The 144179-nt window shown below is 43.8% G+C and overlaps 2 protein-coding genes across 4 annotated transcripts; one reads left to right on the forward strand and one right to left on the reverse strand.

Annotated features, from left to right (window-relative positions):
- Positions 1–15093: 15093 nt before the first annotated feature.
- LOC138766014 (UAP56-interacting factor-like) lies at positions 15094–33771 on the reverse strand. 3 transcript variants are annotated; one of them, XM_069943278.1, is made up of 9 exons: positions 33493–33771; positions 21694–21828; positions 21459–21604; positions 18991–19070; positions 18721–18802; positions 18408–18460; positions 18261–18335; positions 18048–18168; positions 15094–15444 (listed from the first exon to the last, which is right to left on the reverse strand). In XM_069943278.1, the coding sequence occupies exons 1-9, from the start codon at positions 33560–33562 to the stop codon at positions 15349–15351; spliced, it is 858 nt and encodes a 285-aa protein (XP_069799379.1). In that variant the 5' UTR covers positions 33563–33771; the 3' UTR covers positions 15094–15348. The 3 variants fall into 3 exon arrangements, with proteins under 3 accessions (XP_069799379.1, XP_069799382.1, XP_069799381.1); XM_069943281.1 differs by lacking the exon at positions 33493–33771 and adding an exon at positions 31421–31497; XM_069943280.1 differs by lacking the exon at positions 33493–33771 and adding an exon at positions 30848–30933.
- Positions 33772–45738: 11967 nt separating this feature from the next.
- LRCH2 (leucine rich repeats and calponin homology domain containing 2) lies at positions 45739–121630 on the forward strand. Its single transcript, XM_069943272.1, has 20 exons — positions 45739–46133; positions 77444–77588; positions 79403–79529; positions 79611–79716; positions 80542–80678; positions 81447–81580; positions 83670–83757; positions 85055–85163; positions 86737–86840; positions 86929–86996; positions 88060–88167; positions 93401–93446; positions 95211–95321; positions 98652–98696; positions 99502–99552; positions 111820–111877; positions 113031–113143; positions 114892–115029; positions 119140–119217; positions 121106–121630. The coding sequence occupies exons 1-20, from the start codon at positions 45794–45796 to the stop codon at positions 121223–121225; spliced, it is 2226 nt and encodes a 741-aa protein (XP_069799373.1). The 5' UTR covers positions 45739–45793; the 3' UTR covers positions 121226–121630.
- Positions 121631–144179: the final 22549 nt, after the last annotated feature.

Consider the following 144179-nt stretch of genomic DNA (forward strand, 5'->3'; position numbering starts at 1 on the left):
GCATTAAGTGGCTGGGATAAACCCATCATCATTATAATCATCACCAGGATTGTAATCTGAAATAATTTTTTTAAAGTGACTCTGTACCCACAATCTGCCCCCCCCCCCCAAACTGCTTGTACCTTCAGATAGCTGCTTTTAATCCAAGATCTGTCCCAGGGGCCGTTTGGCAGGTGATGCAGTTATTGTCCTAAAAAACAACTTTTAAACTTGCAGCCCTGTGCCAAACAGGAATATCTGTGCCCTAACTTTGCACACCTGACCCTCCCCCCCCCCCCTTCATCATTAGGAATGCCCCTAGAAAATTTTCTCCATGCTGAACATTGCACAGGTGCTTAATAATCCAGCCCATGTGCCATGCTGACACAGGTGGGGAATAGGAGGCAATCTGCCTGCAGCACTCCTAATGATAAGGAGGGTGGGGAGGAGGGACGGAGGGGTGGTGCAAAGTTGGGGCACAGATACTCCCATTTAGCACGGGCTGCAAGTTTAAAAGTTGTTTTTTAGGACAATAACTGCATCACCTGCCGAACGGACCACAGGACAGATCTTGGATTAAAAGCAGCTATCCGAAGGTACAAGTGGTTTGGGGGTGTCAGATTGTGGGTACAGAGTCGCTTTAACTGTTCCATCCTGACATTGCTCTGCTGCTCTCCATCGGGACTATTCAAGCATCTGTCATCAACAGCACCAGCCCTGCAAACCTTGCCGAAGTCAATATTTCTTTGAATGGTTAAAGCTGGAGAATAGGACGGTATTGCTCTGCTTTCTTGCTATTTACCTTTAGGAACGCGCTCTTTTAAGGCCAGATTCACACGTAACGGATCCGCAGCGGATTTCCCGTCCTTTCACTGTCCTTTCACGGTTTTTACTATTAAATTAGTTGGGCTTTTTAATTAAAGACTATGTTCACACAACGTTATATTTTAGTAAAGAACGGATGCTGATTGCAATGGAATCGGCGTCCGTTCTTTATTGCAGGGGTGGCATTGCATTAAACTCAATGCAATGCCGCCCGCTGTGTTCACACATCGTCTAAAGAATGGGCGTTAAAATAATGTACATGTCTATTATTTCAGGACGTTGTTCAATGAACTGCACCTGGAAATAACAGCTGACATCCCGCTCAGCCAGTGCGCTGCCCCGCCGAGTGGGACGTCCAGACGCCGGGAGCCCCCAAAGAAAGCCAGAGCATGGAGCAGGTTAAGTATGCTCTGGCCAGCAGGGGGTTAAGGGGACTGTCACTTACATACTCGCAGCTGGATGTTAATCCCGCTGCAAGTATGTAATCTCATTCAAAATGACAGGCAAGGGATCCGCAGGGGATTTCGCTGTGAATTTGAAGCGTGAAATCCGCTGCAGATCCGTTACGTGTAAATCTGGCTTTACAATTGACTTGCAGGCACAGTCGGGTGTGCCCACAAATCAATTAACCATTCAGTACAATGTAAAGTGCGGTCGCCAGCCGACTTTACATTGTGTGAACAGCTATTATTTACGGACACTTCATTAAACTGCGTCCTAAAATAATAGACATGTACATTATTTTAACGCCCGTTAAAATAACGATGTGTGTTCTTTACTGAAATATAACGTTGTGTGAACATAGCCTTTAACTGAAAAGTCCAGTGAATTTATTAGTAAAAATGGTGAAAGGACGTTGAAAAAAGTTAAACTTTTTGTGAACAAGTAAAAAATAATGTCCACTGTTTACAATAGACGTCCGAAAATAACTGACACGATCATTATTTTGATGTCCGCGCAGACAACATCTGTCATTTTATACACTGTGTGCATTGGACGTCCGTCATTCCATTGGCTTGCATTGCATTGAAGTCAATTAAACTGTGGCAATACGGATATCTTTTTAAATAGAAAAAGCTGGTGCCTTTTTTTTTTTTTTTTACGTTGTGTGTACATATATATATATATATATATATATATATATATAGCACTTATATTGCTTTGCCTATTGCACTGACCTACAGAGCCAACGAGTCCCATGGCTGAACCTCATTAAAGGTAATAGAGCACTGCATACATGTTTCTTCCTAATGGCCCTATTCCACGAAACATTTATCGGCCGACACAGCCGATAATCATCCCGTGAAGTAGGAGGCAACGATCAGCCGACATCGTTCATGTCGGCTCATCGTTGAAGTCGTTTGTCTTTCAACATGTTGAAAGACAAAAATGACCTATATAGCAACGATCTGCTGCCTTCGCTCTGTGGAATAGGAGCGGTGGCAGCAGACCGCCGCTATATGCTATGGGCTGCCCAGACGATCAGCGATCACCCGGGTAGCCCCTCCACACCTCCCTGCAGCCCCTCCCCCACTCGCTGCTGCCACATGTAATAGCGGCAGCAGCGAGCGGGGAAAGAGGAGCAAACGAGCGCTGACAGTGCTTTTTGGCTCCACACTGTCGGCCCGTGTAATAGGGCCTTAAAGGGGTTGTCCAGTGTGGGGGCACTTTTTGGGGGGGATCGGGGAGGAGGTGGCTGAAATAAAAGACGTTCACTCACCTCCCCGGTTCAAGCTCGGATCCCGCCTCCTTCACTGAGTGGCTGAGCGGCCCTGAGACGTAGCGTCTCAGGCGGCGTCAGACACCCGGAAGCGGCCGGGAACCGGGGACCGGAGCGCCGCGATGAGTGAGCCGCCGCTGGAACCGGGGAGGTGAGTGAACGTCTTTTATTTCAGCCACCTCCTCCCCAGTACCCCCAAAAAAGTGCCCCCACACTGGACAACCCCTTTAACTCGAGCATTCATGTGTTCGATCAACTTTATTGTTCTACTCAAACTGACCTCTAGTATACATTTAACATGTAATTATTGTCACTCGGTGAACTCAAACTAACATTCCTCAAAGTAACCCAAAATAAGGGGTGCTCTCAAAAACTACAACTTGTTCTGAAGAAAATAAGCCGCTAAACATTAGATTATAAACATTATCTAAGAATTTAAGAAAAAATAAGCAAAATAAAATCGCTACACAACAAGGGGTTAATGTTAGGGCGGATTGGTGTATTCAGGTCAATCTTTTGCATGTATAACATATGCTTCTACTCTTGCTGATTCTTGCTGTTTTTAAGGCCCTAATTTACAACAGGGTTCCTGGCACAGGACATATGAATGTATATGTCTGGTTGTTCAACTGAAATGTAATGCAAAACAAACATAAAGAACCTTCACTAATATGATGGAATATGATGCACCCTTAACAGTCTATGGAGAATAATCTTTTCCAGTGGAATACAGTGAGGGGAAGGGGGGGGGGTATAGTTGTTCAGTGGCTCAGTTGCCCCAGCAACCAATCAGATTCCACCTTTCATTTTCTAAAGAGTCTTTGAGGAATGAAAGGTGGAATCTGATTGGTTGCTAGGGGCAACTGAGCCAGTTTCACTTTACACCATGTTTGATAAATCTTCCCTTTGGTGTCCAAACTAATTGACCAAACTAGGTTTAAATTAGAGGACAGAATGCAAGTGCTTAGGCTACGTTCCCACTACGTTTTTTCCTCTCCATTTTTTAAAGGAAAAAATGACATCCATCATTTTGAGTTCACATTCGCTGTCTGGCCGCCCGTCAGTGCAATAACAGCTGTTGGTACATTAGTCTAGTTTAGGTGGACTCATCAGCCTTTGGATGTGTCTTTAATTGAAAAGTCCATTGAATTTAATAGTAAACATGTTGAAAAAAAGAAAAACTGTGTGTGATCAACTAAAAAAATAAAGTCCGCTGTATGCAAAAGACGTCCGAAAATAATTGTCATGATCATTATTTATATGTCCATGCAGACACTGTCCGTCAGTCATTCCATTGACTTTAAATCGCGTCAAAAATGGGCATCTTTTTAAAACGATAAAGCAGGCGCCTTTTCTCTTTTTTTGACGTCGGGTGGACATAGCCTATTACTGTACATCAGGCAATACAGTATAACCATATTACTACAGCCTTGAGTGAAATATCATATTTACCCACCATTATTTACCCAGCTTTACTGTGTTTGCTGATTCTTCTCCTTCTCTTTATCTTCTTCTACCCTGTGGGCTTTTTCAGACTTCCCAATTTTCTGCCTCGCTACAAGCTTTACTTTGAAAATGACTTCAAACATAGGCAGTGACAGTGTACTAGATACTCTCTGAGCACAATATCTGAGAATATCTATACTTTGATACAAAGGGGGAACTTTTATAAATGCATAAATGTTGTATATATACTGTATATATATATATATATATATATATATATATATAAAAAAAATTTTCCCCTCTTAAGGGTCTGTTCACACATACAGACTCGCTGCGTATTTATCGCTGTGAGTTTCTTGCACATAAATCCACAGTGATACTGACTGCTATCAAGTTAATGTATTTATATTCTCGCTGCGTGTTTGGTGCGATTTTTACATGCGAGCTTTGATTTTCACAGGCAAGTTCAACACTACAAAAAACACAGCTACTTTCATGCGAGTTTGATGCGAGTTCTGTGCAAGTTTTACGCAGCGAGTCTGTACGTGTGAACAGACCCTAACTAACCCAAATCTAACCTGCTGAAAGGCTCCCTATTGAGCACAGGGCTCTGAGGATGCGTGGGCTGGATTGGTGCTTGGGGCCATATCCCTAGTGCTCTTAGTGACTTACTGGGCTGAAGATTTCAGACCTAACAGCATGGGAACAGTGCAGAGAAAGAAGATAAGAGCCATGCCTTCATCCTCAGCACCCTGTGTCCACTAAGGACAGCAGGTTAGATTTGTTCCCCTTTAAATACTCATCAGAGTAAGCAGGGGCGTTAACCAGACGTTCTCTCTAAGGGCCCTATTCCACCGGACGATTATCGTTCAGATTATCGTCAAAGCGTTTGAATCTAAACGATAATCGTTCGGTTGAAATGCAGTTAACGATTAATGACTGAACGAGAAATCGTTGATCGCTTTATAAGACCTGGACCTATTTTTATCGTTGCTCATTCGCAAAACGTTCGCAAATCATTTGCATTGAATAAGACATCAGTCAGTCGTTCGCAATAGATACGAACACAATAGCGAAGAAATAGCGAAGAAAAAGCTATCGCAATTACGTATATAAGTAACGATTATCATTCCATGGAAATGAGTGAAAGTTTTCAGGTCTTTCGCAATAGCGGTTGTTTGAGATGGTTAATCGTTAACGATTATGCAAACGATAATCGTCCGGTGGAATAGGGCCCTTACCCTACCCTACAGTTCTCAGGCCTCAGTACATTGGCATGTCCTGCATCTAAAGACACATACTGTATATATAATATAGACTGGTTTGGTCAATAATAAAATGGAGCAAACAGAAGATTCTGCAAGGCTCCATATAATGTAAACATTGAGAAAAAAAGAATCTTTTCATCTCAGCTATTTAGAGGTGATTATTTGGTGATTAACACCTTGGCTGTAAAGAAAAAAAGCAGCTGTGATTTAATTGCAAGTTCTATTAACCTCGCACGTCGGCTTTATCCCATGACTGTAAAGGCAGGTTTTAGAGCATTGTGCACCATAGCACATTACAATAAACTGCTAAAATAATAACTATAAGCTGTTATAAAGGCATCCATGGAAATTCATTTACAGGTTAATCATGGTGTGAATTTTTATTTTTTTTCCTGTTAGGGGATTTAGCACTACCTTAAGGCTGTTCACCTGGGCCTGAGCAATATTGTGGTTCCCTATGCTGCGTTTACACGTAACGATTATTGTGCGAATTTGCGCAATAACGATCGAATTCGAACGGTAAACGTATGTGTAAATGCAGCGAATTATCAAACGACGAGCGAGAAATCGTTCATTTTGATCTTTGAACATGTTCTCAAATTGTCGTTGATCGTTCGCAAAAAATTCACAGATCGTTCCGTGTGAACAGTTGTTCACCGATTTAACCAATGTGTGAGATAGGCTTAAGCGATCGCAAAACGATCGCAAAACGAATTTTCCGTACGATATATCATACCGTCAAAACGCTGATCATTATGAAAAAAAAATCGTTAATCGTACTATCGGGCCAATTATCGTTTCGTGTAAACGCAGCACTAGGGTCCATAATTAGGGTCCACCACCCACACCAGGAGCACTCTTGGGAAGCAACCTGGTGACCTCTAACAGCCAAAGTCCAGCTCCCTCATCCTGGAGTAGGTAAAGATGAAAACCTAGAGCATGGGTCCTCAACTGGAGGCCAGCTGTCCGGACCCCTGGTCAGACCTCCTAACTGCCCGGGATGGACCGGATCCGGGGCGGTTAGGAGGTCCCGCTCCCCACCGCACTGCCTCCCGCTCCATAGGCGTACTGTCCTTAGATGTCAGTACGCCTGTGGGGCTGGGGGCAGTGCCAGTCCGTCCCCCGGCTGATGCACGCTCTGTAGGGATGTCCCGGGGATTCCCCAGCAGAGCGCGCACCACAGACCTCAGTGTGTGCCGCTGGCCTGAACTTCCCGGAAGTACAGGCCGGCGGCATATACTGAGGTCACTGGTGCGCGCTCTGCTGGGGAATCCCCGGGACATCCCTACATAGCGCGTCCGGGGGCCGGACCGACAGGAGAAGAGAAGACAGCCGCAGCGGGGAACGAGGTGCTAGGTGAGTTGTGGGTTGTTTGTTTTTTTTGTCTGGGGGCCATCTATAAGGGGAGAGTGCACTGGGGGGCTATATACTATTGGGGGGAGAGTGCACAGTGGGGCTATATACTATTGGGGGGAGAGTGCACAGGGGGGCTATATACTACTGGGGGAGCTCACAGGGGGCTATATACTACAGGGGGAGAGCACAGGGGGCTATATACTACTTGGGGGGCTAAATACTACTGGGGGAGCTCACAGGGGGGCTATATACTACTGGGGGGCTATATACTATTGGGGGCAGCTCAGAGTGGGCTATATACTACAGAGGGAGAGCGCACAGGGGGGCTATATACTACTGGGGGGAGCTCACAGGGGGCTATATACTACAGGGGGAGAGCACAGGGGGAGAGCACAGGGGGGCTATATACTACTGGGGCTGGGGGGACCTCACAGGGGGGGCTACATACTACTTGGGGAGAGCACAGGGGGGCTATATACTACTGGGGGACCTCACAGGGGGGGGCTATATACTACTTGGGGATAGCACAGGGGGGGCTATATACTACTGGGGGAAGCTCACAGGGGGGCTATATACTACTGGGGGGAGCTCACAGGGGGGGCTATATACTACTGGGGGGAGCTCACAGGGGCCTATATACTACAGGAGGAGAGCACAGGGGACTATATACTGCTGGGGGTAGCTCACAGGGGGCTATATACTACTGGGGGGAGCTCACAGGGGGCTATATACTACTGGGGGGAGCTCACAGGGGGGTATATACTACAGGGGGAGAGCACAGGGGGGGCTATATACTACTGGGGGGAGCTCACAGGGGGGCTATATACTACAGGGGGGGAGCGCACAGGGGGGCTATATACTACTGGGGGAACAACAGGGGGCTATACACTACTGGGGGAGAGCACACAGGGGGGCTATACACTACTAGGGGAGCAACAGGGGGGTTATATACTACCAGGGCAGTCACCCCCTTTGTACCTTATATCAAAGGGCTGTTGAGAGAGAAAAAAATCAAATTAGCTTCCATATCTTGGTTTAACAAGTGCAGTGATGCAAAAAAAATCATTTACAAGTAGCAACTGTTTTGCATCATCACCAGGACTGATCCTACAGGGAAGCCTTGTTTCATCGCATGTGCATTTATTTATATCTAGACAGGGTCATATTTGCATCTAGAGCCGGAGTCACTCAGGGACACATCTACTGCAACCAGCAAGTGCATGCTGAGTAAGGGGGGACTACTGTCTATGACTGATGTAAAATCTGCAGCATCTGAGGTGAGGTGTGTTGTGCAGCAGCTGGGGCAGTTGTATAATGCATACTGCAGCTGCTAAAGAATCTGCTTAGGAAAGGAAAGGAGCTCTACATGTCTGCCCATCAGTGGGTGTTAAGGCCGTATTACATGATGACCTGTCAGCTCAGTGCTCGCTTCCCCCTTGTTCCCTGATTGATGCCTGTGCTATTACACGCACAGACAGGGAGCGAGGAGCAGCAGAAGGGGGCCGCCTAAGCGATAGTCAGATCGTTTGGGCGGTCCATTGAAGTAAGTGGCCGTCTGTTGCCGTCACTCCTATCACATGGAATGGTGGGCAGCACATTGCAGCTAAAAAATCATGATCTTTCAACATGTCGGCTTATCGTGGCCTTTCAGCGTTACACTAAAACATTATCGGCCAAGTAAGGTTGATAATCGGCCAAGTAAGGTCAACAATCGTTCAGTGTAATAAGGCCTTAAGAAAGGGAGGCAACTTTCTGCATATCTGCAAGGAGAAGTCCAGCGATTTATAAAATCTGGCATGGGCCGGGGGGAAATTGATCACAAATACGCACTTACCTCTCCCTGTGCCCACGGTAAACGGTAGGACCGGCCCCTCGACCCCTGCTGAAAGGCATTTCCCCCCGAGTTGTGATGACGTCACGACTTGGGGGAAGAGGCCTGTCCCAGCTGATGGGCTGGCCGCTCAGCCAATCAATGACTGGAGCGACGTCCCACCCCAGTCACTGACTGGCTGAGCAGCCAGTCCATCAACCGGATTGTGACGTTTCAGCTCTGGAAATCCCAGAGCCCAGCAGGGGTCCTGAGGCCGGTCCTGCTGCTCACCGTGGACACGAAAAGAGCTAAATTAGTACTTGTTATCAATTCCCCCCTGCCCCTGCTGGTTGCTGGACTTCTGCTTTAAGATATAATCTTCAGGTTCTGACATCAGAATTAGATGTTTATTCAAAGAATATCTATAGACATGTCAAGTGAAAATTTCTGTCATCATTTTTAATACTGATGTATATGTGATACATAATACTGTCTTCTTATGTGGCAGAACAGTCTGTAGACCCTCTCAGGGACTGGTGCAGCTGCTGCCCCCTCCCCCCCTATAACTTATAAGTCCATTCCCCCTTACACATAGAATTTACTGTAACTCATCCCCATGTGGAGTAGACAGGCCTTGTGGTGTGCCAGCTGAGAGCATCATGTAAGAGATATGACAGGTGCTGTGCGGAGGGTGCTCAGGTTCCTTGTCAGCTGTCATGGACCCATCTAGCTCTGTAGAATTACATGTCCCTCCCTCTTGTACCACAGAATAATGGACCTTTGTTTTAGCAGCGACATTCATATAAATGTATAAAAAAAAAACAGTAACCAGCAATGCCAGGCTCGAAGAATGATAACATTCCTGCCATATGGAGAGACATGTCACACAGACATCTGAAGGGTCCACTGATCTCTAGAACAAGTGTGCAGGAGCCTCGTAACCTAGGGCCACTACGAGGATTGTTGCAGGTTTTAAAGGGTCTTGCAAATAAACTGGATGTCCCCTTTAATTCAGAAGATATGGATTTTTTTTTCTTGGTTAATCATTACTTTGCAGAAAAGAAACCTTTGGGACTTCATGAGTCACTACATCAGCAAAGGAACCTGACTCATGCAGGCATTTACAGTAAGGTACGACACCAGAAAACGCTGACCACAAGCGTATCTCATGAATAAATGATCACACCAGTACAATGGAGACCTCTACTGATAGAGTTATCCTATTATTATAAAGTACACAGGGGTTTAGGTCCATGGGTTATCATGGCAGTTGGTGGTCCAATGAAGACCGCAAAATCGACCATCTTAGCGTGCTTATTAGGCGCTGGCAGAAAGGGACATCGTACACTGCAATATATAGAAGTATAGGAGTGCATAGTATTTTTGTTTATTCTTACTACCCAAAAATAAAAAGCCCACCCCGCAAAAAACAAGCCCTTGCAGTTGTATGCAGAAAAAAAAAAATCTGACCCTTTTCTGTGGCGTGCACCTGGGGTGCATTTTGACGATTGTCCCCTCAGAATGACCCCATTCAACAGCATAGGGAAAGAAGGGAAATGTCACTTCTCTTTATATAGTTCTCATCAGCCATTAAAGCCAAAGGGAGCGGCTTTTTCCAAAGAGACACCATCAAAAAACGTGCAGTTTTTTCACATGTGAATATGCTCAAATATACAAAAGGCAACTCAACCTAACAGGGGATGCTTACTGGATGGTTGGAGATAAAGCAGTCAGCCATCTTGGGTGCAACCTGATTTGTAGAATGGTGCACAGTCCTGTAGGCTCTAGTAAGGGACTTATTTTTTTTTACCTGCTAAAACAGGCCAGGAATGGTGACAGGCCAGGTACTCCAGCCCTTTAAAAAATGTTTTATATTTTTCTGCCCTTGAGGTGAACATAAAAAATATTCTATACTCAGCAGTCACAGCCAGCACAGCCAATCACTGACTGAAACGGGACAGGGTCGTGGCCACTCATTGGCTGAGCAGGCTGTCATTGCGAGTCTGCAAGTCTGTCTCGGAAGTGGTGCTAGCAATGTTTAGCCGGCGACCCAAAAATGCCAGAGGAGGACACTGGGGGGGAGCGTGGTGAGGTGAGAATAGGATGTTCATTAATTTTCTCTGCAAGGGCACAAACATATAAAAAATTGCCAGAATGTCCCTTTAAACTCCACATCTCACTTTACTTAGTGCTATACTGGTTGCAGCCTCAAGCCGCCACTTTCTAAGCCCCCCACCTAACCTTTGAGTAAAATCTTTAATGCAATAGAATCCATTCATCTCCCGAGTAATAAGCTGTCTTGTGCTTAACATGAAATTTGCCTACGGTGCATCTATACATGTGTCTAGACATGCAAATGGTCTCCCCCAAGACTCATTTACACCCATGTGTTTTTGATCCTTATTTCTGATTTATTTATTTATTTAAAAAAGGGTTGATGAATTTAAAAAAAAATTCTATTTATACATTTTTTATGTTATGCACATGCTATTTCTTTTTAATACAGAGCATGCCTTGACAGATCCGTATAGGCACTGCCTGAAGAAGGACACAAGTCATAGAAGGGCTGAATATAAAAGCTCATCTTTATTGTTCATACAGTGCACTTCTTTTTATTCTGTTTTTTTCATCCGAATTTCACCATAGTTAGTTAGCACCATTTATTAAAAAATAAAACATGATACAAAATGGATTCAATACTGAGCCCAAACCAAAAAGAAATCCAAAAAGAAATCCTTATTACGCATTTGTATTTTATCTGTATTTTCCTATGGATGTGTAAATGAGGGAAGGTGACATCAGAAAATGATTTTTTTATTTTATCATACTGGATATATTATAAAATAATCCTGAAATTAACATTTTTCATTCTGGCTGCTGAGCCTAATAATAGGCTTACACTTCCTGATCTATAGAGAAAACCTTTCACCAGTGTCCTTCTTATCATCACAGGCAGGTTTTCAGTGAAAGGTCATACTAGAGAATAGAGAAGACAGATTGGGCTATTCACAGTAGGTCATGGTCAAAACTCACCCTCCTCTGTCCATAATGACGTCTGCTGCACACGTCACAAAACATGCCTAGAAAACTCTCCCATAGAAGTAATAAGGATTCATGCAAATATATAAAGGAAGGACCTATAACTCTCCTGCTAGATCCACTTTTGTCTCATATACAGTAATTCTGCAGGCAGCCAGAGTTTTAAAATGCATAAAACATACACCTCCTCTTGTTTGTCATCTCAGGATCAGTCTAGATACTTCTCTCCCTTTTATATTATTACCCTCATTAACCTCTAGTAACGTGAGTAACCAAATATACATTAGTTCTGCCCATAGCCCACCTGTCATGTGTGTCCCTTTAATAATCTCTGGGAGATCAGCACCCTTAGTGTCTGGGATGGATTAATGTTAACCCTTCAGATCAAATCACCCACTTATCTGCTCCCAGATTGTATGTGAATTCTTCTGTATTTATGAGCTCTACAGAGGTGACTCTTGTGTCCTCAGATGAAGGATTGTAACTGAACCTGTCGGATAGATGAGCCAATAGCGTTCCGCTTCGGTGTTACTAGCCTGCCACCTGCTGTCAATAAAGTGTAACATAGTTTTACCATAATATACATTACTGGTTAGATTGGAGAAGTAGGTCCAATCCTGAATGGTGAAGTGTACAGATTGGACCTACTTCTCTTCACCTGGATACCCACAGTACAGTATTGCCAACATACATTGATTTTTCCAGCACTGTGAATCACACATTGTTAGGCTATGTTCACACTACCTTAGAGACCGGCTGGTCTCTGGCCCCTGGCCCGATCATCTCGGCTGGAGGTACCGGCCAGATGATCTTTCCGGCCGCAGAGCTCCGATGCATCAGAGCTTCCCATAGCCCACAGCCGGAGCCGCTCGCTTCACTGTGTGAACTGACAGGGCTTTCTGCGGCCGGAATTCACTGAATTCCGGCAGCAGAAAACTGACATCTCAGTTTTTTCCGACGCCGCATGGGATCCCAGCCGGAGCATGTACGATGTGTGTATGCTCCGGCCGGGATCCCATTCAAAGTAAGGTTATGTTCCACCCCTAAAAACTACGGCCGTAGTTCTGCGGCGAGAACTACGGCCGTAGTTTTACGTAGTGTGAACATAGCCTTAGGCTATGTTCACACTGCGTATATGTCCGGCCGCATATTTTCGCAGCCGGACATATACGCGGTAAACTTCGGCCGGGGATTTACGCTACTTGCGGCCGGCTACGTACGGAGCGCGAACTTACGCCCAAAGTCTACTTACGCTTCCTGAGCGCCCTACGTAGCGATCTGACAGCGGTCTTTTACTTGGAAATCTTCGCCTAGCCCCGGACACCCCACAGAACCTTTTGGATCGGCACAAAAAGCTGCAAAAATGAAGAAATCACCACTCCGTACGGGACCGCATGTAACGCTACGGGCGTAAGTTACGGCATTTTCGTCCGCAAACAATGGTCTGGTTCATTTTTTACGCCGGCGCGTACGAGTCCGGCGTAAGTTCGTACGTAGTGTGAACTGTGCAGCCGTACTTCGTATACTTTCCATTATACGCAAACTACGTAAGTCTCCGTCCGCTTATTCATGGAACGCGCTACGTCCGGAAACTTACGTAGTGTGAACATAGCCTAACAGTGTATGGTTACTGCCAGAGTCACAGTCATATTGAGTGAGTGGACTTTTCATATATTTGTCTTTGATACATATAGAATTTAGAATATAGGTTTTCTATGGGTTCTATGCTACTGCTCTGGACATGGACACTGACAGAGGTGGCAGCAGAGAGCACTGTGTCAGACTGGAAAGAATACATCACTTCCTGCAGGACATACAGCAGCTGATAACCTGTGGAAGACTGGTGATTTTTAAATAGAAGTAAATTACAAATCTATATAGCCTTCTGACCTCAGTTGATTTAAAACTTTTTTTTTTGCTGGAGTTTCCCTTCTTGCATAGCTGAATCTGTACACGGTCTAATAGAACATAGTGCATATTTTAGGGTTTATTGGAGTATACAAATCTGCTATGTTCCTGCTCTATAAAACGATACCACAATCTGTGATAATTTTGATTTTGCTGCAGATTTCATCCTCCGTATTGTCGACACTGAGAACGCTTGCTGTTACACTATCACAGTGGTATTATACTGTATAATATTGGCAGCATGTTAACCAGATGATGAAGACAGTATTTAGTCTTTGAAACACATTGAGGGTGCCTTCACACCTACCGGATCCACAGCGGATTTCACTTCTGCAGATTCGCAGCGAGATCAGCTGCGAATCGAGTATCAATTCACCCCTATGAGAGCACATACTCGCAGCGGGCTTGACATCCCGCTGTGAAATATGTGCTTTAACCCCTCGCTGTCCGCAGCCCCGCCGCCGCATTAGCCCATCCTCGGCCGCATCCCCATCTCCGGACGCATCCCCTCATGCCCGGCCGCATTAGCCCATCCCCTGCCGCATCCTGCAGCCTGCCGCCGAGAGCATACAATACCTGCTTGGTGCCGGGAGCCTCACTGCAGCCGCGCAGGTACTTTATGCTCTCGGCGGCGGGCTGCAGGATGCGGCCGAAGATGCGGGCTGCTGGATGCAGCAGGGGATGGGCTGATGCGGCCGGGGATGCGGACAGCGAGGGGTTAAAGCACATATTCACAGCGGGATGTTAATCCCGCTGCGAATATGTGTTATCATAGGGGTGAATGGTACTGGATCCCCAGCGGTTCTCGCTTCGAATCCGCAGAAGTGAGATCCGCTGTGGATCCAGTAGGTGTGAAGGCGCCCAGAGGGAGATTTATCAAACATGGTGTAAAGTAAAACTGGCTCAGTTGCCCCTAGCAACCAATCAGATTCCACCTTTCATTCCTCACAGACTCTTTAGAAAATGAAAGGTGGAATCTGAAGGTGGAATGCAATTGCAGGGTGCTGATCAGTTGTCACAGCAGTAGAGGGTTTTCAAAAGTTCTCTATGGTTAGAGTCAGTGGTGTAGCTGTAGGAGTACCACTGGGCCCAGAGCCTCCCTCACCACCTTAAAGGGGTTGTCCAGCGAAAATCTTTTTCTTTCAAATTAACCGCTGTCAGAAAGTTATACAGATTTGTAATTTACTTCTATTAAAATTTCTCAAGCCTTCCCATACTTATCAGCTTCTATATGTCCTGCAGGAAGTGTTGCTTTATTTTCAGTCTGACACAGTGCTATCTGCTGCCACCTCTGGCCGACATAGGAACTGTCCAGAGCAGGAGAGGTTTTTTTATGGGGATTCATAGAAAACCGAGACAGAGTTCCTGTCTCGGCCAGAGATGTCAGCAGAAAGCACTGTGTTTCCTGTAGGACATACAGCAGCTAATAAGTATGGGAAGACTTGAGAATTTTTAATAGAAGTAAATGACAAAGCTGTATAACTTTCTGACACCAGCTGATTTGAAAGAAAAAGATTTTCGCTGGGACACTGCTGGAGCTGCTGACTGTCCGGACGAGCCTGCAACATTGCAACTCTAGAACCTGGAAGAAGCCACACATCAGGGACAAAGTGGTGTGATACAGGAGGTGGTGCGGGGGCCCCTGGCCAGACAACCTCTTTAATCCCCCTTAAATGTCATAAACAAAAATACTCTCTGCTAACATAGCATTAAAGATTTTTTTTTTATTATTTTATCCAACAAACAATTCTTTTGTGTCACAATACATTATATGGTAGAATGAAAGGTGCCAAAAAAAAGTACAACTTGTACAACAAAAACAAAAAAGGCACTTAAAAGACAAGGGAAAAAAATATGCATTAAAAAAACTAAGCATGATGGGAGTTGTTCATTCTCCAGCACAATACATTAAATGCCTTGCTTCTTTCCGCACCCAAAGTCCTGGGGAAGAATAGTAGCTGCTTACATGTAAAACATTCTTCCAAATGAAGTTGATGTTAAGTGAGCATGACTGTCCGCCCCCCTCTCCTTGCTGGTGTATACTGTCCTTTTATCTTGAGTGTAGAAAAACGTTCATTCAGTGTGACATTAGTCTGAAAAATACACAATATCACGTCAGGTTTTTTTATTCTCAATGTGTTACAATGAAACACGAATGTTCCACTACAATAAATCTTCAAACTTGTCACAAAATATAAGACATCCGGCTATTACTCAGAAGATGTGGACAACCCATCAAGTGCTGTTATTGTTCCAGGAATACAGATTGTATCAGCGCCAAGAAAAATGGCGTCCATATAACCCCTCATTCATCATATATAAATACTCATCATATATAACCCTTCATCCATCACATACAACCCCTTATCACATACAACCCCTCATCCATCACATACTACCCCTCATCCGTCACATACAACCCCTCATCCACCACATTCAACCCCCTATCCATAACATACAACCCCTCATCCATCATATACAACCCCTCATCACATACAACCCCTCATCCGTCACATACAACCCCTCATCACATACAACCCCTCATCACATACAACCCCTCATCCACCACATTCAACCCCCTATCCATAACATACAACCCCTCATCCATCATATATAACCCCTCGTCCGTCAGATACAACCCCTCACCCATCACATACAACCCCTCACCCATCACATACAACCCCTCATCACATACAACCCCTCATCCACCACATTCAACCCCCTATCCATAACATACAACCCCTCATCCATCATATATAACCGCTCGTCCATCACATACAACCCCTCACCCATCACATACAACCCCTCACCCATCACATACAACCCCTCATCCCTCACATACAACCCCTCATCCCTCACATACAACCCCTCATCCCTCACATACAACCCTTTATCCATCACATACAACCACTCATCCACCACATACAACCCCTAATCCATCATATATAACCCCTCATCCATCATATATAAAACCTCATACATCACATACAACCCCTCATCCCTCACATACAACCCCTCATCCATCATATATAACCCCTCATCAATCGCATACAACCCCTCACCCATCACATACAACCCCTCATCCCTCACATACAACCCCTCACCCATCACATACAACCCCTCATCCCTCACATACAACCCCTCATCCCTCACATACAACCCCTCATCCCTCACATACAACCCCTCATCCCTCACATACAACCCTTTATCCATCACATACAACCACTCATCCACCACATACAACCCCTAATCCATCATATATAACCCCTCATCCATCATATATAAAACCTCATACATCACATACAACCCCTCATCCCTCACATACAACCCCTCATCCATCATATATGACCCCTCATCAATCGCATACAACCCCTCACCCATCACATACAACCCCTCATCCATGACATACAATCCCTCATCCATCACATACAACCCCTTATCCATCTTATATAACCCCTCATCCATCACATACAACCCCTTATCCATCTTATATAACCCCTCATCCACCACATACAACCCCTCATCCATCATATATTACCCCTTATCCTCCACATACAACCCCTCATCCATCACATACAACCCCTCATCCATCATATATTACCCCTTATCCTCCACATACAATCCCTCATCCATCACATACAACACCTTATCCATCACATACAACCCCTCATCCATTACATATAGCCCCTCATCCATTATATATAGCCCCTCATCATATATAATCCCTCATCCACCACATACAACCCCTCATCCGTCACAAACAACCCGTCATCCATCATATATAACCCCTCATCCCTCACATACAACCCCTCATCCATCACATACAACACCTCATCCATCACATACACCCTCTCATCCATTATATATAGCCCCTCATCCATCATATATTACCCCTTATCCTCCACATACAATCCCTCATCCATCACATACAACACCTTATCCATCACATACAACCCCTCATCCATTACATATAGCCCCTCATCCATTATATATAGCCCCTCATCATATATAATCCCTCATCCACCACATACAACCCCTCATCCGTCACAAACAACCCGTCATCCATCATATATAACCCCTCATCCCTCACATACAACCCCTCATCCATCACATACAACACCTCATCCATCACATACACCCTCTCATCCATTATATATAGCCCCTCATCCATCATATATTACCCCTTATCCTCCATATACAACCTCTCATCCATCACATACAACCCCTCATCCATCATATATTACCCCTTATCCTCCACATACAACCCTTCATCCATCACATACAATCCCTCATCCATCACATACAACACCTCATCCATCACATACAACCCCTCATCCATTACATATAGCCCCTCATCCATTATATATAGCCCCTCATCATATATAATCCCTCATCCACCACATACAACCCCTCATCCGTCACAAACAACCCGTCATCCATCATATATAACCCCTCATCCATCACATACAACCCCTCATCCATCACATACAACCCCTGCATCTGTCAGACATTTATGTATAGGTATATCCTGGATTAGATGAGACTACCCCTTTACCATTTGATGATAGGTGTCCAACTCAACAGTGAAAAGTTAGGCCCTGCATCCTATATTACCAAACCCATTGGTTTAGACCTAGCTCAAACCTAAAGTCAAACATACGGGATACAGAAAACGTAGTGATTTCTAATAACTCACACGATTGGCCATTGCCCTGAAATTGAACCTCAGGGGCACACCTTTCGGAGGAGGATCTGTGGGCTGCACTCCTGTTTTTCTGAATCTTCCTCCTGGTCGCTTCATTGCTGTTTTTTTGGATCTTTGATGTAAAGAAATTTAAAAAAAATTAAAATTCACAAGTATCAATCGAATCTTCTAAGAGTTATGAAAGGGGAAAAAAGGTCTACTCACTGAGGAACAAAACCTGCTTTAGGGTTGGGGACAGACACAGTCAAGGTGGATCCAAACCCGTCACTGTTCTGCCACCTGGTGAAGAAGAACATGTTTATTACAAGTTCCCAATGGTTTTAATGATAATAAATGAATTGTTTTACTGACCTTCTTGTATTTGTCTGCCCTTTTCCACGATTTATAGCGCCTTGTTGCATCAACTGGAAATGGCAAAGAAAGAGAGAATGTTAAACATGGAAGTTAGTGATCCAGCGATCATTCATCCAGCCATTCACTCCCAGTAACTGGTCTGCATGAAGAATCCTTTTGACCAGCACCGACTGTCTTGTACATAGTCGAGCAGCCATCAGCCCATGTAAAAGGACCCTAAGCATTGTTTCTTATTATACCAGCATCTGCCCACCTGGCTACAAATTATAGTTCGACATTGACAAAAAAACAATTTGATCTGCTCACTTACTCTACTGTTTCGGTTGACTGTATTTGTTCTCGGTTGCCTTTGCCCATCTCCTATCTGAGGTCTTCTAGTCTGTGTGTTAAATCTACAGAAACGGAAGATATGGTAATTAAAAGATTATTTTAAGAAGAAACAAATTGCACAGAATTACATTACTTCTTCTGGGTAAAACTGCTCGGTACTCAACCGGAACAGATTGTGGCTGAGTATGGAGGTAACACCGTACGTGCAAAGTTAAGGTTGCATAATGAATCTCTAATAGTCTTCTCTTACCTCCTGGTTAATGTATGTGCAGGAATATTTGCAGCTCTATACTTCCTTGTGTTTGGTGCTTTTACCACCTTCTGAGAATTCTGTAAAAAGACAAAATATCAAGTGATGAATAAATAGTAGTCTATATAAAATACAGAAGCATAGTCAACTCTAATATAAAGGGTGTGAAAGTCTGAAGCTACTGTCACATTGATTGTCTTATTACAATGGCTCCTGGTACAGGGTGGGATATATAAGGCAATTCGATCTTAAAGCTGAGATGTTGCAGGCAGGGAACATGATTAAGGATCATAAGCAATTCTAACAAAGGTGATGGCTAGATCATTGGTTTAGGGCATCTTCAAAATGGCAGGTCTTGTTGGAGTGTGCCCAGTGTACAGCAGTTAGTACCTAACAAAAGTCTACCAGGAAACTAGCGGCAGTAGAGTAGTTATACATCCTACCACACTGTCAAAAATGCTCAGGAATGGTTTAAGAAACATGACAGAGCTCACTATGGTGACTTGGCTTTCAAATTACCCAGATCTCTATCCAATTTAAGGACCCTTTTACACAGCCCGATATTAAGGAGCAAGAGAGCGCCGAATTATTAGGTTAATGCTCGCTTGCTCCTCATTCCCCACTCGCTGTCTTTGCATGCACCAACAGCAAGCGGGAGTAGTTGGGGCTGTGGGGAGATGCAGGAGGGGCTGCCCGGACGACTTTTAGATCATCTGGGTGGCCCATAGAAGATGGCGGCAGTCTGTTCTCTTCTGTCGCTCCTATTACACGGAGCGATGACCGACTAACCGTCGCTATCGTTGTCATACTTTTTGAACGTTCAAAGTCAACAATCATCCAACATTGTGCATGTCGGGTGATTGTTGTTGAGTTATCACACCAAACGAATATGGCCGATAGGGCCTTAAGCATTTAATGGGTGTACTGAAAAGACAACTACAGTCTAAGGAAGCCACAGTTTACAACTTACAGGATCTGAAGGGATCTGCTGACTATGTTCTGGTACTAGATATCACAGGACACCTTCAAGGCTCTTGTGAAATATATACCTCTATAAGCTGGGAGCCTACACATCCTGTTTGGTGTGTATATGTGGTGCTAAGATGCATACAATGATGATATGTTAGAACAGTGCTTCTCAAACTGTGAGGCGGCCCTCACCAGTGAGGCGCCCCCTAGTTACTGGTGAGGCACTGCCCCTTCCCTGACAGCAACAATTTCTGCTTATTGACACATTTTGTACTTATGTCATGTTATACAGAGATTAGGAGACAAATGGAAGGTAGACTAAGCAATCTGTCATAGATGGTGAGGCCCAGCATCCTCTTGGTCAGTTTGGTGAGGCCCAGGCATCATTTTGTCTTTTGGGTGAGGCTCCAGTAGAAAAAGTTTGAGAAGCACATGTGTTAGAACATAGGCTGACCCAATTCGGGATCAATTGTTTGATTCTTACTGCACCCACCAGAAGAGATATTATCCGTAAAAATTCATCAAGGAATGAAAGGAGGTGGCACTCACCATCTTACTGTAATCCAAACTTTTATTAGGACATTGCAGATGCAGACATCAACGGTGTGCAGACGCCAGGCTGGCGTCTGCACACCGTTGATGTCTGCATCTGCAATGTCCTAATAAAAGTTTGGATTACAGTAAGATGGTGAGTGCCACCTCCTTTCATTCCTTGATGAATTTTTAGATGCAAAGACTGTCTCTTTTCAAGTGGTTTGGCACCCCATCTTTATTTTCTCCACACGGGGCCCAACATTTGTGGACATAAAAGGGTTGGTGCTGACCGGCTTCTTGTTTTGTATGTGTTTAGAGATATTATCCGTGCTGTCAGTTTTTCTGTTGCTGTTGCATACACACCTTCAGCGCTGCTCTGCGAGCCTTCGCATTGCTAAAAAAACGTTCTTTATTTCAGGCTGACAGTGTCACAGAGGCGAGTCTGTGGCACTGTCAGCCGCCACCCTGCCCTCCGTCTGCTGTTTCTTCAGGCTGCCACCCGCCTCCTCCGGCTGTCAATCATTCTGGAGTAGGCGGGTTTTGGCCTAAAGATACTGCCACTGTCAGCCTGTAGTAAAGAACTTTTGTAGCAACATGAAGGATCACAGAGCAGCGTAAAAGCTAACAATGTGTGCTCGTATGTTCATCAACGGGAAGATTGCAGTACAGATATATGCAAATCTGTGCTGTCAGTGTCCCTTTAAGCATTATATGATGCCCACTGAAATCATTGATCTTTCTGTCTCATGCCCATACATGCTAGGTCTTTCAAAATAAGTGTTACACTTTGAAGCTGCCCTGTCACTGTGCTGAATAACAGGCCAGGGAGAGGAAGATGGTAGCCAGGATCCAGCCCTGCCTCATCAGTCTCTTGGCAAGGACTTTTTTTTCTCCAACACTGCACTTTTAGAGGGGACAGAGTGTCCAGCAGGTATTGTGTTAATTAACATGAATCTTGTAGTTACCGTTGTGGGTAGATCTGGCCTGTTGAGCGGGCTGACATTATTTAGTGAAGCGGCAGCTTGTCGCCTTGTAATCGGACCAAGGGCGTTGTTCCTGGTCACACCAGGAAACCTTTGCTGTCTAAAACCTGGTTTAGGCCGGCCAGGACCTAGAGAACAGAATAATCTGTCATAGTAAAATTGCACTAAAATGGCATATCACTGCTAACGCCAAGGTACGCCAATACTCCGGCCTTACCTTGCTGATTTCTTGGTGAGTTTCTGAAATATCTTTTATTTTGGAAATTGCCTCTTTTTATTCTAGCATTCTGGACGGTCTGATTCAAGGTGAACTGAACGTCTGACTCTTCTTTTTGAAGTTTTATGATGTCATCTGAAAAAGAAAGAGTTTGACATGAACATAAACATTTTTTTGAGATACAGAGATTACTTCAATCTGATGCTGCATTGCAGTATCATAGCTTTTCAGCCCATTATAGAATAGGTGAAGTGGGGGGAAGCACCATCCAAAATCAATAATCTTTCCATGTGTATTCAGGTAATGATCAAATGATTGGACCTAAAATCATCAGCCGGCGACGGCGCATCTCTATGTGTAATAGTGACGACGGCTGACAATTGAACAAACAGTTAATACATACCTTTTTCATGTTCCCGTTGTTCTCCTGGTGTCCTGGCACTGTGCGCTGCAGCTTCAGAGCAGCCTGTCAGAACTAGGAAGCATGGAGAGCACAGGAGAACACCGGGAGCATGCAAAGGTATTGTATTAACTTGTTGGGCAAGGGCTGCACGGACATTGCTAACAATGTCTGTGAAGCCCTAGCTAAACGATTATCGGCCCAGTGTAAACGAGCGCCGGTCTAGCAGATCAGTGCTCATTTACAATATTAATCAGGTTTTCATCGGCCCGTGTAATAGGACCCTTACTTTAGACATCTGTCTCCTGACACAAAGGCAGAGCAGGAAGAAAACCCCCTGCATTCTAGTCTCTTCTAACATCAAAAGGAACATGGCGATTGTAGGGCTGGATTATATTGGTGGCACATGGAGCATGTGCTTAAGGCCCTTATCATCATAGCCAAGGGGACGTCCACTACCAGGGCTACTTAAAGGGGTACTCCAGTGAAAAGCTTTTCCCCAGTAATTGAAACACGTTACAAAGTTATATAACTTTGTAACGTGCTTAAATCACCTAGCTGCCCCCCTTCCCTATCTTTTCCCCCCTTAATCCCCCACCAGGAAGTGAAGTACACTTATTCTTACCTAATTACTGTTGACCTCAGGAAGCCATTTTGTGACAATGACAACATCAAGAGGGAGGCGGGCCTAAGCCCTGTTAAGCCAGCCTCCCTTTGTCAGATTAAACAGGTTGCTCATCTCTGATTGGCTGAGCAAGCTGTAATCCACCTAACAGTTTTACAGAGTCAATTAGACATCACAGAAGACAAAGTATATCATGGGAAAGCCCAAACCAGGAAGTAAAGAAAAAATGAAGCCACCAACTGGAGGTTCAGGGACCAGCAAACAGTGGGAAATTCAAAGAGACAGACTCCAAAGGGATGGTAAATGTAAAAACTATGTTTGATTGATTGATTTTTTTTTTTAATCAGTGCCAGAGTACCCCTTTAACATAAAATTACCTGCTTGCTATCTCTGTAACTCCTATACTGTAGATGAAGACTTCACTCTCTTGTATTTGATTGTGATGGGTTAATAAGATAGGATGGTTACCACAACAATATGGTTTACTAAAGAGTTTACGTAAAACCTTAATGTAGTCCTGGTTATAGACTATCACAATACAGTGGTTTTGTATTGTTAAATTCTAATTTCCTATTATGTTCTATACACTGGTCTTACTACAATATTAAACGGTTGACCGCTGTAGGTTGAAAGATTGAGACCCTTGAGACCCTAACTCTTTGGGAAACATGTAGAATTGTAATGTAATGTAATGTTCTGTGACACTGACTGTTCTTTTGTGTTACAATGACCCAGAAAAGCGCAGTGTATGATGGAGATGGGATCCGCTCTACCCCATAACCATTAAAGATTATACAGTATATACCATTGCTAGGAGGCAGTATCCACACAAGCCTTGTAGATAGGTCTCCCGTCTGATATTCTCTGATCTGCGCTGTCATTCCTGATAATATTGTGGGAGGGGGAGTTCTCTGAAGCCACTGAATGCATAATAGATACACGTCCTTGTTACTTCCCCCATCAAGAAGACAGTCGTGCAATTAAACATTAGAGATGACAGGATTCTACTTAAAGTGTCCAGCAAGTGAAAGGCGATGCAGATTTTCCTTTCAGCAACTGTTCCTGTCAGACAATCCTGGAGACACAGAAAGCGAGGATGGGGCTCAGCTGCCGCTCCTTACAAGTTACTGTGCTGTGTCATCTGGATCCAGGCCCAATGATGCTCAACCCTCTGTACAACTAGGAAGGCCCACACCCTATATACTGCTGTACCTCCTGTATTACTATAACACCCTATATACTGCTGTACCTCCTGTATTACTATAACACCCTATATACTGCTGTACCTCCTGTATTACTATAACACCCTATATACTGCTGTACCTCCTGTATTACTATAACACCCTATATACTGCTGTACCCCCTTTATTACTATAACACCCTATATACTGCTGTACCTCCTGTATTACTATAACACCCTATATACTGCTGTACCTCCTGTATTACTATAACACCCTATATACTGCTGTACCCCCTGTATTACTATAACACCCTATATACTGCTGTACCCTCTGTATCACTATAACACCCTATATACTGCTGTACCCCCCATATTACTATAACACCCTATATACTGCTGTACCTCCTGTATTACTATAACACCCTATATACTGCTGTACCCCCTTTATTACTATAACACCCTATATACTGCTGTACCCTCTGTATTACTATAACACCCTATATACTGCTGTACCTCCTGTATTACTATAACACCCTATATACTGCTGTACCCTCTGTATTACTATAACACCCTATATACTGCTGTACCTCCTGTATTACTATAACACCATATATACTGCTGTACCCTCTGTATTACTATAACACCCTATATACTGCTGTACCTCCTGTATTACTATAACACCCTATATACTGCTGTACCTCCTGTATTACTATAACACCCTATATACTGCTGTACCCCCTGTATTACTATAACACCCTATATACTGCTGTACCTCCTGTATTACTATAACACCCTATATACTGCTGTACACCCTGTATTACTATAACACTCTATATACTGCTGTACCCTCTGTATAACTAGGAAGGCCCAAACCCTATATACTGCTGTACCTCCTGTATTACTATAACACCCTATATACTGCTGTACCTCCTGTATTACTATAACACCTTATATACTGCTGTACCCTCTGTATTACTATAACACCCTATATACTGCTGTACCCTCTGTATTACTATAACACCCTATATACTGCTGTACCCTCTGTATTACTATAACACCCTATATACTGCTGTACCCTCTGTATTACTATAACACCCTATATACTACTGTACTTCCTGTATTACTATAACACCATATATACTGCTGTACCCTCTGTATCACTATAAAGGCCCACACCCTATATACTGCTGTACCCTCTGTATTACTATAAAGGCCCACACCCTATATACTGCTGTAAACTGTGTACAACCAGGAAGGCTTACACTCTATATACTACTGTACCCTCTGTACAACCAGGAAGGCATACACTCTATATACTGCTGTACCCTCTGTATCACTATAAAGGCTTACACCCTATATACTGCTGTACACTCTGTATCACTATAAAGGCTCACACCCTATATACTTCTGTACCCCATGTACAACTAGAAATGCCCACACTCTATATTCTGCTGAACACTCAGTATCACTAGAAAGGCTCACACCCTTGCAGTACCTTTAGAAGGCACAAGTAATTGTGCAGCCAGGCTGCCCAAATGATCACTGTATCGTTTGTGCGGCCATTTGAACGTATTGTTTACACAGGAAGATGTGCAGCAATTATTGGCCACAGGAGCCTTCCCAGCAATGCTCATTGCAGATAATCAGCCTGTGTAAAAGGCATAAGCTACAGCAAGACTCCTTAAATGTAACATCCTGCTATCCGATCCTTCTATATAACCCTATCTGAATGTCTGCAGGCCTCATACACACTTGGCGGATCCTTCCAAAATTTAAAGGTTCATCTATCTATAGATAGACAGATTATTCCATTGTGATGTTATTCTATGTCTCCAGAAGACATGATTTTTTTACTACAGAGAATTAATAACATTGCAGGCCTTAAAACCTCCAGATGCTCCAAAGTGACTTTGCACAATAAGAAATAGACACTCATCATATTTATGTGCAATAGACTGGAAATATCCCTAAAGGTAAAAGCCTTTAGTTCGGAGCAGCGTTCTCCTCTGAATAATAATAATACCCCCAGTGCATTTTCTCTATCTACAAATGAATGGTTCTGTATACGGCCAATGAATGCCATTTACATGACTCTTCCAGTCGGTGTGTTTTTTCCATATTATTCAACAATCACTGCCCCCGATTCGCTTTGTAGACGTATCTTCTCGTCCCTCCACCTTACTCTGCATTCTTAGAAATTGAATTTGTGCCTCAAGGGTGTATATAGTCTGAGCTGTATTACGGAGCACAAAAGATTTGTTAAGTGGCTGGATGCTGTCAGAGCGCCTGGGCAATGATAATGCCGAGCGACAGCAGAAACAATACCACGTGCCCGCTGCTCACTCATAATGCGCTTGCATGGATTGGAGTAATTGTATATCCAGCAGCTTGTATTACAGGAACTTTGGTCACGGGATACTTAGCCAGTGTTTACATATTGTAGCAGAGAAGCCATGAGCATTAATATAACAACATAGACAGCGTGGAACAGAGAGTCAAATCCCATAATTACTAAAATTGTGCCACCTATAGAGGGCGCTTAGGAGCTCACTGCATACTGTTCACACATTGAAGGGGTTATCCGGGAAAATATTTTTTAAGATATTTTGCTGGGGGTGTGTGAAACATAAAATAGATGTACTTACCTTCCCCATTCCTCACAGCTCCTGACATCCCCTTGCCTTGTGAGCTAAGTTCTAAGTGTTTTCAAGAAATGATATCTTTATAAGAAGCCAGGAATATAATATACAGTCAAAGAGACATTTCCCTATCCTGCTGGGCTTAATTGATAATTCTTTCCCTATACATACATAGGGGACAGGAGGAAGAGAACCACCTCCTTGACTGTATTCCTTAGGCTGGGTTCACACTACGTTTTTGCAATTGTGTGCATCCGTTTTGATTCATTTTTCAATTGACTTCCATTATAAAAAAAAAAAAAGGATCCATTTTTTTTAACATACACATAAACGTAGTAAACCTAATTTTTGTGTCTGTTAAAAAAAAAAAAAACGGAGTCAATGGAAAATATAATGGAAGTCTATGGAAAAATGGATAAAAACGGATGCACACAAAAAAGGATAAAAAAAACAGATTGCAAAAACGTAGTGTAAACCCAGCCTTACAGAATTGCTCTAAAATGCAGCATTTCATTCTAAACCAGAATGTAATAAGGGCCTGGTCAATATTTCCCATGGTTCGGGCATCATGGAACATCTGACAGGTTCCCTGTAATCTTTATCGTCATCAAACACTTGTTGGATTAGTTCATTGCAGTGAGCTGTGGGAAGAGCATCTCTACTAGATAGGATTGTCAGATAAAGTTGTGTAGCAGCTGTCACTGATTCCATAATTAGCAGATATGGGATTTGCTACAGTAAGACCACAGTGATACCATTTGACTATGTAATATTTCCTGGGATCTATGAATATGAAAGCTGGACAATAAATAAAGTAGGGCATAAAAATTACTAATGGTAATGCCTTTGAGGCACAATGTAGGCCGTTGTTTGAAATGAAAATTGCATTGTAGTCTATAGACAACGGCTGGAAATAATTGACATGATCAATATTTATTGTCATTGTCATGATGTATTGACCCCCAAAAGTTATACAAATCCCCAATATACATTTATTATGGGAAATACTTATAAACTGCTTTTTTCCTTGCACTTACTGTATCAAGGCTTCATTTCCCCGATAACATGGTGATGTCACTTCCTGGATAACATGGTGATGTCAATTTCTGAATAACATGGTGATGTCACTTCCTGGATAAAATGGTGATTTCACGACCCAACTCCCAGAGCTGTGCGGGCTGTGGCTGCTGGAGAGGATGATGGCAGAGGGATGCTCAGTGTCCCTCCAGTGCCCTGTGTCCCTCAGTGTCCCCCTGCCATCATCCTCTCCAGCAGACACAGCCCGCACAGCTCTGGGAGTCGGGTCGTGACATCACCATTTTATCCAGGAAGTGACATCACCATGTTATCCAGGAAGTGACATCACCATGTTATCCTGGAAGTGAAGCCTTGATGCAGTAGTAAGTGCCGGGAAAAAAACACTTTATGTGCATTTCCCGTAAGTGGATATTGGTGATTTGTATAAATTTTGGGGGGCAATACAATACTTAAATTTTTGCCGGGCTTCTGCTTTAAAGTTGGTGTAGACTTTGGGAAAGAGGAAAAGTGGATTCCCAACAAAAGAATAGTAGTAGAGAAAAGTTCAGGAACAAAGGGAGGTGAGTATGATTGTAAGGGCCCGTTCACACTATGGAATTGGTGGCAAAATTCAGTGCGGAACCCATGTCAATTATCTGAGCGGAGAGGCATGAAGAACGGAGGCGTGCAAGCCCTCCCATTCAAACAGATAAAAGGCAGGGTTCTGTAGTGTGAACGGGCCCTAAGACGGGAGATTTGATGTCTCAGGTCCCGAAGATCTCTGCTTTCTCCAGGAGTCTCTGTTCTTTCTCAATTCTAGATTTATATGGCTTTGGCTCTCCTGGCATCATGGGAATTGTAGTTTTACAACAGCTGTTAAGCCGAAGGTTCCCCATCCCTGCTCTATATTAAGTTGAGTGATGAAAGTCCTTAGTGCCACAACCCCTTAAGGCCCAATTACACAGAACGATTGTTGGCCATATTTGGCCAATGGGCTGCCCGGACGATCTAACGATCACCCGGGCAGTGGACTCACCTGCTCGCTGCTGCCGAGTGCAATAGCAGCGGCAGCGAGCGGGGAACGAGGAGCTGACAGCGCTCGTTTGCTCCTCAAGTCGCCATGTGGAATAGGGCCTTAAGAAGAGTTTAGTTTGGAATTTGTAAGACTATTTAATCACAATCTTACAAACTTAAAGAGTAGCTGTCATTAGAAAAACATGTCACATCAGAGGAATAGGAATCCAATAGCATCCATATGGAGTAGAAAATCTTCAAGTGTATTCAAGAAGCCATCAGTACAAGGCATTGATGTACTGATTGCTTCTTGAATAAACCTGAAGATTTATCACTCTTTAAGGATGCTGTTGGATTGTTTGTTTTTTTTTGTGCTGTTTTTTTTCTAATGGCAGGTATACTTTAATGAAATAAACTGAGGCAGATAAAATACTTTTGTTCTTTCGATGGACTTGTGAGCTACAGGTTGATGTGGTTACTCAAGTTTCCCAGTATCTTGTAGTCAGTATGATGGGGGCCACTCATCATAACGCTAAAGCTTTGGCTGTCCAGGCATGACGGGAGTTGTAGTTTTGCAACAGCTGGAGAGCCAAGGTTCCCTACACCTGGCATAGGGCCTGCCCTCTACTTATATAGAACACATGCATGTCCGCAGCATTTTTGCCCCAAATATTTAGATGTTGTTGCAGATGTCCCACTGTGGATTTCAGTAAGGATTAGGTAAATTGAATTTAAAAAAAAAATTATGATTGGAGATTTTGCAGTGGATCCACCTTAACCCACTGGATAATCTAATGGGAGTCTGGAACAGGGTCCTATTACACGGCCCGATAATACACAGTAAACAAGTGCCAATCTACCTGATCTGGTTTACTGAGCTATTAAACGGGGCAATTATCGGGCATGAAGGGCTGCACAGACATCATCTGTGACGTCCGTGCAGCCCTTGCATTTAGTGTAAGATAATAAATATTAACTCACCTTACCGCTTTCCTGGGCGTCATCAGAGGCTTTCCGCGGCCGGTAATTGGCTGAGCGGGCAGTCTTGGCCAGTGATTGGCTGAGTTACTGCAAAGACCAGAGCAGAGGCAGAGCCGCAAACAGCGCGGACGGTCTCTGAGGACGCCCAGGAACGCGGTAAGGTGAGTTAATATTTATTATTTTACACTATAATTAATCAGCTGGCGTCCACGCATCGCTATTACACATAGTGATGTGCGGTCGGTGCCCAATGATACCTAAAGAAACGATCAGCTGATCGTTTCATCGGCTGATCGTTCTCTTTATTACACGGAGCGAAAATTGTCCTGATTCACCCGATTATCGCTCCGTGTAATAGGGCCCTAACCTTATTAGTAGCAGCATTGTTCTACACTAGGGAAGAAAAGATTAGTGGTTTTGATTTCTTTGTAGATCAGTGGTTTCATGGTTCTGCTCCCATGTAGACTGTAGTCACTCGTTCACATCTGACTTTCTGCTCCCTCCGTTTCCGTTCAGACAGTTGACGCATTGTACAGTAATATCATTTACAACCAAACACATGTACCTGTAAATAATATATCAAAGCACATCAGCTCTTTGAAGATGATATAAGTGTATGCGGGAGTCACAGGGAGGCATTCTACATATACTAAATTCTCCGCTCAGGCTTGAAGGTATTTTCATACCGTTTGCTTTGATCACAATGAAAATATTAATTGAACAAAATAAAGATATTGTCATTTTATACAAAACCAGATCTTTACAATACTACAGGTACTGAATGCATCTATATTATTTATATTAAAGAGGATAAATATTGGTTCTTAAAGGGGTAGCAATCTATTTTTTTGTAATTTACTTTTATTTTAAAAAATCTCAAGTCTTCCGGTACTGATCAGCTTCTGTATGTCCTGCAGGAAATGGTGTATTCTTTCCAGTCTGACACAGTGCTCTCTGGTGCCACCTCTATCCGAGACAGGAACTGTCCAAAACCATAGCAAATCCCCATAGAAAACCTCTCCTGCTCTGAACAATTCCTGACATGGACAGAGATGTCACCAGAGAGCACTGTATCATACTGGAAAGAAAACACCAATTCCTGCAGGACATATGGCAGCTGATAAGTACTGGAAGTCTTGAGATTTTTTTAAAAGATCTATATAACTTTCTAAATGCAGTTTTTTAGAGGAAAAAAAGTAAAATTTTTGGGCAGGTAAAGCTGGGTGACAAAACTTTATGGCCTAGCGTTGCTGCTATATAACTTGTCAACCATCTTGCTCTGTTGGAGTCACCATTACCATGTATTACATGCTTCACCATTCATCCATGATGGTCACCGCAGGATACACAAAGCATCATCAGGGTTAGAGACAATGGGGGAGATTTATCAAACATGGCGTAAAGTAAAACTGGCTCCGTTGCCCCTAGCAACCAATCAGATTCCACACAGATTCTTCGGGAAATAAAAGATGGAATCTGATTGGTTGCTAGGGGCAACGGAGCCAGTTTCACTTTACGCCATGTTTGATAAATCTCCCCCGATAACCCCACAGCGATCAGTTTATCAGCTACATCGCCACCACGACAAGGGAGAAAGCTGTGACCTAGGCATCAGGATAGCTGTGATTGGAAGTCATAGTATATAGACCTGGGAGTGTTACCACTATATAGGGTAAGAATAGTCATCGGTCCTGGATATATTGGTCAGTGTTGAGTCTTGTATTGCTAAAAATAGCCCTGTCTGTCCACAGGTCACTGCCAAGGAATGATCCTCGCAATCTGCCCGTACTATTTGTTTAGTCACTGTTCTACTAGATAAAGTAATAGCACAATAAATACAATGCAAAAAAAACACACAACTCCTTATTTACCTGCCCACCATGGCTGCATGTGACCACTATAGCCAATCAGTGGCCTTACGCTGATTTCACACTTAAAGGGATTGGTCACTTTATAGTAAAATTGCTCTGTGTACAGTATTAGTAAGTGTGCTCACTGTATATACTGACAGCAGCTCCCTGTGTACCTTATAGAGCTAAAATCACACTCCCCTCCTCCAGGCTCTGCTGCCCTGTGGTGAGTCTGTCTGTAAGATGGCCGACATGAAGGAGCATGTGACCATGCCCTGCCCCCATTGTCCTCCATAGGTATATACAGGCTCAGTGGTGGACACATGGGGCGACATCCTCCATGTCGGCCATCTTATGGACAGACTCACCACAGAGCAGGACAGCACAGCCTGGAGGAGGGGAGTCTGATTTTAGCTCTATGAGATACACAGGGAGCTGCTGTCAGTGCAGTGAGTACACTTACTAATACTGTACACTGAACTATTTAGTGGCCAAAATTGGCCAACTCCTTTACATTTACATTTATATTTATTTCACATGTATAAAGTAGATACATTAAGGGAGAAGTCTAGCAAAAAAATTTATTAAAGTATTGTATTGCCCCCCAAAAACTTATACAAATCCCCAATATACACTTATTATGGTAAATGCTTATAAAGTGCTTTTTTTCCCTTCCTGGATAACATGGTGATGTCACTTCCTGGATAACATGGTGATGTCACTTCCTGGATAACATGGTGATGTCACGACCCAACTCCCAGAGCTGTGCGGGCTGTGGCTGCTGGAGAGGATGATGGCAGAGGGATGCTCAGTGTCCCTCCAGTGCCCTGTGTCCCTCAGTGTCCCCCTGCCATCATCCTCTCCAGCAGCCACAGCCCACACAGCTCTTGGAGTCGGGTCGTGACATCACCATGTTATCCAGGAAGTGAAGCCTTGATGCAGAAGTAAGTGCAGGGATAAAGCACTTTATAAGCATTTCCCGTAATAGGTGTATATTGGTGATTTGTATAACTTTTGGGGGGGCAATACAATACTTTAATAAAAAATGACACCAGAATTCTCCTTTACACATAAAAAAACTGCAGTGTGAACCCAGCCTTAGTTGTCTCCAGGCGTCACCACTCAGCCCTCAAACATGATGTGAAAATACTGGGAGTGAACCTAGACAAAATGGAAGTATTGTAGGTGTAATAAGGACAGCTCAAGACACTGCTCAATTAAAGGAATCCTGTAATCACCTTCATGCTGCCTGAACAACCAACCATCAGTCCCTGGTGGCTTCTGCCTGTCCCACAGGTCTTCACTGATAGATTTCTCACTATACCCAAACTGAGAGAGAGATCTATCAATCGAGGCTACAGGGGTGAGGAGAAGTTGCCAAGGACCGCACCAATGACACTTAAATAGGCAGCATGAAAGCGATGACAGGTTCCCTTTAATGAAGTTGAAATGAACTGAAGTTGGTCAAAAATATATGTCTTCAATTCCTTTTTCGGAAATTCCTGGTAATAACAGATTTAATTCCAGCTGTGACAGCGGCCTCTACAGGGGAAATGTGGAATTACAAGTTGTCCATTTAAATCCAGTATCGGGAATGTCTGTCCATATAACACCAGGATGGACTGGCTGCACCAGAAACAGAGTCGCTTTTAGCTAATAAAACGCTATATGATGCAAAATATGCACAGATACTTACCCCATATACACAGAGTAAGATGGTAAAGATACTTGGCAGCTTATTCCATGGGGCACATTTTGATCGTCTCATCACTTTCATTCCCATATATAATGATTAGTATATAGGGTCATTATTTAAAATATCTCACTCTGAGGCCACTTCTAATAATATATATATATATATATATATATATATATATATATATATATATATATATATATATATATATGTTAGTAGAAATGGAATATAAAGAGCACAGCCTGCAGCACTGTCCATGTGTCAGGGTGGTGACTCTCCCTATACACCACTACAGTCTATGGCTCAGGGCACATGGACATTATAAATAACACTTGTAATGTCAGCTGAAGACTTTCCAGCACCATGAACTAGCGCAGCAGTATGAACAGTGACCTACCCAAGGACATGTCAATTTTCTTGGTCTCCTGGTGGAGCTCGGCTTCGGGCTGACTCTCGTCCACCTCCATGGCTGCCCCGGGAGCTCCCTGAGATCAGGCACTATGGCCACCACCGAGCAGCTGCCCCCTCCCGGCTGGAGCGCATGCCCTGGCTCCGTGCCATCTCCTCAGGATGCCAAATAGGGACATGCAGCTCCTGCAGCCGGGACCGTGGGCACTGCCAGGACGGACACCGGGAACCCTGTGTGTCAGGCAGCAATGGAACAAGAATCATACCTGGTTAGTATTCACACCACTGGGAACGCTGCGTTATCCCAGAGTGGAAACTGCAGGGAACTTCTCGTAGGTTACCAGCAGGTGGCGCAAGTCAGCACCAATGCTACAGAGAGTGACAGCCTGCTGCATGGACCTCTTCCTATACCACCTGCTGTTCTATTTGTATCAAAGGGAAGATAGGAAATCCTGAATGTGTAAAGAAGTTACAGTAAGCAATGACACTGATGTAATCCCATACAGCCAGTCTCTCTCTCTCTCTCTCTCTCTCTCTCTCTCTCTATATATATATATACCATATGTACTGTATAGATAGATAGATAGATTTATAAATATATATACATATACAGTACATGCAGTACATATGGCCAGGGACCTCCTATCATGGCCTCCACAGATGGGGGTCCTGAGCCACTGCTTATGACTAGGAGACTCTTGCCATAGAATGTAGCATTAATAGCCGTGCCCTGGTTCTTGAGGGGGACCAATGTCCCCTGCCACATATGAAGAAGCCAATATTACAAATGACACGTGGTGGTGGAGGGGGTGACCATGTTATTTAGATTAACATTGGGTCCTTGAAGCTTTAGGGTGTGTTCACATGTATAGGATTTGCAGCAGATTTGATAGCGCAGATTTGAAGTGTGCTTTGAATCTAATCTGGGCCATCGAATCTGCTGACGATCCTGTACGTGTGAATGCACCCTTAGGCTCGTGCATACGGAGCAAAAGTGGCAGAGAATTCTGCCACAGAATTCCACCAGCCTCCCTGTCATACTGACGCGGCTCCTCTCTCTGCGCTGAGAATGAACATGTTTTCCGCCACTTTTGCTCTGTGTGCACGGAGCTTTGAGTTGCACCGAGTTTCTGTCCAGCTGTGATAAAACTACCTTGTTCCTTCATGTCTGACACATAGGAGGCCATAATGCAAGTTCTTATGCACTGTGCCAGTAGCAGGTTTATTCTGTAGGCTGGAGCAATAGGAGCTATTATAGTGTACATGGCAGGAACAGTGCAGGCTAGCTAGGAGTAATGGCCCAATTACACATACAGATATCTGACAGATTTTTGAAGCCAAAGCTTCCTATTGTCAGATAAATTGTCCCCCGTGCAGAAATGAGACATCCAGACACTATGATTGATTGATTGATAAATCTGAGCCCCTTTAATATGGATAAATATTGGGTCACTGTCCCTTTAAGACAGATGCTTATAAGCTATTGGTATACATTTTCCTAGGTTGCTAGTGAAAACTCAGTTGTTACAGGATACAGATAGGAAGGATACACATAGGCCAGTTAGTCTGTACTCTGCTCCAAATATCTAGTTATTTACCTCACTAGTCTATGGGTGCCTTAGGGCCCTATTACACCAAGAGATTTTTGAAGCCAAAGCCAGGAATGGTTTTGAAAAGAGGAGAAATCTCAGTCTTTCCCTGTTTATAGCCCATTCCTGACTTTGGTTTTGTCAGATAATCTGTTGGTGTAATAGGGCCCCTACTCTTGTGGTGGAGCTGGAGCGATAGCATCATCCGCCCACTACGGTCAGTAGACTACAGTACAGATCTGTGTTTGTGTGTATAGGTTTCTATAGAGATGGCATATCTTGTTGATTTCCTATAGATTATACCAGGGATATAGGAGTAAATGATGTGACAGCGGACAATGGGCCCTATTCATTTACTGAGCACTTGAGATAGTTGACATTTTGCCACGCATTGTACAGTCTAATGTATCAGCACAATGTATAGCTGTATTTATTTCCTTTAAATTATATTTACATGCAGCTATATGGCCAAATTAGGCTTGATATTTATATAACCCGCTGGCGTGATAACTCATAGGTCATGCTCTGTTTAGAGACCATCTGACTCATTCTCTATCTATATGGAGTCTGTGTACTGCTGTATGATGTCTCTGTATGACACCGTATCATGGGGATGGCTTCTCTGCTAGACAGAAATACAAAATAGGGAAACCTTCTACTCTGGGCCGCTGCTGCTTGTCATTCTCCCGTCCCTTCTTAGGGTCCTATTCCACGGGCCGATGGGGGCCCGATCAACAATGTAAACGAGAGCCGATCTGCTAGATTGGCGCTTGTTTACTGGGCCTATTCCGCGGCCCAATGATCGTTTAGTGAGGGCTGCAGGGACATCGCTACCGATGTCCTTGCAGCCCTTGTTATAAACAACATACTTTACTTAAACATATTGCATTTGGTGCGGCCTGTCTTAGCTGACAGACCGCTCAGCCAATCACTGGCCAGGACCGCTGGGGCCAGTGATTGGCTGAGCGATCTGTCAGCTAAGACAGGCCGCATCAAAGCTGTTGCTGCGCGCGGGACCAGGAGGAAGAAGGAGCGCAGGAGAAGACCTGCAACATGGTTAGGTAATGTATGGTGCTTGTGACATTGTCGGTCGCCCACCGCGCATCGCTATTTCACGAAGCGATGCACGGTGGGCGCCCGATGATTTTAGGTTTGCACCTAAATAAACGATCAGCTGATGACATGATCATCGGCTGATCATTGTCTATATTACATGGAGCCATAATCGGCCGAATCAGGCCGATTCGGCCGATTATCGCTCCGTGGAATAGGCCCCTTAGGGTTTGTTCACAGCACGATTGTACCATCTCAGGCATATACATTGTAAACCAGCCAAATTAGGTGAATGTATATGAGCATGGGCAAGCATGGACCCCATTGAACTTCAGCATGCTCTAGAAAGTGCTATGTACAGATTTTCAGTGAATGGTGACACTAGTAGATAGAGATTTTGATAGATGAAGCTCACAGCTCAGCCTCCCTCTCACAGGAGAGTGCAGAGAGTAAGGTTTCCTATTCATGCCTATAGGGCAGGTCTTATCCATTATTACCTATGTCCATGGGGCTTGCAGTAAAGCATATCACTAACTGCTGTTAAAAACAGCTTAGGCAAGATGGCTGCCCCAATAATAAAGTACAAAAATGAAATAAAATTAAAAAAATTACAGTCGCAGAATAGAAATAGATTAGAATAAAAACAACATATGTTTAAGTATCTGGCTCTAGTCAGCAAAAAAAATCAATGCAATACATTCCCTTTAAAAGGAATCTGTCAGCAGTTCTGAGCCCTGACTCTGCTGACAGCACTTCATAAAGGTGAGGAAGTGAAAATATATGTTGGGTTATGATCATGCAATCTTCTATACGGTTCTCCTGAGTGGACTGTAGAGCCGTCACTCACAGCCAAGAGGAGGGATCATAAAGATTCTTAAAGAACACTTAAAGGGAAGGGTCTGCCTTCGGGACACTTGCAATAGTGGGGGGGGGGGGGACGATAGAACAAGCCTTTGTAAGTCTCAGATTGGTGGACCACTGCCCGATATAGTAAGTATCTGTAGGGCGCCGATGTATATATTGTCATTTCTATTTTTACAATATGAGTCATGCATGAACCCGCAACTTTGAAAGTCTCTGACTGATCCTCTTGCCACTTCTGACCATAGATTAACACCCGGCTATGTCACTTCCTATCACTAGAATCTATGTAGTATTATAACCATTAGAAACAACTGGAGTACATGGTACCGAATTATTACCACAATGTAATACTATGAGATCTATAAGAGAAGAAGACATCCAGGACTATCTGAGGACCGGCTCACTGGTGACATAGAGGGGAATGGGTTAACCAGGTAATGTATCTCCTAGCTTATGGGAAATACTTATTAAAATGATATCCCAGTAACTAAGCGATTTTCTGAATAAGTTAACACTGTTATAAAACCGGTTTGAATACCATTTAAATATTACAAAATGGAAATGATAAGCTGGTATTACGTATAAGTGTGTTGGCATAGCAACAGCGTGTGCTATATATTACATGTACCTGGTCTGATAGCTGGAATGATGTCAAGGAGGCAGGTCCTATGGCTTGATCCTTACTATATATATTAGTGCATGTAGTTTCCGTTCTCTAAGTATTTACAGAGTAATTCTGCCTATTATGGGGGGCAATTTGCATTAAAGGGATTGTAAACATTTACCTCAAATGAACTTCACAAATGCTTGAGGCGTCTGATATGATTTATCTAACATTGCATCTAATGGTGTCTGGCTGTCAGGATCGGGGGTCTGATGCTCTACAACTCCCATCATCAGGGCCATATTAACAGCTGCCTCTGCCCTAGGCACTAAACCTGAAGACGTCCCATCTTAGGGAGCGTGGGGGAGAGTGGTTTTGGCCACATGCATTTCTCTACATGTGGAAACATTCTCTGAATCACATTTTTCATGGTTTTTAGCTGTTTAACGCATAATCAAATTTCCATATTGAATCAATGGTTAGAGGTGTCTGCATATTGTCTAAAGGAATTCTCACCACAGGATTGGTAGATTATATCTCCAGGCGTCACATTTACCACCGCCACACCAGTCCTGCCCAATACCACCATACTGTGACTGGATAACACCACTATATCAGACCTGAACAATACCGCCATACTGTGACTGGATAACACCGCCATACCAGACCTGACCAATACCACCATAGTGTGACTGGATAACACCACTATATCAGACCTGACCAATACCTCTCTACTGTGACTGGATAACACCGCCATACCAGACCTGACCAATACCACCATACTGTGACTGGATAACACCGCCACACCAGACCTGACCAATACCACCATACTGTGACTGGATAACACCGCCACACCAGACCTGACCAATACCACCATACTGTGACTGGATAACACGGCCACACCAAACCTGACCAATACCACCATACTGTGACTGGATAACACAGCCACCCCAGACCTGACCAATACCACCATACTATGACTGGATTATACTGCCATACCAGACCTGACCAATACCACCATACTGTGACTGGATAACACCGCCATACCAGACCTGACCAATACCACCACACTATGACTGGATAACACTGTCATACCAGACCTGACCAATACCACCATACTGTGACTGGATAACACCGCCACCCCAGACCTGACCAATACCACCATACTGTGACTGGATAACACTGTCATACCAGACCTGACCAATACCACCATACTGTGACTGGATAACACCACCATACCAGACCTGACCAATACCACCACACTATGACTGGATAACACTGTCATACCAGACCTGACCAATACCACCATACTGTAACTGGATAACACAGCCACACCATACCTGGCCAATACCACCATACTGTGACTGGATAACACAGCCACCCCAGACCTGACCAATACCACCATACTGTGACTGGATAACACCGCCATAGCAGACCTGAACAACACCCCCATACTGTGACTGGATAACACCGCCACACCAGACCAGACCAATACCACCATACTGTGACTGGATAACACAGCCACATCAGACCTGACCAATACCACCATACTGTGACTGGATAACACAGCCACATCAGACCTGACCAATACCACCATACTGTGACTGGATAACACCACTATATCAGACCTGACCAATACCGCCATACTGTGACTGGATAACACCGCCATACCAGACCTGACCAATACCACCATAGTGTGACTGGATAACACCACTATATCAGACCTGACCAATACCACTCTACTGTGACTGGATAACACCGCCATACCAGACCTGACCAATACCACCATACTGTGACTGGATAACACCGCCACACCAGACCTGACCAATACCACCATACTGTGACTGGATAACACGGCCACACCAAACCTGACCAATACCACCATACTGTGACTGGATAACACAGCCACCCCAGACCTGACCAATACCACCATACTATGACTGGATTATACTGCCATACCAGACCTGACCAATACCACCATACTGTGACTGGATAACACCGCCATACCAGACCTGACCAATACCACCACACTATGACTGGATAACACTGTCATACCAGACCTGACCAATACCACCATACTGTGACTGGATAACACCGCCACCCCAGACCTGACCAATACCACCATACTGTGACTGGATAACACTGTCATACCAGACCTGACCAATACCACCATACTGTGACTGGATAACACCGCCATACCAGACCTGACCAATACCACCACACTATGACTGGATAACACTGTCATACCAGACCTGACCAATACCACCATACTGTGACTGGATAACACAGCCACACCATACCTGGCCAATACCACCATACTGTGACTGGATAACACAGCCACCCCAGACCTGACCAATACCACCATACTGTGACTGGATAACACCGCCATAGCAGACCTGAACAACACCCCCATACTGTGACTGGATAACACCGCCACACCAGACCAGACCAATACCACCATACTGTGACTGGATAACACAGCCACATCAGACCTGACCAATACCACCATACTGTGACTGGATAACACAGCCACATCAGACCTGACCAATACCACCATACTGTGACTGGATTACACCCCACACCAGGCCTGACCAGTACCACCATACTGTGACTTGATTACACCGCCATACTAGACCTGACCAAATGGTGTCCTCCATTTGCGAAATATGCTCAATATGGGTAAAATGTCCCTTTTTGAGGTGTATTAGAAATGTCTACTCAAAAAGAATTGTGCTGTAGTTCGCAGTGTAAACTCCTGTTACAAACAAATGGGGGGGGGGGTTACATTGCATACTTCTTTTCCACATATTTTGGGGCGTAATACATGCCTAAATGCATGTTCATAAATGCTTTATGACCCAGCCTTAAGATGTGTATACCCATCATTTATACATGGCCAAGTAGCCTGACCAAATACAGGTCAGATCCTGTCCGGTAACAATGCAAGAATGTTGAATGCTACATGTGCCCAATATGTGGTGTTCCACAGTTAAGTGCTTTAGCCAGAAAGGTATCCCTTCAATGCTAATGAAGGTGCATTCTCTAGTTTTACCACAAGATGTCACTGTTATGGTCAGGTTCTGTTACATGTTGCACAGCTGTAGCCATTAGAGGGTTACTGTTTTTGTACCACATGGTCTGTGCCAGCCAATGAGAGATGCTGTTCTTTCTCTACCTATCCCTGCACTCTATACAAACACAACCCCTAGGGAATGGGTCAGTCGAGTCTAGTCTGGTGGTGGTAAAAGATATGTTTGGAGAATGCAGAGACTTTCTTTCTTAAAGCTACACGTATAGTTAAGATGCAGTGCTAAACAGCTAAAAGGGAGGACAAGTCAGAGAACCCCTCAACACACGCCGTGAACATCTCTGTACAGTGCAGGACAGTATCCTAAGCAGAGGAACTGATCTGGATAGAGCAAAGCAGCCATAGTCAAGGCCTACGTACTCTATCTCTCGTTGCAGGTGACACCGGGACACACTCAGACATTCTGCTCAACTAAGGTAACCAGGACTGGGGCTTGTGTCACCCAAGTAGGATGGGTACCCTGTCACTACAGGGCAGAAGGTGGTTCTAGCGACAAAGGTTGAAACACGGGCACAAGTATTCTTCTTCTTTCAAGTATTTCTTCTTCAAGTATTTCTTCTACTAAAGTTCTGTCAGAGCTCATTACTAAATTGGGTTGGGGCTCTCCCGACAAACTCCTCTCTACTCTTCTTAACTCTCTATTAAACCAGCACAACTTTTCAACCTCAGCACTTCGGCATCTCTCAGCACAGATCCAGTGAAAGCAAGTCTGTATCAGTCACATATTATTCTATCATCCGGTATTAAAGAGACTTGTTAGTAAAGATCAGTTTATTTATTCAACTGGGACTCAGTTCCTGCAGCGGCAACCATTCTGGGACAATAGAATTCCCCTGTTGCTTTACCTATGGTACTTAAATGGGTTGTCTGGTTTGGAAAACTAATTTTTATAGAGTCTTTAATGGAATTCTGAGTTAGTGGAGAGTGGGGGTCCCATTATCAGGATCCCTATCTTGCAGCCAGTGTTGAAAACATTTACAAATAGTGTCTATTGCTCTGGAGGACCTGTCCTGCATTACACAGACAACACACTGATTCAATAGTGCACTGTGTAATGTGTCATTTCCCCTGTGGTGGCGCTGCAGGGCACAGCACAGCAGGTATGGGCAGATGTCATCATAGTTTACTGCTGTGGGTCCTAATAGGGACTCTTTATTATCAGCTTAGTGTCAATGTACCTTTCTGACAAGTAGAGATTGTCTTCAGCGGAGAGCCCCTTTAAATGGATCTGCTGTAGAGTTTAGCCATTCTTTAGATTGGCATGGAAAGACGCAGGTATATAATGGGCCGCCAGGGTGCTAGGGAGCTGCATAAAGCCAGGCTCGGACTGGCCCCCAGGGGAAGAGGGGAATCCCCCGATGGGCCTTACCCCTTGGTGGGCCTCCCTGTCTAGCTGTTCCAGGACGACATATCCAGCACATGCCTTTCACCCAGTCACTGATTGCCTCTATGAAGTAACCTGGGGTTTCATTATATTATGTAGGGGAGTGACTAGGGTGTGAATATGGTGACAGGCAGCAGCATGTAGCATGCAGATTTAGTGCAGCCCCTCTCTTCTCCCTTGGGACCCTCCACCACCTCCTCCTCTCAGGCTGCCCCCATCTGCTCTATATGCTGCTGCTGGCAGTTGGGACACGGGAGGAGAGGAGGGAGAGGGGCTGCAGCCTGCACAGTGGAGCTGCAAACAGCATGTGAGCTGGCTGTCACGGCCCTAGCTCCTTTAGCTGCAATGTCACAATCTTGGGTGATGGATTGCCTGCTTAGCCAGTCAATCACTGCAGCGGTGTCTATCCCCAGTTAGTGATTGGCTGATTGGGCGATCCATATGGGTAAGTATGTGATGTTGCAGCTGGAGGAGCTGCAGGAGGTCGGTGGCTGTAATTATCAGAATATTAAGGAAGAACTACTGGGGCACAGGGATGGTTACGTATACTTTCTTTATTATGTTCCTGCGCCCCCCTGCCTACCTGAGATCTGTTAGTTTCATGGGACATCTCCTTTCAAGAAACCTAAAGGGGTACTCCGGGCTATGTGTATTTGCCCTGTATGGCCGGGGAGGGGGTGGATATAAAGGCCGCCGATCACTTACCTCACCGGATCCCGGATGGCGCCGTCCCGTTGTCCTGTCCTGCAGCCGCTTTCTGGTCTGAGCTGTGGTTTGAGACGTGTCCTCTCAAGGACGCTCAGCGATTTAGCGGCCGAGGAGGGACTCCGCTATGACCGCTGATTGGCTGAGCTGCCTTGAGACGTGGCACTTTATGCTGTTTGCATAGAGTGACTGACAAGTTACTAGCAGTGAGCGAGCATTGCTGGTCACATACACAGCTCTGTGCAGAGTTACTATAGTAATGTAAAAGGTTTGGTGCTTATTATATCTGTAAGTAGAGTGGGCCCCAAGAATCAAATTCCCAGGTGGGTCAATGGTACCCCAGTCTGACACTGGCTGGGCCGATACTGCTCCCCCTAAAATTCCCCTAAAAAATTACTTCAAATCAACTGGTGCCAGAAAATTATATAGATTTGTAATATATTTTTATTTAAAACCCTCAAGCCGTCCAATACTCATGAGCTGCTGCATGTCCTGCAGGCAGTGGTGTATTCTTTCCAGTCTGACACAGTGCTCTCTGCTGCCACCTCTGTCCATGTCAGGAACTTACTCTGGAAAGCAGCAGAGATCACTGTGTCAGACTGGAAAAAATACACCACTGCCTGCAGGACATACAGCAGCTGATAAGTATAGACTAGAGATTTTTTTTTTTATAGAAGTAAATTATAAATTATTGAAATTTTTTTTGCTGGAGTACCCCTTTAATAATGTGAACTATTTTATTTAAACAACCCCTTTTGTACAGTCAGTGCAGTTTCTCCAGTGATCAACTAATCGGGAGATCACCGATTTCCTATGAAAGCCTGGGAAATGTAGTGTTACATGCCCCCCATACTGCTTGTCTATACTCTGGAGGATTTCCAGGCAGCGATCCCCTTTTTCCCTATTCATCTCAACAGCTTTATTTATAATACTCTTTGGCAGCCATTTAAAGGGAACCTGTCACCCCCCGTGCCGGGGTGACAGGTTCCCGACCCCCCGTTAGAGACCCCTATACTTACTTCATCCCGCCGGGTCCCGCTTCTGGATTCGGTCGGGTCCCGGAGATCTCAGCCGCTGCAGCCCGACGCGCGCGCTGAGAGATGAGTCCAACACCCATAGAGAATGACAGGAGAGTCCAGCGCTCCGTCATTCTCTATGAGCGTTGGACTCATCTGTCAGCGCGCGCGCCGGGCTGCAGCGGCTGAGATCTCCGGGACCCGACCGAATCCAGAAGCGGGACCCGGCGGGATGAGGTAAGTATAGGGGTCTCTAACGGGGGGTCGGGAGCCTGTCACCCCGGCACGGGGGGTGACAGGTTCCCTTTAAACATACAATTACATCAGATTGTCAGCCGTCTCCTTCATGTTACCAAATATGCTGTATATAACCGTATACTGGTGGATTCTAAACTAAGTGACTGGAAATGCTGGGAATTGTAGTGTATAGATTTGTCTGTGAACCACAAGTGTCCCTCCAAAAAGATGGGAGGTGTGGATGAAGGGCTGACTGCAAAGCATTATGGGGAAGCTTGATGTCATGTGTTTTCAGTCATCATCATAATCATAAACTTTACAGCAATGGAGCAGCTTTATCAATCTGCCAGAGACCAAACACGGTCCATAGCAACCAATCACAGATCACCTTTCATATCTTAACAAGCTCTAATAAAATTAAAGCTGAAATTTGATTGGTTGCTATGGGCTGCTATAGACTGTCTAAGATGCACATGGCAACCAATCACAGTTCAGCTTTTATTTTACCAAAGTAATTTGAGAAATGAAAGTTGAGCTGTGATTGGTTGCTATGGGCCACATAAAACCATATTATTTAGTGATCTTAGTGTGGCCTAACCATAAGCTGTTTGCTTGGTCACAAGTGTGTTTAGTGACCTCTGCAGTAAAGGGCATCGCCAGTCATTAATGGGTTAATGCTTCAGATGTGTTTACCTGCAGTAACCATGGCAACCGTGCACTGTGATGACAACCGCTTATGTCATAAAGAAGGTTTCATAAAGCAATGCACCGCGCCCTGATCAGTGCCATCTTGGATGCGCCAGAGGACCTTGAGCTTGTATACTTTACTGCCCCCTACCCTTGATGTAATTTGGAGGTTCTAGCAGGGGAAAAAGGGTGGTCTGCTTTAGACTACCCCTTCATCGAGTGGACCTGGATCTGTGAGGGAGAAGAGATACAGCTGCCGGCCATCAATAAGGTGACATTGCAGCCAGATTTCTCTCCCATCCAGTTTCTTATATTTATAGTACGGTATTACCCTCTAAGCCCAGGGGAGGGGCAACTCTTCAGCCATGGCTCCCTCAAGGTTTCCCCCACAGGGGGTTTTTCCTCGCCTGAGTGCTGGATGGTGACTCTTTGTGAGTCAAGGGTCTGCCATTTTCGGTGTCATGTAATTTTTAATAAAATTGGGCCCCTTTGACACCTGATTTCAATGTGTTGTGTCTTTATTTTGCGTTCTTTGATGTAACTTATTATGCTTGGGAGATGGGGATCCATCACATATTGCAGTCATAAAGCGGGACATCTGCCTGGTACACAGATCTATCACCCGCTATAATGGCAGCCATATTGAGGAATTATGGTATAAAATTTAAAAAATCTTGATAGAGGAGAATAGTGATTGTAATGGAGAAGCCGTGGAAACCACATATAGATTGTTTATTGACAGGGACAGTACTGATAAGTGGACCCCAATGTTTATGTTTCCAGTGGGATGAGGTAAATGATTTGCCCAGTCTGCCCTTAGTTGCCCATTAGTTTCTTGTATTGGCTGAGCTGCTCCCTGCGCACACATGATGTGACCGGCCCCTCAGAGCAGCACTTTTGTTTTGGTTTCGCCTCCCCCTGCACACAGGTTTCTGCACCGCCCACCCCCATCACATCTCGGCTCTTGGTACAGCCCCCCCTCCATCAGCCGCCAGCGCGCATGCGCCTATCGCCGAGCACTTGCTAACGGTGTCATTATAGCAGGGGCTATTCCTTGACAGAAATGGCGGCGAGTCAGACGGCGGTGGCAGCTGCCGCTGCGGGGGGCACCGGTGGGCAGAGCGGAGGAGGAGGGACTGGGCAAAGTGGTGGTGGTGGCGGCTGCGGAGGAGGAGGGGGCGCTGTGAATCCCACAGTCGGGGTCTGCCCGGGCGCCCTGTCTGTGTTCCCCAGCTTCCCCAACGGACCTCACTGGAGCACGGGGACCCTGCACCAGCACACGGTGAGGAGTCTGGACCGGGCCCTGGAGGAGGCGGTCACCTCCGGCATCCTCAACCTGAGCGGCCGTAAGCTGAGGGAGTTCCCGGGCACCGGCTATGATCTGACGGACACCACACAAGCAGGTGCGGCCATTGTCAGCGAGCGTCCTCCATAGCGCCCCTGTATCCCGGCATTGTCCCATAGCTGGCAGTGTATAGACTGAGGTGCCCAGCACATAGCCGGCAGTGTATAGACAGAGGTGCCCAGCACGTAGCCGGCAGTGTATAGACAGAGGTGCCCAGCACATAGCCGGCAGTGTATAGACAGAGGTGCCCAGCACATAGCCGGCAGTGTATAGACAGAGGTGCCCAGCACGTAGCCGGCAGTGTATAGACAGAGGTGCCCAGCACGTAGCCGGCAGTGTATAGACAGAGGTGCCCAGCACGTAGCCGGCAGTGTATAGACAGAGGTTCCCAGCACGTAGCCGACAGTGTATAGAGTCAGAGAGGTGCCCAGCACGTAGCCGGCAGTGTATAGAGTCAGAGAGGTGCCCAGCACGTAGCCGGCAGTGTATAGAGTCAGAGAGGTGCCCAGCACGTAGCCGGCAGTGTATAGAGTCAGAGAGGTGCCCAGCACGTAGCCGGCAGTGTATAGAGTCAGAGAGGTGCCCAGCACGTAGCCGGCAGTGTATAGAGTCAGAGAGGTGCCCAGCACGTAGCCGGCAGTGTATAGAGTCAGAGAGGTGCCCAGCACGTAGCCGGCAGTGTATAGAGTCAGAGAGGTGCCCAGCACGTAGCCGGCAGTGTATAGAGTCAGAGAGGTGCCCAGCACGTAGCCGGCAGTGTATAGAGTCAGAGAGGTGCCCAGCACGTAGCCGGCAGTGTATAGAGTCAGAGAGGTGCCCAGCACGTAGCCGGCAGTGTATAGAGTCAGAGAGGTGCCCAGCACGTAGCCGGCAGTGTATAGAGTCAGAGAGGTGCCCAGCACGTAGCCGGCAGTGTATAGAGTCAGAGAGGTGCCCAGCACGTAGCCGGCAGTGTATAGAGTCAGAGAGGTGCCCAGCACGTAGCCGGCAGTGTATAGAGTCAGAGAGGTAGCCGGCAGTGTATAGAGTCAGAGAGGTGCCCAGCACGTAGCCGGCAGTGTATAGAGTCAGAGAGGTGCCCAGCACGTAGCCGGCAGTGTATAGAGTCAGAGAGGTGCCCAGCACGTAGCCGGCAGTGTATAGACCAGTGCTTCTCAAACTGTGAGGCGCCCCCTAGTTGTTGGTGAGGCCCAACTGAGGAGGCAGTTTTCACAAAACTAACTATGATCTGCAAAGTCCTTTTTCTGTTTGCAAAAATCTCCATTTTAGCGGCATTATTAAAGTGACTGTACCACCAGGCCCAGGCTGAAGCACTGGAGGCGGCCGACCCACCCTTAGTGGGAGGAAACCCCCGCCCCTCTATGATGGGGTTCTATTAATTCTAATGGAGTCACGTTGTGGAGGGGCTGGGGTTTCTTCCCACTTGGGGTGGGTTGGCCCCCCTCCAGTGCTTCAGCCTGGGCCGGGTGGTACAGTCACTTTAAGTTATTTTGTACTTGCTTTATTAGCATATACAGCTTGGGAGACGGGTGTTAGCTAGCCCTAGCATTGTTTTCAGCTTTTAAATGGACTTTCACCTTAGATAGTGAGGCCCAGACACCCTCCTGGTCAGTCTGGTGAGGCCCAGGCATTGCCTTGGTCTGTTGGGTGAGGCTCCAGTAGAAAAAGTTTGAAAAGCACTGGTATAGACAGAGGTATCCCAGCACATAGCCGGCAGTGTATAGACAGAGGTATCCCAGCACGAAGCCGGCTAAAATTGATCCAAAATTCTGCCCTTTCTAGGCTTGGGAGTCCAGTGGGCGGTCCTTATCAGTGATGGATTAATACAGCCTGCTGGACTCCTAAGCCTACAGTGTGCTGAGGTTACATTAATAAATACCCACCATGTGTATATATTGTATTCTGCTCTATGGGGGTCACCTGGTCCACAGACTGGCAGACTGTATGTATCACCTGGTGTGAAGAGTTGTGGCCATCCGAGGAGGATGACTGTTTGTGGTATCCTAGTGTCACGAGGAAGGCCATGTGCCAGGTGGTGGTATCCTGGTGTAATAAGGCAGGCCATGTGCCAGGCGGTGGTATCCTGGTGTACTGAGGAAGGCCATGTGCCAGGCGGTAGTATCCTGGTGTAATAAGGCAGGCCATGTGCCAGGCGGTAGTATCCTGGTGTAATAAGGCAGGCCATGTGCCAGGCGGTGGTATCCTGGTGTAATGAGGAAGGCCATGTGCCAGGCGGTAGTATCCTGGTTTATTATGGCAGGCCATGTGCCAGGCGGTGGTATCCTGGTGTAATGAGGAAGGCCATGTGCCAGGCGGTGGTATCCTGGTGTAATAAGGCAGGCCATGTGCCAGGCGGTGGTATCCTGGTGTAATAAGGCAGGCCATGTGCCAGGCTGTGGTATCCTGGTGTAATGAGGAAGGCCATGTGCCAGGCGGTGGTATCCTGGTGTAATAAGGCAGGCCATGTGCCAGGCGGTGGTATCCTGGTGTAATAAGGCAGGCCATGTGCCAGGCGGTGGTATCCTGGTGTAATAAGGCAGGCCATGTGCCAGGCGGTGGTATCCTGGTGTCTTGGAGATATTACAGGTGTTGGTAACGGTATACATGTATAATTGTAAGCTGTTATGCTGCGTTTACACGTAACGATTATTGGCCCGATCGTACGATTAGCGATGTCTGATTTACGATTTTTTTTTTTTTTTTATAACGATCAGCATTTAGATGGTACGATATATCGTACGAAAATCGCACTGCGATCGTTTTGCGATCGTTTAAGCCTATCATTGGTTAAATCGGGGAACGACTGTTCACACGGAACGATTTGCGAATTTTTTGCGTACGATGAACGACGATTTGATGACCTGATGAAAGATCATAATGTACGATTTATTGTGCGTCGTTCGATCGTTCGCTGCGTTTACACGTCCGATTATCGTTCGAATTTGACCGTTATCGCGCAAGTTCGCACGATAATCGTTACGTGTAAACGCAGCATTACATGGGGCACATACCTATGGAAAAGCTGCTATATAGCTGTTGTCTATGTCCCTATCCCCTTGCCGTCTGCAGCGGGAGGCCATTGGCATGTTGGGGGTAGTAGTCTTATAGGCACAGGGAGATTGTGTCTCTGGAGGTCCCAGTTCGTCCACGTGTTACATACACAGCCCATTCATTGATTTCTATGTCCAGCTGCATGTAATGCTTAATTTCCCATGTGGTGGCGCTGTACAGAAATACTTGCTGACAGGTTGTTCATGTTTCAGCAGAGGACCCCATAGAATATATATTTTCTCTACATTCCTCCCTGTACCTATATACACAGGTCTCATGTTGCAGGGGGCATTTATATGTTACCCCGGTCTATATACCACTAAAGCAGAAGTTCGCTCTATAAGAAGCCTCTCCATTGACTACGCACACAGGGTTACCCCAGCCCTGGATGTTGTGGCCCCCGGGCGGAGCGGCTGCCTCTTATCTGCAGTTCTCTGTGTATTTTCTCCAGTCACTACATTCCCGCACTGGTACACTAGTCTTATGTCACAGGATATCCCTTCTGGGGCTATGCCCTGGGAAACACTTGCACTGGTTTTCTTTGTCAGGAAACTCCCTCCCTTTTTTTTTTTTTTTTTTTTATTACTTTAACCCTTTGTGCAACAGGGAAATAGAAACTGTCCTGCTTATGCGTACATCCAGCTCTATACTGCAACGTGCCTGTGTATATGAGTATGGTGTATTAATGGGAAGAATATTGACTCAATGACTGGCACTACAGTGGAGCTTGATGGACCCCAGTATAACCAGTTGGATATGCTGGTCACAGTTGCTGTATGTCCTGTGACGGATCCGTCCTAGTTTGAATCTGTTCTGCTCCTATGACACGTTGCTGCCTGTTCCTGGTGGATATCTTCTTGTCATTGCTGATGCAGTTTGGTTCCTGCACAGTCAGTACTGGCCTCTGTTCACATTAAGCATGCCTTTTTACTATGGCAATAATATTTGCAGATATCCCACTTGAATTTCTGCCGGTCCCATAGTCTCTATTCTGTGGTCAGGTGGATGGTCAACCTGTTCATTCTTTGGGCAGACAGCGGAATCTGCCTGACCATAGGAATCTATGGGACGGCGGGAGAGTGAAGAGGGAGCCCGCAGGGACAAGCGGCGGAAAGTTATCCGTGTGATTTCTGTAGTGTGGACATAACCTTACAGAGGGTTTTCTTCACTCACGTCAAAATGCAGATGTGAACTAGGCCTTAGGTGCATGAAGTGTTTACCAAGCTCCACGTTTTAAGCTTTTATCTTCTATCTTAAAGAAATAGTGGGATAACTGGCTGATCTGCGGGGGTCCTCTGGGAAGCCCACCTATCATCAGGGTGAAGGTCCCTTGCCCCCCCGAGGTAATAGAGGAGCAGTGTGCACACTCATGTACATCCTGGAGGTGCACTCTGTACTTAAAGGGATTGTCCAGCGAAAATCTTTTTCTTTCAAATCAACTGATATTAGAAAGTTATATAGATTTGTAATTTACGTCTATGAAAAAATCTTAAGGCTTCCCATACTTATTAGCTTCTGTATGTCATGCAGGAATTTTTTTATTTTCAGTCTGACACAGTGCTCTCTGCTGATATCCCTGGCCGACACAGGAACTCTGTCTCTGTTTTCTATGAATCCCCATAGAAAACCTCTCTTGCTCGGGACAGTTCCTGTGGCAGCAGAGAGCACTGTGTCAGACTGAAAATAAAACATTTCCTGCATGACATACAGCAGCAAATAAGATTGGGAAGCCATGAGATTTTTTTTTTAAATAAAAGTGAATTACAAATCTATATATCTGATATCAGTTCATTTGAAAGAAAAAGATTTTCTCTGGACAACCCCTATAGCAATTTAATTTAGTGGTTGCGGAGGGTGCGTGCTGCCTTTCCAGCTGGGGGACAGCGGACCCCCACGCACTTATCTTATGGATATGAGTTTTAATCTTGGCATAACCCCTTTACATCTTACCCACCTACTGCCATAACAAGGAGCTCTGTCTACTTTAGTAGGCTAGCTGTACATTAGGGGAGCTTATAAATGTGAGTGTGAAGTATAGAGACTTCCGGTAACAGTCTTTATGTTGTTCCCCTTCCCATTGCAGGAGGGCTGAATGTTTTCTGGCAGGCTCGTCTTCCTCTAGCATCTGGCTGAGCCTTTCACAAGAATCAATATAGTGCGCTGCGTGCTTGGTCGCCTCTATTGCTGTGTAGGCAGGTGCTGTGCTGGTGAATAGTCATCTGCCCCTTTAATTCATTTCCAACAATCTGTGTCAGTTCTCTCTATTAGAAACAGGGAGTCCCCCGCTTTCTGTGCTGCTCAGCCTTGCAAATCATACGCCAGGGAGGGAGAATTTCATTCACAGCATCGCTCCCTAACAAACTGATAGAGGATATAGATTGTATCCACCTAGTAAAGCTATATCCTGTGATAAGTGATGGGGTCCAGGCCGGTCCCTGGTGATCATTGTGTCATTACCTCCTCTTCATGTGTAGGCATTGCTTCCTTCCCCCTCGCATGCAATAATGTGCACACAATGCTCAGGTATCCATCTATGACCATGACACATGGTGTGCCAGGCTTGATTCCAGGCGGAGAGCGCCCATGTGAGTGTTACCCAGCCATTTATCGCAGTCCCTTTCATCTTTCCTGGCCTGCACCCATAGCTTTTGTTGCTGGCGGCAGGGGTACATTTATGGTCTTTGTGATCTCTCGCCATGGAATACCAATGAGCTGGATGTTATAGGACGGGGACTGGTAATTGCTGCTATTGTTGACTGTTAGATGATTATTATTATTATTATTATTAAATTTATAACTGGTATTACATTTGAGAGGTAGGTGAGATCTGGTATATGGGTACATACGTTTCCCTGTGTCAGATACCCACGTGCATTGCAGCCAGTTTCATAGGAAGCTGATAATCCTAACAAGTCCATCTGTAAGTCCTGGGCAGACGGCACATAATAGCATGCTGCCATTACCCAGATAGGGCTGTCATAGTGACAGCCTGATCCTGTTAATGTGACATGAAATGGAAATCATTATGTTACTGAGGAGGGGGAAAATGTAAGTATCGGGTTCCCTCTCCAAGGCTGCATTTACATGGTGCAGGCATCTAGCTATTTAGTGAAAATTGCAGAAAAATGAGAAAATACAAACCTTAAAAGAAACATTAAAATTTATGGATAAAAAAAAATCTTACCAGCCTTTTCTTTACCAGACATCAAGACGTCACAGAAAGCATGACTCCCAAAAGAAAATGGGGTGTAGTATTTTAGCCTATGGTGCCGCAGAGAGGGAAGAAAACTAGTGTGTGCACAACTGTGCTGCTGATAGGCCCAACTCTGAGTAATAATGATATTTATTTGTATAGCGCCAACAGATTCCGCAGTAGCACTTTGTGGTCTGAAGATGTTGGCGGAAGGGGTATGGGCCTCGGATTCTTGTAGCCAGCGATGGGATCACTCACATTGGTCCCCTTGATGCCTAGAAGGGGAGAGGCAACGCAGACTCCAGTATGGCAACCTGAAGTGGGTGAAATGCAGCACCAGTGATGCTTGCCATGCTTGCCTTTCTTCTTCATTTACATGTATCACAGAAAGTAATCCTTATATAATTTTTTTTTTTCATATGCAGACCTATCCCCCGTCTGTCTGTACACAGAGGTTTTCTGGGATTTAGGGTTTACCATCAATGCAGGTTTAGTCTGGGTCCCATCTATGCAAAATCAAAGGGGAATTGGTACTTAACTGTAAGATGTACACTCACCGGCCACTTTATTAGGTACACCATGCTAGTAACGGGTTGGACCCCCTTTTGCCTTCAGAACTGCCTCAATTCTTCGTGGCATAGATACAACAAGGTGCTGGAAGCTTCCTCAGAGATTTTGGTCCATATTGACATGATGGCATCACACAGTTGCCGCAGATTTGTCGGCTGCACATCCATGATGCCAATCTCCCCTTCCACCACATCCCAAAGATGCTCTATTGGATTGAGATTTGGTGACTGTGGAGGCCATTGGAGTACAGTGAACTCATTGTCATGTTCAAGCAGAAATCGAGACTCATCAGACCAGGCAACGTTTTTCCAATCTTCTACTGTCCAATTTCGATGAGCTTGTGCAAATTGTAGCCTCAGTTTCCTGTTCTTAGCTGAAAGGAGTGGCACCCGGTGTGGTCTTCTGCTGCTGTTGCCCATCTGCCTCAAAGTTGGACGTACTGTGCGTTCAGAGATGCTCTTCTGCCTACCTTGGTTGTAACGGTTGGTTATTTTAGTCACTGTTGCCTTTCTATCAGCTCGAACCAGTCTGCCCATTCTCCTCTGGCATCAACAAGGCATTTCCGCCCACAGAACTGCCGCTCACTGGATGTTTTTTCTTTTTCGGACCATTCTCTGTAAACCCTAGATGGTTGTGCGTGAAAATACCAGTATCAGCAGTTTATGAAATACTCAGACCAGCCCTTCTGGCACCAACAACTATGCCACGTTCAAAGGCACTCAAATCACCTTTCTTCCCCATACTGATGCTCGGTTTGAACTGCAGGAGATTGTCTTGACCATGTCTACATGCCTAAATGCACTGAGTTGCCGCCATGTGATTGGCTGATTAGAAATTAAGTGGTAACGTGCAGTTGGACAGGTGTACCTAATAAAGTGGCCGGTGAGTGTATAATAGCCGAAGGGGCGTAGTGTTCAACTTTGTTCAGGCTATGCATATATATATTTGGTACCTGAAGAGGCAACAGTGTTAAGTCATGTATAGGTTATATATTTAAAGGGGTTTTCCAGCAAAAATCTTTTTTGTTCAAATCAACCGGGATCAGAAAGTTATATAGATTTGTAATTCGTTCAATTAAAAAACCTTTTCCATACTTATCAGCTGCTGTATGTCCTGCAGCAAATGTTTTATTTTCAGTCTGACACAGTGCTCTCTGCTATAAAGATTTGTAATTTACTTTTATTAAAAAAAGCCTTCAGTCTTCCCATACTTATCAGCTACAATATGTCCTGCAGGAAGTGATGTTTTATTTTCAGTCTGACACAGTGCTCTCTGCTGACATCTCTGGCCGAGACAGGAACTTTGTCTCGGTTTTCTGTGACTCCCCATAGAAAACCTCTCCTGCTCTGGGCAGTTCCTGTCTCGGCCAGAGATGTCAGCAGAGAGCACTTTGTCAGACTGAAAAAAACAAACAAAAAAAACCTTTCCTGTAGGACATACAGCAGCTAATAAGTATGGGAAGACTTGAGATTTTTTAACAGAAGTAAATTACAAATCTATATAACTTTCTGACACCACTTGATTTGAAAGAAAAAGATTTTAGCTGGACAACCCCTTTAATTACTGAAGGGACACAGTGCTTAACCATGTAACGGCCATTTATCTGGTACCTAAAGGGGTGCAGCACGCGGCCATGTACAGGCTATACATTTAGTACCTCAATGGGCACAGCTCTTCTGTACAGGCTATATATCCAGTACCTGAAGGGGCATATCGCTTAGTTATATATTTGGTACCTGAATGGGGCACAGCACTTGGCCAAGTACAGGATATTTACAGTATCTGTTACTTGAAGGAGCACAGCGCTAAGTTATATATACAGGCTGTATATCTAGTACCTGAAGGTGAGACTGGTGAATGTCATGTATCTGCTATACATATATATCCAGTAGATGAGGGGATGCTCAGTGAGTCCTTTAACCAGGGATTTCCCCTAGTTGCTGGGTGTATCTAGGTGGTACCTAAAGGAGCGCAGCATGCGGCCATGTACAGGCTATACATTCAGTACCTGAATGGGCACAGCTCTTGCTTATGTACAGGCTATATATCCAGTACCTGAAGGGGCATATCGCTCAGTTTATATATTGGGTACCTGAATGGGGCACAGCACTTGGCCATCCCTTCAGCCAGGGATTTCCTAGTTGCTGGGGGTCAAGCAATGATAGTCTTTCCCTTTTAATTGGGTCATCATTTCTTGTTTATTCTTCTGCGTTGTTCCTTGAAGGGATAGCTGTACCTAAAAGACCAGCGTCCTTTCTGATTATAATAGTGTTGGTCTCTGTAAGTGGTTAGGCCTATGGCTACAACATAATGTGACTTGTCCGTAGTACTCGGCCCTATCATAAAACGGGGGCACTGTGATATTTAACCCTGTAAGGTCCCTACGCTGGAGGCCAAGGCTGCAGGTTTTGCTATCTAGCAGGCTGTCTGCCATGACGGATTCACTTTAGTAAGTGCTCCAGATTACTGCTTGTTACCGCTCTTCCTCTCCTGCTTCTTTTGTGCCTAGAAAATGAAGGAGGAAGCTATTTACTGCCATGGCTTCAGGATGATGTATCTGTTAAATCTAACAAAGCACCGTCCAAAAATAACTTCCTGATTTCTAAAGCAGCCGGGTATTGTTAGGGAGAGCTGGCTGCTCTGTGCCCTGCCTGTGTCAGCCCAGTCTTATCCAGAGGATAGCACATCAGCAAGATACTTAACTCAGTAATGTTTATACGGAGCTTTTAAAGTTACACTAGACAGGCTAAGAATGCACCAGATTCGTCACAGAGGCACAACATCACCCTAAGGGTACAAACACACACGGCTTATACGCTGCGTATTTACTGCTGTGATACGCAGCAGATACGCAGAAGATTAGATCTAAATAACTGAACACAGTATCAAATCTGCTGCGTATCTGCTGTGTGTGTTTGTACCCTAAAAGGTTAAAGAAATAGGCTAAAAAGGATGTAAATAAGACTAAAGGGCACGACTTTTACCTTGATAGTGCTGTGTATCCAGGACTTTACTTTTTTTTCCCCTTTTCTGTGCAATAACCCTCTTAAGAAGTCCTAAAAACACTCCTGACCTGTCTTTTAGACAACTATAATATTCCCCTAGGAATAGCAATACTGGATCATCTTTTCTTATGGCTCTGTGCTGTGCTATATCTTTGTTGTTCCTAAATTGACAGCTAGGTGTGTATGCTGGGCAGCAGGACCCAGGTCGGCCCATCTATAAGGGCTCAGACGTGCTTGGATTCTAAATACAATCATCTTAAAGAGGATGTACCATCAGGTACATCCTCTTTAACCCCTTAAGGTCAAAGCCAATTTTCGTTTTTCCTCTTTATGTTTAAAAGGCCATTGGATTTTTTCACCTAGAGACGTATATGAGCGCTTATTTTTTGCGAAACCAATTGTACTTTGCAATGACAGGCATTATTTTTCCATAAAATATGCTGCGAAACCGGATAAAAATCATTTGCGCTGTCAAATTGAAAAAAAAAAAAAAAAAGGAATTTGTTTTGATTTCGGGGAGTTTTGCATTTACGCCGTTCGCCCTGTGGTAAAACTGACTTGTTTATATGTTCCTCAAGTTGTTACGATTACACTGATATGTAACATGTATAACTTTTATTTTATGTGATGGCTTTCAACCATTTCAAACCATTGTTAAAAAATATATGTTCCTTATAATCGCTCTATTCCCAGGCTAATAGCGCTTTTATGCTTTGGTCTATGGGGCTGTGTGAGGTGTCATTTTTTGCGCCATGATGTGTTCTTTCTATCGGTACCTTGTTTGCGCATATGCGACTTTTTGATCACTTCTTTTTTAAATTTTTTTTCGTTTACCATGCGAGATCAGGAATGTGATAATTTAATAGTTCGGGCGATTACGTGCGCGGCGATACCAAATATGTTTATTTAATTTATATTTATAAAATGGGAAAAAGGGAGGGGATTTTTCATTAATAAAAACACTTTTTTTTTTTTAAACATGAACTAGAAGTCTCCCTGGGGGACCTGTGTAAATACACAGCACTGATCTCTCATAGAGATCAATGCTGTGTATATACACAGCAAAGATCCACTTGATCAGTGACAGATTGCTTTGGACTACTGCGGGCCACAGCAATCTATTGCCGAGTCAGGAACAGCAATCTATTGCGACGCAGAGGCCCGGCACAGGCAGAAGAAAGGATCTCCCCCCCCCCCCCCCCCACCCCCTCAATTGCGTCACAGGGGGGAGATCCGACCCACTAGACACCAGGGATATCCAGTATAAAGCCCTTCAGTGCAGCTGTCAGGTTTAACAGCTGCATTGAAGTGCTTAATTAGCCGGCGCAGCAACGGGACCTGCGCCGGCTAATAGAGGCGCTCCCCGGCTGCAGATCACAGCCGGGAGCGGCGCCGTTCAGAGCGGGGTCCCGGCGAGACCCCTCTCTGAACTCCTCCCCCGCGGCACATGACGTACCAGATACGTCATAGGACGCTAAGGGGTTAATCTTACCCACGGATAATCTTACCCACGGATAGAACAGCGGCGTCACAGGGAAGCCGGTGCCATGGTCCGTTTTTTGAACCACGGCCCGGTTCACGTACACAGCGCCGTTCTGTCCACGGGTACCAGGCCGGAGCTGAAGCACAGGAGGCGGGCTGGCCTGCCCCCAGTGGGAGGAACCCCACGCCCCCTCTGACGCGGACCGTGGCACCGTTCTATCCGTGGGTCAGATTAAAGAGGATGTACCTTGTGGTACATCCTCTTCAATCCTTAGGCGTGATACACACCGGTCACCGTCTCTGTAGTCATAGACCCGCAGCTACAGACAGGACTATGGCTGTGCATCCGTAACAGTCTGCATTATTTTTTTTTACATTTGGGATCACAGCCCCAAAACAGATCCGTAATATGTACACGCGTAGGGCCATACAAAGGAATGTCGGTAAATGCGGACCGAATAATCTCCTGACAATGTCACCAGTGAGAGATGATACACGTGGAGGTGCTATCCGGGGAGTCACATAACAGGATGTTCCCATTGGTCTGATCTATTGCCATTTACTTTAGTGCACTTTTGCATTCTTTTTTCAATGATTTGTTTGCTACTCGTTCAACTGGTTTATTCAGCGTTTTCTTCATTGTTTGCTCATTGACTTCACTAATACACTATTGTAGCACTTTATAACTGGCACATTGCACTTTTGGGGTTATTTACTAGTATAGTGACGTACCACCAGAGAACATGTTAAAGGGGTTATCCAACAAAAATCTTTTTCTTTTGAATCACCTGTTTCAAAAAGTTTCACAGATTTGTAATTTACTTCTATTTAAAAATCTCAAGTCTTCCTGTACAAATCAGCTGCTGGTGTGTTCTTTTCAGTATGAAACATTGCTCTCTGCTGCCACCTCTGTCCGAGACAGGAACTGTCCAGAGCAGGGGAGTTTTCTATGGGGATTTGCTGCTGCTCTGGACAGTTCCTGTCTCGGACAGAAGTGGCAGCAGAGAACACTGTCAGGACATACAGAAGCTGATAAGTACTGGAAGACAGGAGAATTTTACATAGAAGTAAATTACAAATGTATGTATCTTTCTGAGATCAGTTGATTTGAAAGAAAAAGATTTCCGCTAGGGTACCCCTTTAACCCCTTAAGGACCGGGCCTGAAATGGCCTTAAGGACCGGAGCAAATTTTATGAATTTGACCAGTGTCACTTTATTCATTAATAACTTCGGGATGCTTTTACCTATCCGGCTGATTCTGAGATTGTTTTCTCGTGACATATTGTACTTCACATTTCTTGTAAATTGGAGTCGATACTTATAACGAATCTTTATGAAAAAACCCAAAATAGCGTGAAAAATTGTGAAAAAATGCATTTTTCCAACTTTAAAACTTTTCTGCTTATACAAAAAATGGTTATACCACATAAATTATATATTAAATAGCATTAGCAACATGTCTACTTTATGTTGGCGGCATTTATTAAACTATATTTCATTATTTTTAGACAATAGGAAGCTTAAAACATTAGCAGCAAATTTCCAAATTTTCAGTAAAATTTCAAAATCAGATATTTTTAGGGAACTGTTCAGGTTTAAAGTGTATTTGAGGGGACTGTGTGTTAGAAAGCCTCACGAAGCACCCCATTTCAGAAACTGCACCCCCTAAACTCTGCAAAAGCACATCCAGAAAGTTTTTTAACCCTTTAGGGGAGTCACAGAAATAAAAGCTAAGTGTGTAAGAAATTTGAAAATTTTAATTTTCTGTGCAGAGATTTTATTGTAATCCAATATTTTTCATAATTATAAACCTATTACCAGAGAAATGCACCCCAATATTGATTGCCCCGTTTCTGCAGTTTATAGAAATACCCCATATGTGGCCCTATTGCGCTATTTGACGCAACCACAAGCCTCAGATATAAGGGAGCGCCTAGTGAATTTCAATGGCTCCGTTATTTTTGGTCATTTTTGACTGTACCACTTCAGGTTGGCAGAGGCTCTGGGGTGCCAAAACCTAAAAAACACCCCTAAAGGGACACCATTTAGAAAACTGCACCCCTCAAGGAATGTACCAAGGGGTGCGGTGAGCATCTGGACCCCCCAGGTGCTTCACAGATTTTCCAAACAATATGGCTTGAAAAAAGACTAAAGTATTTTTTACACTAAAATGTTGTTCTAGCCTTCAATTTTTCATTTTCACAAAGGGATAAAAGGAAAAAAAAAACACAAAACATGTAGCGCAGTTTCTCCCGAGTACGGAAATACCCCACATGTGGACATAAAGTGCCAAGCGGGCACAGGACGAGCCTCCAAAGGGAAGGAGCGCCATTTGGCTTTTGGAAGCTGGATTTCACTGGAATGGATTTCAAGGGCCATGTCGCATTTACAGAGCCCTCGTGCTGCCAAGACACTGGAAACCCCCCACAAGTGACCCCATTCTGGAAACTACACCCCTCAAGGAATCTAACAAGGGGTGCAGTGAGCATATGGACCCCACTGGTGACGGGCACAAATGTGGAAAAATGTGACGTGAAAGTGAAAATTTTCATTTTTTCACTTTCATGGCACAAATGTGCCCGTCATCCAGGGGTCCATATCCTCACTGCACCCCTTGTTAGATTCCTGAGGGGTGCAGTTTCCAGAATGGGGTCACTTGTGGGGGGTTTACAGTGTTTTGGCAGCACAAGGGCTCTGTAAATGCGACATGGCGTTCATCATCCATTCTAGCCAAATCCAACCTCTAAAATCCAAATGGCGCTCCTTCCCTTCGGAGGCTTGCCCTGCACCCACATGGCGCTTTATGTCCAGATGTGGGGTATTTACGGACTCGGGGGAAATTGCTCTACACATTTTGTGTTTTTTTTTTTTCTCTTTTAACCCCTTGTGAAAATGATAAATTCAAGGCTAGACCAACATTATAGTGTAAAAAATTTAATATTTCATTTTCACGCCACATTGTTCCACATTTGTGCCCGTCACCAGTGGGGTCCATATGCTGACTACACCCCTTGTTACATTCCTTGAGGGGTGTAGTTTCCATAATAGGGTCACTTGTGGGGGGTTTAACTGTCTTGGCAACACAGGGGCCTTTTGAATGCAACATGGCCCCTCGAAATCCATTCCATCCAAATCCAGCCTTCAAAAACCAAATGGCGCACCTTCCCTTTGGAGGCTTACCCTGCACCCGCATGGCGCTTTATGTCCACATGTGGGGTATTTCCGTACTCAGGGGAAATTGCTCTACACATTGTGTTTTTTTTTTTATCTTTTAACCCCTTGTGAAAATGAAAAAATCAAGACAAGATCAATGATTTAGAGTAAAAATAAAAAAAAAATTACACTAAATGTTGGTCTAGCCTTGATTTTTTTCCATTTCCACAAGGGGTTAAAAAAGAAAATGAACACAAAACGTGTAGGGTAGTGTCCCCTGAGTACGTAAATACCCCACATGTGGGCATAATGTGCCATATGGGCACAGGGCAAGCCACCAAAGGGACAGAGCGCCATTTAGAGGCTGGAATGGGGGATGGAGGCCATGTCGCAATTACAAAGCTCCTGTGCTGCCAGAACAGTAGAAACCCCCGACAAGTGACCCAATTCTGGAAACTACACCCCATAAGGAATCTAACAAGGGGTGCAGTGAGCATATGGACCCCACTAGTGATGGGCACATGTGTAGAACATGTGCCGTGAAAATAAAAAATACCATTTTTTTCATTTTCACGTCCCAAATGTGGCCGTCACCAGGGGGCCATATACCCGCTGCCCCACTTGTTAGATTCCTTATGGGGTGTAGTTTCCAGAATGGGGTCACTTGTGGGGGGTTTCTACTGTCCTGGCCGCACAGAGGCTTTGTAATTGCATCATGGCATCCTCTAATGGGAATGGCGGCCATACCTATTTAGCTGGGAAAAAGGGACAATTCTAATTTATTTGGGGGTATTAGGCCAATTATTAGTTTATAAGGTTGGAAATGACAGGTGTCCATCAAATTCAACCTGTGTTGATCCAGAGGAAGGCAAAAACCCCTCGTGAGGCAGACGACAGTAGCCTCATCACAGGGAAAAAATTCCTTCCCGACTCCATAATGGCGATCAGAATAATCCCTGGATGAACGTGACCCCTGAAATAGGAACAAGGGACAGAATTTAGATAATGTAGAACCCCAGTGACGTGTGGTGCACCTTGGAGCGATCCAGTATACAGAGGCCGGGGGAGGCCACCGATGGCCCGGAAAGGTTCCGATCGCCGCTATGGGCTTATCAGCCAATAGCGGTGATCGTCGGCATGGGGGGGGGTTAACAACCCCCCATGCCGACAGGGAGAGATGGCCTGCTATGTATTATAGCAGGCTATCTCCCCCGATCGGGACCCGGCCGGCCGCGGCGCCCGTTTAAAGGGCTGACGTACCGGTACGTCATGGGTCCTTAAGTGACAGTGATTCATGACGTGCCGGTACGTCATGGGTCCTTAAGAGGTTAAGTATATATCCATATGGTGTTTGCATTTTGGGCATGAGACCAGTACATACAAATATGGTATAATCTCTCATGTAGAGTGACTCCTTTGGGGATCTGATTGAGTCACTTTTTTTTTTTCCAGGAGTATAGGTATACCCATTTGGGATATCTGTTTAATAAAAGTATTTTTTTTAATCTATTTTGTGGGGTACACGCTTTTTATTTCCCTATTGGTCAGTGGTATGGGACATGGAGTTGCACCCCCTATTAGGTTGAGCCTCCTTCTTTGTGGTATATCCTTCCTTTTGGATGCTGTAGTAGACTTTTCCTCTGCATTTACCTGGTGTAACCTTCTGGGATGAATGAGAAAGTGACTTGTATCTAGTCCTCACATGTTACTAAAAATCTTAGCAACTTTTCATGGCACCATCTCAGCCGGTTGTTTAGTCATCAAAGCCTGCTTCTCCTTAAGCCAGTTAGTACATACGGCACAATTAGATGGTGTCAGGTCCATTCGATGATGATGATCTGCATTAGGTTGAATTCAGACAAGGCAGAATTATTTATCTGAATGGATGGTGCAGAAATCGATAAAGTTGCTGCAGAAACAACCCCATTCCCTTGAGGGAGCAGAAAGTCTATGTGTAAAAAAAAATTCCCTTCTATTTTATAACCTGTTTACATGTTGCTGTATGTTTCTGTGCGGTGTTATGTAACTCCGTACATGTGCTGGAGACGTGGTGTTATCTGGATAAAACACCAGGCAAGATGTCTCCAGCAGCTGCGATAGGGTGTGTAAGCTCCTGCAGGGACTTGTACACTTGTGGATTATCGTGCCCTATAACACTTTGGTTTATAGATGTTTATAAAAATTTTTATATGGCTATGACTGTTTTTTTTACAGTTGTCTTTTATCCAGCCAGGCCGTAACCTCCATGGCAGTGAATGAGAACCCTAAAAAGAAGCGTAAATTTGGGATATCATGTCTTATGTTGCTGCATGCAAAAGAGTATCAGTGAGAATTGTTATTTGCCTGGTGACTAGGTTGCTATAGATGTAATCTCTAGAATGGATGATAAAGGATGTACCTTCCAGTCCCCGGTTACTGGTGGCGTTACCTACAAATACTGGTACCGTGTTTAAGACGTTCTTGTTTCACTCCTCAGTGCTTCCTCCAGACTCTCCTCACGCTCCTCCAGTGTGACATCTGCATGAGAAGAGGAAGGAGTCTGCACAGGCCATGTTACTGTCACACCATCCTCTTCTACATAATAAAGTGCAGGCTTATTCTTGGAAGGTTCATTATCCTGTAATGGCGTAGGTGTTCTGGTGTCATGTCATAAAGGGTTAAAGAGGACCTGTGCTCAGTATAAAAATAAAAACTTCTCCCCTCACTTTTTTACAACAGCACCAATACAATTTTTTTTTTTTTTTTAAATAAAAGGTCAAACCATTTTTTCTTATTGGAATAGAGAATGATTTGTAATCTGTTCCTTTCCTTCCAACTATTTTCACCTCTGTGTCCCCGGGCCGCCTCCTCTTGCTTCTTTTTTAGTGTGATTTATTTACATAAAGAACTTCTAGGTCACAGGGGTCAACCTGCAGGTGGGTGGGGTTACAGCAGGGCGGGGCGTATCTGAGCCAGGATTCCTCAGCAATAAATACAATGGGGACTGATCTGAGGTGAAGTAGTAGTCTCTCCTCTCCATATTCCACTGCCTGGCCACTGGAGAGCTGTAAGGTATAATATTGTTCCTTTTATTTATATAGCTCCAACCTATTCTGCAGTGCTGTTCAGAGATTGTAGTCACTCATATTGGTCACTGTCCCGGGGCTCAGAATGGTTTGAAGTGTATAATAAAATCCATGCAAACATCCGGGGACATACAGTAAGTCCAAGAAGTATTTGATCCCTTGCTGATTTTCTTTGTTTGCCCACTAATAAAGACACTATCCTTCAGCACTTTTAATGGTAGATATATTCTAACATGGAGAGACAGAATATCAAGAAAAAAATCCAGAATATAATTTTAAAGAATATATTTTAATTAATTTGTATTTCAATGAGGAAAATAAGTATTTGATCCCTCTTGCCAAACACACTCAATACTTAGTGGCAAAGCCTTTGTTTGCAAGCACAGCGGTGAGACGTTTCTTGTAGTTAACCACAAGTTTAGCACACACACCAGGGGGAATTTTGGCCCACTCTTCTTTGCAGATTCTCTCTAAATCATGAAGGTTGGTGGGCTGGCCGCTTGGCAGCTCTGACCTTCAGCTCCCTCCATAGATTTTCGATCGGATTGAGGTCTGTCGACTGGCTGGGCCACTCCATTACCTTTAATGTGATTTTTCTTGAGCCAATCCTTTGTTGCCTTTGCTGTATGTTTAGGGTCGTTATGTTGGAAGACCCAACCACGGCCCATTTTCAGAACCCTGGCAGAGGGGAGGAGGTTGTCCCTCAGGATTGTGCGGTACATGGCTCCATCCATCTTCCCAGTGATGCGGTGAAGTAGCCCTGTACCCTTGGCAGAGAAACACCCCCAAAACATTATGCTTCCACCTCCATGCTTGACGGTGGGCACAGTGTTCTTGGGGTCATAGGCAGCATTTTTCTTCCTCCACACATGGCGGGTTAGAATACATCTACCATTAAAAGTATAGAATGATCATGTCTTTATTAGTGGGCAAACAAAGAAAATCAGCAAGGGATCAAATACTACTTGGACTCACTGTAGATGCAGCTGTTGTCCCGGGACCCCAACACTCCAAAGCAACATGGCTAACCTCTGTGCCCCCCACAGCATAGCTATCAGCTCCTGGTCTCCGCCATGTCATGCTGTGCTTACTGCTGCAGTTTATACTGGGCTCAGATGTCAGCTCCTCCTACAGGGGTGGGGCTAAATCTGTGTTGATGCATAACCCCACCCACCTGATGACATTGGAGGAACAGGAAACAGACAGGGAGCGTGACATCACAGGAAATAAAGAAAACACAGGCAAAGTGGTCATGTGACTCAGGCTGAGAACACAATAAGTGCTCTAAAAAAATATTGTATGGTATTCTGGCGCATGCCGGATGCTTGATGTCGGGAACCATTGAGGAATACTCTTGACGTACATCTCCAATATCTGCACAGATGTGAACAACAGACCCCAACATTTGCAGCCTAAACTTAGTACAAGTTACAGGAGTATTGCAGTGTTCTAAAATTGCTATATTGTAGAGGCAGGGGGAGAACCAGATGCATCTACCCCTGTACAAAACCAGGAATGGATTTGAAAAGAGAAATCAGTCTTTCCTTTATGACCTGTTCTTTGTTTATTGTCTGTTTCTGGCTTTGGCTGCTAAACTGTCTGTCTGATATTTGTCAGATAATGTGCGTGTAAAAGGACCCTTAGGGTGTATTCACGCAAACGGACTCGCAGCGAGATTCTCGCTGCGAGTCCGGCAGGTCCTGGCAGTTCCCACACACTATATACTTGCTGCGGTCTGAACGACCGCAGCGAGTATGTAATTCTACCGCCCTTAACCCCTTCTGCTCCCGCCCGGCTCCCCCGATGTAAGCATACATTACCTCTCTCCTCGCTGCACGGGTCCGGCATCCTGCTCTCCCGTCCGGCCAATCAGTGGCTGCGGCTGGGCAACACACTGATTTGCCGGACAGGAGAGCAGGACGCCACGGGCCGAGCAACGATGTAAACGAGCGCCAATATGCTAGATTGGCGCTCGTTTACTGGGCCTATTCCACGGCCCCCGATTGTGAAACAAGGGCTGCAAAGACATTGTTACCGATGTCCTTGCAGCCCTTGTTTCATACATTACCTGTCCAGGCCGCAAGTCGTCTTCTCCCGATCCTGCGCCGCAGCATCGGCTTCAGAGCGGGGCTGTCTGAACTGACAGACCGCTCAGCCAATCACTGGCCGTGGCGTTTCCGGACAGTGATTGGCTGGGCGGTCTGTAAGTTCAGACAGCCCCGCTCCGAAGCCGATGCTGCAGCTCGCGGGACCGGGAGGAAGAAGACCTGCGCCCGGACAGGTAATGTATGGTTCTGCTGAAATCGTCTGTTGCCGCCGCGCACCGCTATTCAACCGTAGCAATGCGCTGGTGGCGAACTACGATTTTTAGGTCTGAACCTAAATGAACGATCAGCCGATGACACAATCATTGGCTGATCGTTTTCTCTATTCCACCGAGCGAAAATCGGCCAAATGGGGCCGATTCGGCCGATTTATCGCTCCTGTGGAATAGGGCCCTTAGATGTACATCACTGCATCACTACAATTGTAGTTTTACCCCAGCTGGAGGGCCGTAAATGAAAGCCTTTATGCTAGTAGTAGAGTTATGAGTGGAATCCATTCATTTTAATGGATTCCAGCAAATAACACAGAGCTGTAAAATACCGCATGGTTTCTTTTGTGTGTCGTCCTATCCATTGTGTCCCATGCTTGTCCTATACAGACGCAGAATTGATCACACCACGTAGAGGTCTTTCTTTCCCGTATTTGGACCTAATATAATCACTGATCAGTCTCCACTTACACTGGCGCCAAGCAGCCATTGAATTGATTTTTACACTGTTCTTGGCATGATCAGATCCGTCACTGCTGTCATCTTCTCATACTGCCCTCTGGTGGTCACAAAACAAGAATGTGACAGACACCTACTCTTGGAGGGCCAAAACTCAGTGATTGGTTTCCTATAAGGAATGCCAAATGTTCCTAGTCAGATAACATAAGAATGACTATGGTGGCAGATTGCTGACATGGGACCTTTGATCAGGTAAGTAATAATGTAGTAACTATGCATTCTGCTGAGCAGATCTCTTCACCTCTTTGTTAAAGGCGTAGAGCTGAGCTTCAAGCTTCTCCTGAGCTCACTACTTATTAACATGGCTCTAATTCTCAGTGATTCCTTGGAGCCTGGCAGCGTCTTAATTAATACTGTTAGCCGGCCTCATGTTGGCGTGCTGTATACATATCTTCTCCTTCTCGGCACAGCCCAGCAAGGTTTTCAGATGTTGTGCTGGTTCCATGCATATAAATGCGGAGAAAGCTTTGAATGTTAATTGAAGTTGCACATCGACAGAAGACTCCTTGTAGTGCTCTGAAATGTAAATGTAAGACGATTGTGATGGTTAATCATTCTTCTGAAGACGGAAAATAAGTAAACATGATGTTCTGCTCCAGTCCCCATACAGAACAGAGCCTCTGGGTATGCTGCGCACCCATTAGAGACAGTAATGGAGACTTTCCTATGCGGATGCTGGTGTAATAGCCTTGCTGCTGTGTGTGACATTGAAGCAATATTCGTGTTACCACAATACACTGTGCTAAACAGCACACCTTATGTTCTCGTTTTGTCCGATGAAAGTAAATCTTTTAGCTCCAGTGGCTGCGAAGAGCTGATGGCACCATTGGATAGCTGTTAGGGTATAAAGGAAACTGTATTTTCCTGAAGCTGGTGATGGCTTGCTTACTTATAATGTTTTATTTATTTATTTATTTTTTTTATATTGGAGCAAAGTGTCAATTAGGCGGGGCTGAGTTGCCTAATTATCACATCCTGGCACATCCCCCTTGCTGGCTCTCACTGCTGAGCTCCTCCTTGATGGATGATCGGAGCCCTGCATGTCAGTCATGAAGGGACTGGGAGGTGACGAAAGTTTGTGAATGTGGCATTCGAGCACCTTGACTCCACCCCCTTGACACCTGGCCAAGAATTTAAAACTATTTTATTAACTGCCACCAGGAAAGATAGTGTGCTTGTTATAACAGGAGTTGTGGATCCCATGTACCACCACTAGCGATGGTGTAAGCCGCACCATGGAGCAGTGTCTAAGGGGCCGTTGGTCCTCACCAGTGCCCACTGCAAGGTGGGATGAACTTTCTGTGGCAGGTGACCCACAGGTCGCTACCCCTGGCTTGGCTTGCTAGCAGGCGAGGGGCAGCTGGAGACACATCCATCCAACATCCAGTTAAGGACTGACTGTCCCTCTAAACCGCCGAGAGCCGACGTCAGGCAGAGTAGGAAGAGATGGGAGGAGGCAGCATCGGCCCAGAGCAGGGGATGCCACCATAGCCCTAACAGTGCTTTTATACCATAACAGCTATGTCTCCTGCCCTTTGCTGCAAGTACAGCGAACCTGGAGCCACCCTATTCCTCGTGAAATAACAATTCTGGAACATCATTTTTTATTTCTTCTGTATTGTTCCCTGATTCTCCTACTAGAAATATAGTTTTTCACAAAATGATCTTGTATATGGAAGATGTCATGGCTGGGTTTTCTGGTGCAGTAAATCAGTCTTCTCTAAAGCCACAATAAGCATTTTTTGATGTAGGTACCAGGAGCTACTGTGTCTGGACGTAGTATTTGTTGTAATGTGCTAACATCAGTTATGGCCCTTGGACTATGTTATAACAAGTGTCCCTTACATTGATCCTATTGTTCATCGATTTGAAGACCTTTAAAGAGTTTGTGATCTGAGTCTCCCACTGATGAAGCTTTTCTAATGAAACATGTTGGGGGTGGTGAGTTTTCAGGATCATTGTTCCTGTTTAGTCTTGGTTCTTGTTCTTATTGCTTATTATTAGCTTTGATCTGTCTGTTCCAGCAATTGTTATTTTATACACAGGTGCACTGCTACACCTTCTGACCCCCAATATACCACTTGGTCACATTTTGTGTCACTTGTATTTAGGAATTTTTCCGTCACCTTGGTATACCTATCAGGCTGCTTGCTCGGTAAGAACTTCCATAGACCTTATGAAAAGAAGGCAACCAAAGTACCATAGTTCAGTATCAGTCGACCGTCATCTGCTGACCTGTGGGATCGACCAGCCTTGGGCTATACATGAATTGTCACCGATGTCACAGGTCTGCCATTCTGATTCCCAGATAAGAAGTGAACATCCCTGTTTCCGCTGTTGTCTCCTAGTGTTAGGTAAAACACACAATAATAATTGTAACACATTAGCATCTGCCGAGATTGAGAGACTTGATATATAACTGTGCTATATACTGTATGTGTATGTATAGTAATGCTGGCATCACTCACATTCTGCTTCAGCCACCTGCATTCTATTTTTGACATGAAGGAGGCTGGGAAAGCATTGATCCCTGTGGAGAGGCAGAAGATTTACTCCTGGGCTGTCAGGATAAGATTGAGAGAATGTACAACAAAGGTTTCTCGTGTTGTAAGGATCAGTCCTGTTACAGGAGGCTTCACTTCTGGTAAAATGATTAAATATGTCTGAGAGAGGGGGGGAAACAAATCAGCTTTCCCTTCCCCAGAAATGGCAGCACTCCTGTGTATGGGCTGCTTCTGCTATCTAGTTGTATATGACTGAGCTTCAGCAACAGACAGGACCTATGCAAACCTACTGCACCATAAGGCTGATGGTATAGACCAGCCTGCGCCACCTGAGGAAGCCACTGCAGCTTTCTGCGCTCAGGCACACTACTATAGAGTGAGGATCAAGGTAAGAAATTTACAATTTGCTTTATGGGAACAGTCTAGTAACCTGCTGTTAGTTTCCCTTTAAGGCCTCATTCACTTTTGATTTGTATTTTGCATCTGCCAGAATCAAGCCTTAAAAAGCCCAAAATGTGTTTTTGACTGTAAGGCTGGGTTCACACTGCATTTTTGCAATCTGCTTAACATGTAAGTTTTTTTATGGAAAAAACGGATGCCAAAAACTGATGCAATTATGTCATCCGTTTGGATTCGTTTTTCCATTGACTTCGATATGAAATGAAACCTGATCAAAACGGATGCGTTTTTTAAAGGACAAAAAAGAGGTGTTGACTACGTTTTTCTGTCCTTTTAAAAGTAACCAATTTAAAACCAGATATGTTTAATAACGGATTGCAAAAACGCAGTGTGAACCAAGCCTAACACTTTCTCTTAAGGGTGCGTTCACACCTACTGGATCCGCAGTGGATTTTCATGCTGCGAGTTTGCAGCGAAATCCGCTGCAGATCCTGTACTGTGAAGCTCAATTGGTCCCATACATGCAGCTTCACAGTACAGGATCCGCAGCTGATTTCGCTGCAAACTCTCAGCATGAAAATCTGCTGCGGATCTGGTAGGTGTGAACGCACCCTAGAACTCACTCATGCCAAAAAGTTATATAGACTTGTAAATTGCTTTTAATTTAAACATTTTGAGCTTTTCAATACTTGTCAGCTGCTGTATGTCCTGCCGGAAGTGGTGTATTTCTTTTCAGTCTAAGACACTGCTCTCTGCTGCTGCCCCGATCTGTGACAGGAACTGTCCAGAGCAGGAGAGGTTTTCTGTGAGGATTTGCTACTTATTTGTAACAGACAGAGGTGGCAGCAGAGAGCACTGTGTCAGACTGGAAAGAATACACCACTTCCTGCAGGGCATACAGCAGCTGATAAGTACCACAAGACGATTTTTAAATAGAAGTAATCTACAAATATGTGTAACCTTCTGACACCAGTTAATTTAAATTAAATAAGAATTTTCTAGATTAGGTTTGGTCATGGCCGGCAGCTTCAAAGAGTAGTGATGAGGAAGGGGAAGTATTCACTCACTTCCTCTTGTCTATGGATTTGGGATACAGACAGGGCCTTTTTATGACTTTTTTTGAACCACTTCCCTCATAGGTGATAGTACGTACATACCCCCAGTCTATGGACAATACATATAAAGACCTCTGCTTAGGGCTGGGCGTTATACCGTGAAAATACTGATACCGTCTCTGGCGTCGGTTAACAGACCTCAACATTGCGAGGACGGTATGTGCGGTATTTTCACGCTTTCCCCGCCTGAGCCGTGAGCAGTGAATTAGTGTGCTCTCTGTGCAGAGAGGCCGACATGACAGAGCGCCCCCCTCCGCACCCAGCACGACAGAGCGCGACCCCCGACCCCGTGTGCCGTCTGTGCAGGGATGCCCATACTTCAGAGCCCGGCATGACAGCGCGCCTCCCCCCCATCTCTGTGCGCGGCGTGACAGAGCGCACCCCCTCCTGCCCAACAGAGCGCGTCATGCTTCCCCACGCGGCCTGTCCCATCAAAGCGCGCTATGCCCTTCTCCATGCACCCGTCCCGGCCTGTCCAATCAGAGCCCCTCCCCACCCAGCACCTGTCCCATCAGGGTGCGGAGAGCGGGAGTAGCCCAAGGGAGAGAACCTGTAGAAGATGGTACTGCGATCTAGAGCTGTCACTACCCCGCAGGAAGGAAGCAGCTGCCAGCCCCTGCAGATCCTCTTCTCCTTGTATGTGCCCAGGTGCTGGAGCTGCTGTTTGCCCTCAGCCTGTCCCTGGTGTCTGCAGGAGCTGTAAGTGCCCAAATACTGTGCTGTGCCCCTATACTGTGCATATACTGCGCTGTGCCCCTATACTGTGCATATACTGCGCTGTGCCCCTATACTGTGCATATACTGCGCTGTGCCCCTATACTGTGCATATACTGCGCTGTGCCCCTATACTGCGCTGTGCCCCTATACTGTGCCCAAATACTGTGCTGTGCCCCTATACTGTGCCCAATACTTTGCTGTGCCCCTATACTGTGCATATACTGTGTGCCGTGCCCCAATACTGTGCATATACTGTGCGCCGTGCCCCTATACTGTGCCCAAATACTGTGCTGTGCCCCTATACTGTGCCCAAATACTTTGCTGTGCCCCTATACTGTGCATATACTGTGCGCCGTGCCCCAATACTGTGCATATACTGTGCGCCGTGCCCCTATACTGTGCCCAAATACTTTGATGTGCCCCTATACTGTGCATATACTGTGCGCCGTGCCCCAATACTGTGCATATACTGTGCGCCGTGCCCCAATACTGTGCATATACTGTGCGCCGTGCCCCAATACTGTGCATATACTGTGCGCCGTGCCCCAATACTGTGCATATACTGTGCGCCGTGCCCCTATACTGTGCCCAAATACTGTGCTGTGCCCCTATACTGTGCCCAAATACTTTGCTGTGCCCCTATACTGTGCATATACTGTGCGCCGTGCCCCTATACTGTGCATATACTGTGCCCAAATACTGTGCGCCGTGCCCCTATACTGTGCCCAAATACTGTGCGCCGTGCCCCTATACTGTGCCCAAATACTGTGCGCCGTGCCCCTATACTGTGCCCAAATACTGTGCGCCGTGCCCCTATACTGTGCCCAAATACTGTGCGCCGTGCCCCTATACTGTGCCCAAATACTGTGCGCCGTGCCCCTATACTGTGCCCAAATACTGTGCGCCGTGCCCCTATACTGTGCCCAAATACTGTGCGCCGTGCCCCTATACTGTGCATATACTGTGCGCCGTGCCCCTATACTGTGCCCAAATACTGTGCGCCGTGCCCCTATACTGTGCATATACTGTGCGCCATGCCCCTATACTGTGCGCCGTGCCCCTATACTGTGCATATACTGTGCGCTGTGCCCCTATACTGTGCATATACTGTGCGCTGTGCGCCGTGCCCAAATACTGTGCATATACTGTGCGCCGTGCCCATATACTGTGCGCCGTGCCCCTATACTGTGCATATACTGTGCGCCGTGCCCCTATACTGTGCATACAGTATACTGTGCGCCGTGCCCTTATACTGTGCATACAGTATACTGTGCGCCGTGCCCCTATACTGTGCCTATACTGTGCGCCGTGCCCCTATACTGTGCGCTGTGCCCCTATACTGTGCATATAGTGTGTGCTGTGCGCCGTGCCCAAATACTGTGCATATACTGTGCGCCGTGCCCCTATACTGTGCATACAGTATACTGTGCGCCGTGCCCCTATACTGTGCATATACTGTGCGCCGTGCCCCTATACTGTGCATACAGTATACTGTGCGCCGTGCCCTTATACTGTGCATACAGTATACTGTGCGCCGTGCCCCTATACTGTGCCTATACTGTGCGCCGTGCCCCTATACTGTGCCTATACTGTGCGCTGTGCCCCTATACTGTAATAACTAGTATGCACTAAATGGCTCTGCCTTGTGTTGCTGCTAAGTGAGTTATTATTTTTTTCACTTTTGTGACTCAAAATATTGCCACTTTGGCATGGCAAGTAGGTGTGGCTTGCAAAAGGGGTGTGGCTTACAAAATGGGCGTGTCAGAATTATCGTTCAATTATCGTTACCGCGGCTACGTGTGCGATAAACCGCGATATTGATTTTGGCCAATATCGCCCAGCCCTACCTCTGCTGCAGTCTCTCTAGGTACTTTGTTGCATGCTACGATGCCCATTTTAGCTGAAATGTTGTGCGATCTGTACAGCGAGATTCCCTCATGTATGGTGGTGTCCACGGCCGCTCAGCTGTGTATGGAGCTGCGGCTCGGTGCTTTATAGGAAATTTCTAAATTTCTGGAGCTTTAGGGCAATAACTGGTTCGTAAGCGGCAGTGGTACATTGTAATGAATTGTTAGAGCCGCCATCCCATTCATTGTTCTTTGTTCATCCCGGTTATTTCAGGGAGAAATGTGTTTCTTATCTTTTGTTTTCCTGGTCCTGGAGTGTTAATGATGCTCTGGAGATTTCATGTGTAAATGCAGATAGCACATTATACACGGCTCATCAAAGGAGAGGCCTACCCTTCACGGCTGGTAACGAAATCCCAAATAATACATTTATCTCTCGCTTTCTGAGTGATCTTATATAATGGATTAATACAATTAGCAATAGGATCACATTGTACTATGTTGGTATTTAACCTCTTACCTTCTCAATTTAGGCCTTCGTGATGCAGAATTTGCTTTTTATTTTCTTTTTTACTTTCATGTGCAAAGAAAAAAAAAATTACCATATTTTCCCATCAACGTAGGATTATATATAATATTTTATAAAAATGACCCCTAGCAGACGGCTGATTCTACCAACTGTGCATTACCCCTTTCTGCTGCTTCTTATGAAGTATAGTGTTACATGTTGGCCGCTCAGATAAGCGCCCCTGCCTGATGCATATCTGCAGTAGCAACATAATTTTTAGTGAATGTACCATCAGTACATTTGCTTTTAGTTTTGCATATGAATAGAACAGCACTGACACTGGGAAGCTGGTTCCGCGGTCCCTTTTTTTTATTTTTATTTTTTACCGTGGCCCGGTTCCCGCGTACGATGCCGTCCTATTCCCCGGGCACCAATTGGGGGTGGAGCACTGGAGGCGGACTGCCCTGCCCCCAGTGGGAGGAAACCTCCGCCGCTCTGTTAGAATCAATGCAGCTGCATCATAGAGGGGCTGTGATTTCCTCCCACTGGGAGCAGGAAAGCTAGCCTCCAGTGCTTCGTCAGTAGCTGGGAATAGAACAGCGATGTACGCAGGAACCAGCCCGAGGTTTAAAAAAAAAATGCCGCAGCACCGGCTTCCCTGTACCGCTGCCGTTCTATTATTATGTAGAACTTAGTGACACACACCCCCTTTTTTCATTATGACTTCTCTACACAGGTGTAAAGGGTAAATTTTGCACTTTTCATACCTTATTTTATATCATACGTCATGGTGCTTTTTCCAGTAAAAAGTGATCTTTTATCATCTGCAGATTGTGTCACGTGGGGGAGCTTCTCGACCGAAGCGCCACTTAGCCCCGCCCACAATGGCACTGCAGACTCTGCCCCTCTGAACACTGTCTAGGACCTGCCCCCTTTACATCTATTGGAACGGTCCGGCCTAAACGTCTAGGCCCCACCCGCTCTAGGCCGGCACATACAATTGGTGCTGAGGGGGTGGGGCCCATGTGCCAATTATGTTACAGAGGGGGGCGAGGTGATGTTGGCGTGGCAAGGTGGCGCTGCGCCAGTGAAGCCCCGCCCAAGTAGCACAACGCGCAGTGAAAAAAATCACTTTTTACTGAAACAAGCACCATGACGTATGATATAAAATAAGGTATGAAAACTAAAAAAAATTTACCCATTACACCTGTGTACAGAAGTCATAGTGCTAAAAGGGGGGACAGTGTCACTTTAAAGTGAATGTACTGATGGTACATTGGCTTTAAGGGTACAAACCCACTTGCCGGATCCGCAGTGAGTCCTCTCGCTGCGTATTTGCAGCAGGGATGTACAGTTTGTCCCCAGCCCGCCCCGTTAACCCCCTGGCCGCCGGAGTATATAATTTACCTGATCCCGGCTCCGGCTTGCTTCGGTGGTTCCCGGTGTCTTCAGCAAGCCGGAGGCGGGATCAGGTAAAGTATATGCTCGCTCCAGCCGCCCGCCCGCAGCCCCGGCCGCCCGATTGCCCCCCCCCCCCCCCCCCCCCCCCCGATCACTGGGACCCCACCAATCCTGAGAATGCGGACTTAGGGTACTATTACACCAACAGATCTGACGAAAGATTATCTGCCAAAGATTTGAAGCCAAACCCAGGAACAGACTATAATCAGAGAGCAGGTCATAAAGGAAAGACTGGATTTCTCCTCTTTTCAAATCCGCTCCTGGGTTTGGCTTCAAATCTTTGGCAGATAATCTGTCGTCAGATCTGTTGGTGTAATAGTACCCTAAGGGCCCTATTACACCAACAGATTATCTGACAGATTTTTTTGGGCCAAAGACGGGAATGGATTATAAACAAAGAACAGTTAGTAAAGGAAAGACTGAGATTTCTTCTCAAATCCATTCTTGGCTTTGTCTTAAAAAAATCTGTCAGATAATCTATTGGTGTAATATGGCCCTAAATCATCCCCAGAATTAAATTGTTAGTGTTTGTGTGTGTGTGTGTGTGTTTTTTTGTTTTTTGTTTTTTTAAATTGTCAATAGTTTAGGCGATTTTAAGAAATGTTGCAATTGGGTTTATTAGGCAAATATGTCATTATCTGCATTCAAAAAGACTTTTCCAAGGTCCCCCCCCCTCCTCTCTTATTCACTGCTCATTATCAGGAAATCTCGACTCTTTTACATCAGTCGAGCCCTGTGTAATCTAGGGAGGAGGGAGATTAGTCACCAGCAGGGAACAAAGGATTACACAGTGGGACCTGTGTGAAAGCTAGTATTCAGAGGTCAGTGCTGACTTCAGAGGAGATAGCCCAGTGATGTAGCTGTAAATTAGCTTTGTTGTCCCGTTTTGGTGCCTTATCTCCCTCCACCCCTCCCCCTTTTCATGATAACAATGCAATTTTTCGGCTAAAAAACCCAATTACTACTACTTATGGGAATGCCCTTTTTACATATAGACACTGAGTACTAAAGGGAATGAAGAAAATACTAATAGTAACATAAGCAAAAAGAATCTATATGAACGATCACTTGCTTTTGTGAATTATTGATGCCTTCCTTAAAGCAGAGAAAAAAAAATCAAATTCACTGGTGTCAGAAAGTTATACAGATCTGTACATTATTTGTATTTAAAAAGTCTTCCAGTACTTTTCAGCTGCTGATTGCCCTGCAGGAAGTGGTGTTCTTTTTCCAGTCTGACCCAGACTGGAATATATATTCCACTTCCTGCAAAACATACAGCAGCTGATAAGTACTGAAAGACTTCAGAGTTTTAACTAGCAGTAATTTACAAATCTTTATAACTTTCTGACACCAGTTGACTTTTTTTTTCTGGAGTACCCCTTTAAGCCGCCTAGCTTCTTCTCCAGCGTCCTTCCAGTCATCCCAGACACCAGCCACTTAGGGTTATGTAATAAACGCTCGTCTGTGCTGCTTGTGGCTTTTCCTATTTCCTGTATAGGTTGGATAGAAGTGGTGTGACAGGAGCGGCCTCCCTTGTACCAGAGGTCAGTGTGTGCAGCCTTCCCTAGGTTCAGAAGTTTGGCTACATCAGGCAATGTGGTTGACGGAGCTCTATGTATTCTCATCACAGTCTTGTATAAAGGGATTCTGTAAACAGCGACACTGACATCTCTGTCATAATGGATTATGGTTGCGTGTTCTAAAAGTTCCTAAAATAAACAGATTTGTCATAGACGTGTCCTCGGGGTGATGGGGAGGTAAATGAGAACTGATTAGCACATCACGAGAAGCAAGAAAACAAGACCCACCAAAGCAGATTACAGAAATGGGATTTCTAATCAGGAGGTAGATACTGTTCTTGCTGTGATGTCGTGACAAGAAATTATGGTAAACTTGAAGTCATACATTGTGGAATAATTCAATTCAATTTTGTACAGTAAATCTGCAATAGATCAAAGTCTGTGCTCAGTATATAGTGATGTGAATAGTTAAAAGTTGCATTGATGGAATTGAAAGAGGGGATAATGCCTCCAGGCTTGTGGTGATAAAGCAAAGGGCTGCTTAACCAGAGAGGTCTGTTTTTCAATGCTGTTTTTCTGAAGACTTCCAGTACTTATCAGCTGCTGTATGTCCTGAAGAAAGTGGTGTATTCTTTTCAGTCTGACACTGTGCTCTCTGCTGCCACCTCTGTCCATGTCAGGAACTGTCCAGAGCAGGAGAGGTTTTCTATGACTATTTGCTACTGCTCTGGACAGTTCCACGCCCCAGACGTCTGGCACAGTCAAACTAATATGTGTAAATGTACCAATTCTATCAAATATCCTGAGCCACTTTTAATAAATGTGGCATGTGCTTAGATTGTCCAGTCTAGGAATTATCCAGTATCTGTATATCTGCCTCTGTGTCCCAAGAATTGTTTGTTTGTTCATAATTCTTAAAAGGCAACCTTTTTGTTCTTTTTCAGACTTATCCAAAAACAGATTTACAGAGATCCCGCTGGACGTCTGCCTGTTCGCACCGCTTGAAACCTTAAATTTATATCACAACTGCATCAAGTGCATTCCTGAGACCATCAAAAATCTCCAGATGTTAACTTACTTAAATATCAGGTGAGCGCAGATATTTCCTGTTGTAATAAAGAAAATCTTGTCTGCTTCAGTATTAAAGGGGTAGTGCGGCACTAAACAATTGTTCACTAAATAACATACGTTACAAAGTTATACTACTTTGTAATGTATTTTATGTTAGTGAATGGCCCCCTTCCCCGTGTTTCCCCCCACCCACGTTAGACCCGGAAATGTAGTGCTCTATACTGGATTTGATGCGACCAAAAATGCAGCGATACCAAACATGTTTGTTTGTTTGTTTATTTATTTTTATTTATAAAATGGGAAAAGGGGGGTTATTCAGACTTTTATTAGGGGAGTGTTTATGAATAAAGATTTTTTTTTTTTTTTTAACTTTTACATTAATTAGAAGTCCCCCTGGGGGACTTCTAATACAACTACACTGATCTCTCATAGAGATCAGTGTAGCTGTATAACACGGCACCAATCCATGAGATCGGTGCTCTGTTGCTATGGTCTGCTGCAGACCATTGAAATAGAATACCGAGCCAGCATCAGCGTCATTCCGAAGTTGAGGCCCAGCTCTGTAAGACCAAGGGATCCCCCTCCGTGATCGCATCTCCACCGCCACTAGACACCAGGGATGGACTGCAAATAACACTGTTAGATGCAGCTGTCATGTTTGTCAAGTTGTACAAATCACCTATATACACTTAAGGGAAATGCTCATAAGCATTTCCCGTAATAAGTGTATATTGGTGATTTGTATGTATTTTGGAGGGCAATACAATACTTTTTATAAAAATTTTCACCAGAGTTCTCCTTTAAATACACATATAAATGGGGCAAGAAACATGCATAACGTGAACAAACAATACCTTTAATTTTTTTTTTTTTTAGATCTTAATAAAACCATGTTCGGGAGCATAGACAGCATTGGGTGTGTTTAGAGCAGTAAGCAGCTCATAATCATCGTTAAGCGAATGTACCATCGCCCCTACTGAATTTTTTTTTTTCTGCTGTACCTGTTTGGCGCCAGTGCAGGAATCCCAGTGGCTCGGTCCTTTTTTCAAAACACGGCACAGTTTTCTGCTTGAGCACCAGCTTGAAGCACTGGGTGCAGGTGTGTTACCCCACAGTGGGACAATAACCCCTCCTCTCGATGACGCATCTTTATTATAAGCAGGGATGTGGCACCAAGAGGAGGGGTTATCACATTGAGGGGTGGGGGCCTTGCTGCCCTTGTGGAGGACTTAACAAACAAACTATTCTTACTGCATCATGCTCACCCTAATCCGGCTGTCCCGCTAAACACTGCTGCCAGAAGGACTTGTCTCGGCCGTCATCCCATCTCTCAGCGCTGTAACATCTCAGCCAGTGATTGGCTGAGCAGGCTATCCTTGCCGAGAGGAGTCCATCTTGGGAGTTGCAGCGGGAGTGTTTAGCCGCAGAAAAAACTGAAAAATCACCACAAAAAAATGGCCAAAATGCTAGAAAAAAAAAGTCTGATTCTTTGTCGTCACCAAGCACAGCTACTAGGAAAGTAAAGGCCGTCATTATTAAATCATACTTGTAATCACAAAAAAACTTTTGACATGTCATAGAAACATTTCAATATTTTTTATCAGTTGAGGGAGGTCTGAGTGCTCAGTCCGTGACCGAGCAGGAGAAGGCATGTGCTGCCGGGCATCTCTTTGCTTTGCGTCTGTTTAACAAGACAGCCCTATAGACTTGCATTAGTCTCGGTCATATGACCTAGAGCTAGGAGAGAACACTCAGACCCCGACCAATAAAACTTTTGCCATGTCTGTGTTTTCATTTTGCCATCTAACAGTTTTGTATTTTCTCTTTCACAGTCGAAATCTTTTATCAACGTTGCCAAAATATCTCTTTGATTTGCCGCTAAAGGTTTTGGTTGTCAGTAATAATAAACTTGTTTCCATTCCTGAAGAGGTTGGAAAATTAAAAGGCTTAATGGAACTGGTATGTAAGCTTCCTTTTCTCCCCCCCCCCCCTGTCTTCTCCCCATTATTGGTTTACTTAATCATTTACTCTTCGTTACAGGATGTCAGCTGCAATGAAATACAAGTTCTTCCACCTCAAGTAGGAAAGCTCCATTCACTTAGGGAACTAAACTTGAGAAGGAATAATCTCAAAGTTCTACCAGATGGTACATTTTCTTATATATAAAACCTATATGTTCTGTGATGATGTCCTGGTCAAACATTGAGAGGTAAAATAGTAAAGTAGTAAAGATTAAATACTAACAGAAGATCCTTTAGCTCCTGCGGCCTTTCCCGGGCCATTTCTCCACTGTTTCAGGGTACCTTCACATGTACCAGATCTGCAGGGGAGTTCACGCTGCGAGTTTGCAGCGAAATCCGCTGCGAATCGTGGTGGTATGAAGTTCAATGGGGTTTCATACCCGCAGCGGAATTTTTATTCCGCTGCGAGTATGTAACCCGGCCCCTATAACCCCCTGCGGGCAGGAGCATACATTACCTGCTCGACGTCGCGGCTGCATGTGAGGCTCCCGTCGGTCCCCATCAGCCAATCAGTGCACAGGCAGCACTGATTGGCTGATGGGGACAGAGGGGAGACTTACATGCAGCCGCGGCGCCAAGCAAGTAATGTATGCTCCGGGAGTGGGCTGCAGGGGGTTAAAGGGGCCGGGTTACATGTGTAACCCCATTCTACTTCACACTACATGGATTCGCAGCTAACTTCATGGATTCGCAGCGTGAAATCTGTGAATCCGGTATGTGTAAAGGCACCCTTAGTATGAAGATCATAGGTGTAGTTTGAGTGCTATCACAGAGCTTGCACAAGCAGTGTGTGTGTGTGTGTGTGTGTGTGTGTGTGTGTGTGTGTTAGATATGTAAATTATAAAATGCATGTACAGTATGTTTTATTGTTTATAATCTTTTTGAATAATGTATTTAAAGGAAGAGCGTGTCCTTCTAAAACGATTTACACTTTTGTTTTCTCCCCTTAGAGCTGTCGTCACTTCCACTGGTAAAGCTGGACTTTTCGTGTAATAAGATTACAGAAATCCCAGTAAGCTACAGGAAGCTACGGCAGCTTGAAGTATTAATATTGGATAATAATCCTATGCAGATACCTCCAGCACAGGTAGGTGGATGTCTGAACACAGCAATGAACACGCTCATTCCAGCTTTTACTGTAACTGTTGGCATCCCAAACTAGGCCATCACTAGTGACTACATTACTTTCATTATGAAAATTGGAATGAGCTTTTTTTTTTCCCATTAGGGGGACCAAGATTAAAGGTGTGAGTGTAGGTTTGCAACACTGCAGTCATATTGTAGATATAACATTTTTTTTTGTTTTATAATGCTTTTATTTGTATGGTGCCAATTGATTTTGCAGCACTTTACAGTTTTTCCAAACTAAAATTGACGTTTTGTTTCCAAGCCGAGTTTATGCAGATTTATTCTTCAACTAGTGGATGGGATTATAAATAAATAAATTAATAATAATATTCTGATCGTTTTTTTATTACATGGGGCGATATCCGCCCGAATTGGCCTGATTGGTCGGATAATTGCCTCGTGTAATAGGCCCCTAATAGTAACCTTTTAGGGTCCATTTACACAGATTATCTGCCAAAGATTTGAAGCCAAAACCAGGAATGGATTTGAAAAGAGAAGAAATCTCAGGCTTTCCTTTATGACCTCATCTCTGTATATAGTCTGTTTCTGGCTTTGGCTTCAAATCTTTGGCAGATAATCTGTCAGATAATCTTTCTGTGTAAATGGACCCTTAAAGTTGTAGGAGTACACAGGCAAATGGCACATTAAAGTCTGTCTGAGGAACAGAACTGCAAAATCTGGAATATCAGAAGCAAAAACGTAAGCATATATTTTCTTTCTAATGTAGATTTGCCTAAAAGGAAAAGTTCACATATTTAAGTTCCTGAATATTCACGCTTGCTGTAGGACAGAAAAAAAGCCAGACTCGCTCGACTTGCCCTCACTCGTGAAAAGACTGACTCCTCAGCCTCTCACAGACAGGTACTTTGTCTTCACTTTGCGAAGATTATTTTTGTTAGCTCTGTAACACTCAAAAAAAAACTTCCATTCCTCACCAATAAAAATAGTCTACTTATATATGCCTTCTATTTAATTCCACATAATACAGCATATACCATGTGTCCATGCTGCAGGTGGTGCTAGGGTACAGAGGGAAACCTCTGCAGCCTCCTGGCTAGTTCTCACCTCATTCCCCTCATGGCTTGATGTAGTAGGTTCTGCTGGTTAGCTTTCAGAGGGATATGGTGTGCACGCTAGACCTTCTCCACATATGATTGGTTTCATTCATGCCTTACCACTTCTAAAAACTGAATTGTCCTTCCCCCCCCCCCCCCCCTTGCAAAATCACTATGCAGATTTCTTTAGAAGTAGGGATGTTGAAATAAAGGAAAACAATTCTGACCAATTAGCAGCAGGGCTGTGGAGTCGGTAAGCTGCAGCTCCGACTCCAACTTCTGAATTTTATCAGGACCGACTCCCGACTCCAACTTCTGCTCCTTCATAAATGGCTGGTCATATACCAGGGGAATTATTTATCACGCTGGCTCAGCAGCTTCTCCCTAATGTCCTACATGATCCTGGGGCGACTTCTGAGGGAATAAAGGAATACTGTATATAAAGCAGATTCTCCTGTGTGTGCAGTGGATGCAGCCAGCCTCCATGCCCTGAACTACTCACAACTAGACTAGATGGAGCAGGTGGTCTTTTCCTGCTTACAGTCTTCTATGTTTTTAACTAAATATTCACAATACTTAAAGAAACACTGCTAACACTGCCAGATACCCGTAATATAGAGGTCAGCCATAGTGATAATAGAGGGGTCACACAGTGAAATAGAAGGTCACTGTGGGGGCACGCAATAGCACGTATACACACACACACAGCCTGCTGCAGCCATAGCGCACACACACACACACACACACACACACAGCTTGCTGCAGCCATAGCGCACAATACACACACACACGGCTTGCTGCGGCCATAGCACACATACACACAGCCTGCTGCAGCCATAGCACACACACAGCCTGCTGTAGTCATAGCGCACACACAAAAATCCTACTGCAGCCATAGCGCACGCACACACACACACACACACACACACACCTGCAGCCATAGAACACTGAAGAAAAACACACAATCTTCTCCCAGAGAGAAAACACCACATTGAGGACAGAGGTTACTGCTACACTACTTATGTCTTCTCCTCCTCTGTATTACACAGGATATCTTCATATTACACTGCTGCTCATATACAATCATCCAGCATCCAGGAAGAGAACAGCACAGATCTCCCCCCCACACAATGGACTCTTCCAGCTCAGAAACAAACTGCCAAATAGTGACTGACAACTTTTCCATGACCCCCCCTTATGTAATAGGGCCAGCGTCCTATTAGAATGTTGCTCATAATATATAATAATGAGCAAAACTTGTAAAATTCATATCAAAATTCAATTCTACATTTTTAAAGATTTTTTTTTTTTTTTTTAAAGCTGCAGTCTGAGTCGATACATTTTTTCCCGACTCCAACTCTGACTCCAGCCAAAGCTAGCTCCGACTCAGACTCCACAACCCTGATTAGCAGTGCAAGAAACCTAATGGTTTAAGTGAGGCTGCTTTGTCCCACATCAGTACTGCTACATGTGTGCTAGGAACAAATCATGGAGAAAATATGCAAGCATATATCCCAATGTGTACCCATTTACTTTATTAGACCCAATGTAGTCTATTAGGCATTATGGCCCATTTCCTGAATGTTTGCATTTATGTTGGTGGGATATGAAAGAATAACCAACTTAGCCTGGTAAAATGAAGGTAGATTTTTAGAAAATGGATTGAGTGGTTACACTGTGGTATGTCACACTCGTTTTATTTATGACCTCTGAAGCGGTGCCAGTCCATGATTTTAATCCAGGTTAACATTAGCTTTCTAAAAACTGGAAATGACCAGGACAGCACTTCAGTACCTGGCACTACTGTTACTAATGTAGAGACATGTATACCTTTTATTTCTGTATTTCATTGGGCTTTAAACTTCTTTTTTTTTTTTTTTAACCTTTTTGTTTAGTATTGAAGACTTTTACCCAAGTAAAAACCATGGTCCTGACTCTGGAATTGGCAGCGACAATGGAGATAAACGTCTGTCAACAACTGAAGTATGTTGTGTAATGCATTTGTCTCGTTACAGTGATGAAGTTTGGTCAGAGAATTGCCCATAAGTGTTTTGTGTATTGAGCCATTTGTGTATATTCGCATCTTTTGTGCTAATCTCCAAAGTCTTTGTTAATCTTTCTCAAGTCTGTAAACGCTCATCGTTCACAGCATACATGGAAGCAATTACAATCATTCATAGTAAATATATTATATAAAATTATGTTTAAAATCATATTTACTATTTTAATTACCATCGCAATAACCACTTTTCATAGCAATTTCTTTCTGTCTAAACGCCTATCGTTTTAATGAAAAAATTATTGCTTGTCTGCTAAAGGAGCTTTTAAGATTAAAAGATAAAATTGCTTAAAACTCCTCTTAAAGGGGTTATTTGGCTAAGGAAAACTATAAATTGATTGTTGCAGGTATATATCAAACAATAATCTGTGCTTACCTCTCTGTTCTCCCGAAGTGTGTTCCTACAATGTTTCTGGTTCCCAGTTGAATGCCCCCACCTCTACTTATGAGACCATGACTGCCTGCTAAGCCAACCACTGGCTGAGACAGGACAGCACCGCTGCCAGTGATTGGCTAAGCGGTCTGTCAGTGGAAGCATTCAGCGGGGATCTGGAGACTGCATAGGACAATACCAGGGGAGCGCAGAGAGGGGAGCATAGCTTCTTTATTGTTTTGTATATACCTGCATATAGTTTTCCCTAACCAGTTAACTCCTTTTAAGAACAAATCCCTTGTCCCATTAATGATTGGAGTGGCAGCAGGCTGCTCTTCCTCTATTCCATTTGCTTGGTATTTGACTGCAAAGTATAGCAGAGTACAATACTTGGATAAAGCCCTGTTTATTCAGTGGAGGCTAAAAGTGTTCTTTTGGCCTTCATTTGGCTGTTGTGTACTATATAACTTTTTTTCAGCTGTATGGTGAAGCCTAGTATGCTGCACTATTCCAAACAGAGCATAAATAAAGAAGAAAAAAATTTCATGCATATATAAAAAAAATGTATATATTTTGTATAACTAAAACACACAGCCATATCGGCTGCAGGAACATCATTTTATTTGTATTGCGGGCACATGTGTGTGCCTGCAACTCAATTAACCATTGTACTCTATGCAATGTATGACTGTCAGAACGGCCATACGTTGTGTGAACAGAGCAGAATTGCATTATTTTTAAGGCAAGAACAATCGTGTAGTTTTCCATGGAGAGGGTTGGTGTTAATGATTTCGGGTGTTATTTATGTACGCTCACCTGTCATCCTTATTTTCTCTTTTGCTGTGTAGCCTTCTGACGATGACACAATCAGCCTTCACTCTCAGGTATCGGAATCAAGAGACCAGGCACTGAAAAATGACAATCATTTGCTAGGATGTAAACTGGACTCTCATAAAGGTAACATTGTGAACTTGTTAACATTACAATACAATAATTCAGGCATGCATAATTGCCTGAACTAAAGCGTCTCTGTACCTACAATCTGTCACCCCAAACAGCTTGTACCGTCAGCTGCTTTTCATCCAACATCTGTCATTTGGTCCATTCGGCAGGTGATGCAGTTATTGTCCTAAAACACTACTTTTAAACTTGCAGCCCTGTGTCAAATTGGCGTGGCCTAGAGTGTCTAAGCCCTGCCTCTCCATCCCTCCTCCCTGCCTTTGCCACCATTAGGTATGCCCCAAGCAGGATTTCTTCCATTCACCACATGTCTGACCCAGGTGCCTTAACGATCCTGCACTTGCAGTGTTCAGACAAGTGATGTATAGGAGAAATCCTGCTTGGGACATTCCTTATGGTGTAGAGGGTGGGGAGGAGGGACGGAGAGGTGGTGCAAGCCTAGGGCATGGGTACTCTAGGCCACACCAATTTGACACAGGGCTGCAAGTGTAAAAGTTGTTTTTTAGGACAATAACTGCATCGCCTGCCGAACGGACCCCAGGACAGGTTTCTGATAAAAAGCAGCTATCCGTTTGTACGAGCAGATTGTGGGTACAGAGTCACTTCAACACTTAAATTGTCACATTCCCTATCTTGCACGGTTAACAATGTAAGCACGAAAAACCCCACCAAAGTCCAAATTTGCAGAATTTTGGTCACATCCAAGAAAAAAAAAATTGAAAAATAATTGATCAAATAGTCCTTTATATACAAATGTGTTACCGATCAGAACTACCAATCATAGCGCAAAAAAATGACCCTCACACAGCCCTACAGGCAGAAAGATAAAACCGTTCAGTTTATTCATTTGAGTTCCCTGATGAAGCTCATTTAGCGAAACGTATGTAGGGACGGCTCCTTTGGTGTGCAGCAATATGGGTGAGTTCAATATGGACTGAGGTTGTGATAGTAACCAGTTATAGACTCCTTGGCATTATATAAGGAAAGATATAGGGGGTACTGTGAGACTTGTTATATTAAGAATCTCATGTAATAAGATTATGGGTATCCCTATCATGTCATGTAGCTGGAGGTCCTGACAGTGTGTTTCACAGCCGCAGCACTGTTAATGAGTTATATTAGCTGACACCATTTTTATTGTTATGTTTTCTTACTTGTTATTTTTTACATATAATATACGATGCTTGAACAGGTATCTTTTTAATATACAATCAAATATCAATTGATTTTTATTAACTAAGCCCATTGTTTTCTTGTGTAATATCTTCCTAGTGGCTTGTTTCAGTATTGATAGGGGAAAAGCATATTCTATTATAGTCGGTGCCAGACCCCTTATAACCATGAAACATGACTAGAGATTATCGGCTAAACCAGCATCTCTTCCAAAAGTTAGTCATCATCTAGGTGGCGCTATAGAGCCGTCTCTCTTCCTTTTTGAGAGTAGCTACTGAGTGTGTAATTACTATACACAAAATAATGGAGAAATTGCTTTATATGTGATGTACCAAAGATATCTAATGTGTTGCAATTCACAAACCTTGGTGACTTAAGAAATTATTTAACAATACAGGTCAAGATCAGGAGATTTACGACTATGACCCCAGTGCAGAGGATCCCGCTATGTCTGATCATGGCGATGTGCAGCTTACTGGACCCTTTGTTTCTTATATTAAGGTAGTTTCCATAATAATCTAACCTGCCTTGCTCTCGCTCTTTTTAATGTTTTCTTTTTGATTTATGTGTCCTGATTTATTTCTTTAAGGAAAGAGGGAAACTAAGTGATAAATCAGAGAAAGTTGAAGAGAATGAAGAATGGGAAGAAGAACAAAGGTTATTTTTTTTTATTATTTCTGTCTGATCACTGTGATGGAAAGTATATGATGATCTGGTCCCCTCAGTAGTCAACATATCAGGTCATTACAACACCTGACAGAGGGCAGATGGCAAGAGTTTGGGTACATAAAATTTTCTATCAATTCATGCAGTACTTGATTAGTTGTGTATGTTGGGAATAGATTGCAGTTTTTTTTCCCCAAAAAACATTGCCCCATCTGTTGAGTGTACTATTGCGGCTCGGCATTATACACTTCAAATTTGCTGAGCTTCAATACCAGACACAAGTGGTGGACAGGTGGACAGGAGCAGTCATGTTTTTCTAATCCTGCATAACCCTTTAACTTGTGAAGGAGAATTCTTATACAAGTTTATCCCCGATCCATGGAGGATATCAAGCTGATCGTTGGGCCTAGAGCGATCAACTTGTTATCCATGTGGATTGTCGATATAACAAGATGTCACATACCTGCAGAGAAATTTTCATTCCGCTGCCAGCATGTGACCCGGCCTCTTTAACCCCCTCGCAGCCCCCGGCTCCGAGCATACATATACCTGCTCGGCGTCACGGCTGTGTGTGAGGCTTCTGGCTCCCCATTAGCCAATCAGTGCTACGGTGCACTGATTGGCTGAAGAGCGAGGGGAGCCGCTAGCCTCACACACAGCCGCGGCGCCGAGCAGGTAATGTATGCTCCGAGCCGGGGGCTGCGAGGGGGGGGTTTAAATAGGCCGGGTCACATGCTGGCGGCGGAATGAAAATTTCTCTGCAGGTATGCGACCCATTCAGCTTCACACTACCAGGATCCGCAGCGGATTTCGCTGCAAACTCGCAGCGTGAAATCCACTGCGGATCCGGTACGTGTGAAGCTACCCTTACTGTGGAAAACCTGCCTTACTTGCTGTAGGGAAAAATAATGCTTTATATTGTTGCTCTCTAGGACTGTATAAAGCATGACAAGTCACATGGCTTCTCATGACCAAGGCAGCCGTAAATTGCTTAGTACTGTGATTTTTTTTTTTTTTTTTAAATCTAACCCTATTAATTTATATTACTACTTAGGCTTCAGAAGGAGCAGTTATTAGAAGAGGAAGAAGAGGATGAAATTAAAGAAGTAACAGATCTGAGAAAAATAGCAGCACAGTTATTGCAGCAAGAAAAGCACAACAGGTATCGTATTCTGCAGAGACTACTGAGTTTTAAGGCTGTGTTCTCACATGAAACCTAATGAAGCCTAATTTAAGCTCTCCAGGTTTGTTTGTTTTTTCCCCTCTTACAATGCTAACCCAGCATTCCTTACTTCCTTATATTTAATTTCTGCAGCTGGGTCATGGGACCATGACCATCAGAAAATACATTCTCTCGTGTGTAACTGGAAGTAGTCTGTCCGAACTATAGAAGTGCATTATCAGATCCCTCATGGCAGTTCTCAGCCCCCTGTCCGCCCAGCTTTGCCCATTATGTTGCTCTCTGAGCCCCTCTCCTATCATGCACAGATTGCTGCTGAATATAGAATTCCAGCCTTCTTTGGTGGGGACCAGGCATACTGTGATATATGTAATCTGTGATGTAGCCTGACACTGCTGTTTTGCATGTAGGAGCTGGAACCCCTCCCAAGGAAACAGACTGCAGCTCTATCACATTTGAGTCCTATAGCAGGGCTGTCAAACTCTCAGCCCCCCCCAGCTGCTGCAAAATGACTACTCCCATCTTGTCTAAACAACCAAAGATTTAGGTGGACAACAGCTGGAGGGCCACAGTTTGACACCAGTGTTCTGGAAGATCTAGCACACCTGCTGCACTTAGGACTCCAGATGAGTGTGTCTGCCCTCTCTGTCTCTGCAAATACATCATAACAAAGGAGGGCTGAATTAGTAGAGCATATGAGAGGGATATAGTTGTAGTTTTTGTGTAACTTTTTTTTTTTTTTTTTTAAGCAAACCTAATAACCCTATGACATGTACATGGGTGTAAAAAGACCTTTACACAAATACAGTGAGGTAGTTTATTCTTTTAGTCCATAATCCCCTTCTTTAAGAAGCAGTTTACAAAAAATTATTATTTTAAAGCACTATTACACAAAGCGATTATCTACCGTATTTGGCCGATTATTAGCCAGTGCGGCCGATAATCGCTTTGTGTAATAGAAGTGCATATCAGCTGATCGTTGCCAATGTTGGCTGATCGTTTTCTTTAAATGTCTTTCAACATGTTGAAAGACAAACGAGGAGGATAGCAACGATATGCTGCCATCCCTCCATGTAATAGAATCGGCAGCAGCATACAACCGCTATCTCCTATGGGCTCCCTGGATGATCTATCTCCTATGGGTGGCACCTGTACCATCCCCACCAACCGCCCCTTCCTCCCCCCGTACTTACCCGCTCACTATCTGTGCGTGTAATAGCACTGGCAGTGAGTGGGGAACAAGAAGCAAGCAGGCGCTGACCTGAAAGGTTGTTGCTTGCTCCTGGAGATCGCCCTGTGTAATAGGGGCTCTACCATGATAAGTTGTCTTCTCCAGAATCGCCTACCACTACCCTGTGCCTACTTATAATGACAGCTCTTGTTACAGTCTTATGGGGAACCTCTTAGCAGCTGAAACAAAACTCTGCTCCAAATTTAAAAGTATTGCAATGGTGCCACCTGCTGTACAGAAATATTACTGTTTAGTCTATAAGGTTGTGTTAAGAGTTCAAGAAGCGTAACATTTGGAGCCACCTTACTTTTATCTGAGAACTACATAAACGCATGTACTCATGCGACTAGCAGGACAGTAAAACATGTGTATGTTGATTCTATAGTAAAGTTGATAACACTCTGCCAACCAGCATATTGCAACACACTGAATACAGGGCATTGTAAGAAGAATACAGGTACTCAACTGTTATATCTCAGGGTAGGGAGTGACTTATTGGGCAACCTTACACCTTATAGATTACGCTTTAGGAGTGTAATCTGCACTTGACAAAATATATTTTTGCTGAAAGGGGTTATCCAGGATCAGAAAAACATGGCCGCTTTCTTCCAGAAAGTGCTCCACTGTTGTCTCCAGTTTGGCTATGGCTTCTAGGTAACCCCTTTAACTCTTTTCTTTCTTAAAGTGTCACTGTCATTTTACATTTATTTTTTTTGCAGAAATCAATAGTACAGGCGATGTTCAGAAACTTTTTGTTTATTAGCTGAAAAATGCTTTTTTATCAAGAAAAAGCAGTTTGAAGCTCTCCCCCTGTCTTTAAAGAGTTAAGTTACAGCTAATATCTCCTCTTAAAGAGAACAGTCACCCCCCCCCCCCCCCCCCCCCCCGTGCCGGTGGGGAAGGCCACCCGACCCCCCGCTAGAGCCCCGAATACTTACCCCATCTTGCCAAGTCGGCAGGACGAAGATATCCTTGTCGGAAGCCCGGCGCACGCGCTGCAGAGATGAGTTCGACGCCTATAGAGAATGACTGCTCCATTCATTCTCTATGGGCATCGAACTTGCCTATGCAGCTTGCGCACCGGGCTTCCGAAAAGGATATCTCCGCCCCGGGACCGGCTCCAGGAGTGGGGCTTGGCGAGATGGAGTAAGTATGCTGGACTCTAGCAGGGAGTCGGACGGCCTTCACCCCGGCACGGAGGGGGGTGACAGGTTCCCTTTTAAGTCAGCACTGACCTCTGAATAGCGGCTTTCATACAGCTCCCACTGTGTAATCCTTTGTTCTCTGCTGCTGACTGATCTCCCTCCTCCCCCCTCCATAGAACAGACAGGGGCATGTCTGATGCAACAAGACACAATTTCCTGATAATTTGCAGTGAATGGAAAAGAGCAGGGGGGGGGGGCTGGGAAAAGTCTTTTTGAATGCAGAAAATAGCATATTTGTCTAATAAGCCCGATTTACAAAGTTTCTTAAAATCGCCTGTACTGTTGATTTCTGAGGGGGAAAAAATATGACCATGACTCTTTAACTCTTTTCTGATTTATTCTTCCCTCTGCTGTCACTAATCCTGACATCTAATCTTAATCTTTCTCTTTCCTTTCCTGACAAAACTAACAACTCTTCACTTTCCGAACTATCTCCTACTGCTTTCTGCATCTTTTGGGTTTGGTTGGTTTGATTGAAATTTGTCACCAGACGGAGGCCATTAAGTTATAGGACTTCATTCAGTGAAAAGCTCTTCCAGAGGACCAGAGCAGCTGGCCGGGCGTCAAGGTATCACAGTTACTTAGGGTAAACTATGACGTGTTCATCAGATTTTAATCCAGTTTCATTGTACTTGCATACTGCATGCTATAAGCCTTAATGTTTCTTTTTATATATACATCAGTCATAATGATCTTTTATGTGTTTAAACCAGGGGTGGGGAACCTCCGGCCCGCGGGCCGCATCCGGCCCCTGACACCTCCGGATGCGGCCCGCGGCACCCCTGTGACATGCGCTGCTCTGGAGGAGAAGGAGCCGGCATTCACAGCTTCCTCCTGTGTCTGTGACGGTTACCAGACACAGGAGGACACTGTGTATGCCGGCTCCTTCTCCTCCAGAGAGGCACACGTCTTCTGCGGTTTGCGGCTCTCCTGTGATGTGCGCCGCGGTGGTGAGGCAGGAGCCGGCATACACAGCATCTTCCTGTGTCTGTGCCGGCTCCTTCCCCAACAGAGCGGCGCACGTCTTGTGACTCCTGCGGGCCGCGCGCAATGACGTCATTTCACCGCGCGCCGTCTGCAGGAGAAGACCGGCACAGAAGAGAGGAGGGAGAAGAGGACCTGGATAGCGTGGGAGCGGAGGAAAGGTGAGTGGGATGTTTATTTTTTTTTTTATTGGGGGCAGGCACTGGGGATTAACTAGGCCACCAGGGACATGACTGAGAGGGTTAAGAAGGCCACCAGGGACATGACTGAGGGGCTTAACTAGGCTACCAGGGACATGACTGAGGGGGTTAGAAGGCCACCAGGGACATGACTGGGGGGGATGGGGGGTTAAGAAGGCCACCAGGGACCTGACTGGGGGGTTAAGAAGGCCACCAGGGAACTGACTGGGAGGTTAAGAAGGCCACCAGGGACCTGACTGGGGGGTTAACTAGGCCACCAGGCACATTAATCCCCCCCTCACCAGAGGCATCATTGGGTGTGAGGGGGGGGGGGTAATTAGGCTACCAGGGACATGACTGGGGGGTTAACTCAGGCTACAGGGTATCACTAAGGATTCACATCAGGTACAAGGGGCATCACAGAGGGTTAACTACAATAGCAGGGGCATTAGGGGAACAATACTTTGCCTTGCCCTGGGTGCTGCAAACCCACGCTACCCTGCTGCGCACGGTATGCGGCCCTCGAATGATTTTATAAATGCCCGACCGGCCCTCGACATGGAAAAGGTTCCCCACCCCGGGTTTAAACCTTTAATATAACATGTTGGAGTCATGCACAGCTTGCTCCCTGTGTCTTCCACCTCCTGATCTGTACACAGCAGCTTTATTACACAGTGTACAGCTCATGGCTGTAAGTCACAGTCATCCACTTATCAAGCTTTTATATTTGGTAGGAAGTGCTGCTGGGTGGCAAATGTTCCACAGTAGGATAGTGCTCAATATGGATGGGAAACCTTTGGCCCTCCAGCTGTTGCAAGACTGATTCCCATCATGGAAGGGTACGATTCGCAGCTGGAAGGCAGAAGATTTTCTATCATTTTCTAGATTTTAAAGAGGTTATTCAGCGACAATCTTTCTCTTTCAAATCAACTAGTTTTAGAAGGTTATATAGAGTTTTAATTTACTTCTATTTAAAAATCTTGAGTATCAGCTGCTGTATGTCCTGCAGCAAATGGTGTTTTCATTCCAGTCTGACACAGTGCTCTTTGCTGACATTTGTGTCCAAGACATTGACTGTCCACCAGACCGGAGATGTTTTCGATGGGAATTTGTTGGTGCTCTGGACAGAGGTGGCAGCAGAGAGCACTGTGTCAGACTGAAAAGAAAAGCTGCGTCACAGAGAGGTGATATGGTCACACTGGGAGGCGTTGGGACTGCCCCCAGTGCACGGCAAAGAATGGAACTGGGTGGCATTTTAAAAAAATGGACTGCGCAACCAGCAATGTTCAGCTAATGTTAAAAAAAAAATTTTTAACCTGATGGTACAGTTGCTGTCTACTTTTTGAATTACTTTGGTCGTCTTCTCTGAAACATTACTGAAGTGTTTACTGCGTTTTTGCAGTCCTTTTAACATATCTGTTTTTAAATGGTTACTTTTAATGTACACAAAAACATGGTAAACCACATTCTTATGAGTAACTTTATTACCCTGCAGTACAGAATTAACTGATTTTATAAATCTGCACAAATTGGTTAAAAAGATGTTGTTGTGGCTGTTCAGATTAGTTTGTGTAGCTTCGGTAGGTGTATTTATTGTGGCCCTCTTGTTCTTCCAGTGGCTGTTCGGGAGATCATTCTCAGCTGTCGCCATGTAACTGGCAGGTAAGAAGCTTCTCCATTACAGCAGTCCCTAATCTCCTTTTAGGTATTGTAAGTAGATGTGTAGGTGGAACTAAAAATTACTTTGGTCTAGGGAAATAAACCTGAGAGGGGACGCCATCAGAATTAGGACATTACAGTGGTCATTCTGATATGTGCAGTACTGGGAAAAAATATTTGTCCCTCAACCTTGACACCACCATGTCTGACCATAGATTGTGATGTTAGCATTACACCACATGTACTTCCAAAAAGTGCTGCCTTTGACCTGTCAGTATACAAAATAATATCTTACATGTATGGGCAGTCATCTAGATTTAGGGCATCAAACTGCATCCCTCCATCTATTGAAGAACTACAATTCCCATCATGTCTGGGTAGCTAGAGCTTTGGCTGTCCAGGCATGATGGAAATTGTAGCTTTACAACAGCTGGAGGGCAGTGATATTGACGCCCCGATCTAGATATTTTGTAGTAGATGCGTAATTCTCTGGTTCACTGTCTCCTAGAGGCTTTTCACTGTCTATTTTTATTCTCCTTTTTTTTCAGAAATCAATAGTCCAGGCGATTTTAAGAAACATTGCAATTAGGTTTATTAGCCAAATATGGCATTATCTGCATTCAAAAAGACTTTCCCCAGGCCTCCCCTCTTTTCCATTCACTGCAAATTATCAGGAAATTGTGTCTTGTTGTATCAGACGTGCCCCTGTCTGTTCTATGGAGAGGGGAGGTGGGAGGAGTGAAGAGGGAGCTGCATACAGCGGGAGCTGCATGAAAGCTCCTATTCAGAGGTCAGTGCTGACTTCAGAGGAGATAGCCCGGTGATGTAGCTGTAAATTAACTCTTTGTTGTCCTGTTTTGGTGCCTCATCTCCCTCCACCCCTCCCCTCTCCATAAAGAACAATTGAGACGGGGGAGAGCTTCAAACTGCTTTCTCATGATGATAAAAATGCATTTTTCAGCTAATAAACCCAATTACAAAGTTTCTTAAAATCACCGGTACTAATGATTTCTGCAAAAAAAAAATTTAAACAGGTACACTTTAAGGTGGCCATACACGTTCAGTAACTGATGGATGAACAATCACCTGATGTTTGGCAATCAGTTATCTCTTCTGTCCTCTCCCCACCCTCCCCCATTTTTGGTAACGTTTGGTGCAGCTCATGGGTCGGTAAATGGGTGGGAGAGCCCCATACACTGTATGGGGTACGGATGACAAAAAAAAATATAAAGTGTATGGGGACCTTTTAGGCCTAATTTACAAAGCCTGTACCTGTGAAAACGGTGGGTGTATTGTGCTGTGGTAAGGAAAAGTACAGCCTTTGTTTGCTCCCGTACAGGCTAATTTCGGAGCTGTTCTTTTCTGGACACAATGCTTCTAGGGGAGAAAGTCTGAGCATAGCAAACGTCAGTTATTTTTGTCAAATTCCATACAAATAAGACAAAAATGTGTGATCCGTTTACAGCTCTATGTGGTGAGCATAAGCCCTAGTTACAGTGGGATCCTGTATAAAAGTAGTTCTGTAATCTAAAAGACAGCTTGTCTACTTTGTATGGCTTTTCACTCCCCGCTCATACAGTGGCCACATATCAGGGATTAAAGAATAGGAATTAAGCCATTACTGCAGGTAGGCTATGTGGGCGGCAATATAGCAAAAATGTGTGATACTCCAGAGATGGCGCCAACACTGCACAAGCACTCTGTTCTTGTCGAGTTGTGCCCATCGCCAAGGACTTTCATATGTGTAATGTAATGTTTCTTCTGCAGGATGGGGAGAAGGACCGGATCAATGAGCAGGGGTGGCCAGCCGCTGAGTGTGCAGTATGGCAAGCGGAGGAGAGACGGCGATCCAAGCAGACTAGAAAAGAGTACTTCAAGGTAGCGGTTGAACAGTTGACTATTTACTGTGTTGCATTGGTTCTTGTATATCTGTATTTCCCTGTACAGACCCCAGGCACCAGAGCTAAGAGTATCCACAGTAATTAGAAATACATATTTCTGTATTTATAGTCAATATGAGTATAAAGTATATGAAGGTCCTGACACTCCACCGACAGAGTATGTCTGGGATGATGAAATTTAACCTACCCATTCCTTTTGTTCTCAGAGCCGTAAGCCACCACCAGAGCACTCTGGCTGCGGCTTACCCTTCCCTATAGAAAACACAGGTACATTCCTGTGTATGAAGAGGACAGGATCATTTTATAGGTGTATAGATCCAAAATACAATGTAAACTCCACAATATGCATACAGTGTCAGCCGTTGGCCTTTTTTTTTCCTTTTCATACCACAAAACAAACGTGGTGTTCTTGGTTTTTGTACACTGCTTGTATTGGCCATCTTATTGCCTATGTGTCATCTGTGTAGTATGTATAACATTTAAAGGCATTGTATGCAATAATCAGCGCCACTAGGTGGCAGTGTCAACTTGTGGAGGGATTTTGTTCCATCACACGTATTATTAAAGAGATTTTGATAATAAAAGCGGTTGTTTGAGTTGAACTATTAGTATATACTGCTGCGACAGACATCCGTGTCATATACTGTATTTATTAGCTGCTGTATGTCCTACAGAAAGTGGAGTATTCTTTCCAGTCTGACACAGTGCTCTCTGCTGCCACCTTTGTCCATGACAGGAACTGTCCCCATAGCAATCCTCTCCAGCTCTTCCAGTTCCTGTCACAGACAGAAGTGCCAGCCGAGAGCACTGTGTCAGACTGGAAAGAATACAAATGGTACCGATTAAAAACGAAAGCTCCATGAATACAGATGAGTCCTTGACTTCACAAATGTTTTACGTTACACCTTAAGGTAGATTAGAAGATTTCTTAAAAAGCACTGCTGGCCTTACAAAAGACAAGCACCTGGGTGGCTCTACTCTTATTTTATTTTTTTTTATCAATAAAGGTAAAGAGTTAAATAAAACAAATGCAAAAACAAACCTACCAGTCAGGCTCTTCACAGCCTTTAAGAATTGTAATCCTCTCTTATTAGGGATCTGACTCCTGGCACCCCTTCCAATCGGCCGACCTAAAGAGGCTGTGACACAGGGGCCTTCCAAATGTCTACATGTGCTGTACTTGGCAATTGCTGTGGTGTGATGTACCGCAGTGGGGTCAGATTCGAATCCTCCAGACGTCACTGCATTACCTTACACGTCCTGCGCATATAGTCCGGCATTTGCAGAAATGAGCACCTCCTCAGACAGCCGATGGGTCGGGGTTGCGGTAACCAGATTTCCACCGATCTAATATTGATGGTCTTATTTCTGGGATAAGTATTTTTGGAACACAGATGACCTCTTTAAAATGCATGAAAACAGAAACTTGTGTAGAGAACTAGAGTCCCAGAGCTTTACTAGGGAAGATAGTTTATCTCATTAATATACAGATAATTTAGTATTCACCCTCCTTGGATCCACTGCAGCCTTTATTTGGATGAGTGGTTTACTTTGAAATGAACAAAAGTCATCCGCCAATTGTTCTTATAAACACATAATGCATTATTCCTCCTTCATTAACATTCCATACGCACTTACACTAAAAGGCACTTTTGGACGGGGCACTTGGCGTCTGTGCCTGTGGAATTTTAATGAAGAAGGAATAAAGTTTTTATGTGAAGTGCCTGACAACTTGTGTTCATTTTAAAGATACCCTCCGATTTCGGTTACAACTTTTGGGGAGTTTACAGGAAGACTTACAATAAAGAAAATCTGGTCCTTAGGAGGTGTTAAGATTGTGTAAATGCAAGGTTGGATAAATGACATCACGCAACAGATTCCACTGTGTCATTATTTGTTTAATATAAATGGAACCAGAATGGAAAAGCCATGTGTGGAAAAACTAAGTACACCCCATAAATTGTTTGGTTGATTGTAATGGTTCTCTTTATAACTTTATCAATCCCTTGCGTCATTCTGGAGAAATTTGTCATTCTTCTTTACAACATGATTTCAGTTCTTCGGACTGATTCTCACAGCAGCAGATTATAATACCTGTAAGGTGAATCTATTGGCCCCCTTCACACAACCTGAAAATACGTTCGTTTTTCTTTTCAGGAAATCCAGACCTGTAGATTTACATTAGTCAAGGACACCCCTTAGGATCTTTTCTAAAGGGTGTCTGTTCTGGAGAATAGGTCAGGATTTTAACCAACCTAAGCAGCAGCGATGCGATCCTCTCCAGCAATGACACCCCATCTCGGCATGGTATATAGGGTAAACTGTAGAACTAAATCTCTCAGCATGGTGTGTGGTAGCTACACTCACAATGGGAGTTGTAGTTCTGCAACAGATTAGAGAATGTCACAGTACACTAAGGGTCATGTAGGGTATATGTAATGTATGTTGTCATACTAGACCAAATTGAAAATATATATATTTTTTTGTTCTGATCAGGAAATTCTGAAGGCATTTCCTGATGGTTTCCTGAAGGTAAAAATTGATTACTGTCATTAAATGCCTATGCTTTCCTCAAGCCTTTTTAGGCCTCCTGATCAGGATTTCCTGACAGTAAAAACTGAGGCCCCCTTCACACTTCAATAAATGGGTTGGGAAATCCTGATAACGCACAGATTTTCCTGAACACTGACACCCTTCAGGAATTTTCCTAAAGGGTGTCCATTCAGGAAATATTGATGAAAATATGACAGGTTCTATAATTTCCTGACCTATTCTCCTGAACGAATGTCCCCATAGAAGTCTATGGGAGCTCAGGAAATCCTAATGCTTTCCTGGTGTTTTCTGGATGCTCATCAGGAAAGCTTGAAGACTCTTTCTATGGTTCCCTGAATGTATAAGCAGATTACTGTCATGAAATCCTGATTGTTTCCTGAAGGTCACCTGATCAGGATTTCTTGAAAGTAAAAACTGACACGGTCATGGGGGGGCCGTAAAAATTTTCCCTTACTGACATTGAGCTGCAGAGTGGATGTATAATGTCCAATAATGTCATTAGGGAAAGTAAAAATCTGCAGAGATTTTGTGCAGCAAATCAGCCCAGTGTGTGTCTACCCTTAGGCCTTAGTGACTTTTTTCTTAAAATCAGTCTTGTAGTGCGGAAGTAACAGTGTAGCTCTGGCCTCAAAGGGTGTTGTCCCGGGTTCGAGAATGTACTTTCCTTTTCTCATGACTGTAATTCTCCTGATGAACACCACATCTGTAATCTTCACATAACTTTTCTAACTCCGTTCTCATTTTATTTTCACAGTACAAATCTTCTCGGAAGTGTTCAAGTGGACATGACAACGATGAGGTGAGACGTTTAGAAATGTCCTCTATATTCTGCCTAAGTGGAATGATATTCACACATGATATGCATGCGCACCCAATCCATTGCTTTTTGTATGCTCTGTTTCTTTTTTGTTTTTTTTTAATACTTTCAACATGTTTTTTATTGCTTTAAAAAGTTAGAAAAAGAAACCTATAACCTTGAGAGTATGTCCCTATCCAAAGGGAATTTCCATGCAGGGCAAAATCTAAGCAGGGTCAGCTGTGGAAGACTGGGACAGGATCTTGCTAGGCTTCTACTATGTATTTTTTTTTTTTTTAAAGAAATCACTTTTGTATATGCCAATTGAAAGAGAGAAATATAGCTCTGTAGATGGCAAAACTGTAAAAACGTCATCTCTAACAGCTTATTACATGGGCTAATCAATGGTACTGTATAATAGAGCAAGTGATCAGCCATTGTGAGCGAAGTCTCGCTCTTTGGCTTGTCTCCAAAGAATGCTATAAAAAATAACATGGGGCTGACTGCTGATTAACTCTAAAGCCGCACAGTCTAGAGATTTGCACAGATTGTTTAATAGTGGAAAATTGCAGATGACGTATATTGGGAATCTCCAACCTGTCTCTGTGCAAGTTTTCCAATGCTGTTTCTCAGCAATGGGAGAGCCCAGCTTTGAATCACTGTTGTGTATAAACCTGCACTTTAATTCCCTGTAACTCAGTAGGCTCATAATTAGCTGTGACCCAATATAATATCATGGATGTCGGCGTATGAGGTTTGTACGCTGAATTACTTCATTTTTAACTATTTTTGTCTCATTTCATTTTAGCAAAACAGTGATAGTGCAAATGTGTCACCCTCATCTCCTGTATCATCAGAGGTACATCTTGTGCTTTGTTTTCTTTTTACTTCTGTTCAGCTTATGGTTTTTGTTTCTTGGTTGCTTTTTCATTATTAAAAATTTTAAAGCAAAGGTGCCATTTCGCTTGGTCAATTTTTTTTTTTCAGGCGCTGGCGCAGAGATCCCGGTGGTGTGGTCAATTTTTTTAAAACGCTACTCGTTTCCCGCTATCAGCAGCAGTTTCTTTATGTGGACTTCGGACCGATCTATGACTGGAGGCTCAGCGTAATGATATGATATCCCCCTCAGTGATGCGCCATGTCACAAAGGGGAGGGCATATCATTACGCTGGGGTGTCAGGCCCACTTCTAGTGCAAAGAGCGGGTCGAAGTTCACATGAGGAAACCAGTGCCAATTGCGGGAACCGTGCAGCGCTTTGAAATATGGACTGCGCTACCGGTATCTGCGCCAACCAGGTAGTGAAAAATAAAAACACTAAGCGAACTGGTACATTTGCTTCAATGCTCTTACATGCATTTTCAGCCTGATTGTATTGTTTTCTTGCTAATACCCAACATACCAGTTCTGTTATCCCCCCCCCCTTCATATTCTTGCTTATTGCATTTGCCATGAATGAAATGTTCTCCTCATTATGAAGTGATCAGCTATGACTATAGTGTAGGTAGACAGACTATGAGTAATGTCGTCGTCCCCCCCCCCCCCATGAGCTAAGTGACCATACACGTGAGATAATTGCCAATAATCTGATATATGTATGGAGGCATCCCAGGGCATCTAAGATCAAGCGTGTAGAAAGCTGCCTTTACCTTTCTTCCCCTTGGAGGTATGCAGATCTAGAGGTATGTTCACCCTCTCCCAAGGACAATAAACATGCATCCTCAGCCGTGTCAGTATGTTGGATGATTGATTATTTATCCTAAAGTTACGCAAGATATCATTTTTGTTTTCACAAGCTGAAAATGCGCAATCAAGGTACCGATAGAAAGTAAACATCATGGCGCAAAAAAGGACACCTAATACAGCCCCATAGACCAAAGGATAAAAGCGCTATAAGCCTGGGAATAGAGCAATTTAAAGGAACATATATTTGTTAACAATGGTTTGAATTTTTTACCAGCCATCAGATAAAAGAAAAGTTAGACATGTTATATATCATTTTAATCGTAATGACTTGAGGAACATGCATAACAAGTCAGATTTCACCACACTTTGAATTTTTTTCTGAGCTCTGATCACAGCTGTCACCCAGCTCCGCTAACTCCTTCCTTCTTCCTCCCCCCTCCTCTCACTAGAACAGACAGAGTGTGACTCATGCAACAAGTCACAATTTTCAGATTTTTTTGCAATGGATGGAAAAGAGGAGGAGGGAGGGGGGGACCTGGGAAAAGGCTTTTTAAATGCAGATAGTGGCATATTTGGCTAATAAACCCAATTTCAAAGTTTCTTAAAATCGTCTGGACTATTGATTTCTGTAATAAAAAAAAAGATACGACAGTGACTCTTTAAGGGCCAGTTCACACTGAGGAAATACAGCGTAATTTCGTGGCGGAGCTCTCCGCCACGGAATCCCGCCATGCTCAGTGTCCTGCTTCGAGCGAATGGGAGACCGTGCGCTCGTCCGCTTCCTCTCCTCTCTGCTCAAAGAATGAACATGTTAGTTCTTTGAGAGGAGAGGGAGCGGACGAGTGCGTGCCCTCTCCATTCACTTACAGCAGCACACATCTTGCTCAGTGTGAACTGGCCCTAAAGCAGGGGAGAAAAAAAAACCATGAATAATGTACAATGTTCTGTTGTGAAAAATGTTTCAATATAGTGAGTTCTGATTAAATAAATATCAGTACCTGAATTAACCTCCTAAGGACTCGTGACGTACCCGTACGTCATGCGCCCGTAAGAGGTGTTCAGAGCGGGGCCGCGCGGCGACCCCGCTCTGAACCGCCGCGGTCCAGGGTGCCCCTTGTAGCCCGGGACCGCGGGTACAAGTAAGTACAGTAATCAGATGCAGCTGTCAAACATGACAGCTGCATCCGATTACCGGATGCAGCACTTCCCTGGTGTCTAGTGGGGGAGATCGCTCCTCCGGGACGTTGTCCCGGAGGAGCGATCTCCGTTACTGCTGCCGGCCGGGGACCGCTCCAAGATGGCGCCGTCCCCGACTCGACACTCGTTTGCTTTCGGCTGCTGCAGCCGAAAGCAAACGAGTGCCGATCTCATTGATCTTTGCTGTATAACTATACAGCAAAGATCTCAATGAGAGATCAAAGTGTATATAGTAGAAGTCCCCCAGGGGGGCTTCTAGTATATGTGTAAAAAAAAAAAAAAAAAAAAAGTATTGTTATAAGTAAAAAGCCCCCTCCTCTAATAAAAGTCTGAATCACCCCCCTTTTCCCAGGTTTTAACCCCTTAACGACATCGGGCGTACCCATACGCCCCCGTTGCCTGGGCTTTAACGCAAACGGGCGTATGGGTACGCCCGATGTTTCCCCGATCGCTGCGTGTTCACACACAGCGGTCGGGGAAGATGGCCTGCTATAAATCATAGCAGGCCATCATAGCTTCACGGCACGGGGGGTGGTTAACACCCCCCGTGCTTACGATCGCCGCTATAGGCTGATCAATTCAGATCAGCCAATAGCGGCGATCGGAACCTTTGCGGGTCATCGGTGACCCGATGACCCGGAAAAAAATGGCGGTCGGTGCTGTCCGAGGATGGCACCGACCGCCATTACTGTAAAAAGTAATGGTGATCGCCGTGCCACCGGCCCGATCGCCGTGAACGGCCGGCCGTTCACGGCGATCGGGTCGGTGGCACGGCGATCAGAGTCCCACAATATAGTAAATACCTGCCCTGGACCCCTCAGCTAGGTAGCCGAGGGGTCCAGAGCAGGTATTTGTACATTACTCACCTGTCCCGGGCTCCTGATCGGCGTCTTCCGGGTTCGCGGCGTCCTCCGTCATTCCGTTCGGTCTTCGGGTCTTTCCGGCGGTCCCCGTCGTCTTCTTTCGGCTATTTTCGGCTCCAGCCTCGTCATTTTCCGGATTTTGCGCTCTGCTGCCCCCTAGCGGCTGATATGTGTAATACACTTATCAGCAGCTACAGGGATATTCAGAATGTAGAAAAAGGTTTTTTTTTTTTTTTCCAATTTTTTTTTTTCTATTTTCCACACCCTATCGCCGCTGAGTGTTGATCAGCATCGCACGAAAGTGCGCTGCTAATCAGCAACTCCTCCTTTTTGGCGTAGGGTGTTTTTTTTCTATATCCTACTGCCACGGTCTGCTTATAAGTGCCGCACATAAGTGCGCCATTTATCAGCAACTCCTTTCTTGGCGTAGGTTTTTTTTTTATACTTACTGTAAAAAATCACGTAAAAAACACTACATTACACCACACTACATTGAATAAAGTTTGACACTACACCACTACATACCCCATATACCAATCCCCGTATAAAGATGGCCCCCAGGGTGTTTTCGGCGTCAGAGGGATACGTTATTATTACCTCCGACACCGAAACAGCCAGTGAGGATGAATGGGGGGGATCCTTCTTTCCTCCATTCATCCTCATCATCCAGTGACGTGTCTGGGGGTAGCGTAGCGTACACTCCCCACCCCCCCCCAGACACGTCTTTTCCGCCAGTACCGTCCCAATAAGAGATCACAGTATGGTGTGAAATTCTACAAACTCTGTGAGCGTACCTCAGGGTACACTTACAGATTTCGGGTACGTGCAAACTGCGGAATGGCGAAGGATAACCCTTTGTGCATTCCGCAGCTGGCACCCGCCGGCGGACTAATGCGGGCGCATGTCTCTACCCGTGTCATAGACTCCAATCTATGCACGGGCGGAATCCGTCGTCCATCCAAAGAATGAACACGTTGGACGGAGAGCGGAATCCGCCCGTGCATAGAATGGAGTCTATGACACGGACGGAGACGTGCGCCTGCATCAGTCCGTAGCTTGCCCTGTAGCTTGCGGCACGATCCGAACATATCAGAAATAGTAATAGCGCCCTAATATTTAGCAGCCATGGAGCGGACCCAGCGCTTCTGGATATGAAGGACCCCGTATCGCACCAGGACAACATTTTCCAGGTGACGTCCCCCACACTGGAGAACAGGAGACCCCAGAAGAAGTGCAGAGTGTGGGGTAACAGGGGGATCAGGAGGGACACCATTTTCCAGTGTGACACCTGTCCTGATCACCCCGGCCTCTGCATACTGGATTGCTTCAAGGCGCACCACACGTCACTGGGGTTCTACATTATCTAAATTCTGTCCCTTATTCCTATTTCAGGGGTCACGTTGATCCAGGGATTATTCTGATCGCCATTATGGAGTCGGGAAGGAATTTTTCCCCTGTGATGAGGCTACTGTCGTCTGCCTCACGAGGATTTTTTGCCTTCCTCTGGATCAACACAGGTTGAATTTGATGGACACCTGTCATTTCCAACCTTATAAACTAATAATTGCCCTAATACCCCCAAATAAATTAGAATTGTCCCTTTTCCCCAGCTAAGTAGGTATGGCCGCCATTCCCATTAGAGGATGCCATGATGCAATTACAAAGCCTCTGTGCGGCCAGGACAGTAGAAACCCCCCACAAGTGACCCCATTCTGGAAACTACACCCCATAAGGAATCTAAGAAGGGGGGCAGCGGGGATATGGCCCCCTGGTGACGGCCACATTTGGGACGTGAAAGTGAAAAAAATTGTATTTTTTATTTTCTCGGCACATGTTCTACGTAAGTGCCCGTCACCAGGGGGGTCCATATGCTCACTGCACCCCTTGTTAGATTCCTTATGGGGTGTAGTTTCCAGAATGGGGTCACTTGTCGGGGGTTTCTACTGTCCTGGCTGCACAGGAGCTTTGTAATTGCGACATGGCCTCCATCCTCCATTCCAGCCTCTAAATGGCGCTCTGTCCCTTTGGTGACTTGCCCTGTGCCCATATGGCACATTATGCCCACATGTGGGGTATTTTCGTACTCAGGGGACACTACCCTACACGTTTTGTGTTCATTTTCTTTTTTAACCCCTTGTGGAAATGGAAAAAAATCAAGGCTAGACCAACATTTAGTGTAATTTTTGTAAAATTTTTACTCTAAATTATTAATCTTGTCATGTTTTTTCATTTTCACAAGGGGTTAAAAGATAAAAAAAAAACATTTAATGTGTAGAGCAATTTCCCCTGAGTACGGAAATACCCCACATGTGGACATAAAGCGCCATGCGGGTGCAGGGTAAGCCTCCGAAGGGAAGAAGCGCCATTTGGTTTTTGAAGGCTGGATTTGGATGGAATGGATTTCGAGGGGCCATGTTGCATTCAAAAGGCCCCTGTGTTGCCAAGACAGTTGAAACCCCCCACAAGTGACCCCATTATGGAAACTGCACCCCTCAAGGAATGTAACAAGGGGTGTAGTGAGCATATGGACCCCACTGGTGACGGACACAAATGTGGAACAATGTGGCGTGAAAATGAAATATTACATTTTTTACACTATAATGTTGGTTTAGCCTTGAATATATCATTTTCACAAGGGGTTAAAAGAGGAGAAAAAAAACAAAATGTGTAGCGCAATTTCCCCCGAGTCCGTAAATACCCCACATGTGGACATAAAGCGCCATGTGGGCGCAGGGCAAGCCTCCGAAGGGAAGGAGCGCCATTTGGATTTTGGAGGTTGGATTTGGCTAGAATGGATGATGAACGCCATGTCGCATTTACAGAGCCCTCGTGCTGCCAAAACACTGGAAACCCCCCACAAGTGACCCCATTCTGGAAACTGCACCCCTCAAGGAATCTAACAGGGGGGGAAAAGAGGATATGGACCCCTTGATGACGGGCACATTTGTGCCATGAAAGTGAAAAAATGAAATTTTTCCCTTTCACGTCACATTGTTCCACATTTGTGCCCGTCACCAGTGGGGTCCATATGCTCACTGCCCCCCTTGTTAGGTTCCTTGAGGGGTGTAGTTTCCAGATTGGAATCACTTGTGGGGGGTTTCCAGTGTCTTGGCAGCACGAGGGCTCTGTAAATGCGACATGGCCCTTGAAATCCTTTTCAGTGAAATTCAGCTTCCAAAAGCCAATTGGCGCTCCTTCCCTTTGGAGGCTCGTCCTGCGCCCCCTTGGCACTTTATCGCCACATGTGGGGTATTTCTGTACTCGGGAGAAACTGCGCTACACATTTTTTGTCTTTTTTTGCCTCTTATCCCTTTAAGAAAATGAAAAATTGAAGGCTAGAACAACGTTTTAGTGTAAAAAATAAATTTTTCTTTTTTCACGCCATATTGTTCGGAAAATCTGTGAAGCACCTGTGGGGTCCAGATGCTCACCGCACCCCTTGTTACATTCCTTGAGGGGTGTAGTTTTCTGAATGGTGTCCCTTTAGGGGTGTTTTTTAGGTTTTGACACCCCAGAGCCTCTGCCAACCTGAAGTGGTACAGTCAAAAATGACCAAATATAACGGAGGCGTTGAAATTCACTAGGCGCTCCCTTATATCTGAGGCTTGTGGTTGCGTCAAATAGCGCAATAGGGCCACATATGGAGTATTTCTATAAACTGCAGAAACGGGGCAATAATTATTGGGGTGCATTTCTCTGGTAATAGGTTTATAATTATGAAAAATATTGGATTACAATAAAATTTCTGCACAGAAAATTAAAATTTTCAAATTCCTTACACACTTAGCTTTTATTTCTGTGACTCCCCTAAAGGGTTAAAACACTTTCTGGATGTGCTTTTGCAGAGTTTGGGGGGTGCAGTTTCTGAAATGGGGTGCTTTGTGGGGCTTTCTAACATACAGGCCCCTCAAATACACTTTAAACCTGAACAGGTCCCTAAAAATATCTAATTTTGAAATTTTACTGAAAATTTGGAAATTTGCTGCTAATGTTTTAAGCTCCCTATTGTGTAAAAAAAATGAAAAATAGTTTAATAAATGCCGCCAACATAAAGTAGACATGTTGCTAATGCTATTTAATATATAATTTATGTGGTATAACCACTTTCTGTATACGCAAAAAAGTTTCAAAGTTGGAAAAATGCATTTTTTCACATTATTTGGTTTTTTTTCATAAAGATTTGTTAAATGAGTATCGACTCCAATTTACCAGAAATGTAAAGTACAATATGTCACGAGAAAACAATCTCAGAATCAGCCGGATAGGTAAAAGCATCCCGAAGGTATTAATGACTAAAGTGACACTGGTCATATTCATAAAATTTGTCTCTGTCATTAAGGCCATTTCAGGCTCTGTCCTTAAGGGGTTAAATAAAAGTAAATAAATAAACATGTTTGCTATCGCCGCGTGCGTAATCGCCTGAACTATTAATCACATTCCTGATCTCGCACTGTAAATGACGTAAGCGCCAAAAAATCCCAAAGTGCAAAATTGCACATTTTTGGTCGCTTCAAATCCAGAAAAAATGTAATAAAAAGCGATCAAAAAGTCGTATATGCACAATCAAGGTATCGATAGAAAGAACACATCATGGCGCAAAAAATGACACCTAATACAGCCCCATAGATCAAAGGATAAAAGCGTTATACGCCTGGGAATGGAGCGGTTTTAACCCCTTAACGACATTGGGCGTAAATTTACGCCCTCGCGCCCTGGTACTTAACGCATCAGGGCGTAAATTTATGCCCAATGTTTCCCCGATCGCTGCGTGTTCGCACACAGCGATCGGGGAAGATGGCCTGCTATAAATCATAGCAGGCTATCTTAGCTTCTCGGCACGGGGGGTGGTTAACACCCCCCGTGCTTACGATCGCCGCTATTGGCTGATCAATTCAGATCAGCCAATAGCGGCGATCGGAACCTTTCTGGGTCATCGATGCCCGGAAAAAAATGGCGGTCGGTGCTGTCCGAGGACGGCACCGACCGCCATTACTGTAAAAAGTAATGGTGGTCACGGTGCCACCGGCCCGATCGCCGTGAACGGGCGGCCGGTACTGGCCGGCCGTTCACGGCGATCGGGCCGGTGGCACGGCGATCAGAGTCCCCCAAAATAGTAAATACCTGCTCTGGACCCCTCAGCTAGGTAGCTGAGGGGTCCAGAGCAGGTATTTGTACATTACTCACCTGTCCCGGGGTCCTGATCGGCGTCTTCCGGGTTCGCGGCGTCCTCCGTCTTCTCATTCGGTCTTCGGCTCTTTCCGGGGGTCCCCATCGGCTTTTTTTCGGCTCCAGCCTCGTCTTTTTCCGGATTTTGCGCTCTGCTGCCCCCTAGCAGCTGATATGTGTAATACACTTATCAGCAGCTACAGGGATGTTCAGAATGTAGAAAAAGTTTTGGTTTTTTTTCCAATTTTTTTTTTTTCTATTTTCCGCACCCTATCGCCGCTGAGTGTTGATCAGCATCGCACGAAAGTGCGCTGCTAATCAGCAACGCCTCCTTTTTGGCGTAGGGTGTTTTTTTTACTATATCCTACTGCCACGGTCTGCTGATAAGTGCCGCACATAAGTGCGGCATTTATCAGCAACGCCTTTGTTGGCGTAGGTTTTTTTTATACTTACTGTAAAAAAAAAAAAAACACGTAAAAAACACTACATTACACCACACTACATTGAATAAAGTTTGACACTACACCACTACATACCCCATATACTAGTCCCCGTATAAAGATGACCCCCAGGGTGTTTTCGGCTTCGGACGCATACGCTATTATTGCCTCCGACACTGAAACAGCCAGTGAGGATGGGGGGATCCTTCTTTCCTCCATTCATCCTCATCATCCAGTGACGTGTCTGGGGGTAGAGTAGCGCTGCCCCCCAGACACGTTTTTTCCGCCAGCACCGTCCCAAGAGATGACTGTATGGCATGAAATTCTACAAACTCTGTGAGCGTACCTCTGGGTACTCTTACAGATTTAGGGTACGTGCACACTGCGGAATGGCGAAGGATAACTTTGTGCATTCCGCAGCTGGCACCCGCCGGCGGACTGATGCGGGCGCATGTCTCTACCCGTGTCATAGACTCCATTCTATGCACAGGCGGATTCCATCGTCCATCCAAAGAATGAATACGTTGGACAGAGAGCGGAATCCACCCGTGTATAGAATGGAGTCTATGACACGTTTGGAGACGTGCGCCTGCATCAGTCCGCCGGCGGGTGACAACTGCGGAATGCACGAAGGGTTATGTCGCGATTCCGCAGTGTGCACGTACCCTTAGAGTGTATGTAGGAAGGGACACCCGAATCCAGCCCCCAGATGCACCCCCCCCCCCCCCCCCCCCCATCCTCGGGACAAGTGGGAAGATCGTCCGGGAACTGATCTTCCCACTGCTGGATAAAGTTCACCACCACCTGTACGGGGATAACTTTTATACCAGCACCCCCTCTTCCGGTCCCTCGCTGCCCTGTAGCTTGCGGCACGATCCAAACATATCAGAAGTAGTAATAGAGCCCTAATATTTAGCAGCCATGGAGCGGACCCAGCGCTTCTGGATATGAAGGACCCCGTATCGCACCAGGACAACATTTTCCAGGTGACGTCCCCCCACACTGGAAAACAGGAGACCCCAGAAGAAGTGCAGAGTGTGGCGTAACAGGGGGATCAGGAAGGACACCATTTTCCAGTGTGACGCCTGTCCTGATCCCCCCGGCCTCTGCATACTGGATCGCTCCAAGGCGCACCACATGTCATTGGAGTTCTACATTATCTAAATTCTGTCCCTTATTCCTATTTCAGGGGTCACGTTGATCCTGGGATTATTCTGATCGCCATTATGGAGTCGGGAAGGAATTTTTTCCTGTGATGAGGCTACTGTCGTCTGCCTCACAAGGGTTTTTTCCCTTCCTCTGGGTCAACACAGGTTGAATTTGATGGACACCTGTCATTTTCAACCAATAATCCAATAATTGGCCCAATACCCCCAAATAAATTAATAATTGTCCCTTTTCCCCAGCTAAGTAGATATGGCCGCCAATCCCATTAGAGGATGCCATGATGCAATTACAAAGCCTCTGTGCGGCCAGGACAGTAGAAACCCCCCACAAGTGACCCCATTCTGGAAACTACACCCCATAAGGAATCTAACAAGGGGGACAGCGGGGATATGGCCCCCTGGTGACGGCCACATTTGGGACGTGAAAATGAAAAAAATGGTATTTTTTATTTTCTCGGCACATGTTCTACGTAAGTGCCCGTCACCAGTGGGGTCCATATCCTCACGGCACCCTTTGTTAGATTCCTTATGGGGTGTAGTTTCCAGAATGGGATCACTTGTGGGGGTTTTCTACTGTCCTGGCAGCACAGGAGCTTTGTAAATGCGACATGGCCTCCATCCTCCATTCCAGCCTCTAAATGACGCTCTGTCCCTTTGGTGGCTTGCCCTGTGCCCATATGGCACATTATGCCCACATGTGGGGTATTTTCGTACTCAGGGGAAATTACCCTACACGTTTTGTGTTCATTTTTTTTTTAACCCCTTGTGGAAATGGAAAAAATCAAGGCTAGACCAAAATTTAGTGTAATTTTTGTAAAAATTTTTACTCTAAATCATTAATCTTGTCATGATTTTTTCATTTTCACAAGGGGCTAAAAGATAAAAAAAAAACACAATGTGTAGCGCAATTTCCCCTGAGTACGGAAATACCCCACATGTGGACATAAAGCGCCATGCGGGTGCAGGGTAAGCCTCCAAAGGGAAGGAGCGCCATTTGGTTTTTGAAGGCTGGATTTGGATGGAATGGATTTCGAGGGGCCATGTTGCATTCAAAAGGCCCCTGTGTTGCCAAGACAGTTGAAACCCCCCACAAGTGACCCCATTATGGAAACTACACCCCTCAGGGAATGTAACAAGGGGTGTAGTGAGCATATGGACCCCACTGGTGATGGGCACAAATGTGGAACAATGTGGCGTGAAAATGAAATATTACATTTTTTACGTTATAATGTTGGTTTAGCCTTGAATTTCATTTTCACAAGGGGTTAAAAGAGGGGGGAAAAAAAACAATGTGTAGAGCAATTTCCCAGTGGAACCTGTCATCAGGCTTATGCTGCCCCTACAACAGGCAGCATGAAACTGGGACAACCATATACGAATCACTCAAGCGTTTCAGAAAAATCTTAACACCGACCAGGAACGGGGCTCCCAATCATATGGGCAGTCCTGTCCTGTTAGCTTTGATATCTCTGTCCACTGGTAATGTCTACCTTGATGACTGAGCCCTGTCCTGGCTAGTGTCATGACTTATTCTGAAACACTGAGAAATTATACTTATATGCCTTTGCAATAAGGCAGCTTGTCCCTGCTTTTTATGCTGCCCCTGCTTACCTGTTCCCTTTTAATGAGCCATTTGTTCAGTGGTCACTTAGTTTATCGTAACTTATTTACAAGCCGGCTTCAATTCTGATAAACGCAGACTCTCTAAAACCACTTTGGAATTTCCAAACTTTTTTTGTATTGTTTTCTAGACCCCTCCTTCCCTGTCTAAATACAGGATTATCATGGGGATTTTAAATCAGTTTATTTAGATTACTGTAGTTTGTGTCCCGCTGATACTTGGTATAACATACCCATTTTTTTTGTTTTTCCGGAGAAATGGAGGATTATTCTTCTACACCCAGATGCGCAATAAGCTTTGCATCCTTTTACCCTAGAAGTAAATGTTAGATGGAGTGCTACACGTGTTTAACACACAGGGCATTACAATTATTCTGTTTAAAAGCTTATGTCTGCTAATGACTCACACAGGTTTTATGGGCAAATGCAGTTAAATCTAAAGTCAAGTTAAAGATAGGGACTTGTTTACATGAGCAATCTCAGAAAGGAGGTGGGAGGAGGGGCAGATGGAGCGAACGGCTCTCACACAGTTTTTTGAGTCTTAAGCAGAAAGTAGCAGCTCAGAACTGGGGAGAAGTCTGAATATATAATAAATATGGAAAGAATGGTTAGTCTCACCATGGGCAGCAACATATGAAAACTTATGTTTCTGCTGAAATACCCCTTTAGTGCATTCCAACTCCAGTGCCTAGTTTCTAGGTATAGACTAGCTATGGGACCTTGAAGGGCAAGTTATGGGTCTCTGCCATTCATTTGACTTTTTAGGGCATATGGCCATCATAATGGGGAGTCATACCACACTATGAGCTTAAAAAAAGATTAAAATGGTTCATGTGTAATTCTACACTGCAGCTAAATATCTGATAAGATATTGGTTGATATAGGGGAGCGATTAACCTGCTTATATTTGGATATGTGATTTACAATGTGTTGGAGCAGCTTTTTTTCCTTTCAATTGTAACTTTTCATTTTTCTTTCTTTCAATGATAGGATTGTGAAAGGTCACACAGTAATTCGCCAACACCATTTGGGTTAAAGCCAAGATCTGGTAAGCATGTTATCCTTGCTTACACTGTTGATTTTGTTGATAAGATGACTACATAGGCCCATCAAGATCATCCTATAATCCAATGTGTTGATGCAAAGGAAGGCAAATACTCTTAAGAAGCAGATGCTGATTTCCCCATACTAGGAAGAAATTGCCTCCTACCACAAATTTAATGAGAATGAATCCCTGGAGCAGATCCCCATTATCCCCGGGATATAGTAGCTATATGCCCCTCTCGAAGTCCCGCCGACAAGCAATCCCTGTCGGAAGCCGTGCGTGCGCTCACCAGAGATGAGTCCGACGCCCATAGAAAATGACTGGAGCACTCCAAGGTGGGTAAAACAGGCACAGGTCCAAGGGGTAATAGTGAAATAAAATATAAAATTTATTAAAAGATTAAAAGAATTATGCCAGCGACACTAATTAGACACTTGATAAAGAGACCCAACCGGTCTCAAAACACGTTGTGTTGCTGGCAAAATTCTTTTAAGAAATTTTATATTACTATTACACCTTGGACCTGCGCCTGTTTTACCTGCCTTGGAGTGGAGGAGGATACTGTTTGTCTTTGATCCCTGTGGGGATTAGTCAGCAGTGGCTGCGGTTCATTCACATGCTATCAGTAAGAGTTGTGCCTTACATCAGCACAACCTACCCAGGTGAGAGTTCTATTTGCTTACTTTCACCACTTCAGCCGTGTCTGAATTACGCTATGGAGCGCTGTCTCATATATTTTGTCTCCATCATTAGGAATGCCCCAGGCAGGATTTCTCCTATTCATCACTTGTCTGAACACTGCACATGGGCCTAACTATCCACCACATGTGCAGTGTTCAGACAAGTGATGAACAGGAGAAATCCTGCTTAGTGGTGTTCCTAATGATCAAGAGGGTGGGGAGGGGAGTAGAGGCGATGCAGGCCTAGGACACAAACACTCTAGGTCACGCCCATTTGACACAGGGCTGCAAGTTTAATAGTTTTAGGACAATATAGTATATTTTAAGATTATTTACAAAATTGCATTTTTCATTTTTTTTAAAGCAAATGAACCAAAAAATAATTGCAAAGGTATCCATAGCCGTATCTTATGCAATTTATGTTAGGAGATTTGTATATTAAAGTTTAAACAGTGTTTGTTTTTCTCTTATTTCAGCTTTCAGTCGCTCTTCTCGGCAGGAGTACGGCTCATTAGACCCTGGTTTCACAATAAGAAGAAAAATGGAGCATCTAAGAGAAGAGCGAGAGCAGATAAAACAGCTGCGAAATGTATGTGAGAGTGGACTTCATATGCTTTCTAGAGTTTAGGCTATACCCACATTATACTGTAAAGTTCCGCCTGTTTTACTCAGTGTGAACATACCCTAAGGCTAGTAATCACATACACAGATTTTTTGGAAAGTTCTTGAACCAAACTGGAAATGGATCCCTAAAGAAGGGCTTGCATACTACTACCACCACCCCTCTCTGGCTGCCTTGGAAGTTTATCTTCCTGAGACAAGCAGGGAGCGGATCCATGTTGTGGGCGATGTTCAGCAGCTGCCCGATGTTGTTAATATTGCTGGAGAGCAAAACGGTTAGGACTTTTTCTGCTTTCCGGATAATCCCTTCAAGCAGGGTGGCATATTTACGTGACAGATCCACTTTTGAACCCAGTGACCTGTGGCCTTCAAAGATCTTCAGACACTCTACAAACAATAGTCCCTTATTACAACATGTGCAGTCTAGGGAGTGCTTTGCAATACAGGGTGAGAATAGGGTTTATTCTCAAGTGTTTCTCCAGAATTGGTGCTATGATTACTATCCGTTGTCTGTGCTTCTGAAGTAAATCATATACTGGTTAGTTCTATACAAAAAATGAGGTCACCTGCAATCACCTTAATAATACTTCCTATCCCTTTAGTGAAAAGGAAGTACTGATGAGAAATGAGTTTTATTCTTCTGTTTAGCATTAGTCATTATGAAAACTAAATAGTGATTCAGCATTTTAACTTTTTTTTTTTTTTTTTTCAACAGTAATTTTTCCCCATAAATTTTCATAAATTACAGAATTAGAACAACATTGTGGAGAGACGAGAACAAAAAATAACAATACAAGAGAATAGAATCCTTCAAGGAACAAACATTTAGGTGCTAATTTGAAATCTGAACGAATAAAATTACCTTTTTAAGCCGGTTTAGAGCATAATTTACTTGTCAAATTTTAGTCATCAGACACTGCTGAGACTCACTGTGATCAGGAGGTATAGCCAGGGAGAGAGCGTGGTGGCCATGCCATCTACTACCCGGCCATATTTCCATAATAACCAATTCTGACAAGTCTATGAGACTTGCAGGACAGAGCAGGCAGCACTCTCTCCCCAGCTGTATGTCCTGATCACAGTGGGTCTCTGCAGTGAGACACTCTGTGATCAATAACTTTTGACATGCATACATTAAGGGCTATACAGGTGAACATGGGAAGGTTTCAGTTTTATATTGGGCTTAAAGGGGTTATCCAGCGCTACAAAAACATGGCCACTTTCCCCCTACTGTTGTCTCCAGTTTGGGTGGGGTTTTGAAACTCAGTTCCATTGAAGTAAATGGAGCTTAATTTACAAACAGCACCTGAACTGGAGACAACAGTAGGGGGAAAAGTGGCCATGTTTTTGTAGCGCTGGATAACCCCTTTAAGCTGTTTAAATTGTCGTATTGGTTATTGCCATCTAAATTTAGATATATAGTGCTGTTTGCAGGGTTTGTTCACTCAAAGGCTGTTCTAGCATTCTCCCATGTCTGGAGAACGGCATGCAAGTAATACAATAGACACCAGTGAAATCCTTTCTTTGACTAGTGAACTATTATCTTGCATTTATAGGCCTAGTTTAGGTAACACCATTCCATGTGTAGTAGAACACTGAAAACAGCAGTAAATATAGTCCTTGACAAGGGAGTTAGTGGGACATGACCTGCTCTCCATCTCCTATACATAAATGCACGCTGCTTATTTTCTAGTTAAGATTGTGATATTTCCACAGAACTTGGAGTCCAGGCTGAAGGTTATTCTGCCAGAAGATATTGGAGGAGCACTCATGGACGGAGTAGTATTATGTCACCTTGCCAATCATATACGACCCCGTTCTGTTGCAAGCATTCATGTTCCATCACCAGCAGTGGTAAGACTTGATGGTTTCTCAGTTATGTCTCTTCCTGTTTAGGTCTCTCACTATTCTGGTAATACGAAGTCAATAATTCTTCTTTCAGAGTATTTAAAGTGACTGTATTGAGATGTTTATATGTTTGCACTGATTAGAGTCCAATGCTTAAACATGTTCAGTTTTCTGATTTTTGTTTAATTCTATTTGGGGGGCAGCCATGTTGCCCAAAATGTTTAACAGTAAAGATGAGCAAATCTACAGTAGGAAGAAAGTGATCGACTTTGTTCCTACTGTAGATTCCCTCATCCTTATTTAACAGCATTTAGAAATATATGCTTTACAGCTAGCCCAGTGATCATAGGCCAGAAATAGTGACACAAATGGGAGAGGCTTCTGGTCATGCTCTGTAACCTGTGCAGAGGTCCTTCCACATGCTGTGCTGTAACCTGTGCAGAGGTCCTTCCACATGCTGTGCTGTGTTAATGCTGTGTCAGTAATGATAAGTAGGACATTGCTGGGAAGTAGTCTGTATACAGAAGAAAATTTCCATTCACTGACAGCAAGCAGAAACCTTGAAACCTGTGAGATTTTGACATACACAGTATATTGGCAGGTTGCACAATGTTCTCTTGTACGTGGAGTTTGGAGATGATCGAATATCGGAAAATCTTAGGTTCTATAGAACTCGAACCTTGTTGAACCTTCCGCATTTGATTCCCGATGCTTTCCCGGTCCGTGGGGAAGGAGGATACAGCCAGGGTAACGCCTGGAATTCCGTGATACAGCCTATTACCTAGGCTGAATCCCGGAATTCAAGGCGGTACCCGGGCTGTCTCCTCCTTCCCCACGGACCGGGAAGGCATCAGGGAATCAAATGCGGAAGGTTCAACAAGGTTCGAGTTCTATAGAACCTAAGATTTTCCGCTGTTCAATCATCTCTAGTGTAGTTAAGAGGAGAAAGGAACCTAATGGTTTTTAGTGATGCCAGGATACTGCACGTTCAGTCTAGTTTTTGGATGTGATTTTCTTCCTGTAATGTTGGTAACCTTTAAATAATTTACTCCAGGGTCCTATCACTCGCTGCATCCTGGGATTGTAGACTTTGGCATAAAGTCTTTCTTTTATGACAGATTCTCTGCTTTTCTAAGAAATGTTTTCCTGTTCTTTTTAGGAAATCATTAGGCTATTTTTACTGTGTTTAAATACTTTTGTTGTTTGTGTTTTACCACACATGTGATGGAAGTGTCTGAACCCTGTCAGCATATTCCTGCTGTGGTAACTACAGGCACTATAAAATACATACAGCCTCTCTCATTACCATGAACTGTTCTTTATCTGAAAGGCTGTCGAGATGGCATGGTTCCTCCCCTGGGAATCTCCTTTTCAGATTCTTCCTGCCCAGCTCCCCTTGATTGACAGGTCTTGCCTTGTGCGCATATAGAGAGACACATGTCAGTCCAGGTGAGCTGGGCACAAAAATAGAGAAGAATTTGCCATGTCCATGTGTTTTTTTTTTTTTTTATAAAATGTTGCGGTGACCTATAGTAATGTGTTAGAAGTTAAAGAGGGTGTACCACCAGGTACATCCTCTTAAATCTGAACCGACTGATCATACGGTGCTGTCACGAGGAAGCCAGCCGGTGCTCAAGCACTGGAGGTAGGCCGGGCCACCCCCAGTGGGAGGGAATTCCCACCCCTGTATGATGCAGCTCCATTAGAATGAATGGAGTCGCGTCATACAGGGGAGGGAATTCCCTCCCACTGGGGGCGGGCCGGCCTACCTCCAGTGCTTGAGCACCGGCCAGTTCCGGTGCATAGAACGGCGCCGTGCACAAGAAACTGGGCTTCGCTGTGACAGCGCCGTTCGATCCGTCGGTTCAGATTAAAGCGGATGTACCACCAGGTATATCCTCTTTAAGATCCTTTTACACTGTACAATCTTTGGGCGTCTGCTGATCTTGCTGATCAGTGCTCATCTGCAATCATTTGCAGTGCCTTTACTCGACACAATTGAGCAGCCGGGCTGCACGAACAATCCCTGTATCGTTTGTATAGCCATGTTTACACAAGAAGATGTGCAATTAAACAATGATTTATTGGGCCGCACAAAAGATCCAATCAGCTGACGAGCTGGCGTTTTTCCTTGGCTGATCGCTAATACTTTTACACGGCCAGATGACTGGCTGAATTACCATTTCTGGCAACACTCCTTGCTGATCGAGCAGTGTAAAAGGGCCCCTTTAAGCTGTATTACACAGCATGATAATGAGGGGGAAACAAGGGCCTACCTGTCAGGTCAGCGTTCACTTACACCCCCCCATTCCCTGTTCGCTGCCTGTGCCATTACACACACGGAGGGGCTGTGGGAAGCATCATTAGATCGTCTGGGCCCATTGAAGTCAGCAGCGATTTACTGCTGTTGCCGCTCCTGTTACACAGAGCGACGAGCAGCAGACCGTCACTAACATAATTGACAGGATCAGCTGCCGTCATGCATGTCAGCTGATCGTGGTCTTTGAACATGCGCCTTTACACCAAACGATCATCGGCCATTCGTTTTGTGGTATAGGGCCTTCAGTGAGCTCATCCGTCTTATAGGCTTGAAATACTGTTGTCTGCAGTCTAGGGGTATTCGGTGGCAGTGGCAACTTCACAGCAACAATATGGGTGAGCGGTTTTAGTGTATAATTTTTATATTTAGGAAGTGGATGTTTTTTGATCTATTACAGCACACTACCCATAGTAAATATAGGATAATTGTGATACTATTCTTATGCTGCTTTGCACACTGCCACTTTATTCTGGTCTGTCTCTTTAAGTTATGTTGTTTGGTTTATTATTTTTTAATAAAAGTAAATATTTTAATGGTAAACGAGCCTTGTCTTTTTGAGTGTATAATGTTGAATAGGCGTTGATGTTTGGAGTATACTGGACAGTATTGTCAGCTACTTAGCAGATAAGTTTTGTATTATAGCTAAGTGTCCAAGTGGAATTAAAGTATAATAGTAGCAGCTGTGAATTGTACTGAACACTGGTAACTAGGAAATAACTGGGACTATTTGTAGATATATCAACACATGAGACAGTATAAATAACTTAGAGGGGTCATCATGAAGTATCTTAGTGGATGATGTCCGATACCATGAAAGGGGAACTTTCATTTTGTTAAATGGCACGTCTCTAGGATATGTCATCTCTTTAGAATCTGTGTGGGTCTGATATCTGACCTCCAGTTATCCTGAAAAAGATGAGTTGGCAGCGCTGACTCAGCATTAGTGATCCCTTAGGCTACTATTAGACGGGCCGATCAATCAATGTAAACGAGCGCCGATCTGCTAGATTGACGCTCATTTAATCAGCATATTGCACGGTTCGATCATTTAGCAAGGGCTGCACGGACATTGTTAGCAATGTCTGTGCAGCCCTTGCCCTAAACTGTTATACAGTTCTAAGAAAGTAGTAATGTGTATCATTCTGCGCGGCTATTCCTGCTTTATAGCATGGTGCCTGCAGGTTGGACCTTTTTTTTTTGTGTGTGGCAGGGTCCCTTGTCCGTGTTTCCAGGCACTAGTACCAGAGTCTGAAGTGGCTGTGTTTTAGATTAGATCCACACCACTATGACATATCCTAGCCATATGCCCTCGCTTTATAAGATGAGAAAGGCTCCTTTAAGTATACCTGACATCATCCCCTTAAGAGTCATAATGATGGGAATACCCCTTGAAGTAAGGAATTGAAGGGGGTCTTTAAAAAGAGAGAACCCTTTTATAAATAATGAAAACCATTCAGGGCAGTTTACTACTGTGATTTATTCAGCTCATTTGAATCCAGAATTTGTACTCCCAATGAGAATGTAATAATCCATGTGTTTTATATTATTCTAGACTGATTTCCTTGTAGTTGTGATTACGTACTATGTAGTGCAGCCCGGTATAGCTAGAACTGTCTTGGGGGTCTGTCATTGAGCGGCCCATGTCGTCAGTGCCTAAGCTCGGGAATCTTCCAAAGTGCGCCTTTGCCGCAATGAATAAGTATCTGTTGGAGCTGATGAATACAAGAATATGTATGTAGAACCTTGCTTCTATTATCTGTATCATAGTTATGCAATCTTCTTCTGTGTTTTTGCAGCCTAAGCTCAGCATGGCAAAATGCAGGCGTAATGTAGAAAACTTTCTGGAGGCATGTAAGAAGCTTGGAGTCCCACAAGTAAGTTTAACCCCTTCATGACCATATGTCCAGGTCACACTGAAGCATTGCTCTCCTCAGTTTTTCTAAAAGCTATAAGGCTTTTATTTTTCCTTCTACAGGGCTTTTTAGGGCCGCATTTTTTGCACCCCTTATCTATGGTTTTTATTGGTATCTTATTGGTGTTAATGGGAATTTTTTATTTGCTTTTTATTTATTTTTCTGATTTATATAATAACAAAAAAAATCAGCAATCCTGGTGGTTCTTTTTCTTTATTATTTACGCTGTTTTTAGTGTGGGAACAATATTGTTATATTTTAATAGATCAGAGAATTCCACATGCACCAGATATATGTTTGTTTATTTTACACATTTTTATTTATAAGGGCCCGTTCACACTGAGTAAAAGAGTACTTTTACTCAATGTGAAATTACCCTAAAATGGAAAGGGGGTGATTATAACATTTATTAGTGGAGAAGTGAAAATTACTTTTGACATGTCATCAGCCATGTCAAAAGGTATTGATTAGAGTGGGTCTCACTTCTGACACCTGCTCTGGTCAGAAGATATAGCCGGGATAAGATTGCAGCAGTGTGATGCAATCCCCAGCTTGCAGTGCCCCCTGGCTGCGCTGCCGTCCAGGGAGAGGATCGTGCTGCTGCAGTCTTACCCCGGCTATATCTTCTGATCAGGGCAGGTGTCAGCAGTGAGACCCACTCTAATCAATACCTTTTGACATGGCTGATGACATATCAAGTTATTTTTTGTTCGGAAAGTGATCGAAATCCCTGCAGTCACACTGTTGTATCCTTTAGCAATCCAATATAGGTTTGTCAATCAATCAATAGTACAGGCTATTTTAAGAAACTTTGTAATTGTGTTTATTAGCCGAAAAATGCATTTTTATCATGATAAAGCAGTTTGAAGCTCTCCCCCCTGTCTTCATGATTTTCTATGGAGAGGGGGGTGGTGGTGGTGGTGGAGGGAGATGAGGCACCAAAACAGGACATCAAAGTTAATTTACAGCTACATCACCGGGCTATCTCCTCTAAAGTCAGCACTGACTTCTCTGACCTCTGAATAGTGGCTTTTACACAGCTCCCACTGTGTAATCCTTTGTTCTCCTCCCCTCTCCATAGATTACACAGGGCTCGACTGATGTAAACTAGTCAAGATTTCCTGATAATGAGCAGTGAATGAGAGAGAGGAGGGACGGAGGGGGGGACCTGGGGAAAGTCTTTTTGAATGCAGATAATGGCATATTTGCCTAATAAACCCAATTACAAAGTTTCTTAAAATCGCCTGGACTATTGATTTCTGCCCAAAAAAATAAAACAGCGACAATTTAATTGTTTCTGGCTTTGGGTCCTATTACACTGAGCGATTTTTAATGATTAACGACTAACGATAAACAATCGCAAACGAGATTGTTTATCGTTAACCGGAAATCGTTCACCGTATTACACAGAACGATAATCGTTAGTTACAATCGTTACTACGATCGTTATTGTGATTGTTACTATGATCGTTTATTCCTTCTGATCCCAGAAAAACAATGAATAATGTGCAATTACACTGAACGATTAGTGGAAAAATGCGGAACTTGAGCGAACGTGTAATTACAGCAAACGATTAACGATAATTTTAGGATCGGATCTATATCAACGATCGACATAAGAACGATTTTTCGTTTGTTGCCTGCAATTACACAGAACGATTATCGTTTAAATTTGAACGATTTATTGCACGATAATCATTCCGTGTAATAGGGCCCTTACTGATATGATTGTCAGAACTAAACAGCTCCTCACTCCTTCCCCAGACTAGCATTCTTTTTTCATGTAACGTCTTTTGACCTATTGTTTTCAGCTCCATAGTGAGTAACCTCCTCCTGTTTTGTCTTCCAGGACAGGCTGTGTTTACCCCACCATATCTTAGAAGAGAGGGGGCTGGTAAAAGTTGGTGTCACAGTACAAGCACTATTAGAACTTCCCTTACTGAGAACTTCCCAACTCTCTTCAGTGTGAATTTCCATGGCAATCCTACTATCACAGGCACTGACATCCATATGGCTCATTCTCAAGCCTCAGTGGTGGATTTTCTGACCAGACTGATCCTTCGGAAATCATGTTATCCCTAACATGTGAACTGTGCACAGCTACTGTCCTCTCGCTGAACATTAGTTATTTTTTTCATTTTTATTTTTATTTGTTTTTACTGTAAAATACCACTGACTTCATATCTGTGAATGCATGTTTGGGCGTATGTGAATGTATACAAGTATATTCCTAAACATACAGCTTGGAGAGAAAGGATTAGTAATACCGCTGATACTAATGTCTGGCTTTTAAAGGGGGATGTCCTGAGAATTATTTTTATACTTAAATGTGCTTATAGTGGGATAAAACCAAGTTAAAAAAAAAACAAAAAAAACAACAACCCCATTCACCATTGAATGCTTGTAGGAAGAACTTAGTAGTGAGGACTGGCATCTATGGCAGCTGAGCACATTTTAAAACAATTCTCTGAACTATCCCTAAAAGTGCAGCATGATGCCAATTATGCATCTCTTCGATTTTATGCAGATGGGTTCTGAACTGACATTATCTGAGTTTTAGGTTGTTTCTGATTTTTAGATGTTGAATAAGTGGTCGAGCCTCCCTGGCATACAAGCTTTGCAGTGAATGTATACTCAGGAGGCTCTGTCATTTTTCCTTCGTTATGTGTCTTGAGGATACAGTACTAAATCCAATTGTTAATATGCTTCAAGGCTGGAGCTACATTCATTGTCTGCAGGCAGGATACAAAGAGATGGCCCACCCATTGCTTCAGCGTATGGCTGCATTACACTGGAGCTGCACCTTTTTACAGATGTTTTCCTTCATTGCAATGGAATACAGCTGGTCGTGTACATTTACCTTGCTGTTTTAGGCCAAAGTTGTTGTTGCCATTTTAAAGGGTTTTCCAATATTCAACGTGTTGATTAAACACAAGAGTAGTAACAATGAAGGTCCGGCAGCTGCTCTTTCACTTTCTATAAAATCATGGTGGATTGCAGAAATGAACGTGGCTCTTACAAGCTGTCTGTAATATCAGAAACATGTGCAGTAAGAAAACCCCTATAATGACGGAGGAGGCTGGAACTTCTTTTTATACCTGCGCAAAGTGAATGCCCACCTTTGTATCGCCAATAAAATGGCCACTTTGTGATTCATTTCGTAATATATTTATAGCGTTCAGAACACACTAGAACGGCTAAAAAGATGAATTTGAATTAAATCAGCAAGGGGTGTTTGAAGGGGTATTCCAGCTTTTATGTAAAAAAGATATGCAGATGGGGGGAGGGGGGGTGAATAGATAAAAAAAATATGTACATACCTAACCCTAGTCACCCATAGCTCCGCATTCTACAGTATCCTGTACCTTGTCTTCTCATCTTGCTTTTGCAAAAAGTAATTAGGAGCATAACCAGTTGCCTCAGCCAATCACTGGCAGCAGCGGTGTCTGATCTTAGCCAGTGATTGGCTGAGGTTTTGGTCCCAAGTGCTCATCTGGGGACTGCATGATGCCGAGCAGGAACAGCGGGGGATCAGGACTAGCTAACTGCAGATTGATTTTAAAGGGGTTATCCAGCGCTACAAACACATGGCCACTTTCTTCCAGAGACAGCACCACTCTTGTCTTAGTTTGGGTGGGGTCTTGTTACTCAGTTCCATTGAAGTGAATGGAGCTTAATTGCAAACCGCACCTGATCTGGAGACAAGAGTGGTGCTGTCTCTGGAAGAAAGTGGTCATGTTTTTGTAGGTCTGGATAACCCCTTTAATATCCCCTCTTACCCCTGCCCCAAAAAACATTTTCTAAATTAGAGATGAGCGAACCTAGTGTACGCTCAGGTTTATCTAAACCTGAACTTTCGGCCATTGATTACCGATGGCTGTATCCATGTTTTCCAGGCAGCTTTACCACCAGTAATAAATAGCCAAGAGTTCCAGTTCTGACAAACCCAAGCATACTTGTGGTTCACTCGTCTATCCATCAGGGCTGGAATACCCCTTTAAGGGTGAGCATTTTCTTTAAATCCAGCTGTCACCTTAACACGTTTTAGTGCTTGTAGTTTTCTGCTAGTGCAGTGTAAATATTTCCGAGCGCTTTGTTACAAACCAGTGGAATCTGTTTTTAGATATTGGATTATTTATTGCACTTCTGGTAACTTTATATCCTTTTTTGGCATCTCGGCATTTTCATTTTGTGACTTTGTGACTGCTACAAGAGGATACTAACTTAATTTCTCTGGTTTTTCTAGATGTATATATTTGTAATTTTTTTAACTATTATTTTTTTAGTCTGAGTTGGTGCCAAAATCCCTTTAAGTTGTAGACTGTTTACATGTGAAGTGCCTGTGTCACTGATGTCATAGATTCCAAAATATCTGCAAGGTAAATTTGAGACTTTGTGATGTCAGTTCTATGTTAAGAAATTAACAGGGTTTCACTTATTTATTTTGATTGTTTTTACATACTATTAGGGTATTTTATTGTTACTTAGAGATCACTGGGTTTTGATTGTAAATATTTTTTTTTATTTTTTTATTCATTTTAAGCTACAATTGTGTGTTGAAACAATGAGCCTTTTCTGGGTAAGGAAATGTGAACTTGCAACAAAGTGCGTGAGTATGTATTAATTCTGAAAGAGGTTAGCAGGCTACACCCATACTTCATCCTAGGTGTTTGTATAGAAATTACTGAGAAAATAATGCAGGTCTGATGTACTTAAAGGGGTTTCTTCTACAAACAGTATGACTTTTGTCTTCAGTTTGGGAGAGGTTTTGCAAATAGGTTTATTCAGCTCAATGGAACCGAGTAGTAAAACTACATCCAAACTGGAAGCGAGAGGTGCTGTTTCTGGAAGAAAGTGGCCATGTTTTCCTAAGCCTGGAGAACCCCTTTAATATTTTCTATTTAGCCATCCAAGATTAATAATGTTGTTCATTAGTTAAATATACACTGAAAGAAGTGTGATGAACTCATGAATGAGGAGATTTTTAGTTAATCCTAGCCCTTCAATTGGGTATCATAGACATATTGCTGTTATCAGCCATATTGGGTAAAAAAAAAAAGTAACTTAAGTGGATCTGTGTTCTGTATTCATTTACAGTACATAGGCGTTTGCAAAGCGCATTCTAAACTATAGAGGATCAAGAACATCTTCGGAAACAGTTCCAGAAGTCTGATCTTGTGGCATATCCTTCACCTTCTCCCCCAGTGATCAGTGACTCTAGTGGGAAGTGTAACCCTGACTGCTCCGACACTGTTCAATCACAGACAAGGTTGGGGAATTAAGGTTTACGCTTAATTGAGATCGGAGTGGTGATGACTGCCCAGTTGACAGTCTATGCCTACATTAATGTATCAGATGATAAAATTAAGGCATTACTGTAATTTGCACTAACTTTTGACATGTGAAAAGGTAATCCTCCCACCAGGTCTCAAAGATGAGACCCACAAAGGAAAGACTGAGATTTCTCCTTTTTTCAAATCCATTCCTGGCTTTGGCTTAAAAAAATCTGTCAGATAATCTGTTGGTGGACCCTAAGTCCATCTCTTCGTTACATTCGAGGTAGCGAAAGACTCGACCGCGCAGTCCCCCCGGCTGGTCACCGGAATGAGACCCGGTGCAATCAGTAACTTTTGACATGTCTGATAAGTCAAAAATTGACTATAAATAACAGTAACACTTTAATTGTGCAAAATGCTGAGGAATAGAGGGGAGATGTCTAATAAACTCACAATGTCAAGTTTCATATAAACATTCAGCTTTTTTTTTACTTCTAAAGACATCACCGGCTCTTCAGTTTTGGAGCAGACAGCAAGTTATCTGTTTTGCTGTCAGACATGTAACTGAGCAGCTTAGTGCTAAGTATATACCTGTCATATTAGCTGAACAGCCAATAAAACATTATGGAATACAAAGTGATACAAGATGAGTAAAGCAGATGATTTACAATGGCAAATTAAACAAGGAGTCATTCAGCAATGGAGTTTACCCTTTAAGTTGCATTTGTTGCACTTGAGTTACTCCTTCTGGTAACCCCTTATGTGCCTAATGTGGTCTGCTTGGAAAAGTATCCAGACTTTCCAGTATCCAGAATGAAAGAACCTTGGACAAAGGACAGTGACTTCTTTATCCCCTTCAAAGTAGCCTACATAGTAGATTATCTCCTCTTGAGTGGTCTGTTATATAGCGGACCACTAGTAGATTTACGCTAATAGTAGTCAGCACTTGATAGTAGATTCTGCAGCTTGTGGGTAGTTCAGTTTACCCATGTAAAGCTGCAGGACAGTACATGACCATGGATTCTACCATGTATACAGTATAATAAGCCATAAAGATAAACTGTGGGTTAGACTGTTCTCCTCAGCTTCAATAGTGAACTTAACAATGACAAATCCTCTAATTCAGAATCACAAGATAAAATTTATTATAGAAAAAATGGGAGAAATGGTTTTCTACAGAGTTGTTCCTCAGAATTCTTTAAGTGATGCCTCTGACACGAAGTTACTGAAAACATCCTCAAACACCAGATTAAATACACTCCTACAGGAAATCTAATCTCATAAAAAGTCCCCAGATGTAATCGGGCCCTGTTGGTTGGGGTCACTAGGAGGAAGGTCAACACCAGTTCGTCACTAAATAAACAAATGCATGGGGAGGGGGTATTGTCTCTTCTGGAAACATCACATCCGATTTCCCTGAAACTGAATCTCTAGTGACCATTCCTTTTGCTGACCCTCTCAATGATTTCAGTGTGATCTCCACTAAAATCACTACGTATACCAAGACCCATGCATGATATAAATATCACCATGCTATAACTTTGGAAACCACTAATATGACTGAACATACAATAATAGTGTAAGATCCATTAAAAGGGCCGTCTGCTAATTTATGTTAGTACTAGGCAACATTACACAGATCCCATGGAAATCAAGTGGCTTTCTGATGAATACAGTCTGGTTGGGGCACCCTGAGCAAGAGAGGCCCATTGTAGCTGTGGCTAAATGATGACTGCAGAGAGGTTGGGAGAGCAGTTGTGGGGGTCTTAGTACCAAGACTCTGAATAATCGAAACTTTTAATTTAACTTTTTCAACCCTAAATTATATATCATTACATATAAAAGCTCAAGTTGCTTATTCTTCCAACATTCTCCTCCCACGGGCTTCCATAGCTTTCCATGCCATGGAACCAACAGCAGTGGCCTACGACCAATGAGTCTGGGTAGTTCAGTTCTGGAAACATGTAGCCCAAGCTGCAGTCATAGGAGTCTAAGGGGGGTAGTAATTTCCTTTTATTCCATTAGCAGTGTCATAAATGATGCTGTATAAGGGAAGAGATTATTTAAGGGGAAACTATTGCCTCCCTAAAGGAAAGAGAGTTGTGAATTGAGGGAGAAGAGAGTTACAGCTGCTGGGCACAGCTCTCCGACTCCGGCAGTTTCAAAATTGATCTATAATCATCATTCCCAACGCCTGGTAAATAGGCATGAGGGCGGAGCCACATCGGCATGTAGTCACACTGCCTCCGCTCTTCCCTGATTGGCAGCCTGAGCGCTGAGAACTTAATGCAATTTAAGCATGAGTGGTTGGGATGAGGGCGCAGGCAACGTGACTACATGCAGCTGTAGCTAACCCAGTAAAGTACCCAGTGTTACCCTTTGGTATGTTAGGCACTGCCTCCTTAGACCCTGCTCTTTGCATCGGGCCTTGCTGATGCCCAGCACTGTGGGAGGGAAGCTAAATATGTCTGCACACATTTTGCACTGTGGTTGTCACCACCTCTGACCTCTAGGAACATTCCAAGGTAAATTGAGAAGGAACTACTTGTATTTCAGTGTTATTGTTGCCATTGTTTCTTATATTATCCAGGGAAATGCGCGTTGCTGATGGTGCATACAGTGGAACTGACCAGATTCTCTGGAATTAAGCCTTGGAGTGTTAGGAGCGGGATACATTATGTCACTTTAAGGACCGGAAGAGAATGCGGTGCACCCACTAGGTTACTGATTTGCAGATTACAAAGGGCACACAAGTATTTCCCTTGTATTCATCACCCATAGACACTCTGGTCATAACCCTTTCCTTTATAATTCCTATGAAATGTTTTGCGTATTCTTTATTTTTAGCTGCTCTTGTGCTTTGTGTGTTGTACGTTCATAACCACATGGCCACATTATCATATCATTTTATCACTTTTTTGTTTAAATAAGCCTAACAAATTTGTATTCATTTGACTGTAATATTGATGCCGGTTTAAGAGACTTGAAATTTGCACCGATGTATTACATTCTACCTTGTGGTAGATATTACAGTGAAAATGTATTGAGAGGATTTTCTGGACCTTTTATAATTGATGGCCTACCCTCATGCTATTTATCTTATTCTTGGGGTGCACATCCACTGATCGGCTGTTTGAGAACCACTTCGGATGTACACTGTAGGTGGAGCTGGGAGCTTTGGCACCGTTCCTTGTGTAGTGGCTGTACGGAGTTACTGCAACTTAGCTCCCATTGAAGTGAAAGGCTCCATTGCCTTTGTACATTGCTGGATGTCAACACCCTACCAATCAGAAATTGATAGACTATCCTGACTGTATTCCATCATTTACATGGTCCTGGAAAAGCTCTTTATTGACTGTTTAAAAATGCCTTGAAAACACTGGACTTAAAGGAGTTGTTATATGAAGACATCCCCTACAACAGGGGGGGTGTGGTACTACCTAGTGGTGGTATAAATGACTAAGTCAGAGCGAGAGCCGCTATTATTATTATTATTTTTTTAAGCAGGAAACTCATCTGTGTGATGTCCGTATGTTGTCTTAGTAAGACAAGCCATTTAATAGTCTTATTACCTGCCATCGGTGGACAGGAGAATTGAGATGGGCACATGCTTCTGCCCTCTCTGAGCTTATAGTAGTATTCAGCACATCACATCCTTCCATGCAGTCCTGTTTCTGATGTGTCAATGGGACAAACTCTTTGGCCCATTCTGACCATTTAGGAGTCTATATACTAAGTGCCAGGAGCGCCCACCAGTAAAGCTTTGGTAAAGGATCGCCAGAATCTAGGATTACGTACTGGCTTATCTGTAAAATAATCTAGTTTAAAGAGGTTTTCCACCAACAATGTTAAATTGACCACATACTAGTAAATCAGAAGTGAGAGCAATCTGATGACACAACTCCCTAACTTTGGTTACTGGTAATAGTTATTAGATGACCTGTTTTGAGTATGGAATAAAAAACCTAAAAAATTAGAATTTCTTATTTTTAAGAGTGAATTTCATTAAAAACTCCCTAAAACCTGAAGTATTAAATGTTATCAAATACTTAATTAATGTCTCCACTGTTATCAATTCAGATCCAATCCTAAGGTCAACTACTGAAACATCATCCTGCCAGTATCTTACTGTAAATACCAATTTCTGCGCCAGAGCAGCCATTGCTTGAGTAGCACAGCCGTTTCACTGCAGACTGATGTCTGGATGGAACATGCTTTTACATAAAGATTTTTTTTTTTATTATTTTCCTTATGTAAATATTTGTAATACTGCCAGTTTAATTACTATGTAAGTAATTTTGAACTCTAGATTTTTTTCATTCTGAAAGGGAAAAAAACTTTTGTGAATGCTTCCAACTTTTCTATGTTTAGTCTTTACCCAATTTACCTTCTTTGGTTTGTACATAGAACACTTTTTTCATTGATTTTGCATGTATGTCTGGAATAAGACTGTATATATTCTATGAATAAAATTCAAACCATTTCATTAACAGAGTGTCACTGTCATCTTCTACAGATCGGCAAGGAATACATGATCAATATTACAACTGTATTCTGAATTATGTGTTTCCACTGCTGGAATTTTGGAACGCTTACCAAATGTTAACAACTGTTTTTCCCTGAAATCCATCTAATTTTGTATTTAAATAACCGCACAAGTAAAATTCTGGGGAACTGCGATGTTTAAATTCTAGAAAATGAGATCACAGTATAATTCAAGCTACCAAAGGACATTTATAAAGTTAAATGTGCTAAACTTTTGGCAGAAAACTGGTATATATGCTGGGAGATTTATTTGCCTTAGACCCTTTCTATGTCTTACCAGACTGTTCTAAAAAGATTCTGGGGAAATGGCATAGCCTCTGATGTGTTAAACTGCGCTAAAATTTGGGAACAAATTATTGGCTTTTAGTAATTGGTGTAAAAAAGAGGAAAATATATAGCAAAAAGCACTGTACATTTTTTTTGTGTCTTTTTCCTGGTGTAGCTTAACGCTTAAAGGGCTATTCCCATCTTAAGTAAGGGTGCGTTTACACAGACAGATTTATCTGACAGAGTTTGGAAGCCAAAGCCAGGAATGGATTTGAAAAGAGGAGAAATCTGTCTTTCCTTTATGATCTGATCCCTTTTTATAGTCAGATATTTGAAGCCAAAGCCAGGAACAGTCAGATAAATCTGTCTGTGTAAACGCACCATAACACAGTTAAATTTGTAGAACTCGTCAAGTTAAATATTTTTACAAATTCATCTAGGAAACTTGCCTCCTCCCAATGTGATGCTCTTTTCCTCCTGTTGACAGCTCGTTATCTAGGTTACCGACCACCATTCTGCTCTAAAAGCAGTGGTCTGGCTGGTGTAAATTCAGCTATATTGTAGATATATAAGGATATAGGCCCGAATTTATCAAAGGGCATAAAATAGAAAGTGGTGTACTCTGCCTGATGCAGCTCTCAGCTCTGGTAAAATGAAAGCTGAACTGTAATTGGTTGTTATTGGCAGTTTAAACCAGTTTATTTTCCCCTTTGATATAATGTATAAACTTCTTACAAAAATCTGGGATATTTGGCTTACATCTTAAAATTTTTGAAAACAGAAAAAGTTCCTGCTTTAGTGATATCATGGGGCATTTAGGTTGAAGCATGCTATGATTATTTCCTCATCTCAAAAAATTTATCCAAACAAAAGCCAGCAACAGTGGTGGGTATACCCCAGGGATGGGGAACCCTTGGCCTTCCAGCTGTTGCAAAACTACAATTCCCATCATGCCAAAAGTTCCCCATCCCTGGTATAACCCAGCAAAAAATGTCATTATCTTAGTAACTTGTCATGTGTCCTTGATCATCACTTACAATTTGACAACAACTTATGCTGTTTATTAGTCAACTTATTGTCTTCTGAGACATGGCATCCCACTCTGAAGGATGGCCCTCAGCTGATCCCATAGTTTTTCTGTGGGTTTCAGTTCTGGAGAAAGTGCAGGTCACTCCATTGCCAGTGCCCCAATAGCCTTTTCCCTAATGATGCAACATCAATGAGCATTGACAAGACACCCCTGCCCACAGTGTAACACCGCCACTACCTAATGCAACAGTGACTGATGCATAGCGCTTTCTCATTGCTTTCTTATACATCCCAAGGAGAGGAAAAACAAAAAATGCAGCACTTGCCTATAAAGTACTTTATATTTACATAAACGGCATAGACAGGGAGAGTGTGCAAATGGCAGATTGCTGTGAGAGTGGCTACATCTGTGTCACATGAGACTCCCACTTCCTTTGGCCTTGCAACAGACACAACAAAATGTTAGTTAAATCAAGGTCAAACAAAAAAATGAAAAACAATGAAGAAATCTTAATTGGTCAATTAGAATACTGCAGAACCGAAGCACATTGTTATTCCTGTCAAATCTTTGCTGAATTTAAGCAATGGAAGTTGGCATTGTGTACAGGCAGGGAGGACTGGGATCTTTTTTTTTTTTTTAACAACGTGATGTGAAAGAGGACTTGAATGCCTTGAATTCAACAACCAGCTGGCAGAGAAAGGAGGATGCCTAGGCTAGACCATAAAATCATTAAATTTGTACATGAATAGTAAAAGGATCCCAAGAGGATTAAGAATTTACAAAGAACCTTCCTAGTTTCAGGACGACAGTCTGTTGCAGAGTGAACTAAGATTCAACTAGAGTACTCTTCCTAGTTCATGCTATTAAAGTGTACGTGTCATGATGCTCTCAGCTGGATCAGGCCATAATGGGCGTTACCCCTACTGGATCCAAAGGGTTTAGTGCGCAATATGGTCTCATTATATGTAGGTATTAAAGGAAACCTGAACTACCTGCTTAAAGCCACACTCTACCCACAATCTGTTCCCCCCCCCCCCCCCCCCCCAAAACCGCTTGTACCTTTTAGCTGATTTTAATCCAAGATCTGTCCTGGGGTCCATTCGTCAGGTGATGCTGTTATTGTCCTAAAAAAGAACTTTTAAGCTCGCAGCCCTGTGTCAAATTGGCGTGGCCTAGAGTACCCATGCCCTAGGATTGCACCACCCCTCCTTCCCGCCCTCTTCATCCTTATAAAATGCCCCTAGAACAATTTCTCCTATTCATTACCAGTATGAGCACTGCACATGTGCTGGATCGTTAAGGCACCTGTGCAGTGTTCAGACAGGTGATGAATAGGAAACATCCTGTCTGGGGGTGTTCCTAATTTCCTAATGATAAGTAGGGATGGAGAGGTGGTGCAAGCCTAGGGCACAGACACTCTAGGCCATGCCAACTTGACACAGGGCTGCAAGTTTAAAAGTAGTTTTTTAGGACAATAACCACATCACCTGCTGAACAGACCCCAGGACAGATCTTGGTACAAGCCCTGTTTGAGGGGGGGGGGGGGGGGGGGTAGATTGTGGGTACAGAGTTGCTTTAAGAGAGTAACTCACCGCTGATCCAGTAGCAGGCTTCATGACAGATACACTTTATCTCTAAAACGTAACAAGGAGGAATAGGAGAAAGTGACCACAGACTTGAGCAAAGCAAAAACTGAACTCAGAACATGTTTGACAGTAAGCCAGAACCAGCGTTTGTTTGTTTTTTAAGAAGTTGAAGGAAAAAATGGTTTCTATTGAAGCTGAAATAATGGAAAAAAAGACGGATACAATGGAAATCCCTGTAAGAGAAGTAATAGAAGGGGAAGAAAAACCAGAAGTGGAGGGAAAAGGGTGGGGAAAAAAAAAACTCTTAAAAAAAGAAAATATACAGTAATTTAACTTTAACCAGGATTGCATGGTACTCCTGTCAAAAGGACTAAACTATTGTATACCACAAAATTTTCAACACAGATTTAGCAAATTGACCTCTACAGGGGAGTCAGAAAAATGTATCAAATTTTTCAAACAAGGTAAAAAAATATTCACAAAAAAGGTGAAGTTCCCCTGAGGTTCAGTATACATGCAGACTTAATAGGACAAAAAGAGATAACATATTGACAATAGTCGAACTTGGCGAAGGCAGAGAATTAAAGAGGTTATCCGTCATTTAAAAACTTTTTATATGTTGCTGCCCTATTATAAAACATAACAAACCTCTTATCCTTCACACGCTCCTCAGATGTCTTCCAGTAGTGTCTTTGGGACCCCTGCTTTTCATCATTAGGTATGTCAATAGTTATTGAAAGGCATGTCAAAAAGTGAAATAAAAGTTTTAGTGGTTCAGTGATACTTAAGGACTATAACTGCCTATATCTTGACCTATGGAAGGAAAAAGAACACTGGATCCAGTTGGAAGACATATCCATATACCTTGACGTACTGTATACTGTGAAATCCACCCACTCCAGCTACTAACAGCTATCTACCTTCTGACCGCTTTTACCCAATGTATGTCAAGGCAGTTTTTTCAAATAAAGAAAATTAACAGTAAAGAAGTACAAGCGCAAAACCTAAAAATCTATTAAACACAGGGCCTCTAAATAATAGCCAAGAGAAAGACCATATAAAGTAATCTTCTGACACAGAAAAAGAAGCACAAGTCAATTAACAAAAATTGGCCCAGAGAAGACCCCTGATAACCTTCAGGAAAAGCCGATGTCTAAAGAATATTTTAGTCAGCAGCAAGAGAATTTGCCAATAGGTGATAACATGGAAATTCAGTAACTGATATAGCATTTTCTGTTCATGCAAAAGAGTCTAAACTGGATCTTTTAATAAGATATATATTCAAAAACTTTAGGGAGCAGCTACAGTAGGTAAGAACCAGAGTAGGATCAACAAAACAGCTTGTCAGTAGAGATGATCGAACAGTGGAAAATCTTAGGTTCTATAGAACTCGAACCATGTAGAACCTTCCGCATTTGATTCCCGATGCCTTCCTGGAGACAGCCCGGGTACCGCCTGGAATTCCGGGATTCAGCCTAAGTAATAGGCTGTATCCTGGAATTCTAGGCGGTACCCAGGCAGTCTCCTCCCTCCCCACGGAATGGAAAGGCATCGGGAATCAAATGCGGAAGGTTCAACATGGTTCGAGTTCTATAGAACCTAAGATTTTCCGCTGTTTGATCATCTTTACTTGTCAGAAGCATGTTACAACAGTGATCCAGAGATACTGTTATCTGCTATTGATGTGTGCGTAGTCGCTTGAAATATTAAATTATCACATTCCTGATCCTGCATGGCATAAACGCAAAACACCAAAGTGCAAAATTGCTGATTTTTGGTAACATCACATTGAGAAACATTTGAATAAAAAGTGATCAAAAAATAAGTTATAGTATATGCCAATTACTGTAATCGTACTGATTTGACGAACATAGATAACATGTCAGTTTTACAACAGGCGTAAAGACCAACCCCCCCCCCCCCCACACACACACACACACACACACACACACACACACTTCAAATAATTTTTTTCCAGTTTTGTAGCATATTCTATGTAAAACTACAGTCATTGCAAAGTACAATTGGTTTTACAAAAAAAAAGGGCTCATGTGGGTCTGTAGGTGAAAAAATCTTAGAGCTATGGCCTTTTAAACAAGAGGAGGACAAAATGAAAGTGCAAAAAAAAAAAAATGGTCCGGAGGAAAGAGGTATTGCTAAATATTGATTCCTCTTCAGAATATGCAAAGTTGCCCCAAAATGATGATATGGAACATCATGGAATGTAAGTACTTAAGGCATTATGATGCTCTGGAAGGTCATGAATGTAAATATGTGCCCCACAGTGATGTTTACTGTTTCTGGCAGGACCCAGGGGACAAACCGAGCCTGGACGGTCAGTTTAACCATATAGATGCCGTGGTCAGTGCTGACTGTGGAATCTATAGGGTTGAAAGGTGAAGGAAGCTCCCCCTGTCACACACTAGGTCCCTCGCAGTGCAATCGCAGAATCCTTAGATTGTCCGGGAGCCCATAGGAGATAGTGGCTGTCTGCTGCCACCACATCTATTACACTGAGCGACGGGCAGCAAACCGTTTTTTTTTTTGTTTTTTTTTTACATGTTGAAAGACAGGGATCAGCCGACATTGTGCATGTTGGTTGATCGTTGCCTATTAACAGGAGCTATTACACCAAGCAAATAACGTCCTTAATGGTCGATAATCGCTTGGTATAATAGGGCCTTAACTTTTTTAGAAGCAGAAATTTTCTAAATTATACTAATGCAAAATTTTCATAAAATTTTGCAATTCCCCTCCCCTCAAAAACACCAAATATATTGACCAACTGAATACACTAACATAACGTCTTAGAATGGCAAGGATAAATTAATAAAAAGAAAAATCCCCCCCAAAAAATGCACTTAGGTTCTGAGGAAGGGAGTATACTCTCCCGAAACATGTTAACGTTGTGCAACTAAATAAACAAGTTTTTCTTCATCCGCCTGGTGAATTGGATTTCCTGGCAGTGACAGCGCTGGTAATAGTACCAATTTTTTTTTTTTTTTTTTCTCTTTCTTTCTTTTTTACTCTTGTTTACACACGCCCCCCCCCCCCCCCGGGAGCATCCCGTTTAGAGGTACCACCAGCTTTTGCAGTCCTGTGAATCCAGCTAGCAAGCGAGAGACCCCGACTTGGATATATACCCTAATTAGGGTGATATGCTACTAGCCCAAGTAGCTTTAAGGTCAGCACAATACCACCCCTACACTCTCCACGTTTACCTCTGGTATCACACGAGGCGCCTGTGCCTCTTTTTGTCTTTATTTTCAAGGATACATTAAAGCATTGCAGAGTTATAATGCTATAAAGAGAGACAGGTCAGGTTATCAAAAATGAGCTTGGTCATTGAGGTCAAAACAGACTGTGGAGGCAAGAGGTTAAAGGGGAACTGTCAGCAGGTTAGAAGATTCTAACCGGCTGATAGTGGGCATGGGGCGTTGAGGATGAAGGTATGTCTGTTAATTTCATCCTTGGCGCCATTCCTGTGCTGTGTACTCAGAAATTCTCAGCCCTGTAAGCCATCAGGAGCCGCCATCAGTGCTCTGGGGCGTTAGCCCTGTCCCCATTGCTCCTATCGGCTTACCGGGCAGAGGATTTCAGAATAAAGAGCACTGGAACAGCACCGAGGATGAAGGTAACCTCCATCCTCAGTGCCCTGTGCCCACTAGGGAGGTATCAGCAAGTTATGGTGTATTTACACAGAGAGATTTATCTGACAGATTTGTAAAGTCAGAAATGGATTTGAAACAAAGAAAAATCCAGTCTTTGATTTATGACCTGTTTTCTGCTTATAGTCTGTACCTGGCTTTGGCTTCAAAAATCTATCAGAAAAATCTATATGGAGGAGATTTATCAAACTGGTGTAAAGTAGAATTGTCTTAGTTGCCCCTAGCAACCAATCAGATTCCACCTTTCATTTTTCAAAGGACCTGTGAGGAATGAAAAGGGGAATCTGACTGGTTGCTAGGGGCAACTGAGCCAGTTCTACTTTACACCAGTTAGCCAGTTAACCTGTAGCCATCACCATATTTATATATTTAAAAAAAAGCATAATATAAACCCAAAAAAAGTTTTTACTGTGGACCAAAGAGTGCATATTTGCTCTACAGCATAAGGCTGGGTTCACACTGCGTTTTTAGCATACGTTTAACGGATCCGTTTGTTTTTAACGGACAAAAATAATAGTGTCAGCAACATTTTTGTGTCCATCAAAAAAAAAACTGATCCGTTTTGATCCATTTTTTTTTTATAATGGAAGTCAATGGAAAAACGGATCAAAACAGGTGCACACAAATGCATCCGTTTTTGCAATCCGTTTTTCATCCGTTTTTTTTTTTTCAAAAAACGGATGAAAAAAAACTCAGTGTGAACCCAGCCTAATATGGGGTAGCCTGTAGGATTTAATATGTTTAATATGAAATTGTGAGATTTCTACTTCAGTTGTTCTGTATTTTTTTTTAATTTCATGTATTGTGAAATATGTGGGGGCCAATTTACATGACATGTACGGAACTGAATATTCTATACAGCTGGAGAATTGCCACAAAGCAATCACTGTTCTTTCTTTACCTAGGAAGAAAACATCGAGTTCTGTGGAAATGTTTTTGAATGTTACAGAAAAGCACTTTGTATGCTGATAAGGTTCTAATGGCCTAATGTTTTCTGCCTGGAAAAGCAATTGGAGAGCTGCGAATTGTGGGTTCTCACTTTACCTATGGTCATTTATTCATTGGAGAATCGGTGCTGACTACAATATGTAGGAAAAACTATTCAGCATTTATGAAAAAAAAGCGAAATAAACATAGTTATAAAGTTAAAGTGTACCTGTCATTATGAAAAAGAAAAACTTTTGACACGTCAAAAGTTTCGTTGGTCTGGGTCTGAGCGCTCAGACTGCAACTGATCAGGAGACAACTGCACTGCCATGCATTCTTCTCTCCTCTCTGTGTCTTATGTGAGCGGGGCGGCTCCATTGACTTACATAATGCGGCCATCCAGATCATGTGACACAGAGCTGGTAGAAAGAAGGCGCTTCACGTGGACTTCTCCCAACTCGCTCTCCTGATCGGAGATAGATATAGCTTTAAATTATAACTCAATGGCCTCCTTCGGACACCATAAGAGGAAGCTATACTCATATATATATGTGCGTGTGTGTTTATTTATATATATATATATGTGTGTATGTATTGGTCAGGTCTGGTGTGGCGGTGTTATCCAGTCACAGTAAGGTGGTATTGGTCAGGTCTGGTATGGTGGTGTTATCCAGTCACAGTAAGGTGGTATTGGTCAGGTCTGGTATGGTGGTGTTATCCAGTCACAGTATGGTGGTATTGGTCAGGTCTGGTATGGTTGTGGTAAATGTGACGCCTGGAGCTATTACCTACCAATCTCCCAATCATGTAGTGAGAATTCCCTCAAACAATATGAAGACACCTCTAATCATTGATTTAATGTGGAAATTTGTTTATGTTTTAGGCCATTAAAAACCATGAAAAACGCAGTTCAGACAATGGTTCTACATGTAGATAAATGCATGTGGCCGAAACCAGGCTCCCATTTCTTCCCCAGTAGTTACAGTATGTGCTGTTACCAGGATTATTGGCCTTACGCCTATTGGCTACCGCATGAGGGTCTGGTTTCGGCTCCATGTGGTGACGTACAGTAAATGTGGGAACGTGGCCTAAGACTGATCAGATATCAATATGATGTTCAGAAAATCCTGATGCAGATTGTTGAGTGAAGATGGGGCGTCTGCAGGTTCAGTACCTAGGGCAGCAGCAGCTGGTAATACGGCCCTGTCTACCACTATACCCTGAAAGATAGCCCAGCCCCTATATTGTCTTACAATAGGTGGCCACAGTCACTATAACTTACTAGATTGTTTTTTTGAGGGCTGCTCCTTGTTTAGAAAAAAGGCACTCTACTGATCAACTGATCTTATAGATCCTCTAAACCCATCGGCTATTGTAGGAACAGCTCTGTGTGGCAGTAAAAAGTAGCATTACTTGCCACGCTACATTAATGGGTAACTATGTTATATACCAATGTATTGAGTACAGTGATGTGTTTGTGGAAACTCTCTAGACCAGGGATAGAGAGCCTCAGGCCCTCCAGCTGTTGCAAAACTACAATTCCCATGATGCCTGGTCAGCCACAACAACAGCTGGAATGCCGGAGGTTTCCCAGCAAGGCTCCTAGACCCCTTTGGTCAACCATATGCCCTGATGCAATGAACTACAGCTACCCTTTCATTTTATCTCCCATAGCATAACAGTCGTCTATGCTTTTTAGCATTTTTATTGTTCCTGGGGCTGGCAATTATACTCAAGTATTTTGGTTTTATGATTTTTTTCCCTGCTCATTTTTTAATTGTTTACTTGTCCAAATCCCCAGTGATCTAACTTTCAAAATCAACAGTAGATGTGATATAAAGGATGTTTGTAATTTACATTTTTATTATTATTATTATTATTATTATTATTATTATTATTATTATGCTGTAAAACAAAGCTATACTTACCAGAAATCCAGGTCCAGTCTCCTGAAGATTTTTAGTCTTGTGCTGTTTGAAAAAAAAAGACTAAATACATGAAGTCTGACCAGTACAGAGTATCACGGCTCAATGTGTCCGTCAATCACATGACTGCCTTCTCTGTTAGTGCAGATGAACTGGGATACACAGGACTTTGGGCGTTTCACTCTTTGGGCGAAAAAAGGTCAGAAAACAGGAAATGCCTTGTTTTCCATGATAACCCCAAAAAATAGAATGAATGTATATTGCAAACCTGATTTATATCTACTGTTGATTTAGGTTTTTACGTTATAAGGACAGGGACCTTTTTTTTTTTCTCTCTCTCCCCCTGCTGGTTGGGGTGGGATTTGGAAGGGGGAGGGGTATTAGGGGGATTAATTTTTGTATGATAGACTTGGTTTTCTTTTTGTATATGGGTTTTCTTGATTTAATAAGGTGTGTTTGGGATGCACAGAAGGTTGTGAAAATAATGATAAGTTTATTGTAATATATGTGTAAAGTTGTGCGATATTTGTATTTTTTTTTTGGGGGGGGGGTTGTTATATATATTGTAATTTTAAAAGTTTGGTAATAAAGATGGTAAAAATAAAAAAAAATAAAAAAGTTATAAGGACAGGGACACTTTAAAATTTCATGAATATGTCATAAAGCAAATATTGCCAAATATTGGTTTTCTCCTTTTGTCACTAAACTTTATAAATCATCACATTTAAAGATAAACCTTGGGTAACTTCAGTCATACTGAGGTGACTTTTTATACTTCCTGTTACAGGTCTTGGTTGCCAGACATTAGGGATGGTCCGAACCTGCCGAGGTTCGGGTTCATACGAACCCGGACTCTCGGCAATGATTCCCGCTGTCTAAACCTCCGTGGAGAGGGTGGATAAAGTGGGAAGACCGCCTGGAAAACTGGGATATAGCCTATGGCTGTGGCTGTATCCCGAAGATAGAGGGAATCATTGCCGAGAGTCCGGGTTTGCACGAACCCGAACCTTGGCAGGTTCGGACTATCCCTACCAGACATGTTTGTACATTGGTACTATGGTTCTTATAAGGGCTTGATCATAGGGTAGGACTTATTGTTTACCCAGTCAGTGGGGCAGGGACTCCCTACCAGGAGCCTGTCATGTGCTCCTGCTATTGCAGGTTTTAAGTGCTTTTAAGCACTTCTAACATTTATATGTATTTGTATCTCTTTGTGTGATCACTCTGCTGCCATAATAAAAATGAGTTGTTATCAAGAGTTTTTTTTCAGTGTTCAGCTTTTCATGCCACACAGTTTGTTTCTTCTTTATGTGTCTTTGTTTTTTTGTGTAATTCGCTTCACCCATAATCCATACTTGGACATTTTCCCACCTATACCTATTGTTAGATTTAAAAGAAACCTGCCATCACATTTATGCTGCCCAAACTGTTTCATCTGGATAATACCCAGAATATTCTCCCCACCAGATCTCTCCATTGTTGGTTATAGAGATAGAGATGTTTCAATCAAAGCCACCAGGGACCCAAATATGTACCCACAAAAGTTTTATTGACGGGAAAATGTCACTAGTTTCATAAAACACTGACCAGCTCCTGTACTACAATGCTGAATAAGTCACTCAGTATCAATGTGCCCTTTCAGGAGGGATCACTGCTGTAACTTTAGCCAGGATTGAGGCCCGAATCAACAGGGCAAGCCCCAGTGACTTCCCTCCACCCACCAACCTAACTACAGGGGAACTTACAGTATAGCATAATAAAAGACCCTATCTTATTTTCAGAGGATTACGGTATACACTGACCAGCCATAACAGCAAACCAAGGATACAAAACAAAAAAAGAGTGTTTTTGTTGTACGCATAGTCATGGTATACAAAATGCTAAGACTTTCACTGAGTGTCAATAGCAAGGCATTCTGTTGTATGAGTCCCTTCAATGTATTGTTCAAAGATAACTTGGCCAGAAACTTTCTATCATCCTTTCTGCAGAGGACGTTATACACCTGCTGTATTGAGGAGTCTAGAAAAATACTGTGGTTTGTATTATAAAAGCCTATCATTAACCAGAACATTAGTTTAGTGGGAAAATGGAGCCAGAAGCAGCTATTTCTGTTTCCTGTGTAGTGGCGGCACCAGGGTACTGCAGCCTCAGCTCCATAGAAGCTGAGGCTGCAGTAACTTGGTGTCACCGCTACACAGGAAACAGAGACAACTGCTTTTGGCTCCATTCTCACTGTGGTGTAGGCACTGAACTGCTCATAGCCTATCAATGGTTTTATAGGTTTTACTTAAATAATATGATTCAGTAAATAGAATTTTTTTTATATACTTAAACCTATAAAGTGACAGATACTTATGCTGTGGTCAGCCGTAACGCTAAGACCACTGTCAGGTGAAGGTGGTATTGATGATCTCATGACAATGGCTTCAAGTGGCCAATCAGGTATTGAAGCTGATGCATTGAGAGCAGGAAAAATTGCAAATGTAGGGATTTGAACAGGTTTGCTAATGGCCAATGATGGTTAAATGGCCAGGTCAGAGCATCTTACCTAAAAATGGCAGGTGTTCTGGGATATTCCCAGTATGGAGTGGTTGGTAGCTACCTAAACTAGTCCAAGAAAGGACCACTGGTGATATGGTTATGGACTTCCAGGGTTTATCCATACACTTGGGGAGAGAGCTATCCTAAAAGGTCCAATCCCTTAGAAGAACTACTGTAACACATATTGGTGTAAAAGTTACTGCTGGGTATGGTAGTAAGGTGTCAGAATATGCAGCACATCGCTGATTCCGGCATAACCATCAATTGTATTGTTTTTGGACAAGCTCTGTTTCTTTGTAAAATAATATTAGACTCTGTGTGTTGCCTTGACTTACATGTCTTCTGGCAAACATCAATGGTAAACTCCACATCAGGATTAAGCAGGTGGTGTTTTTATTGTCATGGTTCGGTATTATATCATTGTTTTTCTACATTCTCTTGCCAGTCCTGTTGATTTTTGCAAAATCCTGTTTCATGTGGCCCAGAAAGAAACATCAATGCTCTGCAGAGGCTGAAAAAAACATGTTGCTTCCAAAGAATTATTTTCTTTCTTTCTAAGGGGTTTAACAACTAATCTGAGTAACCCAATACATTTATGAGAGTTCAAGTGTTTTATTCCAGACAATACGACCAAGCTTCAGCCAGCATTGCTGTAATGAGAGATCTTGTCCAAGTTTCACTTTTAACAATGATAAGAAGCAGCGTCCAATTTAGTCCTGTCCCTTCTCCATGTTATAGGAATCAAAATACCAGGTGTAATACATAATTACACTCCATAGCAGTTAAGCAGTTTAATTAAAGGAGAAGTCCGGCAAATTTTTTTTTATTAAAGTATTGTATTTCCCCTTAAAAGTTATACAAATCCCCAATATACACTTATTTCGGGAAATGCTTTTTTTTTTCCCTGTAACTTACTACTGCATCAAGGCTTCACTTCCTGGATAAAATGGTGATGTCACTTCCTGGATAACATGGTGATGTCATGAGCCGACTCCCAGAGCTGTGCGGGCTTTGGCTGCTGGAGAGGATGATGGCAGACGGATGCTCAGTGTCTCCCCAGTGTCCTGTGTCCCTCAGTGTCCCCCTGCCATCATCCTCTCCAGCAGCCACAGCCCGCACAGCTCTGGGAGTCAGGTCGTGACATCATGTTATCCAGGAAGTGACATCACCATGTTATCCAGGAAGTGAAGCCTTGATGCAGTAGTAAGTGCAGGGAAAAAAAGCACTTTATAAAAATTTCCTGTAATAGGTGTATATTGGGGTTTTCTATAACTTTTGGGGGGCAATACAATACTTTAAGTTAAGTTTTGGTGGTTTCCCTACAGGAGCCACCCTTTGGCCAGGCCCTTCATGGAGGGATATCTGGCTAGTCCTGTGTTTTGAGACTCTTAAATGAGGCTCCACAGGCTCTTTTTTAAATATTCATATATCTCACAGAGCAATTCAACTGGGATTTCATTGTATTGAGTGGTTTACAATGTTGTCTTTGGCTTGTCTCCCTGAGATCAGTGATCTGTTTCCCGTAATAGTAAACTGGAAACATCCTACCAATGCATTTCTAGCATGGGAAGAAATATCCAAATACACATTTTCCCTCATTGTGACCCAACTTCCCTGACCATTACCAGAACACTACATAGCCAGGGCTGCCAGAGCATTGCTGATACAAGCCCCTGGCCTGTCGGACTACTTTCCAAGGACCTTAGCTTATCTCTCTACACTTTACTATGGTCTTCTATTGATTCTTCTGCTGTCATTGCCCTCAGCAACCCTACCTACCAATCATCCCTGGAAACTGGGATTCCACCTCAGTTACTCAAACACCAGGCTAAATAACATCAAACATCCCTGAGGTGCTATGATTAATAAATTCTCTCTATGTGTTTAACTTCTTGGCTGTAACATTTTACATAATTCAGGTGTTTAATAGCTGTAAAACCAGCAACAGCTTATATGGCGCCTTTGTTTTCTATGGAAATAAGCACAAGGTGCAATTAAGTGAAGAGGATTTAAGATGCTGATTTAGGCATAAAACATTCTGGATTAAAAAAAAAAAAAAATTACAGCAACCAGGTGTGTAAATAATGAAATACAGCATACTCACCTCACCATAGCAGGGAGAGGGTATCAGCAGCAGAAGTACCAGAGCGCCGCCATTGGACTGGTCGGGTGAATATAGTGCACTGGTTTGCTGGTCACAATGTGATGGGGGGGGGATCCTTCTGATTATTTCTTAGCAGAATAATCAGGCACATACTAACTCAATGCACAAATAGCAGCAATAGTCCTTCACAGGGGTAACTGCTTCACAACCATCTACCATCTGTCATTAAAGCGACTCTGTACCCACAATTGCCCCCCCCCCCCTTCCTTCCTAAGCCGCTTGTACCGTCAGATATCTTTATAATTAGGAATGCTCCTGGGCAGGATTTCTCCTATTCATCGCTTGTCTGAACAATGCACATGTGCTGGATAGTTAAGGCAAATGTGCAGTGATCAGAGAGGTGATGATTAGGAGAAATCCTGCCTGTGCCGAAATGCATTGCACACATAGGCGTAGCTACCATAGAGGCAGGGTAGGCAGCTGCTATGGGGGGCCAAGGGATGCACAGGGAAGATAAAAGCCAACCTGTGTCGTCCTGCTTAACCCCTCATGTACTGCTGTGTGTAAGTGACCCAAAACTCATTTACATGCTGCAACATAAAATGGGTTAATAAGCAGAAGACAAGGCGATCTCTGTTTCACTGCTCTGATAACCCCTGACCTCTGTTCTCCTGAGCCCTGCAGAGGTCAGGGGTCATCAATGTACTAGCCATCTCTTTCTCTTCTGCTTTTAACCCTTTTTTGTGCTGCAGCATGTAGGTGAGGTTTAAGTCACTTACACACTTAAGTACATAAGGGGTTAAGCAGAAGATAGTCTGCTCCTGCACCTATGTATTTAACCATAATGGCTCCTAATGGGCTCTTATAGTTAAATGCAGTGGAGTAACAGAGCAAGCAGCGTGCCTTTTGTTGTGCGGGGGGGGGGGGGCCTGTATAGTTTTTTTGCTATGGGGCCCCATGCATCATAGCTACGCCCCTGATTGTACAGTTTTATGCATGTGAATAAACATCCAGAAATATATCTTCAGTATCCAGATGATTCTTTGCAGGTCCT

The sequence above is a fragment of the Dendropsophus ebraccatus genome, chromosome 10 (genome assembly GCF_027789765.1).
Source record: "Dendropsophus ebraccatus isolate aDenEbr1 chromosome 10, aDenEbr1.pat, whole genome shotgun sequence".
In the NCBI taxonomy this organism is placed as follows: Eukaryota; Metazoa; Chordata; class Amphibia; order Anura; family Hylidae; genus Dendropsophus; species Dendropsophus ebraccatus.

What these genes read in the sequence shown, in the direction of transcription:
- LOC138766014 (XM_069943278.1), bottom strand. Translation starts at nt 33,562, where the DNA reads ATGGAGGTGGACGAGAGTCAGCCCGAAGCCGAGCTCCACCAGGAGACC. An exon ending in CTCACCAAGAAATCAGCAAG is followed by an intron (nt 21,605 to 21,693) that starts GTAAGGCCGGAG and finishes TCTGTTCTCTAG; the next exon opens with GTCCTGGCCGGCCTAAACCA. An exon ending in GGCCAGATCTACCCACAACG is followed by an intron (nt 19,071 to 21,458) that starts GTAACTACAAGA and finishes GTCTTTTTACAG; the next exon opens with AATTCTCAGAAGGTGGTAAA.
- LRCH2 (XM_069943272.1), top strand. Translation starts at nt 45,794, where the DNA reads ATGGCGGCGAGTCAGACGGCGGTGGCAGCTGCCGCTGCGGGGGGCACC. An exon ending in TGCAGATACCTCCAGCACAG is followed by an intron (nt 80,679 to 81,446) that starts GTAGGTGGATGT and finishes TTTCTAATGTAG; the next exon opens with ATTTGCCTAAAAGGAAAAGT. An exon ending in CAGCAAGAAAAGCACAACAG is followed by an intron (nt 88,168 to 93,400) that starts GTATCGTATTCT and finishes TTGTTCTTCCAG; the next exon opens with TGGCTGTTCGGGAGATCATT.